The sequence below is a fragment of the Chenopodium album genome, chromosome 16 (assembly GCF_948465745.1).
Source record: "Chenopodium album chromosome 16, dcCheAlbu1.1, whole genome shotgun sequence".
In the NCBI taxonomy this organism is placed as follows: Eukaryota; Viridiplantae; Streptophyta; class Magnoliopsida; order Caryophyllales; family Amaranthaceae; genus Chenopodium; species Chenopodium album.
Window position 1 is genome coordinate 1230558 of NC_137849.1, and position 127385 is coordinate 1357942.

At 34.9% G+C, this 127385-nt stretch overlaps 9 protein-coding genes and 2 pseudogenes across 10 annotated transcripts; 6 read left to right on the forward strand and 5 right to left on the reverse strand.

The window, feature by feature from the left end:
- Positions 1-643: 643 nt before the first annotated feature.
- Positions 644-1901, reverse strand: LOC145584598 (polygalacturonase inhibitor 2-like). The gene has a single exon (XM_081641414.1). The coding sequence runs from the start codon at positions 1891-1893 to the stop codon at positions 742-744; it is 1152 nt and encodes a 383-aa protein (XP_081497540.1). The 5' UTR covers positions 1894-1901; the 3' UTR covers positions 644-741.
- A 24044-nt stretch (positions 1902-25945) lies between these two features.
- LOC145584599 (transmembrane 9 superfamily member 10-like) lies at positions 25946-28797 on the reverse strand. Its single transcript, XM_081641415.1, has 7 exons — positions 28613-28797; positions 28142-28303; positions 27930-28039; positions 27733-27853; positions 27538-27650; positions 27305-27449; positions 25946-27105 (listed from the first exon to the last, which is right to left on the reverse strand). Exons 1-7 carry the CDS (start codon positions 28748-28750, stop codon positions 25960-25962), a joined length of 1935 nt encoding a protein of 644 aa, XP_081497541.1. The 5' UTR covers positions 28751-28797; the 3' UTR covers positions 25946-25959.
- A 660-nt stretch (positions 28798-29457) lies between these two features.
- On the reverse strand, positions 29458-30847 carry LOC145584600 (polygalacturonase inhibitor-like). Its single transcript, XM_081641416.1, has one exon. It carries the CDS (start codon positions 30786-30788, stop codon positions 29640-29642), a length of 1149 nt encoding a protein of 382 aa, XP_081497542.1. The 5' UTR covers positions 30789-30847; the 3' UTR covers positions 29458-29639.
- Positions 30848-33107: 2260 nt separating this feature from the next.
- Positions 33108-34256, reverse strand: LOC145585922 (polygalacturonase inhibitor 2 pseudogene; annotated as a pseudogene).
- A 1850-nt stretch (positions 34257-36106) lies between these two features.
- On the reverse strand, positions 36107-40565 carry LOC145586020 (transmembrane 9 superfamily member 8). The gene is made up of 7 exons (XM_081642728.1): positions 40382-40565; positions 38538-38702; positions 38325-38434; positions 38122-38230; positions 37920-38032; positions 37676-37826; positions 36107-37550 (listed from the first exon to the last, which is right to left on the reverse strand). The coding sequence occupies exons 1-7, from the start codon at positions 40487-40489 to the stop codon at positions 36393-36395; spliced, it is 1914 nt and encodes a 637-aa protein (XP_081498854.1). The 5' UTR covers positions 40490-40565; the 3' UTR covers positions 36107-36392.
- A 12522-nt stretch (positions 40566-53087) lies between these two features.
- LOC145586021 (phototropic-responsive NPH3 family protein NPY1-like) lies at positions 53088-59257 on the forward strand. Its single transcript, XM_081642729.1, has 4 exons — positions 53088-53914; positions 56469-56538; positions 57025-58188; positions 58405-59257. Exons 1-4 carry the CDS (start codon positions 53853-53855, stop codon positions 58954-58956), a joined length of 1848 nt encoding a protein of 615 aa, XP_081498855.1. The 5' UTR covers positions 53088-53852; the 3' UTR covers positions 58957-59257.
- Positions 59258-61068: 1811 nt separating this feature from the next.
- On the forward strand, positions 61069-67107 carry LOC145584602 (uncharacterized; annotated as a pseudogene). Its single transcript, XR_014100379.1, has 7 exons — positions 61069-61458; positions 62837-63041; positions 63138-63339; positions 63774-63966; positions 64148-64307; positions 65246-65410; positions 66251-67107. The product of XR_014100379.1 is annotated as an uncharacterized LOC145584602 (transcript).
- Positions 67108-67644: 537 nt separating this feature from the next.
- Positions 67645-69143, forward strand: LOC145585945 (disease resistance protein RGA2-like). Its single transcript, XM_081642638.1, has 3 exons — positions 67645-67684; positions 67857-68057; positions 68191-69143. The coding sequence occupies exons 1-3, from the start codon at positions 67645-67647 to the stop codon at positions 69141-69143; spliced, it is 1194 nt and encodes a 397-aa protein (XP_081498764.1).
- A 2173-nt stretch (positions 69144-71316) lies between these two features.
- Positions 71317-73503, forward strand: LOC145584603 (S-adenosyl-L-methionine:benzoic acid/salicylic acid carboxyl methyltransferase 3-like). The gene is made up of 4 exons (XM_081641417.1): positions 71317-71403; positions 71713-72114; positions 72394-72648; positions 73144-73503. The coding sequence occupies exons 1-4, from the start codon at positions 71317-71319 to the stop codon at positions 73501-73503; spliced, it is 1104 nt and encodes a 367-aa protein (XP_081497543.1).
- Positions 73504-78667: 5164 nt separating this feature from the next.
- Positions 78668-81454, forward strand: LOC145584604 (S-adenosyl-L-methionine:benzoic acid/salicylic acid carboxyl methyltransferase 3-like). Its single transcript, XM_081641418.1, has 4 exons — positions 78668-78754; positions 79198-79599; positions 80112-80366; positions 81104-81454. The coding sequence occupies exons 1-4, from the start codon at positions 78668-78670 to the stop codon at positions 81452-81454; spliced, it is 1095 nt and encodes a 364-aa protein (XP_081497544.1).
- Positions 81455-85480: 4026 nt separating this feature from the next.
- On the forward strand, positions 85481-96987 carry LOC145584605 (S-adenosyl-L-methionine:benzoic acid/salicylic acid carboxyl methyltransferase 3-like). The gene is made up of 4 exons (XM_081641420.1): positions 85481-85697; positions 94281-94682; positions 95540-95794; positions 96544-96987. Exons 1-4 carry the CDS (start codon positions 85581-85583, stop codon positions 96898-96900), a joined length of 1131 nt encoding a protein of 376 aa, XP_081497546.1. The 5' UTR covers positions 85481-85580; the 3' UTR covers positions 96901-96987.
- Positions 96988-127385: the final 30398 nt, after the last annotated feature.

Sequence of the window (127385 nt, forward strand, 5' to 3'; positions counted from 1 at the left end):
TTTTGTAAAATTATGATGATGACAAATTAACCTTGCAATTGATTTTCAAGAAAAAGAAATAAAGGAAACAAGTTTTCTTTTTTTCTGAAAAAGTCCTGACAACTATGTTCCCAAGAACATATTTATACCAAAAGCAAATAAACTTCAACGGACACTAAGAAACCGCCATTGATATTCGAAGGTAACCGTCACAATTCACTTCAAGAATCAACCCAGACACACGCGCTCGATCGGGCAGACCGGAGTGACGAATGATGGTTGCTCTCGGGCCCGAACGGGCGGTGGCTGCCCGATCGGGCGGCGAAGATGACTTCCAGACCCACCCTCGCGCCCGGTCGGGCGTGCACCACCCAGACCGGGCGGTGGTGAGGTCTGAAATTCCAGCTTTCATGAAAACCGTGAGCTGCAATATTTCACCAATGTTCTTTGTTCTTTTACCTAAGTTATTGCTTTAATATTCTTACTTAATTAATTTACAATACCTTTGCCTAAGTAAATTAATTAATTAACTTGACATTTTGTCCAAATTCTCACAATTATTTAACATACCGAGTAATCAAGAGTAAATAAAAAGGAAAATCATACCTTTTTTTTTTTTTTTAAGTAGCCAATATAACAGTAGAAAACGACTTTGTTATAATTGTTAAACAAAATAATCATACAAAGTTGCTAAACTTGACGCAAAACAACATAAGAAAAGCCTTAAACCATATGACAACTTTTCAAAGTATTGATGCATGATTACTTGCAACCAGGAAATGGGCCACCGCAGAGGCACTTATTATGAGCAAATATGGCCGGGTCAACCCGCTTGAAACGTCGACCGTTTGGTATTGGGCCACAAAGTTGATTATAACTCACATCAATAGAGTCGGGTTGCAATAAACCGAATCGCTTAGGGAGAGATCCATATATCATATTGTGACTTATGTTGAACCTTGATAGCCTTGGGGCCAAGTCCACATTAGTGAAGTCAAACTTCAAAAGATTGTTAGCAACCTCAAGAATCAAAACATTGGAATTGGCCTTTTCAAACAAAAAAGAGGCATTCCCTGTTAGTTTATTTTGACTAAGATAAATGAAAACTAAATTACCGCGACCCAACGAATTTGGGACCGGACCCCTTAATTGGTTCCCTTTAACCGAGATTGTTTGGAGTTTGGGCATGAAGCCCAAAGATGACGGGATTAGGCCCGACAAAGAGTTGAAGTCAAGCTGTAGTACTACTAAATTCTTGAGTTTTTGGGCTATAAAATCGGGTATTGGGCCGGATAACCGATTTGAGTTAAGGGAAATGATTGTGACATTGGTTAATTGGGCTAAGGCCATAGGAATTGGGCCGGTAAGGAAATTGGAAGAGAGGTCAAGAAAATCCATGCTCTTAAGCTGGCCTAGAAATTCAGGGATCCGCCCATTAAACTTGTTGGAGGAAAGTGTAAGTGAGTTCAAGTTCGTGAGCTGGCCCAAAGATTCTGGAATTGGGCCGGACACATTGGTTCCAGAGATAGTAAGATAAGTAAGGTTAGTGAGCTTACCAACGTACGACGGTATTGGGCCGGAAAGATTGGGAACTTTATTAAAGGAGAGCATGGTGAGGGATGGAAGTTGGTCCAAAAAAGGTGGTATTGGGCCTTGGATATCTTGAGCATCATCAAATTGAACTGTGGTGACGTGACCTTCAATATTGCACCGAACTCCATTCCATCCAGCACAATCAGTCTTGGGATCCCACGACGAAAGCGAGGCAGGGTTGCCGAAGTATTTCTTGATACGGAGGAGCACGTTTTTGTCGCGGGGATGACAAAGATCCGGTGATGCTTGAGAGTAAGAGAGGTCTACAAACAAAGCGATGAGCAAAATAATGAGTATTAGCTTGTTGCAACTCATTTTCATGTGGATTATTAAAGTGTTTCAAACTTTCAATAATACTTGATATAAGTGACTTACATTGATGCAAGCAAGATAAGCTCGATCTAACGAGTATATAATACACAAATGCTTGTTGCCGACTTTGCCGCGTTGGTATTTGTCACTTGCAAGTTGCAATTAGATAAAATAAATGTCCTCGACTTCTCATATATACAGCATCTATTTATGACTTTATGTCCTCAAACAAAAAATATTGTCAATTTTTAACTTGCAAATTGCTAGTACTCGTTTTTGACTTTTGTCTCTCATCAATCATCATTGTATGCAATAAAATAAAGTGAAAGTTAATTACTTTTAGATATTTTATAAAACTATTTTAAAATAAAAAACCTTTGTGATTTAAGAATTATTTAGTCCAAAGTAGCATATTGTACACATCAAAAAATTGTCTCTTTCTACTAAATTCTACTACTTTGATTTACTTCTTCAGTCTTCACTTCTTGTCCCAACTACAGTCCCTTCTTCTTCGCACAATCTAGACCCTAACACAAAATCATAATTTTACGTATTATCCCATCTCAAATTCTCAATTCTACACAATTATTGATATATAATTAATAAGTTTAATACAACATTTGTTTTATTTATCTTTTGATACTCCGTATTACTTCTATTTGTTTATTTATTTTAATATTATTGTTATTATTATTGTTATTATCAAACACGGTTGACCAAGTGGAGAGACCTTTCCCAGTCCTCATATAGAGCTAAAGCAATAAGGAAGAATTACGAGTAGGCTACTTATCTATAATTATATGACTATATGTTAAAAGGTCGGTATGATTATTAACTCTCGCCAAAAAAACCAAAAACAAAAAAATGATTAGCGATAAAAATTTTTTTTTGAGAAAGATCGACAAACATGTTTGATCAAAACTTCGAAATGTATGGACAAGCAATATTTTTAAAATAAAATCAATTTATTAAAATAATCAACAGTAGACCAACCATATGGGTCACTTATGGCAAGAAGCCCCAAGAACTTGATGACATGGGCTTGTCAACATTGAACACATTCTGAAGGGGCAAACCCAACTCTTATCTAACGCAACTTAGCTTACTCTTTAGGGCCTGTTTCGATTTACTGAACACAACTGAACTGAACTGAATTGAACTGATTGGGGTTGAAATGAATTGAGGTAAAATGAATTGTTTATGAGAGAAGGAAATTTGTAACTAAACTGAAATTAAGCTGAACAGACAATGCCCTTAGTCATCTTGTAGACTTTTTAAAATTAAATTTTCTTGAAGACTTGTAGACTTTGTTAAAAAATAATCCTTTCAGTTTTTTTTTTTTTTTTTTTTTTTTTTTTTTTTTTTTTTTTTTGTGTGTGTGTGTGTGTGTGGGGGGGGGGGGGGGGTGGGGAAGGGGGCTGTATAGTTGTAACAATTCCATTTCAAAGGACTCCATTCTATGATTATAATTTCAAATGGAACTACATAATTCCAGAGCTATGCTCAACTTTTGAAATTAATACGAAGTAGTAATTGAAGTATAGAAGCCTCTATAGAAATGTAAGTCAACAATCAATTACAAAATAAATAAATAAAAAATAAATTTTAAAAAAAAAATCACTTTACTATAGGTAGCATATATTTCATGGAAGTCATAATGCATTGTTGAAGCATAATAGAGGTAGCATATATTTCCTGTAAAAAAAAAAAAAAAAAAAAAAGGTAGCATATATTTTGTAGAATAAGTAGAAGATACACTATAGTCGAGTTTTGATCACATGTCCTAGATACTACTTATTCTAATACTTTAACGTACTAAATTAGTTGATACTTGATATTCACAATAATATGGGTTTTTCTTTGGTGTTTGAAGAGCCACAAGGGCGAGTGATGAGAATCGATTTTAATATCTCTTGTAATTAGAAAAGGAACTTGAATCACTTGACGTATCTCTCACTCTCATAGAGTATGCTTTTATAATCATGTTTTACTTGCTATTATTCGTTTTCAATTATTAGTCGGTTTTGAATCAAGTTGATGGGGTCAAGTTTTCAATTTTTTACTACCAAAAATTTTAAAAGTTGTACTTTACCACCAAAAAAATTCTAAAAATTGTTTTTTACCATCTACCATCAAGAAAAGCGTTAAATTTATCGGTTTAAAAAAAACTCTTCGACTTTTGATATGTCTATTATGTATAGTGTTTTACCCTCGTCCCTTGGTCATAATTAGTAGTGTTTTTGACTCTTTAGAGCCACTTTTATTACTAATTGGTGTTTTCTAGTGTTTTCGTAGTTTTGTAGGAAATTGCATCTTTGGAGCTTTTTCCCGGGATTATTGCGGTACAACTACGAGCATTTGAAGGCATGACCGATTGCATTTGGACACCGAGTATTCAACACCCGAAGTGGAGATTCGAATTGGGCTAAGAATGAAGCCCAATCCAAGTCCAGCATATAGCCGGGCCCGATCGGGCGGGTGCCCAGAACAAGTGGGCGAAGAAAAAGGCGGGCCTGATCGGGCGGTGCCTCGCCCGATCGGGCGCGTGTTTCTGAGAAGAAGTTTAAGCGTTGTTTAAGTTGTTTTAACTTAGGATTTTCGAGCTTAGTATAGATACGCTTTTGTTAAGCGAGTTTAGTATTGTTTTCTCCCTTCCCTTGCTCTCTCTCTCTTTCTCTCTCTAACTTTTCTCTCTCTCTCTCCTCTTAAACTCTAGTATTATTTTCTCTCTCTACAACTCTTTGTTTAATTTTCTCTTGTTTCCTTCAACTTTGGTAACGATTTCTTCTCCTTTAATCTCAGTTATTTATTCTCTCTCTTTCATCATGACTTGTTTAATTGCTTTGTTTAGTTTATATTTAATTATGTGTGAGTAATTTTCTTTCTAGGGTTATGGGGATCCATAAATAATATGAAGGGGTAATTTATTATTGTTAATTGTCAATGCTTGATTAATTTTCTATTGATTGGTTTAATGCTATGCGGTTAGATTTGGCCAGATTTAATTCGTATGAGTTTAGCAATATTGATTCGAGATTCGACAGATGAGAATTGATGTTTAGGCTTAGTTTCAATAGGCAGACTAATTTATAAATGGTTAGGTCGAGATTCGAGAGATGAGATTTAATACCGGTAAATTAACTCTGTGATTGTAATACATAGCGAAAGCCCTTTATGATTTGATTAATTGATGCACTGATGATTGATTGTTATGTTTTACCCTAGTATTTATTGGTGAACCTATGCCCTAAGTCTTTTATCATTTGATTTCTCCTTACTCATATTCTTTGTAGTATAGTTCCTTTAAATAACAACTTTTGGTTACTTAATAATTTAAATTATAATAATTAATTAGGAATAGAAAGACTTGTTCCCCCGTGGATTCGACCCTACTTCCATATCTATTATTAGTTAGCGGTTTTAGGAATTACTTTTGATTAGGTGATACGACTTTAACCTGTCAACTTTCGTGCGCAAAACATGTTGTTCATAGGTTTAGGGGGGCATTTTGACCCTATGGATGCAATTTGAAGTCATAATTGACAAAAAATGATCGAAAATGCCTCGTTTTGCGTATTTTACGCAAACTGAGGTATTTTTAAACACGCAAAAGGAAGTATTTTCGATCATTTTTTATCGATTTTGACCTCAAATTGTTTCTAAAGGTCCAAAGGACCCCCAAAACCCATAAATATGATGTGTTTGACACGAAAATCGAATAATTTAAAATATTCCGTTAGGTTTTTGACGGCAGGTGGTAAAAAATAATTTTTTTTTCTTTTTTTGTGGTAAAATAAAATTTTAAAATTTTTGGTAGTAAAAAACAATTTCGTGATTTTTTTTTGGTGGTAAAAGTCAAAAATTCTTTATAAAAACTTAAAGTAGTTTTGCTTAGTATATGTATGTACTTTTATCGAGTGAAGTATAAGACTAGGTACTAAACTATCATGGTTATTGCAAATAGGGGACTCAACTTTCAGAAGTAGCAAAATGGGTACTAAACTTAGGGATAGTACTTGCTGGAGAGAATATTCCAACCATGTAACCTAGAATAACAGGTTATAACCGGTTAAACCCAGAAAAAAAAAAAAGAGCAAAATGCATTTAAACATTGGTAAATGGGATATGATGCTTTCTCCAGACACACGAGTTCATTCCTTTTGGGACTGCAAGGACAACAAGTGAATTTCTATATTTTGATGAGATGTGATATAGAAATAAAACATCCAAGCAAACCCAAAAGATTATAAGCATAGCAGCACACATAATTTACGTTTTCACAATCTGAAAAATAAACATTGTATGTTTGTGTGTGAGAGTGCTTTCTCCAGCTTGATTGCTTGACCCTAGTATAGCATAACAGAGTTCAATCATATGCTACAAACCTGAATTGTTTCATCTTGTATACTCAACTGCACATCATCGTTTTATTTCTCGAACCTGTGTACAATGGCACGAGGTTCGGCAGTGGGGACAAGGCTCAAGAGTGCTATAAAATGCACATGATCTACAAGCTACAATTCAATTATAGTCCGATCCATAGTTTATACATCAAAAACAGCAATGCAACAAAACAAAAACCAACAGATTTTATAATAATGCCACAATCACCTAAAAAAGTCTCATAGCAACAACCATCTAACATCTACACCTTCCTACCACATTCCATCGAACTCGAAAGAAAACCTAAGGTTCAAATAACAATCACCTACAAACACAACCATGCTTCAACAATCAACAATATGAATTAATAGAAATATTAAATCCAATCCTTCAACAACCAACACATTTGGAATCTTTACAGTTATGTGGAAACCAAAACAACAAAATTCACATTTACATTAAACAAACTGAATAAAAAAGTGAGGAAAAAAATCAAAAAGGGTGGGAGACATACTACATAGAGAACTTTAACCCGTCAATTATGTTTGTGCATAATGGGTTGACCCTGTTTAGCAATGCGCTCAAGAATTTGCTTTGCTTCATCTTGTCGCGGTATTCTTTTCAAAGTTATGATTTCCCATAATTTTTGTTAAGGTCACCTAATTGCATTTTTCTGGAATTTGAACCCTAATTTTGACGAATCCCTCCCTTTTTCTAGGAACCCCAAATTAAATATCTTGGGATTTTGGATTTGAAGATTAATTCAATAATTTGGTTTTGAATCGTTTGATGGAATTAGGGTTCATATTGATTTTCCAATATGCAATTATGCCTAGTACTTGATCTAAATGAATGATCTCAGACTTTAAGGTATCTAGAAAAAAAAATTAGTTATTAAATGCTTGCAACCTGGTGCAACAGGTAAAACAAGTTGAGTACAAAGTTTAGTACTCTAATTGCAACATGTGAAAGTTGAGTACTCAATCTGCAACTTTAGCAATAGTTTAGTACCTAGTCTTATACTTCACTCTACTTTTATCACTATTTTTTTTTCTTTTAAAAAGTTTGAAAAAGTTCCTATAAATAGCGTGTTTGGATAATCATATCTTTTAAAATGTTTATTCCCTCTGTTCTCTTTTGATAGTCTCTTATGGGCATTTTTCACGGGAATTAATAAACACAAAAAAGAATAGTTAAAGTGCATTGAAAAAGTAAATTGACATTGGGTATGCAAAAAAGTAAAAAGAGAAAGTAATAAAAATACATGGGAAAACATACTTTACATGGAAAAGTTAAATTTGCAAAAATATTGTTGCAAATTGGAGAGAATTTTGGTAAAAAATTAATATTAATAGTTATGGAAAAAGCAAAAAGAGTGAACATTTTGGGACTAAAATTTATCCACAAGGAATTATCATAAGGGGACGGAGGGAGTATTTAATTATTTACCCTCATTAATATATATTTTTTTTTGAACGGGCTTATTAATGTTAATTGCCTTGTTTTTTAAAAAACTTTTATGAATAATGTGCCGACATTATTACCCAAACCGAAATAACTCTCTAGACATTAGTAGATATAACACGTATGTTAGCGGATCTAGTCATAAGAGACATATCAACATTACAAAGTCCGTCCCTTAATTATATACCTATTTCTCTTATGAGTAATAAATGAAATAAAAAGACATATAATTAAAAAACAGAAAAAGTACGTATAATTTCCGTAGTGTACTTTAAAATGTGTAGTAGTGAATCACTTAATTTCTCGTGGCCTCGTTCATTTTCCAAAACTCACCTCTTAAAGAATTTGTCCTACTCTAACCGTCTAACGCTCGAATTGGTCTCTCATCATCACTTGAGGTTTGATGTTCTTCCCCAATTCTTAATCTTAATCTTAATCTATTTGCCTTTATTATTCATGTCTATTCTTAAACTTATAACAAATATGTTGTTAAATTAATTACTTTATCATGATATTTGACTAGGCTTATATTTTTGGTGTCAAATTTCGTTATTTCGTTAGAATTGGCTTAATTCTTTATTTGATTTTCCCAACACTTGAATTTTCCAATTTAAAGTATTAAGATATCTATATTTCATAATCTAACTAATTTGAAATTAGATTGAAATTGTAATATCCCAATAATTTCATAGTTGAAAGCTTATTGAACTTAAAATTTTGAAGTATATTAGTTATTTGTCGAATTGTTGATTTGCTGTTTGCATGTCTAAACTATTGCTCATAATAATCACCCCAAGAATTCGTTTTTTTTTTTTAATTGCAATCAGTATTATAAATCTATTGACAAAATAAGATTGTATTAGAGAATTAGATTAATTTTAGAATAAAGAGGATTGTTATTTGTTACAAGCTTCTTTATTCTACAAACGAAAACATATCAGAGCATAAACGATGTTGTAATTTTGTAGGCGTGTATTATTAGTTGAATACTCATGTAGCCGACCCCAGTTATGGGATTAAGGCTTTGATTAATTTATTGATTAATTAGTTGAATACTTGTTTTGATTTTCGGTAGATGGTTGGTTTGTGAATTGTGACTCGTCATTCATAAAATCTTGGATCCGATACTACTTAATATCGCTGTAATATTTAATCATATTGGAGAAAAATGAAACCCATTGAAGAAAACCGCATCCTTTCAATTCCTGATGATCTGGTATAGGACATACTGTCAAGGGTTCAAGTTCGAGACTTGTTACAATTTAGGTGTGTGAGTAAACAATGGCGTACCCTCATCGATGACTTAAACTTCATCAGAAAGCACTACCATGTTCAACATTCCATTTGCAAAAGGGATGGCAACATGCCACACTTTGTGTACAATGCTAGCATGAGGATGTCTGATTCAGACTATTTTGGCCGAATATATATATACAGCAAGGAGACGTTTTTCTGATTGGATTCAAGCTTTCCCCCAAACCTCAGTCCTTCACCTTCCTAGAGAAAGCTCTGACCATTGTCCTATCCTACTGTCCTCTGAACCTCTTAGAAAACCTACCCCTGTCCCTAAACTGTTTAAAATGGAGTCTCTTTGGTATTTTCATCCTGGTTTCAAACTCTTTGTGGATAGTACTTGGACCAATCTACAGGGTAATCTATGTGATAAGCTGTCTGCCATAACCCCCTCTATCCAAAATTGGGCCAATGAAAATGTCCCTAATTTTAGAAAAGTTATTAAACAGACCTCTGAAAAGATTAGAGGGTGCCCAAAAAGCCATTGAATCTGAACCTAATAACCAATTCCTTCATAACCTTGAGTCTAATCTCTGCTCTGACCTTTCCAAGGCCTATAAGGAAGAACAAGCCTTTTGGGCAATTAGATCTAGGATCAATTGGCTTAATGAGGGGGATAGGAACACCAGTTTCTTCCATAACTCTGTCCTAATTAAAAGGAGAAGAAATAAGATCCAGAACCTTAGGAATCAGGTGGGTGAGGATGTCCTTGAGCATCAATGGACTGACCATATTTCTTCCTTCTTTTCCTCCTTATTTTCTAGTCAGGGGTGTCTCAATCCTGATGAACAAAATCCTATTCCTCATCTTAGCATTGCTTTGCCCCCTTCTCTTGGTGAGATTCACCAGGCTATCTTCTCTATAGGAAAATTCAAGGCCCCTGGGCCTGATGGTTTTCACCCTTTCTTCTTCCAACAGCACTGGGCCACCATTTGGCCTGACCTTATGGCCTTTTGTCAGCAGTGTTTCACCTCCAAGTCCCTGCCTATAGGGACTAACAACACTTGCATTTCCCTAATTTCTAAGGTCAAGAACCCTGAAACTATCAAGCAGTTCAGACCTATAAGCCTCTACAACACCACTTACAAGATCATAACCAACATATTGGTTCAAAGAATCAAGCCTCATCTCAATTCTATCATCTCCCCAAATCAAAGTAGTTTCCTACCAGGCAGGGGTTGTGACAGTAATTACATTGCAGCATCTGAGATCCTCCACTCTATGAAAAAGAAATCTGGCCAGAAAGCTTGGTTCACCATTAAAATTGATCTAGAAAAGGCTTATGATAGATTAGAGTGGGACTTTATACACTTTTGCTTAATCAGGACTGGGTTTGATGGGGACTCTATTCAACTAATCATGCATTGTATCTCAAATCCTGTTTTTCAGGTAAAAGTTAATGGAGTCAATTCAAATGATTTCCCTGCTTCTAGAGGCATTAGGCAGGGGGACCCCTGTCCCCCTATATTTTCATCATATGCATGAACTACCTCTCATTTCTAATTGAGTCAGCCTGTCAGGAGGGATCTTGGAACCCCTTTAGGTTCAGAAGACATAACACCCCTGTTTCCCATCTCATGTTTGCTGATGATCTGCTTTTATTTGGTGAGGCATCCCCTGCTACTCTTTCCAGTATGCAAACAACTCTTTCTCAATTTTGGGATGTTTTTGGTCAATGTATGAATAATGCAAAAAGTAAGTTGTATTTCTCCAAAAATGCTTCCCTTTTCATCAGAGACCTCTTTACCTCCACCCTTAGCATTCCTGAAAGTGATGACCTAGGTATCTATCTAGGTTTTCCCCTCACTGATAAAAGGCTAACCCTTTCCCAGCTTAGCCACATCACCAGAAAATTGAATTCAAAGCTCAATGCCTGGAAAGCAAAAATTCTTTCCAAAGCTGGTAGAGCTGTGCTGATCAAATCCTCTCTTGCTGCTATCCCAGCTTACACCATGCAGACCATTATGCTCCCCAAGAAACTTGCCTCTAGCATTGACCAAATTTGTAATACATTCTTCTGGGGTTCCACCACTGAAAAGAGGAAAACTCCTTTGTTAGCTTGGTCAAAGATCTGTTGCCCTAAGGACATGGGAGGGTTGGGTTTTAGGTTGACCCACCTTCATAACACTGTGCTGATGGCCAAGTTGGCCTGGAAGGTGCAGAACTCAAACAATCTCTCTGCCACTCTAATAAAAGAGAAGTACTGTCATAGGCATACTCCAATCAAATTCAGTAATGGTTCTCATATATGGCAAGCCATAAGAAAGGGCTGGGACCTTTTAACCTTTTTCTTTCAATGGGAAATTGGTAAGGGAACAAGTTGCTCCCTATGGAATGATAATTGGACTGGCCTAGGAAAACTTAGAACCTTAATTCAGGGTCCCTTCAACAAGGAGGAAGAAAGCCTTACTTTAAGCTCTGTCATGTCAGAAGGGATATTCAACCTCTCTTCTTTTCAGCATTTTCTTCCCCCAAATATCATCTCCCACATTCATACCATGGTCCCTCCCTGTTTTGGTGAGGATCAGATTTTTTCAGCCTTGGGTAAAGGGGACTTCTTTGATGCAAATACAGCCTACTTACATCTCTGGCAACAGCAAAATGCCCACCAGCATCCTTGATAAGGTCATTCTCAATAAGATATGGCAGCTGTCTATCCCCCCTCCTGTTAAATCCTTCCTTTGGTTAGGCTTATGGAATAGGTTACCCACTGCAGACCACCTCCATAGTAGACACATCATAACCTCTAGATCTTGCAGCTTCTGCCCTGGTACCCCTGAAACCCTTAGTCATGTCCTTAGGGATTGTAACAGAGCTAAGGAAATATGGAACTTCATCTCCCCCCCGGCCTCAAGTCAATTTAACAGTGTCTATGACTGGCTTTGTGCTAATTTGGAATCCACCATCAACCATGACCTGTTTAACCTCCCTTGGAACCAAACCTTTGCCCTCATAACTTGGAGACTTTGGCTGAGAAGGAATGAGTGGATTTTTAACAAAAAATCAACCCCAATCAACAACCATATCCATGCTGCTAAAGCCTGGGCCACTGAGATAGCCTTGCTAGGCCCTGACTCCTCAAATCAGACCCAAACCCAAACTAGCAATGGCAGCCCTCTAACCTTTACCTAGGTGGACACTAGCCTTTACATAATAGTTGATGCTTCTTTTAGGGAACAAGGAAACTATGCAAGTTTTGCCTGTATCTGCAGAGATCAGCACCAGAATTGGGTCAAAAGTATTGCCTCTAGTACTTGGGCATCTTCTGTTCTCATGGCTGAAACCATGGCCATATCTGCTGCTGCACACTGGATTGCTAGAGAAGGGTGGGAAGATATCACCATTATTTCTGACTGTCAGAGGGCAGTCAAAGGCATCAACAGCCATAACACTGCATTTGATAAAATGGGAAATCACTACTTGTTTTGCAGGAACCAAATAAGCAGGACACCAAGGGGAAGACTATTCAAAGGCCCCAGGGTTGAAGTCAGGGAAGCAGATGTGGTGGCCAAGCAAGCTATGCTGAGTCTAACACCTTCAAGTAGGCAGGATTGGAATTTTAGCACTCTGCTCAAGACCTGTGTAATTATTAACCCTCCTACAGCAGGAATGGATCTATGTAATAGCAGTAGTGTTTCTTTTGGCACTAAACTCCTAACCAACTATAACCAAGACTGTAATTTGGGTGCTAGTGCACCACTTTTGAACCCACCTTAGTACATGGTGGTGTTACATGTAGTAAGGCCAAGATTATGGCCTATAAACTGTAAACTACTTTATGTTTTAATCCTCTAATACAGTTCCTATTTCCACCAAAAAAAGGAGACGTTTTTACTTCTGATATGACAGTTGATCTAGAACGTGACAGTAAAGATGTGCTCATCTTCAATCAAGATCAGTTTGCAGTTATTTCCATTGGCTGTGTGAATGGTATAATTTGCCTTAATTGGCTCAACAGAAATAAAGATTTAATCGGGGATTTCTTGAGCTTATGAAATCCAGCCACTAGAGTATTTAAAGCTGTTACGCATCCAAATATTCCAGATCTAATTCATAGGACTTGTTTTCATATAAACGGCTTTGGGTTTGATCGAGTGTCTAATGATTTCAAGATTGTGGGATCATGTGGTATTTTAACAGAGAACTTTGAGCTGGCTAGTAGCTGCTATGAAATGTATTCGTTACGAACCAACTCTTGGAAGAGGCTAAGAGAACCACCGGCTAATGTTACTGGTTTGTCAATGCCCGTAACTGATGGGTACTTAAATGGTGTGTACTATTGGACTGCAGTACTTGAGCATAAAAGTGGTTACTCGGCGATTGTATCTTTCAATTTTATTTTCGGGATTTTTGAAGTGTCTGATCCACCACAGGCTGCTGTTTCCCTTGTATCTCAGACATTTCCATATGAACCGACAATTGCATTGTAAAAGGAACGTCTTGCATTATACGTTATCCAACAAGTTCAGGAAGAGCCACTGTATACCATTGATATATGGGTTGTAACTCAATTCAATGATAGCGGAGCCCCATTATCATGGCAACACTTGTTTACAGTTGAACCAGTTCATGTCAAATTAGGACTACGATTAGCTACATCAAGAATTAATGGTGATCTTCTGCTCAGCTTCCATTTTCCAAGTGAAGAGAGCTCAGCTCCTTGTGGAGGTGACGAGGATAGTGAATGCAGCCTTAATAATCCCTTGACTCGCGAGTACAGGAAATTGGGACTAGACTTTTGTACTTGGTTTAGATATGTGGAAAGTTTGTTTCCATTATAAAAGATGTTAGTTGATACTTGAGAGTGCTATGGCACACCCGAGTAATGTATTGTAATGTTCCAACACAATCCCCACATACTAGCCGTATTGTAATGTTATCTCTTGGCATGGGGTTGCTTAATTTTAATGGAAGCGAATATAATTTAGGTGTGACATTGATGATGACATAAATTCCTAAATGGATGCCGATGATGATCACTGATGTGTAATTTATTTCTCTTCCTATTATTAGTGCGTGAACTGCTACTGAGTTGAACTAACATCTTTCTAGTCTGAACTAACATCTTTGATAATTGCGATTTTTTTTTGTAAAGTCTGAACTAGCATCATTGAATTGAATCAAAGATTCCACATATCTAAACCAAGTACAAAAGTCTACTCCCAGTTTCCTGTACTTGCGAGTTAAGGGATTATAAAGGCTGCATTCACCATCTTTCGTTGTACACTTGCACTTGATGACTCTTTCCTGTTAGTTTAATAAAACTCTCACTTAAAAAATATAAAATAAATAATAAAAAAATGATAATTCAAAGTCCCAACTGCCAAACTACCTTTGAAGTGAATTTGCTAATTATTTACATACTAAATTACTAATAATTAACGTCAACAAAGCCAAGCCATAATCACAATAGGATGAGATAAGAGACTATGTACATAATACAGTAATAAACATTAATGTTAAAACCTAAAAACTAATACTGAACATCCCTGTTAACATCGAAATTTTGTTAATTATTAGGTGTCAGATATTTGTAAATAAGAAGATAATATCAAAAAATATAAGATATTTATCTTTAGGATCTCGTAGAATATATAATAATTATTTTGTTTACTACTCTACGACACTCTATATAAAGAGAGTCGTTTCTAGGGTTTAATGAGTCTCAGATGGAATAAGTCACAAAGACTCCATCTCCTCCCTACTACCAAACATAGGTACATAGTATGGATTAAGCCGACAAGGCCCCGTACTGTAAACAAATATCAAAACCCTAACCCTTTGGAGAGAGGAATCAAGAGATGTACGAGAGTTGTAACCCACAAATTATCAATAAAATTATTGTTCTCGTATATTTTCTACCTCTTTATTTAAATATTGCAGGTTTGAATTTTTATGGTTTACAGTCCCAAAGGGTAATATATAGACACTTCTTCTGCGGCGAGCTCAAAAACCCTCACCAGCATATTTTACCTGCAGTCCTGCAAGCACAAGAACTGAAGTTTGATGAATGATGATAAAGCAAACGTGCTGCTACGTGGACAAGAAATACCAGGTAAACAACATAAATTCGGGGTAACAAAGTTTGAACTCAAGACCAATCAGAGAAAAACATTAAAACTCGTGTAAAATTTGCATCCGAAACGATGAAACCCCATTAAATATCTACACATCAATAGCCAAAGCTTAAATTTGATAAAATAAAGCACTTTAATATACATCTTTTCACACTGGATTCCAATAATCTTTGGCCAAGGGACGAAAAAAAATGCCAACTACCAATTCTAATAAAATGCCACCTACCAATTTAGAGTAAAAGGCCACCTATCATAATCGACGAAGAGGTTCTGTTATTTCGGATGATATACTACAAGAGTGGGGTGAATTGTAGTATGCTCCTAGTGCCTACTTTTCGCGGAATATAAAACTGATTGCTGTTAGGAACTTAGATAATGCAAAATAGATTTTACGAGGAAACCATCCAGGGTCTAACTGGAAGTAATACCTCGACCCTCCAAGGGATTTTAGACCGAACCAATCCACTTTAATAGGCCAAACACTCCTAGTTACAACCTATTACAATAAGATCTTTCTCACAAGTTCCTGACTGAACTTGCTACTCGATAGGACCCTATCCTACCCAACCTAAGTCCCAGACTTAGATTCCACACCGCACTCCCAGAGTGCTTTCACTCGGCCTCTCACTAGAAGCTCACTCGGCTTCACACTAGAAGCTCACACTTTGCACTCTTACAATTATGATAACGAGACTTCTCACAAACTCTCACACCCCAATACATAAAACACTCAAAACCCATTTTCCCAATTACAAGATCTCAAAGAATAACTCTAAATACATATCAATGAATAAAGAGATAAAACTAACATGCCGGACACTCAAGATCTGTCTGGAACTTACTGGACGAACTGAAACCAAACCTGACTGGAACTTCGACCTGGAGGTTTGACTTAGCTTCGTGGTGAAGGATGAAATCATTAAGCACGACCACTAAGCTTCGTTAGCCTCAACTTTAAATGAATACATATGAGCATATATATAGTACACCCAAATCATTCATTTCGTAAAAGATAAGTTTTATTAAAGATATGTTTAAAAGATATTTTTCAAAAATAATTAGTTTTCCTAAACTATATCTTTTGTTAAGAATATATTTTGTCAATATTTATAAGATATATTTACTATAAAATCAGATTTTATTTAAATCTTATATTTTCAAAATATACTAGCTTATCTTTTTATAAAAGATATACTTACCATAAAATCAGATCTTTTTTTTTTTTTTATCTTATTTTGCTGAAAATACTTTTAAAAAATAACTTATCTTTTTCCAAAAGGGATTTATTAGATAATAAATATTTTTATTCTGTAAAACCAAATCCCTAAAAGATATGCACGTATTAGGTAATAAATATCATTAAAACCGACTTTTAACGACGTGCAGACTCAATTTTCGATTAGGTTCCGGAACTCTGATAGTCTCTGAGATCCTGACAAGTCAGTAACTCTAATTTCATTGACTATCAGGAGTTCACCTTGGTTCTTTAGACTTGTTCCATACTGACTTTTATGTCCAATATACTTACATGAATTCTAGAGCGATATACTTCGATTTCTCCGTCTTCATGTTGTTTCTTTGAAACTCTGGTTCTGGAATCTTGTAGTATTGATGTATTCTAGATCTCGGGGCAACGTTCCACATCTGGAACCGCAGTCCAAGTTCCTAACTGGAACTTGATGTCACTCTTGTTCATTCCTTATTGGAACTCGTAGACCAGATTCCTTTCTAGAACTTGATGTCACTTGTATTCCTGTTAGGGAGCTTTTCGTCGTGTACCTGTTAGGGAACACCTCATGAACCTGTTAGGGAGCATGCTCCGACTCTCGTGGGAAAGCCTGCTGACAGTCCCTTCTGGATCTTGTTAGAGAATACCTTCAGGTTCCTTCGTGGTTTGGTTCTCGTAGGAGAACCTGCTTTAGTTTCATTCATTCTCTCATGTTTCTCTTGAAGTCTTCTATGTTCCAACTCATTGACTTCATCTAATTCAGTTTCTGTCTTCACATAAACACTTAAAAGAACATTAGATTGAAGTTTGTTTGTCATAAACAAACTTCAAGTGAGAGAATTAATCAAACTTAAAGCTACGTAAATATTCCTACACATATACAACTCATGTATGCTTATAGTACTTACCTCATGAAGCTAACATATGCAAACACCTATTTACATAGTTACCTTCATGGTTCCTTAGCCATCATCATGCTTATCAACCATAATTCATCATTATTCTTGTTCCTTCTATTACTTATCATATATTACTCAAGTTCCATACTTATCATTGCTCAGGTTAATTGTATCTTGTTACGAGCATAATTTGTTCTTTCTATGCACAACTTAACAAACATGTTAGATAGATAATCATCATTAGTTTACAATCATCAAAACCTGATTACTCAACAGATTCTTTTTCTGAAGATTCAAACATGCATAACATACCACTAGTAAAATAAAAGCAAATAATACATGGATATAAACATCTAGAGGAACTAGGGTGGGGATGAGAAAAACTAATGGCAATGGATAGATGCATTAAAGCAAAAGATGTGAATTATGAAAGGCTAAGCATCTCAACATTGTACGCCGGCCAGTGACACCATTGTTACTATTTGTACTTATTGCTATCACCTCAGTTTTAACTATTTTTTGTTTTGTCCTTACCGGCTTACCACTATGTATCACTCTAATTGTTGCTATAAGGGACGAACCTAAGGACGTATATTGATCAAGATGTTGCACGTGGATTTCGAGAGAACATGGAAGACGGGATAAACAAAAACAATGAAGTGCTACAAAATAATATTCCAAGCTATGACACATGGATAAGGGAAACTGCTATAACCATCTCACTTTCTCAGCATACGTATTATGTTACCATCTTTCTTATATGATTCAACTTAATGCCCAAGATTTCGACCCAACTTGACTACCTCCTAAACTATACTTCCTCCGTTCCCCTAGTACTGCAACATGGGGGGGTCTTGCACGGATTTTAAGATGAGAAGAGAGATATAGAGACATAGAAATAGAGACTATGTGATGAGCAAAGAGAGAGAAAAAGCATACACAAAAAGAAATGTTGCAATTTTTGTGAAACTTCCCAAAATGGTAATTTCTATAATATTAGGGGAACAGAAGAAATGTATAATTAAGATTGCAAATGCAACTAAGGGCCTGTTCTGATATACTGATTGGAGATGAACTAAACTGAATAAAGCTAAAATGAATTGTTTATGAGAGAAGGAAATTAGGAACTAAACTTAACTGAAGTGAACGGTTTAGACCTGAGCTAAGCTGAACTGAAATTAATTTTAAGAGAACAGGCCCTAAGTTTTCACATATTAGAAGCAACAACTAGGGATATCTAACCACTATCCCTAGAATGCTTCTCACAAAAGTTACTCCTCAATTCCTAAATTCTTGACACAGTCAAATTTGGCACACATGCCAACACACAAGTTTAACCATTATATATATATATATATGGTCAAATGAGAAGTTCCTTAAAATGAGAAGGATTTTATGTGCAAAATTTTTGTACTGAATGTGCATTTTTTTTTAATTGAATGTGCATAAATTTTAAACAAAATGTGCATGATTTTACTTCTCTTAATTATTCACCTGAGAACATGGATTATTTGGGCAGAGAGGGCACGACAATGCCAATTCCAAGTTATCTTTTGGATTTAATTTAATTGCTTAGTTTTATTATTCATTCACCTAGAAACATCATGCTTCTCATTTTCCCTCATCCTCTATTTCCATTAAAGAGTTGTGGAACAACATTCATCGGCGTTGCGAGGAGCTAGAAATGAAAATCTATGATCTAAAATAGTGTAGATGATCGGATTACTTCTACTGGACGAAAGAATTGAAGGCAAAGAGATACATACTCATGAAATTAGAGGGAGGAAGAGAGAGAAAAGACGAACTGTAGAAATTTCAGTACGACGGTCGTTATCAAATGGATGAGTAGCGTTAATAAGGGGGAACTAAGCTTGATATTTGATCAGTAAAGAGATGGTGAGAGATATGGTGAGAGAGATGGAGTAGAGTAGAGTGTTTTTTTGTTTCTAATATCAGCCGTTAGATTACTCATATGAATGGTTGATATTCCTTCTCATTTTAATTGGGTTGTGGTTTGTGAAACGAACGGTGGTTGTTGTGGTGGTTGGTAGGTGTTAGCAATGTAAGTTTCGGGTGGTGGGTTGGGTATGGAATTCATGTTTTGAATATAGTGAGCGGATCTGGGTCTGGGCTCGTCTTTTAAGGATTAAGGTGGGTGGATGGGTCTGGGTCATGGGTTAGGGTAAGGTGGGAGGAGGAGTGGTGGTGAATTTGAACGCAAGGGAGGGAAGGGGAGGGGATATATAGTGTGGTCGGTGGCGTCGGGGTGGTTTAGGGTAGGGGATTTGGGTTATTTATTTATTTTTTTGCAGGGATTTTCGATGGAAAAGCTGTCGGAATTTTTTGACGGTTTGTTCGGTCGTCGAAACCTTACGACGTTTTTTCCATCGAAAATTTTCGATGGTTTCAACCGTCGAAAGACTACGATGGCCTTGAAAAACCATTGGAAAATTGATTTACGATTGCTTTTCCATCGTAAAAGTGGAAATTTCCGACGAAGGGATTTCCGATGACACATTTTCGATGGAAAACCGCCGAAAACCAAATTTTCGACGGTGTTTGGGTGATTTCCGATGGATTTAAACCATCGGAAATAAGCATTTTTCTAGTAGTGAAAAATTTTAGTTCACCATAAATAAATGAAAATTTAATTATTATGACCTCGTAGACACTTAATGGAATTGAATCAAACATCTATTTGTGCAACTAGTGAATAGAACCTAACGATAACTTTAAATATTATGGTACCATAAATAAATGTGTTGAAGCTTAATGGTTTTGATGATGATGAACTTAAACTAAAGCAAACTCAACTCATAAAGGTTTATTAGTGTTTGATTAGTGCAGGTGAAGTAGACCTTGGTGGTGGAAGAGTAACCAAGCTAAGAAGACATGAAGAGACCTTTGAAGAAAAGGTAGTCAAAATAGAAGAAGAGTTCTCTAACAAGAACTAAGTTCCTTAACAGGAATGTTCCCTAACAGGAACTTGGAGATAGTAAGCTGAAGACAGTAAGTTCTGGAATGAATTTAGTCTGCGAAGTTCCAGTTGAAGACTGGAGCAAAAGTGACTGCAGGAACTTGGTCCTGGTCTGCGTGAAGCCCAAGTAATCCACAAGTACAGAAACACGGCACGACAATATTTATTTAGTTAAGATTTTATCTTCTAGATTTATTGTAACAAATATGTTAAGTAGATATGCACGAAACTTATTAGAAGCATGACAAGTTATTTGGCAAATTTAATTAACGGAAAAGATAAAAGATAGATTTTAAGAAAAGATTTTCAAGTTGTTTTATTTCTTAAAATCGGTTCTAACAAAAAGATGTTATTCTTTTTGCTATAACTTATTTATCCTATTTTCCGAAAAGATTTTCTTTAAAATAATTTACATAAACTGTGTTTTGAGATTTAGTTAAATTAACTTATTTATCTTTTGAAAAAAAACCATACTTACTATGAGTTAATCTTGTATAAATAGTAGAGATCACTCTTCATAAGTTTTCTGTGAGTTTATGCGTGAAGAAATCTCTGAGCTTAATTTGTGTAAGTTTGCCAAGCTTTTAATCTTGTCATATTAGTTTCGGGTTTCGTGCATTACTTGCCTAACATATTCTAGGTATTTACATTCTGTATTGGTTGGGTTATTGGGTGTGTGTGTGAAAATTATATTGCATACAGGTGTGTGAGCTTTGAGTGAAAAGCTGTGAGGTAGTACTGTGATAGTACGAGTGAACTTAAGTGTGGAACTTGAGTTGGGTAGGATAGGGTCCTACTGTGTAGCAAGTTCAATCTGGAAATTGTGAGTAAAAGGTCTGTTTTATAATAGATTGTAACTTGGTGTTTGCCCTATTATAGCGAATTAGTTTTGGTTTGGAAATCCCTTAGAAAGGTCGAGGTTTTACTTCCAGTTGGGCCTGGAAGGTTTCTTCGTAAAATCCTGTGTGCATTGCAAAGTTCCTTTATATTCTGTTTTATATTTTGCAAAAGTAGTCACTAGGAACTCACATACAATTCACCCCCCCCCCTCTTGTAGTGTTCGTTTCAACTAACAAAATGAAAGTTTAATTATTAAGACCTCGTAGACATTGCTTCTAAGTCGTGTTATTTTCTTTATTTAAAATGCTCAATTCTCGGTGTTAGTATTGTATCTTAAATCATTTTTCTTTATAGGTCAATGTACCTCATTTCTTGGACTGTTGGACCTTAATATCAATGTATAAATAGCGCAACATCCACATTCCTAGCTATTAACATATATGAATAAAACATACAGAAATGAAATTACATATAAGGTAAGACAGAATACCCTTGTAATATTGCAATCTGCGAAGAATAGCTCCTTGCATTCATAAGCTTCAAGGCTAATGACAAAAAGAATAAAAAAAATAAAAAATTATTAAAAACGGTTATTAAGCGTAAAGATGATTCACTGCATTAAAATTAAACAAATGTAAATGTTTTACTTACCAAAAAACACCAGGTAGAGCCATAATTTCATTTGGATGAACAAAATAGTGTCCCAAACTAGCTATGGCGTCACCGAGTACAAGAATTGAATTTGAATGACGACGAACACCCTGCCTCAGGTTGATATCAAGAGAGTCATCAACTCGCTTCATTGGAGCACAAGAAATAGCAACATCAGACGTAAAACCCAACGCCGCAATGTTGTAGTGAGAGTTATAAGGTGAAACTGTACTTCTTATAGGAAATACACATGGTGATCTTTTTCGGTCGGTCATTGTGCTTATCGTTGTGTTGACAACGTTAATTTTAGTCTCCAAACTGGTAATCTTGGTTGTTCTAAGTACGAGTGGCGAATCTAGCATTTTACATAAGTGTATTCAAATTAAATTAAGATTAAAAAAAAATAAACAAATTACATGGTTTCAAAAAAAAAAAAATAACAAATTACATGAAATGAGGTATATAATTTACACAAATTCTTAAATGAACCTGGTTCACACTAATTTATTGTGGACCACTAATATTAAAGAAATTATGGTTGTTTTGTTAATAAAAATAAAAATTAAAAAAAAAAGTCACTATAATAAAAATAAGGTCACTATATTGAAATAAAAGTCATTTTTGTAATATATAGGCTATTAGGCTATAAGAGGTTAATTTTTTAAATGAAATATTTTATGTACTAGTCAATATGAATAATAAAGGTTACTATGTTAAAATTAAGGTCATAACGTCATATTCAAGTTCACAATAATATTAAGCATTATACAATTTTTAATAAAGGTTACTATGTTAAAAATAATGTTACTATGTTAAAAATAAGGGTCACTATGTTCAATATAATGTCATTTGCATATGTATAAATCTCAGGTCCACAATAATATTATTATGGACCAAATCTACGCAAGTCTTTCTGTATAATTTATATACGTGGTATATCTAACATTATGGACATATATAATTTATAACTTATTATTGCACCAAAAAAAAAGTTTTTTTAAAGATTAAGTGGGGTCAATTGACCCTATTACCTTAAACATAAATCCACACCTGGTACGAGTCCACCACAATGGCCACAATCCCGATGTATCGGGTGATGGGAGATACTTTAAATAAGGATTCGCTTAAAAAGGTTCAGACACGTGCATTTAAATACTTTAAAAATGTTGATATTCACCCATTAGTGCCCGGTTGTCTAATGCAAAGGGTTAGGTGCTGCCCCATTAAACAAGGAAAAATTATTGGGATGTATGTTCAAACTTCATTTGGCTATCAAAATGAAGTTTATGTTTCATTACTTAAGGAGTTCATCAACATTGCATTGCCTAACTTTGATCCTAACAGTTATCATATTACATACAGGGAACATATTCGAAATTCATTTTGGTTCAAACAAAAGGATGAAGAAATGAATCAGCTTAGCTTGGTTACAAGTAATTGATCAAACCCAATCTCATTTAATTATCTAGTTCATTTTGGACATTGCTTTTCTTTTTTGTGATTGATTGGGGTGATGAAGTTGATCACACTAGTTGCTTAGTTTGATGATAAAAATGATTGTGTGTGGATACAATTCTTTATGGAATGAGTAGTAATTTTTGTTATAAACTATAAAAATTCAAACCTACAATAAACAAATAAAAAGGTAAAAAAATATACGAGAATAATTATTTCATTGATAATCTATGAATTAGAACTCTCATAAATCTCTTGATTCCTCTCTCCAAAGGGGATTTGATATGTTTATAGTACGGGGCCTTGTCGGCTCATTTTATACTATGGACCTACAAATGTTTGGTAGTAGGGAGGAGATGGGGTCTTTATGACTTATTCCATATGAGCCTCATTAAACCTTAGAAATGACCCTCTTTATATAGAGTGTCATAGAATAAAAGATAATAATCTATGAGATTCTAAAGATAAATATCTTATATTTTTTTATATTATCTCCTTATTTACACATATCTGACAATAATTAACAAAATTTCGGTGTCAATAAATGCCCCCGAGAGACCTATTGACATTGGATGCAACTTGGTCTAGAAACTTTCTTGTAGAATTTGAAAGCAAATTTGGCATGCCCCTATAAAATCTACAGACTTTGAAACTTAAAGAGCGGAGATGAAGAGCAAAATTTGTCCCACCGAGCGTACAATCTCTAATTTGCTCCTCTGATTTGATCTCCACTTGGACTTTGATGTAATTCACGGATTGACTAAATTCACGAACGAGGGTCGTCAAGGCTTGATCTCGATCGAAGACAGTTGATGCAGAACTTTGACTTGGGTTCTTGTTTGAGGGCCGATGAGGCTTGATCTCTATCGAAGATATTTGATGTAGACCTTTGACTTGAATTGTTTAATGAGAGCCGACGAGACTTGATCTCGATCAATGACTATTTGATGTAGAGGTTGAACTGGTGTTCTTGATGATTTGAATTCAAACTTTCCTTCGTATTGAGGACCGTCGAGGCTTGATCTCTTCCACGGGTGATCTTCTAAAGTAGAACGGCACATCGAATGCTTATTGTTTTTTTAGGTGTGAGAGGTTTTCTCTGGAGAGGTTTAGAGTATTTGAGGAGAGGATTTCTCTGTAGAGGTTTTGAACATTTGAGAGGTTTTCTCTGTATTTTGATTCTCTTTGTTTTCCTCTAGGTTTTCCTTTCCAAATGATTAGAGAGAGATGTATTTATAGAGTGAGAGACTCCTAGGGTTAGGGTTTGACATACATTAGCAATTAGGCTTGACAATATAACCCATTTATGATGGTCTAACTTTTATATTGGGTTTTATATTTAATTAAATGAAATGGGTATTATAATATATTTCGCCCAAATTAAGTAATTTAAATTAATAGTCAAACTATTAAGTCAACAATTTGATTTTTGACCCGTATAATATCCGATGTGGTACTTATATAAATTTTTCGTGCCTACAGTTGCATCAAAAATTGTGTCATGGAAGAGTAGTCATTGCAATTGTTACATCAAAAGTTTTGTTGGCACAAATGGTCATGGAATGAGTAGAAATTGTTTTATCAAGGATTGTGTGGGCACGAATGAGTAGCAATTGTTGTATCAAGGATTGTGTGAGGGCATAATGTTTAATTTCATGGAATGAGTAGCAAGTGTTGTATCAAGGATTGGTGTAATTGTTGTGTTAAGGATTGTGTGTGGGCACAAATGAGTAGCAATTGTTGTATCAAGGATTGTCTGAGCGAATGAATTTTCATGGAATGAGAGGTAAATTTTTGTAATTGTTGTGTCAAGGATTGTGTGTGGGCATGATTTGTCATGGTGGTGGACTGTTTCAGATGTTTGAGATGTGGTCGAGGTGGTGGATAGGATTAGTACTTGATGCCGGAGGGCCAATGCACTAACTGAGGAATGTGATCATACATTCCTGCCATGGGAGAGTTAAAGCTAAGTGGGGTTGAACCAGAAGAGAGGGAAAATATCAGTGGGTGAAAATGATGGAACAAATGATTGAGCAAGGAAGGACTATTAAGAAGTGGGTGTAGCTGTGTAGATGTACTTAATGCTAGCTCAAATGAAAATTAACAAATGGCTAAAAGATGATGAGGAAGTTAAGACTCCTCAATTAATTTGAGATATGTCCAATACTTGGTAAGTTGGTAGTATATAACTATTTTTTTTTCAGTAATTTGGTACTTAAGTTTATGTGTCTGTTGGAATGGGTAACATAAGCAGCCAAAGGCCTTGAGAAATGATATTCTGTGGCTCGATTGTATAAGTATATAATTGGTATGAAGATAATTTGACAAGCTACTTTTGGTTTGTTGGAGCCAGAGTGATTACCTCCTAAAATGTTGCCTTTGAGATTATTAGCTTTTTTCTTGTTCGGTTGTTTCTGCAGTAAAAGTTGTTCTTACCGTAGTTCATATTATTGGGCTTACTTGTAGCAACTTTCTTTGAATGCTTTCCCACTCCTGGAGTAGCATGCCTAGCAGCTCATCGACAGAAACTGATTTTGCGCGAGCTGAGTGTTGATACAAGTATGAAAAGAGGAGTAATCTTCAGTTCTTCACCTAAAAGTGAGAGACCAAGACAAAAGGGGGACTTAGAAATTTACATTACTCGGAAGTTGGAACAGAAAATTCAGTTATGACATATTAAGCTCAAGTGCTCAACTAGAGTAAGCCAAGACCACCAAGAGACTGCAATGACATATGTATGCTTGTATTACAGATCTAACCAACATCTTAATCTATAAAACGAATGTACCGTGGATCTGGCCTTACAAATCAATCTATCTTCAATGATGAGTATATGAGTTTAGTAAAACAGAAACATGCATAGAAACCAACAGTTCCTGTTAGTACAAAAAATGCTAACGAACCAATGAGCATGTGACCGAGAAAGAGAAGCACTGAAACTGGTTTTGTTACATACAATTTTCCTGCAAGAAAATAAGCAGAATACAGGAAGAGGTAAACTCCTGAAATGCCGGATGTTAAGTATGAAGTCCACCACCACCTGTAGTCCTCGCGACAGAGATTAAAGTAGCAGAACACGACAGTAGTCCCAGCACAAGTAGCCAAAAGAATGAGAACGCCAAAGAACTGGAAGCTCTGAATCAAATAAATCTGATACAACCAGATAGTGATTATAGTTTTCGAAAGCTCGTAGAAGATAGCCGAAAATGGTAAAAGTCCTCCTACAATGATGGAAGTTATTGGTTGTTTATAGAATGGTTGTTTAGGAATTTCTCGAGGAATTTTACTAGTTCTAACTGGAGCTTTGATTGCTTGAGTCCTGAACCCAAAGTAGCTGCCAATGAAAACAAGGGGTATCGAAACTCCAAACCACAAGAGGATTAGAACAAACATTGCTTCAGGTGGAAGAGCGCTTGATGAATTCTGTCTGTAGGTGATAAAATTTAAGGTGAACAGAATGATAGCTACTGGTCCAGGCAGCATAAACGCGGTCTTAGCAGCAATCTTTCTCCATTGTGTGCCTTCAAACAATTTGTAAAGACGAGCTGATGAATAGCCGGCAAAATAGCCCATCAACACCCAAAGGAAGAGAATGACTCTCCAAACCTCATCCCAGTCTGAAGGCAAGATGAATCCAGGGACAGCAAGGATAGAAACAGCAGTGATCATTGTTCCGAAGCACTGAACTCCAGTTCCAGCCAAAATGCAGAGTAAATCAGAGTAAATTGGTCGCCTGAAAACATCTGCGTGTACTAGTTTCCATCCTGTTTCCTCCAGTATAGCAGATTCATTGTACTTCGAGATGTCATGGTATGTCCGCATAATTAGTATGGCTACTACTCCTAAAATTAAAAAGAGTGTCACTAAATAATTGATAGTTACATAGAACTGTCTTTCATCGACTTGATTTTGATGATAAGTATTCCATCTAGACGCCCATGTAATATTGCTCTCCTGTAACAAGTGCACAAGTTTACCATGAAAAAAATACATTAGCTTCCTTTCCTCGAAAAAAAAAAAAAAAAAAGCAGCGGCCTAACATCCACATATAATATTGCAATGTTTGACACAAAAGTTTACAAAGGACTCTTATTTGTTGATAAAATCACAGAGTGCTCGAAAAGGAAATTCAAGTGTGACTATTATGATTTACCTGGAAAATGACATCATAAGTAAACACAATTGTTTCATTTTCTTGAACTAGTTGAGGGCCAGATGAAAATGTGTCCTCCCAAGGAAAATTTCCAGTTGTTATTGTAATATTTTCATCCCATTTCCCTTCGTATTTACGATTAACACTGCAACGAAAAGAATGAGCATCATGACATCTATAGGGTCAGCATTTGGGTGGAGAAGCCGGGATGGGGGAGGATTAGAGGGACTTACCTCGAAGGTTTGACCTCAAATCCCACAATCTTTACAAAGTCAGTAGCACCATCTTTATGATACTTGACAGTAAAAGCCAGATGATTGTAAATGAAGTACCTAATACCTTCGTCCTATGTACAAAAAAAGAGGTAAGGTAAGATTCATAACGCGCAGACATACCAATATGACACGTATGGAGAAGGATATACTCACATCAACTGTACCAGCATATTGCCCCATCAGCCCTAAATTGTATCCAATCTGATAATAATCATTATCAACTTCCTCAGTTAGTAGCTGATAACGAAGAGCAACAGGAAGTCCATCCAAAACCCTGATACATCAAACAAATAAATTAGATGAATGCAACCAAAAAAAAGACTAAAAAGCAATTCAATTTCGTAGCATACATGTTAACATGATAAAGCTCGTAAATTTTCTCTTGGATTGACTTTGCTGATAACTCATCAAGTGTGATACTACAGACTACTCTGCACTTCTGTGGCTCCTGCATCCTGAACTGCAGAGTTTCGAAAAACAACCATGGTTTATACTTTATAATCAGGATTATCTTTTCCAAATAAGTCTTAAAAAGTGAAATAGTTGTATTGAGACTACTAACCACATAAGGAGAGTCTTTTAGTTGTTGGCTAAGATATACACCAAGATGTCCTGCAGAGTCATTCGTAGCATTCGAACGACAAAAGGGAACAGAATAGTATGCATAAGGAAGTTGAGTATCAGTAGAGGTTAATTCGTCAACTTGTACAATCAATGGATCTCCCTGAAACCAGAAAAAATATACCGCCAATTAATTACAGATATTTCAAAGTCCGTTAACATAGCATGCTAATGATCTACTAAATCCGGAGTAGTTTAGTTTGTGTTACTTTGGTTACTAGAATTCTTTCAAATGAACAAATGCAACAAAAAAATAAAAATAAGATTTAACCTGTTTTAATATCATATTGCAAATCAGCTCATGTTAAGTATCATATCATATACAATCAAATAAACAAATTTAAGTGAATATTAATCAACTAAACAGGTCAGTTTAATGCTAAAAAATATGAAAATAAAAATAAAATCGGACCTGTTTATATAGTTGAGGAGAATCATTGAATCTCAAGAATGAGAAGCAGCATCCGAAATCGAAATAGATTATAAGCAACACAAACAAAAATAATGTCATGGTTGATTTCATTGAGCTTACACTTATACAGCCATTCATGGAGTTTTTGAATGTGAGAAAGGAAGAGTTAGTGATTGTACTTTGAATCTAAGTCAACTATAGTTTGGAAAAATAAAGATTTGATTTGATTTGATTTAGTACATGTTAAACTGATAAATGAATCAACTAATTGAACCCATTGACTTTGACAACTATTTTTGAATCATTAACAATTTGAGTAGTTATATTAAATGGGAATACTCATTTGTTTAATTACAATTAAGTAAAAAATAATTTTAAATTAGTAAAAATTAAAAAATTTAAAGAAAAAATATAACAAAAAAACAGTAAAAATAATTTCAATTGAATAAAAATAATTTCAATTAAGTAAAATTAAGGTGAATAGAACACGACCTTAGTCTATAACGAGTACTCTCTATAAATTTATCATGCTTTGTGTCCTGAGTCAAGATGTATACAAATTTGCTATGCATCATGAGAAACATCTATTCCAAAAAATCACTATATATGTGCCGTGTTTATCGAATTTGGATTGAAATTATCTCCACTCTGCAGCATATGGTGGTCATGTTGTTGATTTGTCATGTACTTGTACATAAAGGAATAAAAGTTTGCGCATTAAAAGATTGGTTGGAAAATGACCTATAAAATGTTATGACCGTTTAATTAGTCATTCCACTTATGATTAAAAAGTAATTGAAAAACAAACATCATTTAATTAGTCATTCCACCAACGATTAAATAAATGAACAAACTAAATCTGATTGTCATTGATGATTATTGCAGGTCTACAATTAACATAAACTAAACTTTCTATTACAACACTAGATAATCATACATTCATACACAATTGCAAACTTTAATAAAAATAACCAACTAAAGAAGAAAGCCTTAAATCACTTCAACTTTCCAACACAGTGATACATGGTTACTTGCAACCAGGAAATGGGCCACCACAAAGGCACTTATTATGGGCAAATATGATCGGGTCAACCCGTTTGTAACGTCGACCATTTGGTATTGGGCCACAAAGTTGATTATAACTCACATCAATAATAGATTCGAGCCGCAATAGGCCGAATTGCTTAGGGAGAGATCCATATATCATATTGTGGCTTATGTTGAAGTCCATTAAGCTTGGAGACAAGTCCACTTTAGTGAAGTCAAACCTCAAAAGGTTATATGCAACATTTACAGCAGCGGTGCTGGTCATTTCAAACAAAAAAGCAGCATCCCCCGTGAGCTTATTTTGACTAAGGTAAATAAAAGTTAAATTACTACGGCCCAACGACTTTGGGATCGGACCACTTAATTGGTTACCCGTAAGCTCGAGTGTTGCGAGTCCGGGCATGAAGCCCAATGATTTTGGAATTGGGCCCGATAAAGAGTTGAATTTGAGATCTAGTAAGTTTAAATTCTTGAATTTTTGGGCTATAAAATCGGGTATTGGGCCGGACAACTTATTTGAGCTAAAATTAAGGTATGCAAGATTTGTTAGTTGGGCCATGGCCATATGAATTGGGCCGGTCAATAGATTAGAAGAGAGGTCGAGAGAAGCCATTCTCTTAAACCGGCCTAGAAAATTAGGGACCGGTCCAGTAAACTTGTTGGAAGAGAGGTAAAGTACGTCCAACTTAGTGAGCTGGCCCAAAAATTCAGGGATTGGGCCAGCCACTTTGGTACCGGAAATAATAAGATCAGTGAGATTAGTAAGCTTACCAATGTACGGCGGTATAGGGCCAGAAAGATTGGGAGCTTTATGAAACGAGAGGCTGGTGAGAAAAGGAAGTTGGTCCAAATATGGTGGTATTGGACCATGAATATCAATTTGATCAGCTACACCGAATCCGACCGAGGTTACATGGCCTTGTTCGTTACATTGAATTCCAATCCAACCTACACTATTAGTCTTGGGATCCCATGACGAAAGTGCTTTGGGGTTGCCTAAGTGTTTCTTAATACGGAGAAGGACACTTTTGTCGTGGGGAAGGCAAGAATCGGGTATAGTTTGAGAGTAAGAGAGATCTACGAACAAAGCAAGGAGGAGTGTAGCTAGAATTTGATGGTTGGGACTCATTTTTATTATGTGTAGCAACTTAAAGACATAAACTTGTTCAAGCTTAGTGAGTTGATGCAAATAAGATGTGCAAAGTGAAGTCTTTATATACAATTCAAATATGCTTGTTGCTGACATTTCCGCCTTATAATTTGCAATTCCTACGTGTCTATTTTACAATAAAATTTATGTCTACGAAAGAAACTTCGTCAATATCTTACCTGCAAGTTGCAATAAAAATCGTAAAACTATTGACTTGTCAAAAGCATATTCGACCTGACTCGAAAAATATCTGATTCATATTTAGACTCGCGTACACATAATAATTTAGTATGAATCGACTTTAAAAATTGACCCGACCGACCGGACTTCATCATACCCGATCCGATCATCACAATTGACATCTCTAGTTTGCATGATAATATATTTTCCTTTGACCATTTTTATAAAATATTGTAATTAAAAGATCATCATTTTACACAGTTTCCCAAAATTTTACTTTAAGGAACTCTAAATTCTTTATGACTAAGCTAATACGTAGTATATTTGTCGAAAGACAAAAGTAGCATATTGCTAAGAGCATATACATTCTTGACCAACAACAGCCAAAGAGTCAAAAATCCTTCCTTTTTTAAGACAATTTTACTCACATCGAACTTTTTTTATTTGTCACATACGAAAGATTTCATTTGTGATATTTAAATCTTTCGTTATTTTAAATAATGAAAAATCTCAAACGAGTAACTTGATTCCTAGATTGATATAAAATGGAATGCAATATTACTACTCAATTACCTCAGTCTAATCATAATTATTACTTTTTCCGTTGTTTTTTAGTTGCATCATTTTGCAAATTGTGGACTTTTAGACAATAACGAATGCATGTATAACTGACCCCAATTGAACCTTCAAAATAAAAAAAAAAAGAAAAAAAAAAAAAGGGAACCATGTAATAGGACTATAGGAGAGAGTTTATTAACTAAAAATGAAGGTGATGCATCTATTTTAAAATTTTCTTTTTAAAAAAATAATGCAACTAAAAGAACAAGAAAGTATTGTAGAAAGTTAGAAACTAAGGAAAAAGCTACGTGTAGGTAACGTATGATCGAATACATGCTTGGTACAATGCATGAAGTTTAATTAATTGCATGTGTCCAACAAGGCAGCAAAGTAGATGATATTATTAATAGCCCAGAAAATGAAATGCAGTCAACAACTTGACAATATTGGTCCAAGGGAGGGTTGTAAATCCAACTTGACAATACTCTAAATTAAATGACAACTTGACAATACTCTAAATCCAACATGACAGAGCTTGTCAGGTCAAATCTCCCGTTTTTATTTCATAGACACGAATGGATTTTGACAATATTTACTAAAGTGATAAAGGAGTATATATATATATATATATATATATATATATATATATATATATATATATATATATATATATATATATATATATATATATATATATATATATATATATATATATATATATATATATATATTGATGTGTATCTAATATGATCACAGTCGAAGTAAGTCAAGATGTGTACACGTACAAAATAAGGCGTCAAGATTGTAAGAATTACTGTAATGATTATAAAGGTTGGGTACTAATGACTCATATTAGTGATCTAGAGCATGACATGATCGAAAGTTTAAAGATCATCTGATCTGGTTAATTGCAATGTGGTTAGAGTGTCAATTATTTCGAAAACATGATATCGATTACTCTAAAGGGCATGCCAATGTTGGTCCATAGTTGTAATGAGATTATTGACCACATAATTTAAGGATATTCTTTTAGTTGTTGGCCAAGGAATTCACCAAGATGTCCAGCAGAGTCATACCACTCATACGTAGCATAGTACACATAAAGAAGTTGAGCATCAGTAGAGGTTATCCAAAATGACAGATATTTCAAAGTTAGCTAACATGCTACAATATCTAATCAATAATAAGAAAAAGATCATACTAAGAACTAATTAAAGTCGGAGTAGTTTGGTTTAGCTAGCAATGTGACAAATAAATAGCTTTAAGTGTACTATACACACAGGTGTATAATAGAACACTTGTCCACCAACTCCCTCATCCGTCTTTTAATCAAAAACTCATAACATTTCAAGCTACAATATTGCAAGTTAATATACAATCATACAAACTCATTTTAATTGTCTCATTGATGGTTATTGCAGGTCTGCAATCAACATGAACTAAACTTTCTGATACAACACTAGATAATTATCATACACAATTGCAAACTTTTAACTAAACCAACTAAAAAAGAAAGCCATAAATCATTTGACAACTTCATTCCAAAGCATTGATGCATGGTTACTTGCAACCAGGAAATGGGCCACCACAAAGGCACTTATTATGGGAAAATATAATCGGGTCGACCCGTTTGTAACGTCGTCCATTTGGAATTGGCCCACAAAGTTGATTATAACTCACATTAATAGAATCGGGCCGTAATAGGCCGAATCGCTTAGGCATAGATCCATATATCATATTGTGGCTAATGTTGAAGTCCAATAAGCTTGGAGCCAAGTCCACTTTAGTGAAGTCAAACCTCAAAAGGTTGTATGCAACCTCTATAGTAAGAATGTTGGTGTTGGTCTTTTCAAACAAGAAAGCAGCATCCCCTGTGAGTTTATTTTGACTAAGGGAAATAAAATGTAAATTACCACGGCCCAACGATTTTGGGATTGGCCCACTTAATTGGTTACCGGCAAGCACAAGTGATTGGAGTCCGGGCATAAAGCCCAAAGATGATGGAATTGGGCCCGATAAAGAGTTGAATTTGAGATCTAGTATTGCTAATTTCTTGAGTTTTTGGGCTACAAAATCGGGTATTGGGCCGGATAATTTATTTGAGCTAAAATCAAGGGTTATGAGATTTGTTAGTTGGGCTACGGAAATAGGAATTGGGCCGGTGAGTAGATTTGAAGAGAGGTCAAGAAAAACCATTTTCTTGAGTTGACCTAGAAAATTAGGGATCGGCCCAGTAAACTTGTTGGATGGGATATAGAGTAGGGTTAACTTCGTTAGCCGGCCCAAAAATTCAGGAATTGGGCCGGTTACTTTGGTCCCGGAGATAGAAAATTCAGTAAGGTTAGTAAGCTTACCAATGTACGACGGTATTGGGCCGGAAAGATTGGGAAGTTTATCAAAGAAGAGTACAGTGAGAGATGGAAGTTGGTCCAAATACGGTGGTATTGGGCCGTGGATATCTTGGTCTTCCTCAAATCGGACCAAGGTGACGTGGCCTTGATCATTATTGCATTGAACTCCATTCCAACCAGCACAATCAGTGTTGGGATCCCACTATGAAAGCGAGGAAGGGTTGCCTAAGTGTTTCTTAACACGGAGAAGTACATTTTTGTCGTGAGGGTGACAAAAATCGGATAAAGTTTGAGAGTGAGAGAAAGCTACGAACAAAGCGAGGAGGAGTGTCGCAAGAATTAGATGGTTGGGACTCATTTTTATTATGTGTTGCAACTTAAAAGCATACACTAGTACAAGCTTAGTGACTTGGTGTAAATAAGATGTGCTAAGTGAAGTCCTTATATACAAATCAAAAATGCATGTTGCCGACATTTCCGCGTTAGAATTTTTAATTCCTACTTGAATAAAATAAACAAGAAATTATAATTTCCTCGTGCTTCTATTTTATCAATTTAATTTATGTCCTCGAAAGGAACTTTGTCAATCTCTTACCTGCAAATTGCAATAAAAACCATAAAACAATTGAAATATCCATACTTTTGCATGATGATATGTTTTCCTCTGACCATTTTTATATAATAAAGTAATTAAAAGATGATCCTTTTAGATATTTTTCCAAAATTATATTTTAAAAAGGAACTCTTTAAGTCTTTATGACTAATATATATTATCGAAAGACGAAAGTAGCATTATTTCTAAGAGCATACACATTCTTGACCAACAGTCAAACAAATCCTTTCCTTTTGTAGAAAAAAATTTACTCCCATCAGCATTTTATACTTGTCATATATTTAACCCATGATATTAAATCCTCCGTTATCGAAAAATCTCAAATGAGCCTTATAAAACGTGATTTAAGAAAGCGATGTCACTACTCAACTACCTCAATCTCATCATTTTTTTACTTCATATTATAAAGACTACGTGTAATCGTGTAGGCTATGTATCATCGAAAATTCGAAATCATACTTCGTAGACTGCATGAAGCTTAATTAAATGTGTAGATTTATAAAATCATCTATAATCTAAAAGGCACCAAACCACAGGATACTAGCTCAGAAATGCAATCATGAAAAAATATTTGTATGCATTAATAAACTTAGTACTAGCCCAGAAAATAACATTAAAATAAGTTAACCCACAATTAGAGTTGACCCAAAGATAGACCGAACGTGACCCATGTCGAGAAACTCAACAACTTGACAGCATGGGCTTGTCAATATTGAACAGTCCAAAGGGCAAGTCCAACATGACAATGCTTGTCATGACAAATCTCTCGTTTTTATTTCGTGGACACGTTATGAATTTTGGCAATATTTACCACTCGTAAAAGGAAAAAAAAGGAGCATTTTAAAAGTTATACTACGTATATTGAGTTGAAACTAACAAGATCATACTCGAGGGATTCCAACACAAGGTATGTACGCATTCAATAGGTATCAAGATGAATATAAAGACTGGTACTATTGACCCATATTAATGATCTAGAGCATGCCATGAAGGTATGAAACATTCAAGATCATCTGGTTGCAATGTTTTTAGAGTGTTAATTATTCCAAAAACATGATGTCGATTACTCTAAAGGGCAAGTCTGTCAATCCATACTACATTGAGTTGCCATTGAGGCGGATTGTTTCCATGAATTGTTGCGTTCGGGGTTGTGGAATCACTTCTAAAGAGTGCTTCAGAATTGTGTTTCATCTTCTTTGCATCAAGTTTTGTTGTTTCCCTTTTTTTGCTTGATGGACACTTGATTTTCAAATCTTTCAATTTTCTCTTCAAATTGTAGACCTAGGGACTTAAATGACAAATTTTAAAAAGACAAAAGGCAAAAATAAGATAAAAGAACAGTTAGAAGAAATAGTTATGAAGTATACAAACTCGATCTGATTGATTCAGACATAATTTTCTCTTTAAGTTGACAGATTGATTGAGACTAACAAGTTTGGCAATGAAGTCAAAACTATAGTTGGGGTATTTGTATTTGATACCAATGCTTTAGTTGAAAATTCTTTGTCAAAAGATGAGGCTTGAATTGCCTTGCTTTGTTCGAATTTGCGATACAACAAATGCCTTTCTAACAAGTAACAATGAACAGAGAAAAATAAAAAAACAGCAGCTGTGAATAAAATAAAGATTTGAAGATTTATGTCATTACAAAAAACGAATGAGAAAAATACAAGATCCTTAACAGTCTACGGAGTATATCAGAGTTGGCCTTTCAATAATACTATAGTTGTGATCACAGTCCTCTTCCGACATTTACGATCTAATAACGTACACAAGAATCGCTAATTCTGAGAAGAATGTGGCTATCTCTTTCTTTGTGGGGGTGGGAAAATTTGCTCACCATTCACCGACTTAATGTGGGTATATCATTGTAGATTGTACTTAGTCGATCTTCACAGAGGAGTAGATAAGCCTGGTAAACCAGAAGCACGCGTAGAAACCAATAGTTCCCGTAAGCACGAAGAATGCATATGAGGCAATGAGCATGTACCCAAAGTACAACATTCCAGACACAGGCTTCGTGATTTCAAGCTTGGTGAAGAAATAGAATGCTGCGTAGAGGAATAAGTACAGGGCGGAAGAACCTGATGTCAAATAAGATCTCCACCACCAGAGGTAGTCCTCACTGCAGAGCTGGAAGTAGCATAGCACAATGGTGATCTCTGCACAGGTTACTATAAGAATCATGAACACGATGAAGAGGAAGCCAAAGATGTAGTAGTACTGATTTAGCCAGATAGAGGTGAGGATGAAGAAGAGCTCGATGAAAACAGCACCAAATGGAAGTATGCCTCCAATGAGGATTGAGAAGATGGGGTTCATGTACCAGGCTTGCTCTGGAATTTGCCTTGGAATCTTGTTAGTTTTGACGGGGTCTTCGATTGCCTGCTTCCTGAAACCAACATAACTACCGACAAAAACAAGTGGGACTGAGATGCCAAACCACAAAAAGATGAGGGCGAACATTGTCCCGAATGGAACTGCACCAGATGATTTCTCACCCCAGATGAGTGCGTTTAAAATGAAGAAAACAATGGCAACGGATCCTGGAAACAAGAATGCAGTCCGAATAGCAATTCGCTTCCATTCTGTTCCTTTAAACATTTTGTAAAGTCGAGCAGAAGCATAACCAGCAAAGATACCCATGAAGACCCAAAGAAAGAGCATGGCAGTCATAAGCCCACCACGGTTTGAAGGTGAAAGGAAACCAAGAACGGCAAACATCATGGTGACAACCATCATCCCAAGGCACTGAACACCAGTTCCGGCATAGACACACAGCAAATCTGAATTAACTGGAGGCCTAAAAACATCCCCATGGACTAGTTTCCAACCAGTTTCCTCCTGGGCTTCTTCCTGGGTCTCAAGTTCGTTGTACTTTGAGATGTCACGGTATAGTGTACGCAACATAATCATTGCCACCATTCCAGAGAGGAATAGGACAATCATCAATGAGTTGACAATTGAAAACCAATGTATCTGGTCATCGCTCATTAGGAGATACGCATCCCACCTAGATGCCCACTTGACCTCACTTTCCTATACACAAACAAAGAAGAAAACCCTGATAAGCAAACTAAGTGACAGACTGACCAGACTGTCACAATACATACACAGGTGCACAAAGCGATAAATGGTTAGCAAGTTAAATGCCTCAAAGTTACCTGAAATTGAACATCATAAGTAAAAATGATTTCTTGCTTATCTTCAACTTCTTGTGGGTTACTAGAGCTAGTAACCAAACGATTTGCATGAGGATCACAGGATGTTAGACGAGCATTCTCACTCCATTCCCCTTCATATTCATGCTTGACACTGAAGTCACCCAGAAGATATAGAACATCAAACACTTGCAAAAGATGGTGTCATTAAGCTGCCAGAAAGGAGAATTCCCCAAGAAATAAGTACCTGAAAGGCTTGACCTCAAACCCTACAATTCTTGATAGCTCAGTTTGGGCATCTTTGTGGTACCGCACAGTAAACGACAGATGATTGTGGATAAAAAACTTTTCATCCTTGGTCTACAGTCAAAGTTCAAGATGTTAAGCACAGGAATCACAAACTCATAACTAACCCTATAGTTCATTATACTAAGAACATAAAAACTCACTCCAGCATATTGCCCCTTGAGCCCAACATAATATCCAAGCTGGTAAACAGGAGTTAAGTCCTGGTCTCCACGTCTTATTGGCATAACCAAGGGGAGGTTATCAAGGATCCTGTTTATTATATTAATAAAGAAGAACCATCAAAACAATGCAAACAGGTAACACACACAAGAAAGTTATGCATGGGGAGCAAGATGATTCTTACATATTAACCCGATATTCATCATTAATTTTCTCTTTAAATTCCTTGGCTGTTTTGGCATCAAGTGTTTTCCGGCAAACAACATTACACATTTGATGTTCCCGCATTTTGAACTGCAAAACATCCACAAAGCGAATGGTGAATATCCACCAAGATACTACATAGGTCAGCTTCCCCAACCCCCAAAAAAAAAATTTGCTGTGCAAAAACACTAACCACATATGGAGAATTTTCAATTCGGTCACCACGAAGAACTTCACCAAGATTCTCCGCACTGTCAACAATGGTGTTAGGGCGGCAATAAGGAAGTGAATAGTATGAGTAAGGAAGCTGGGTCTTGATTGAGGTCAGCTTGTTGACCTTTACCATCAATTGATCTCCCTGCACACAAAAACATATAAATCAAATGAATTCACACAATTCAACTAAAATCCAATAGATAAGTGGTCGTAATAAAGTCAATTAAACAAAAAAAATTTTATCAATGGTTGAACGACACAAATCACAGTCAACGCCCAACAGCTTCACCCCTCCACACTTTTCTTCTTTATTTTCAAACAATCATAGATATTAAAATACATCTTCAGAAGTTCATCTTAAAAGAATTAACCTACAATGCCCTTCAATCCAATCACAATATAGTGGAGGAAACAAAATGGGAGCAACCAATATATTTTGCACAGCCATCATGTGAAGAACGCTAAAAGACATCCTCGCAACATTATAAACTCACAGCACCTTTATAGAGTTGAAACAACAGCCAACACAGCTGAACTTCTTGATCTAAGCCTCTTTTCCTTTTATCATTTTTTGCTAACAAACTATGTTCCTCTCGATCTCTTCACCTGCCCAGTTGTCCAAGGTACTTGCCATGCTTCTTACTTTCTAATCATGATCTATGATCACTACACTAGCTGACAAATTTAAAGCAACTCACATCTTGGTTGCTTTGTTGATTCCAAAAACTTTCTACTTGTTTCCTTTTCTTGGATAAAAGCATTTCTTGCATACATCCAAAATTTTGCTTGAATACAAATACTACTTCCCAAATACTGTTTGCTAAACCCATAAATTTCAAAAATTTACCCCAATCCTCTCATATAAATACAAGAAAACTACTATCTTCATTTCATCAAATAAGCACTCATGCTTTTCAAGATTGATATTTGATCACTAATTCATTCTGATGTTATAATTCGAAAACAATTAATATAAATCCAACAGTAGAGTGGTCATTAACTTAATCAATATATACCAAAAAATGAACTATCAAAGGTACACTCTAAAACGCAAAGATGGCTTATATTACAAAACAGAATGAGTACCCAATACTCTTCAATTTCGCCATACCTATATTCATAAAACCTCCCTAGTACATGGACATATTATCCGACACGAAATGATTCCGACTCCACAGGAAAGCTCATTCTAGGTACACTTGAACCATGAATATCGAATCAACTAACACCTCCTTGTCTCCCATTGACCTCACCTAATCTAAAAATGGAACTGATCTGCACTAACTTCATCTTGTTAAAGCTAATTTAACCTGATCCTGCAGATTCATCATCATTTTCACTTATTAAATTGATTTTTTGTTCATCTCTCAACTCATACACCACTGCATTGACTATTGACGTAAAATTCAAGTTTCCATCTCTTTTCACTCGTCTCACATCGAATCAATCTCCAACACTAATTTCCACCGACACAAATAGATCCAGCCAAAAAAGCCACATTTCGCTCAAAAATCAATCACTCAAAAATCACCGACAAAATTAACAATCACAAAATCAACAAACTCAACCAATTGAGAACATAGCAAAAAAATCAACATTATCAGATGTCAAAATCAACATCAAAAATTAGAAAGCATTGAAAACGCGTCGATCGGAAACGAACAACAAAATCAATCAAACCAAAAAACGAACAATTAACCCTAAAAATCAACCACATTTCATTAAAGAATCAGATTACAACACCTCAATTAAAATTCACAAAATCAAATCAAAATTTGTCAAATTGCCAGAAAAATTGAGGTTTAAAGAGGAGAGAAAAACCTTGTCGAAATCCTGAGGAGCGACACCAGGGAGGTAGAAGCAATGTGCGCCATGGATGAGAAGAACGAAGAAGATTGAGATTAGCGCAGATCTTCGCCGAGCTTCCATGGCGATTCTAGAGAGAGAAAGAAGAGAGAGAGAGAAAGGGTGGAGAGGAGAGTGTGTGAGATCCAGAAAACTGAATTTATTTAATTTTTTTAGTCTTCAAATTTATTTATTTTTATTTTTAATTTTAATTACTCGTAAAACTTTAATTGTTTTTAATTAGTTTGTGAGAGTGAGTGAGGTGAAGGAAGGTGGGGCGTGAGATGAGGGGTGGATTAATTATAAATTAATTAATTTATAATTGATTGATTAATAATGGACTTTAATTGTTAATTACGTCTTGAAATTAATGTTATTGATTTGTTGATATTTTAATATTATTTGTGCTGAAATTACAATAATACCCCTCTATATAATAATAATGATGATGATGTTGGAGTTTAGTTTAGCGAAGACTTGAAAAGGAATTAAAAATTGGATAGTGACTTCACTCGTAATTAGCTTATCATCAAATTAGAGATTGAATCATTTAATAGTTTTAAGGTTTTTCATAGACATTAAATCTAAATTCTTTTTCATTTATAAATAAATTTGAATGTACTCGTGCTAAATTGCTAATGCACTGATCATGTAATCCTTAATTCCTGCAATAATAAAACAACCCTTCATTTATTTCATAGATCATAATATAGATTACAAAGTACTAACTTGACCATATCAATTAGTAACTAATACGGAGTAATTAACTACAAAGTATAACACTAGTACAGGATAAGGGCTAACAAACTCTAAATATAAAGGCTAATAATAAACTTAGATATTACTCCGTATTTAGTTTAAATAGAAAATAGTAATAGACTAATAGCACATACTATAGGTTAAATTCAAATGAAGAAAAAAATACCTATATATAATAATCAATGAAAGGTTTGTTTTAATAACTTTGGGCTGTACGGTTCAAGTTTCAACGAATTTTGATGGGTAATATCAATTATCATCCAATTCTTCTTTGTTCAAGCATGGCTTCAGCCTTCAAGTATTGAAATTGTAGGTTTATACTTTACTCAAAGTTCAACTTTGGTATCTTGATATTTCACCCTACGGAATTGACCTTTCATCCCATTAAAATAAAGGAAAGAATTTGTTATGCTAACTTTATTTGATACAAAATGTTTTCCCTTAAAAAAATGTATGCTCTGCTTTAACAAGGAGATCGCCTATTTATCGATTTAGTGACAATAACACATTACACATACTTTGGGGCTACTAATTGGGGAAAGTATTTGGTTACTCCGATCACCTTAAATGTCATGTATGCATGCTTAGAGCCTTCCACAAAGCCAAACTTGGGTGACTGGGTTGAATTAGGTTAAGTCAGATCAAGTCATATATCTAGTTTAAGTTTCAATTATGTTAAATTACTATACCTATAAAAATTAAATTTTAGATTGTGTTTACATTTGCATGAGTTTGGTGAGGTCAAACTTTTTACATTTGCATGAGTCCATATTGTATGAGTACGTTGATTGTTGAGCAAACCATTTTGTGTTTATCTTCATTATTGATTTCTCAATTCATGTTCATGCAATGATGTCTATGTTTCACACAATCACAGCACTAAAACCACCCTTGAATTGATGACTTCGTACTAACTAGTAAGCATCGTAATAAACTAATTTAGTATAAAATGGGTGGGAAAAACATATTAATAAGTACATTATATTTTGATTTCAAATTTAATTTCAAAGTCCAAAGTCCCACAATATTGTCTAGTCTCTCTATAAATGTACCCTGTATTTGAGAAAGAGAGTAATATAATACATTGGAGGGACACGTATAATATCGTGTAGTCTATATGTAAACGCATTTGAAAAAAAGACTCTATATTATGTTGGAGGTGATCAAAACTGACTTGAATCTGGGCTTTATATTGGACATAACTCGAATATTTTAATAAATATGGGCTTTAGACATTTCATTAACAAATTTTGAAGCCATAATAAACTTAGCGTATCTTGAACACCCCCTTCTAGTCCAGTTCTAATTTAGTGGATTTAGACATATTTTTCGAAAATCAATCGAGTTCAATCTGCACGTCCAAAATAGAGTGTGTTTTTGATAATGTGGCAATGGAAGGAATGGCAAATTGGAGCATCTCCAATGGTATACAAATAGGGACTTGCTTGCAAATTAATTAAAATTACAAGCATGTAGTTTACCATTGGAGTGAAAAATTGATATAGTTAGATTAAGCAACGTTGCTTGATTTTTCAAAGATAATATCACCCATTAAACATATGACATGTGTATAATAAAAACTATTTTAATTATTTATATTTCTTCCAAGCTACAATATGCTACAATTAACCATTGAAGCACTTTGTAGCCACAAAATATATTAATTTGAATATTTGATGTCGCAAGGTTAGTTTGAACATTAGACTTCTTGCTAGAAAATAATTCACCATAAATGTCTTTCACTCTTACTCCAACTCACTTGATTGGTCTCTCATCTCAATTCTAACAGGGTTGTACATTTGTATGTAAAATTCAATTTCAACTCCTACGTTATTTTTTCTATCAACTCCTACTAGTTTAATTCTTTTACTGTTACCTTCATCAGTCACACTTCTTCTCTTCATTTGATCAGATAATTAAGTGCTTCATTTGATTAATTGCGATTAAGGCTTAACTAACACTTTGAGCTGTGCAAATCTGGTGATGCATTGATAATATTCTATATGTAGAATAACTTTCTTGCTTAGTTTACTATGAAGTAAAAGTATTTTATAGTACATGCTTAATTGCTTAATGAGTTAATGACAGATGATGTAAAGGCCTTGTAAAAGCTGATTAGGCCAGTTTGGCTCAATTGGGCCGTGAAGGGCCCAATAGTCCCTTAGGCTCGAAATGGTAATCATTTTCATTAAATGTAGTATTTTTTTCCGGTTTTTTTTGGTCCAATATTTACGGACTAGGCACTTGAGACTTGAGAGTACATGAATCTATTCTCCTAAATACCCTCCCTTGTTAGGATTCAAACTCCAAACTTCGTGGAAGAGGCATTCAAGAGTTTATATACAAGCGAATACCATTATCCTATTGATATGTCCTTCAAAGAATAAATTGTTTCGATGTAGGCACCGAATGCTTATATATCATTATTCCTTTCTTCAAAGAAATTGTGTTCAACTAGACAACCATTAATAGTTTTAAGTATTTATCTTATTTGGGTCGAACAAAACACTTCCAGCTATACTTTTGAAAATTCTTAGCATATATAAACGTGTATAAGCAAAAATTACCCTTTGTGTATATGAATCTTTCATGCAATTCTAAGCAATTTGATTCATGAAATTACAACTTATGATTCTTATCTCAGTGTTTATTTCTTGTTAGAATTGGGTAGAAATGTAGAATATAGAAAGAAAAATGCGAAGACGAGAGTAAGAGTTATGAAGTACTCCCTTTGTTCCTTTATTTTTGCCCTATAAGTATATGTTCACTTTATTAATTCTTTACTTGTGTAAAGTTGATGCTAATATGAATCCGAAATTTTGTTAGTGAGAGGAAAATGGTAGTCATTATTGCTATATATGGTATGGTGTAAAATAAAAAGACACACCAAAAATTAAAGGACAGAGGGAGTATTACTTATATATCATGTGAAGCGAAGGAATCTACATACAAGTCTTAAAAAGCCCAATGTATTTTTATGCTGTTGGTAGTGGGCCGTAGTTAGTGTCTTGAGCCCAAATGCAGGTTGATTAATACGAAGTATATGATGAATGTGTTATGTGTAGGCCTCACTATTACTTCTAAGAGGACCACACTCCTACTCTCTCCCCCCTAAACACTCCCAAATACTCATTGTTCGGCATCAACTTGGACGTCGAAGGCTCCACCATGGTGTTCGGAGTTCATTTTGCAGGTCTACACAAGGCCCAAATCCAAGACCCAAGAGCAACTCATCAAATTCCAAAAAGTCAATTTTTGCCTAAATAACCTTTTAATACGTTAGTACACTATCTTATTTCTTTTTTTCTTTTAAACAACTAATTTCACTATCTTGATTTTAATCAACAAAACCTTGCTATCTTATTTTTTTTATTAATCACCTTTTAAGAACATTTGCAAAAGACAAATTAAACTTTATTTATAAATGAAAAGAGTATATATATTGATACAAGAAAATGTTGCCAAAATTCTAACACACCAAAGTGGCAAAACCCCTACTCTCCTTATCACTTTATGTACCAATATGACTTTTATACGTAGATATAATAAGCATCAAAAGATGCTTGGCTATCAAAAGAAATAGAACTATTGTGAGAAGTTCTACCTACCTAAGAGATTTAGGCAAGCAACATATTACATGCAAATTCTAAAGAATGTTATGCTATCCTACATTTTCACCAATCATTCAATACCACAAGTTTTGAAATCTCAAATGGGATGTTTTCTAATTCTTCATACTTCTATATTTATGTCAAACATATCACAAACAACATAACATGGTGTAGTAGGTTTAAAAACGTACATTAATTTCAATCTTTTTCATAAAATTGTCAACACATAATTTATGTGTAAATACCAAATATACAGTCTCTATGAGGCGGCCCAAGCATCTGGCCTCTCTTAAGCTTTATGAAGCTTAGCTTAGTTGATTACCCCCATATACCACCAGTCACCCAATAAGCATCCTAAATTTGTACTTGACATTATTTTTGCTAAACACGATTGAATTTTGCTAAACATCAGTGTTTTTTGCTAAAAAGAAAAAAAATACTAATTTATGTTGAAATTCTAATTTCTAATGCTTTACATGCATACCCTACTCTAATTTCTATCAAATCATAAATCTTTCTATGACCCCATAACAAAATTTTCTTTGAATCTCTAAAAGAAAAATAGAGAAACACGTTTATATTATATTCAAAAAGTTGTTAATTTTAACTACCACAAAATTACTTTATATTGTATAGTTGAATGTGTCATGAATCACAAAAAAAATCACAACTAATAAACAAGATAACAAAAGGTGATTAAGCATGCCGGCCAATATGAACCTTGATAAGCCATCCTATTTGAAGAGAAGTTTGTCAATGTTGGAGACATGCTTTGTACAATTTTTATTTTTTTTTGGGTTATGTTTTTAGTGGGACAGATCAACTTGCATTTATAGACCACCCTTAATTAATTAATAAAAAAAATTAATTTATTGATTAGTAACTTAATTAAAATTAATTAACAAGAGATAGAAAGCGAAGGCTATAAAGAAGAGAGATTTGAGGGTGAAGCAAAAGGGCCATGTGATGTGGCCATGTAAAAAAGTTCACTATGTCCTGGCTTTAAGCACATAAAACCTGGAGAGAATCTCTCTTACATCTTTACATCTTGTAGTTAAATGTACCTAAATTTAGAACATGTCTTAATCATAGGTTTATAAATTGTTCTATAAAATTTTGTGGTTTGAGATTGCAATTCGTGTAAACCTAAAAGTCGTATTCTCGTGTCAACATATGTTGATTTTGGGTCGTCGAATTATAAATCTGGCAATTACGGAGTATTAAAAATATGATATGATTGCATATTATAACAACTAAACTAAATTTAGTTTGATTATGTTTTGTTATAGTCCAAGTTATGAACCTCATTAACTTCAAAGTCATTATTTCTTAAGGGTGTTGAGTTAGAGATGGACATCTCTAAAGTATAGTGATAGAAGTTAATTAAGCTTGGAAATTAGAACCTAAAGAAAGTTTTATTGTATTTCTTTTAATCTAAAAAATAATAGGGTTTTTTTTTTTTGGGAAAATAATAATAAGGTAATTGATAATTATGTAATTTCATTTTCCATAAAAATTCATCAGCATATGGAGAATTATGGTAGTGAACTAAATTGCTCTCACTTAATAAATTAAGTTAAACTTATAAATACAAACAATTTGAAAATGAAAGTTGTAATTAATTAACTGTGTTCTAATTCCTAGATGAGTTGCATGCTGATGATGATAACAACTTGGGTGGATTCTATTTCATTCAAAACTAGCTTGTTGTTCAACATTTTTAATTAGCTCAATCTCCTCCCTCTTCAAGTAATTATAGAACCTTCCTTCAAAAAAAAGTAATTATAGAACCTAGGTAAATGTATGTAGGACACTTCAAATGAGAATCACTATTCTTGTCTCAAACAAAACTTTTCCTAGGAATACTTTTACTTCAAACATTCTTTGCCATTACATCGATCCTCCTTATCAGTCACTGATGAAAGATGTACTCCGAATATAAAATTAAAATATATTTTAACTATTCTTTTTCATCTTTTATTTGAAAATAGTATTTAGATTAAATCCCTATTTAACTCATTCTTACAACTAACTAATAGAAGGGGACTACACATTGCGAGAATCAAGCATTTAAGCCATAAATACATAAGGAAAATCAATCACTTCAATGATACTCGTAATTGGCCATAAACTCAACTATCATCTTATCTTCTCTCTAAATACATCGATTTATAGAGCGATTTAATTGAGATCCATCAAAGACTACGTAATCGATTGTAACTTTAATGTGGTTGAATCGTGTCCATGTCTTTAACACTATAGACTACTTGCAACTTTGTTGCAACACTTGCAAGTATAGGACAGATAATAGCAAAGAGTTGCCAACTTTCATGCATAGAGAAAAAGAGAGTAGAAGCCAACTAAAAGCTAGCAAACACAAGAGATCATGCAAAAAAGCTACTCTACTATGCAAATATGATGTGCATATATATACATGGTCCCCTACATTTGAGGGCTAAGTTAGGCAGCCAAAAGGGGCTCAATTAGTTAGCCAACCAAAGTCATCATCTAAAATGGAGCCCATTGATTTTGAATATATTGCAAATATTAATCATATCATATAATTTTTTGATGATATATATAATGATGATTGGATTTTGGGTTTTTGCATGCGCACGCCTAAAATATTGGTTCATATACATATTTTTTTTTTCAAATAACAATAATTACCTCCTTAGAGCCACACACATGGGTTCATATCATTTCATGAATATGCACATAGAATCCCTTTTTTTTATTAGCCAAAAAGGTCATCAACACCATCATTATATTGTTAGTTAGCATAAAAGATTTGTTATAAGAATTTAATCTAAAAATGGGATTAATGATGGTGATAAAGAAATGTGGATTATGGTGTAGCTAATCATGAACTATTTAACTCGGTGTATAATTTTCAATGATCGTATTTATTATCATATCTTACCTGAATTAGTTCAATCACTTATTTATATTACAAGGAATAGTATTTTAGAACTATACCATTTAAAAAAGGTATTTAGTCAAATATTTCTAGATATCTAATTTTCTAATAAGATTACGTCATGAGTTGATGAACTTTCATTTTATGATATATGTAAAGAGAGAGAAATGAGTAACATTGAACCATCATACTATATTTGGTTTAACTTATGTATTTAATTTGTTTAAACTTATATTCAAGTTAACTCTATCGTACACTTATTAAATAAGAACTAGTTGCATATCTTTGAACATGTTGTATTGAAATGTTGACTTTAGTCGAAAAATCTTTCAATAAGCTAATTTACAAAAATCTACATTTTTTTTTTTTTTTTTTTTTTTTTTTTTTTTGGTTGGAATGAAAAATCTACCATATCTTTTTCAAGTTGTATTGAAATGATGGCTTTGGTCGAAATACCTTTCAAAAACATACTACGTATAAAAATCTGCTTATCTTGTCAAGGTAAAGTAAATTAAATAAAATATATGGGACATTCCTCTAAAAAATATCATTCAAACCCAATAAGAATGTTTTGAAAATACTTCGTTTAAAAAAAATATAGAAAAAAACAGAATGCTTGGGAATTTATGTCGTTGATCAATCTATTCATTCTCTGGCACAAACCATCACACGTAGTATAGAGACTGATGGTTAATAAGCAACTTTCGTCATCAAGGAGAGATCAAGAATTTGACTATTGTGATCACTAAATTAAAGATTGCTTTATAACAAATGTGACCAAATAAATATGGAGAAATGTTTTTGACACACCAAATTTGATTTTGACATACATTTATGTGAGAGTATAATTTTCTATACTCTTCTCACATAGAGGTGTGTCAAAATCAATAAGTGGTGTACCAAAATCAATTTTCATAAATAAGTGAACCACGTTGTTAATTTTAATCTTTGTTCAGTGATAGAGTTGGGTCTTGGACGGTCAAGACTTGCTAAATGGATATTTGTGGAAAATATGGTCATGCATTATATAACTGGAACGTTGGATTTTTTTCAATATTTATATATTAGCTTTGATTATAATTTTTATTAATATAATAAAAGAATATATTTTATCATAAAATATGTTATTAGATAGATCTTAATATAAAGTTTCATAATATAATTTTAAAAATAATTTTCATTAATATTTAATTATATAAAAATAAAGTCAAACTAATGCATCAGCACATGCGCAAAGTTGATTGTGTCAATTATTTTAAGATAGAGGGAGTATGTGATTTGGGTTATTGTATTGATTTATGATGTTTTGACTAAGGCCTTGTTTAGTTCACCTTATTTTTACTTATTTTAGAAAAAAATAAGTTCAGATCAGATCAGATCATCATTTTATGTGCAGTTTTTTTTATTGCTAAATATCTTTAATTTCGTAATGAAAAAAATTATGAAAATCACATATTAATAAAATACACATTATTACAAATCTAACAAGACTTCACTTGATATATTTTTTCCGTATAGATTATCGTATGTTTAAGGTCAAAGTTTGGTCAAATTTGACATTCATATTAGATCAGACCAGACCAAATAAGTTCAGATAAGCAAAAATAAGGCGAACCAAATAAGCCCTAACTATAACAAGCTTTCAATTAGATAATGCAATAATTTACAAACAAAAGTGTTAATATGGTACTCACTAGGGTGGATGAGGAAGGTATGGATTTAGATTTGTATACATTACTATTGTGGAGCGAATGTGGATGTAATAGTCATAGAGAACATGTACATTTTTTTTATGTCGACATGAATTCCAAACTTAAGGCAAGGTATAGAGTAAAACTCAAATATCATAACCAAATTTCATGTTACAAATTTAGATTATTATTTAAAAAAAAAAACCTTACCTCACTAATGCTCTCAATTTTGTTGAAGTTATTTATATACGAGTAAATTTCAGCAAGAAATAAGATTATAGTGTAAAAAAATAATGCCTTGTTCAATCCATCAACTTAATTTCTATTATCTTACAAAAATAATAGGTACAGTTCAAGGGCTAATAAATTTACATAATAATGTGAAAGTTTGAGAAAAATATAATTCAAATTAGTGTTAATAAGAGCTACCCAAGTTCAACTTATGCAATCAAGAAGTTGTTAACTATATATAATGGATGATTAACTAGCTTATATTAGTTGGTTAAAGTCATCATGAGGGTTGATACTCAAGATTTGATCATTCGAGATCTAATCTCGTTTACATCATATGCCCTTGTGACTCTTTCTAGGGCTAAACTTCCTACTTGACCTTAATCCAATCTCGCACTTGGTCTGATCACTCCGCAAATCAAGTTGTGACCAAAGTAGACTAAGATCAAGGGGCATAAGGATGAGCACTCTCCTGCACCTCATTAGGATGATACAACGTACAATACATAAAAGAACACGAGTTTTATTAATGAATTTAACACACATTAATGACATTTCCACATTAGATTGATTCAATGGAGAAAGCAATTAGCTCTTGAGGAGAGCATTTTCTTCACTTTAGCAATCAATTAGGTTTGGTCTCCTGACTTCCAACTGCCAAGCTTGATGAAACATAGCTTGCCAGAATGCCAGTTGGTGCTGCTACTCTTCGGAAACATAGACACATCAACTCTAGAGTATCTCGTAGTTGATTGCATTTAGGTATAAGAAGTTCACATAAGTTAAGATAAGTTCAAATAATTTTAAATAAAAGAATAGAAGAATAAAATGCGTTTTGGATTCAACTTAATTAGATAAAAGTTAAAAAAAATAAATTAAAGAATAAAATATGAGTTGCAATAAAATAAAATGTTCACAGCTTTTACACCCATGATTATTTGACCATAAATTATCCATATGAATTCGACCCGATCCAATCTAACCAAGTAACCATCATCGACTTTGTTTTCAGACTTTTATTTAGCCAATATGCTTTATCTACTCTGCTAGCGCAAGGTAAAGACATTACATTAGTACATTACTGCTCTAGCCCCTAGATGTAGACCATGTAGTACACTAGCAACGGTACAAACCTAAAAGCTAAATTAATTAATGAGACCTCTACACCAATTTTGGCCAATTAATGTTACATTGGGACCATGCAAAAAACGTAAAGGCCAAACCAAAAATTAAAAATAAAAAGGGTAATGTTATTCATAGCCCTAAGGGCTACATACAAGCATTAAAAATACTCTTAAAAATTGTATAAAATTAGAAATTTATGATAAAAACACGCGTAAATCAGTGTAATTAGTGTGTTTTTGTCATGATTTTCTAAATTTAAACAATTTTCAAGAGTATTTTTAATACTTATATAGGGCTATGTATAACATTGAGTAGTATAATGTAGGAATTTAAATAATAAAAAAGAAGCCAAAAATAAAACAAGGGTAGTATAGTGTAGAAATTCAAAGTAGGGTTGGTTGGGTTACTTGCTAAACGTATTTAATGGCATCACCCTTACATTTACACTTACACTTACATTTACAACACTTGATGAAGAAAGCTGCTTTCGCCAATTGTCCTCTCCTTTCAATTCCAGAATAGCCATTAGCTACAAGAGAGAGAAAAGTGTGTGTTTTGATGAGAAATAACGTTTCATGACATCAATGTTTCCCACCTCTAAACTAGTGCTAGTATAGTTTTTGTTTAAGGAAATTTTCCATTACATACACCAAAGTTTTTTGGCCTTTATTGGTAATTTATCTTTTTGGTTGACTTTACTTAGCTTTTACGGAGTATAATAAAATTAAACGGCTTAATGAAAATAAGTTTATTCAATTCAACTAAAAAATGTGAGTATTTCTTATAAACAAAAAGTTTTATAAGTAAATTTTCGGCTAGTTTAAGGGCTTGTTTTGATTTACTGAACTGAGTTAAACTGAACTGAATATTTTATGAGAGAATGAAATTAGAAATTGAATTGAAATGAACTAAACTGATTGAAGCTGAACTGAACTGAAAATAAGCTGAAGAGAACAGACCCTAATACAATATTAATTCAGTTGGTTGAAGTGACCTTTGCATATCATGGTTGTTTTTGGTAAATGGCCTAAACCATACCAACATCTAACTTACATATATTTTCACTTATAAGTGTATAGAGCCTCAAAATGTAGATTTAATTCGATCATAATTCTTGGTTACTATTACTAACACTATAAGTAACTTAAGATAGTTCACATCAACATCTAACTTACATAATGCATTCGATAATATTACCATTTCGACAACACAAAGCTCTAAAAATTACTCAAGTTTATTAAAATATGAAAATAAAAAGTGATCATTGAATTGAAGAGTGATTAACTAGTGTTTTTATTTTATTTTATTTTTACCAAAAAAGACAATAGTTAATGGAATGAAATATTGAAGTGTTTTAGTAAAAGAGAACAACCCCTTATTTTCACATATACTTCTCACCAAAAACGTCTCCTTTTTCGCTAATTATTCTTGCATAAAGGACCTCACAAATAATGGCACTACAAAATTATGCTAGATACCCAAAGTCAACGCAAGACCCTAACGAGGTCATAAGTCAAATGTAACGGAATTAAACATATTAAATTAACAACGCTAAAATTTACTCCATAATAAATATGAACTCCTTCATATTCCTTAAAATCCAAAAGTCAAAAAAAGAAGAAAGACAGCTCCCTAAATCGGGTCAAACAACACATGGGATGTTGATAAACTTCACGTCCAAAACCAACGGGCTAAACTAAATTGGCATCAACATACTAACAAGCGATTGGATCACCTTGTACTTAATTGTTCCATTTTAATTAGAACAACCTTTTTGTTATAGGTTTATTGTTTGGTCATGTTCCTTTTGAAAGCAACAACATTTGCTTCGCGCTCTATACATTTTTTGCTAAATATAATAGTATAATCGACACAATATGTCAATATATATCTTTGACAATTTATGTTTTTAATTTACTTTAATTAAAATTACTCTCTTTGTTTTTCTTATTGAATTTTGCGTATATTGTAAAATTCAAACTGTTTACTTTAACCTAAAACGACATAAGTTTATTTAATTTGTACTTTGTATTTGGATTAGCTACACCAAGCATGTTTCACAACAAAAATGACATGATAATACCGACGGCGGCAAGTGCTCGGATCAACTTATTACAGAGTAAAGAATAAGGAGTAGAATTCTAATTTCCGATCAAATGAAGCAACACACCAACACTTAACTCAAGTATGCATCGACTCATAACTATATTAGTCAGATTTTAATAGGCTCTAAATTACGGATTACTCTTCACAGCCAAAATGGCATCAAGGAGTAAAGGGCAAAACAGTACAACCACAACTGGCGTGCTTTAACTGCAGAAAAAGCTCCCTAAAAAAGCCCATCTCTCTCTCTTTCTCTCTCCTCTGAAACACTCTGTAAATATACACACACTGTACCTCTCCCCCTACTCTTCCTTTCTCCCTTTCTCTCTCCTCTTCCCCATACATTTTCTCTCTCTACATTTCTGGAAAACGTGTGTAAATATAAGTATTTAGGAGGGAAAAATTAAAACAAAAGTTCACCCCATTTTTTACATCACCCAAACTACAACTGATCAATTTTCATTTAAATAGCCATTATTATCAGAAAAAAATTTTAATTTACTATAAAAGCTCAGATTTTTATTTGATCTTGAAATCTGGGTCAGAGGAAAAATTTTCTCCAAAGTTCTGAAATTTGCAGGGAAGATTAATGGTAAAGGCGGCTAAGAGTTAAATACGTGGTGTTGTGGTTCTGATAGTGAGATGGGTTTTGAGGGGACATGTTATTTATTACACGATATGTTAAAAGTTAGCAAAAAATTTAATTAAATTTCATAATTATTTTTTTTGGGTGAGAAAAAATTGGGGTTTGGATAATTTTAAAGATAGATAGTGAGCTGGGTTTTGGTTTATTGGGTTGAAGTTTTTAGAGAGAGAAAGTAAAAAAAACAGGGGAAAAGAAAAAGGGTTGAAGTTGAACTTAAGCCTTGTTTAGAGAGAGAAAAAAACAGGGGAAAAAAGCAGGGGATTTTGCTTGTGAAAGAGGGTTTATGTGAACAATTTTCTGGGTAAATTTGTTCATTGATTTTAAGGGTAGCTAAAACAGACATTCTTTTGAGATTGTGAAGATGAAGTTCATGAAATTGGGTTCAAAGCCTGATGCTTTTCAATTTGATGGTAGCACTATCAGGTTAGTTTTTCTATCATCTAACATTTTTATCCCTTATTTTTCTTGTTACATCTTACAACATCATAATTTAGTTGATTGATGTCTGATTTTGTATCGCAATAGTTATATCGTGTAACCCGGTTGTTACATCTATGTAGAGAGGGTCGATAATAAACTATTAGAAAAACGTTGGGTTACGTGTTTAGAAGAAATATCCGGTCTGTCTAGATTTCATATAAAAGCAATGTTTCTAATAATGTTCTGAGTCTTTTACCATTCCTTTAGGTAATTACAATGTTAATTGCAATTTTGTTGATTTAATTCTTGTTTTCATATAAAAGCAATGTTTCTAGTAATTTCCTAATATGTAACTATTGTGTATAAACTGTTGGTGTTTTCTTGTGCATTGTTTTATTCTTCTGATAGAGAAACTTCATGTTGGGGAGAATTGTTTTGAATAGAGTGCCAGAGTATAAAACTTTGTGGGGATTAATTTCAGTAAATTAGATTTTTTTTTCCATTGAAATTTTAGTGAATTGTTTTGGTATAAAATGTCAGTTTATATTCTTTTGCTTGTTATAAAAAAAATTTGGACAGTATAGTGAGTGAAAAAGGGTTTAGAGTCAGGTGAATCAAGGCATGAGTTTAGTTTTTGGTTTATTTGGTGAAAATTGAGGAAGTGGTCCAGTCATTGATCCATTTTCTTGAATGTTGGTGTTGAATGTTGATGGGTGGTCCATAAACAAAAGCAATTGTATTGTCATTTGGCTGGATTTTTCAGACCCACTTCTTTTTTATTTTGCTGACATAGAATTGTTGTTATTTGATAATTACTCCTGATTTTTGTGGATTATGTAACTCTTTATCTTTAAGAAAGCTGGATTTGTGGACATAAATGGACCCTCTCCACCCCGAAATTAGTTTCGGGTTGATAGTGTGATTCAAACTAGCTATGTAACGATTAAATTGGAACGGAGATTGTTAATATGATCTTGTATTTGTTAGTTGTTTTTGCTACTAGATCAGGTTTTATGTGGAGATTCAGTTAATTTCTTTCATATTGTGTGTGTGTGTGTGTGTGTGTGTGTGTGTGGCTTGTAGCATCCCAAGTGTTGCTTCTAGATATCTATAATCTTCATCAGTTGTTGCGAACGGAAGATCTCAACTCAGTGTAATTTGGCACAAAGATAAAGAATTGTTGTTAAGACCTTTGCTTCTTCCACCTTTCCACCAAAAGATGAAATGTTGCTTAGTACTACGTATGATGATTTTCTTTTGAGTGCGACTTTTGTAAGCCAGCTGTTTTTTTTTTAATGATAGTAGGTTGGATTTTCTTTAGCACTTTCTCGAGGATGTTGAGCTTGGGTGTGTGAAAGCCTGAGTGCTCAACAATGATGAAGGTGGGCTGGTTCTACATTCCACACATTTGGGATGGTGGTGTGCCTGTAGATGGTTGTAATGTTTTCTGTGATGTAACTGTATAACGTGCTATATATCCTTCTATATTATGGGCCTAATTCCACTTTAATGGTCAAATTTCACCAACCTACGGATTGCACTGTAACATATACGTAATGGTTCTAATGTAAAATTATATTGCTAGAATCATCTTACGGATTTATCAATTAGATTACAAACTTGTATTTTTTTTTAATCCAGTACTTTAGATAAATTGGATAATGATGGTCAAAGTTGGAACTCTTGTAAGATTTGGAAAGAGATTTAAATTTATGTGCTTTCACATACCCTGGGCGGTCCCTTCTTAGTTTCCCTAATCATAAAGTTGTCTCTTCAGCCAGTACACTATGGATTCATGAACATTATGGGGTATGGTAAATGGTTTTGTCATTGGTGGTGGGGCGTTTGGTATGGATAACCACAACCTTGCTGGTTCAAAACTTAACGTTGGTTGTTTTGTTGCTCAAATAGTGTTTGTGGGATATCCTGGTATTTTGTCTTCTGGATGGATTGCCCAAGTATGACGGCAATACTTTAGTTTCTGGGTGCAGTAATTTGTTAGTCTATGTACTTTTTTTTCTGGAAGTGTTTGTCGATATACTTTCAATGCCGTGTATTTGAATGTTTATGAATTAATGCCTTGATACCCACATGAAATTCATATTTTCCGTTTTGGACTGTCTACAAAAGATTTTTTATAAAATTACTACGACGTTTACAATAGAGGTCCCAAAAACAACTTTTCATTTTTTTTACACTCACTATTCCCATTTCTCTGCTATTCTGAACTTTACCTATTACTTCTCTGAGTTCTCTCTACACCACATTCTGTACTTGACAACCTTTCTTTATTTTCATGCCAATCTCAAGTGTGATGTTCATTTTAGGACAGGGAGTAATTGGGTGCAAAATAATATTTTGTTATTTTGATTTCTATGTTTCATTAAATCTGTAGTCTTGCAACTCTTGCCTCAAACTGATGTGACTTATTTGAATGAAAAATGAATGTTAGTATAGGATTTCTTGATTAATTGGCTTTGTGTAAAGTGTGGTGGTCTAAGACTCTTAGTAGATTGAAATTTCCGCGCTAACTTTTATTCATTACCCATCTTTGCAGATATGTCTCCTCTGACCTTGCCACTGATGTTGCAGTAACTGTGGGTGATGTGAAGTTTTACCTTCACAAGGTAGGAACTCTTCATTATTCCGTGTTTCTTTGGGTTCATAAAAATGTGTGATCTTTTTTCTTTTGCTATTCTCTTTGTTCTGTTTCAGAAAACCATAATTCTCTTAGGCTTTCAAAACTTTGAATTAAATTGATTAATTAGACACCTTTTACTTTATCTCGGACTTAAAACGCCCTACTGTAATCAGTCATCCAAGCCAACTTTATTTCTTTGTGTGTGTGTTTGAGAGGTTGCTTTATATGATGCGTCGTTTTTTGAATAAATTCATGATTGGGGAAGGATGCCCTTCCTTTCCAATTTGCCTATTCTGATAAATGTTCAACTTGAAATGAGTGTTCGTAGCCTTGTCATTTCCCAGCCACTATATCGGATATTGAAGAGTCTTCTCCATCATTCTATTCTTTGAAATTATTTTTCCAAAAAGGACTTTACATATATAATCAAGCTCATCTGTATATTATTTTTATGCTCCATGGATTTCTACAGTTTCCTCTTCTGTCAAAGAGCAGCCGCCTGCAAAAGCTTATAGTGAGAGCAGATGAAGAAAAGAGCGATGAAATTCATTTGCCCGACTTTCCTGGAGGGCCAAAAGCTTTTGATATATGTGCCAAATTCTGCTATGGGATGACTGTTACTCTCAATGCTTATAATGTTGTTGCTGCACGTTGTGCTGCGGAGTACCTTGAGATGACTGAAGATGTTGATCGAGGAAATCTTATATACAAGATAGAGGTTTTTCTCAATTCCAGTATCTTTCGTACTTGGAAAGATTCAATCATTGTGCTTCAAAACTCTAAATCTCTTTTACCATGGTCTGAAGATTTGAAGATTATTGGGAGATGCATAGACTCTATTGCATCCAAGACCTCAGTGGACCCTTCGAAAATCACTTGGTCTTACACACATAACAGAAAATTAGCAATGCAAGACAGAATCATCGAGCATGAGACAGTTGAATCAGTTCCCAAAGACTGGTGGGTTGAGGATTTATGTGAATTAGATATCAATCTGTATAAGCGAGTTTTGATTGCTATAAAGTCAAAGGGAAGAATGGATGGTTCTGTGATCGGGGAAGCTCTAAAGATGTATGCCATCAGATGGTTGCCAGATTCTCTTGATGCTTTGGTTTCCGATGATCATATCCAAAGAAACAAATCGTTGGTGGAAACAATCATATGCCTGTTACCACCTGATAGATCATTGGGTTGTTCTTGTAGCTTCTTGTTTAAGCTGTTAAAAGTTGCCGTTCTAGTTGAAGCAGAGGATTCCGCTAGGGAAGACTTGGTGAGAAAAATTAGCCTGAAACTTGATCAGGCAACAGTAAAGGACCTCTTAATCCCAGCAAGGCCTCCCCAACCTACAGTTTATGATGTCGAACTGGTTTTGTGCATTGTGAAAAGATTCGTGCTGCAGGAAAAAAGCTGTTGGGAGTTGAATATATACGAGAGCAATGAGAAGGGCGAGTCAGAGTTAGCTCTAGACCGTGGATCCTTGTTAAATGTTGGTGGACTGGTTGATGCTTATCTTGCTGAAATTGCTTCAGATCCGTGTTTGGCCCCTTCAAGCTTCATTGAATTAGCGAGATTGATACCTGAGTCTGCAAGACCAATCCATGACGGATTGTACAGGGCTATTGATATGTACTTAAAGGTACGTGTAGTTTTTGTTTACTCGATTGGCTTATATCATATCAATATTTCACGTCATCTTTGTTCATTAGCAATTAGCTTTTGGCTTGTTCATTATTGCATCACTTCTTACTAGTAGATTTATATCCTAGTTAATAGATTTTGTCAAGTTAAATTGTTAATATCTTAGGCTATTCTTAGCTGATATGATTTGTTATGTTCATGATGGTTTTTTCAGGAGCATCCAGACTTGACTAAAGCGGAAAAGAAGCAAATATGCGGGCTAATGGATGTTAAGAAGTTCACCATGGATGCATCAACTCATGCTGCTCAAAACGACCGGCTTCCTCTTCGAGTTGTAGTCCAAGTCTTGTACTTTGAGCAGATGAGGTCAGCGAATACAACTCAATCCCTTAACAGAACTTCGAACATCACTTCATCTTCCACACCAAACGAAGATGAAGATTGGGATCAGAGAACCCTAGAAAGCTGTAAATCGCTGAGGAAACAGATTGACAAAGTGAAGATCGAGGACAATGAAGAAGTACAAAGAAATGGGAAAATGATGGCCAAGAAAAACAGTAGTAAAAACAGCCGGAGTGGGGCACAGCTCGTTCCTTCTCGATCAAGGAGGATATTCGATAAGTTATGGGGTATGGGTAAGGGGAATGGGGAGAGCAAGAGCTCAGAGACAAGCGGGAGTTCTCAGTCACCAACTACTTCATTGGTTCCTGGTGATACAAAGTCTTCTGGTTCGAGTTCACGACACAGGAGACATTCTGTCTCTTAAAGGAAGCGAGGAGAGCTGTTAGATTTGATGGTCTATTAGTGTAAAAAATGTGGTAGGATTAACTTCTTTTTTCTGTTGTTGTACTTAGTAGGTTATGGGTGTAGTGTTTAAGTAATTAGGGAAGTTGATGTGATTTATCTGCTAACAAAAAGGCGCTAATTAAGTGCAGAAAATGTAATCAGTTCCTTTTGTAAGTGTCCTTTATGCTACTCGACCAACTTAGGTCCTAATTAATTGTTGTTTAATCTAATATTTTCTCTTAAATCATAGAAAAATGGGCTAAGAAGAGATTTTAGGGTTTTGTATGATGTGATATGCCTTTTTTTTTTATTTCCTGCTGTAATAAAAAGTTAGCCATATTATGGAGATGATAAGATGGGAGTTTTGATTAATGTACATGTGGACACTAATATATGTAGAGGAATGAGGATACATGGTGGTCCCACAAGTTTTTCTTTTTAATGTTGTTGTAGTATTTTAGATTTGGTAATGTAATGATGCATAGCTTTAATAATGTATGTGTAGCATTTTTATATAGTGATTATAACTTTAATTAGGTTGGAAAGAATCCTAGTTGAACATGAATCAATTGTAGATTGTGTCATAGACTTGTATGAGATTCTTTGTTCTCAGTCTAGGTCAACCTCACAATGTAAACACAAGGTTTAATTTTCTAGGTCAAAGAGATTTTGCACCTAACTTGAAAAAGATTAGGAATTTGTTATGCTCTTTGGTTAGATGGTGGGTGGGCATGTGGCTCTTAATGTGCTGATGTTTTTAGAAGAGATTCAATTCATGTTTTCAAGTAATTAAAATGGTTGACATTTATAGTTATTTTCTTTTGTGATTCATTTAAGCAATAGTGTGATGACATATCTAAATTACGAGCTATTTATGAAAGTTTTCATTTAGGGATTTTGAATCTTATCTCCAAAACTCTTTTTCCAATTGTATGCCTTAAATATGAGTGCTTTTAATGCGTTTTGATAGGCATTTGCTTATTTTTGATAAACTTTCTAGATTCAATGCTTATAAAGAACAATTAAATTCATCAATGTTGTCTTTCAATTTTCAACTAGTACTTTTATGAAAGTTGACTTTTTTCAATGTTTCATTTGTGTGGGTTGCTTGGTATGAGATTTTAGGGAATGGCTGGACTCTTGGACATGTACATGCCTTCAACTCTTTGCAAACGATAAAACGTTACAGTAAGGCCAATGGATGACTAAATGCAATGATCAGGAACTAAATTGATAATTTTCCTTTCTTTCCACTCGTTGATAACCAACTTCTCTGGATTTCTATTAATTACCAAGAAACTTTGGCGATTGTTTTCTCTTCCTTTATCATATACTTCCTCTGTTTTTTTATACTTTACAACACCTTTTATTACGCTTTTTAAAGGAGGTGATTAAATTAGGTAACGAATGAATTAAGCTGTGAAATTTAAATCGTATCAACTTATTTCTTTCTTCTTATAGGTGGTAAAATTTTGTAAATTAGTTTATCCGTTTACCTAGTCTAATATCTTCCTTAAAATGCATGTCGAAGGGGTATATTGCAACTAAATAAAAATGGAGGAAGTACATATTATTTTTTACATCTTTTTTACACCATCTTACTACATATTGAATATATATAATCCAAAAATAATATGACTGTTGCAACACCTAGCTTTTGTTTGTCTTTTACCAATGACTTACTATTTTTTTTTTACTAATTTCTCATACATGTTTCACGTGCTAATCCTTCATTCCATAGCATAATTTTGATTTCGGTCATTCTAACGACTCCATCACGAATTCACGATTCATGGCCTCTAATTTTCTCACTTTCCTAATTTTTAATCACAAATAACCTTCTACTCTCATCGTGAGCAATCACTTGATCATCCATTAGCCTACTCTTATTATTGGGTTAAGCCTAACAAAGTGGATCCCTAAACTTTAGGGTCATGCTCAACAACACCATCCTTTATCCATATCTTCCTTAAAAAAAAATATAAAATAAAATAAAAAAATGATTAGCCTAGTTCATTTTCCTCCTATTTTTACTCCATTTCTTTTTATTCAACTCATAAAAACCCGGGAAAATTGGAATCTGCAACTGCAAGTCAACTAATAGATTGAATTTTCTCAGTACCTTCTTCATCAATTTCAAACGAATATGAGAATATCCAAATTGTATTAGGATCTTCTCCCAAAAAATTCCCCCATTCTCTCACTTATCAATCAAAATCCAATTTTCAAGCTTTCAACTCAGTTTCCAGTTAATCTGAGCTTAACCCAGAAGAGAAAACCCATTGAATTGAAGTGGGTATGTATTCAATTTTGAAAAAGATGAAGTTTTCAGTGTTAATTTCAGTTGGGATTTTCTTGTTTGCCCTATTTTATCTCTCCTCATCAACTGCAATGGCGAAGGAAGAGTGTAAGGCTTGGCTGGTTCAATCAATTCCCACCGACATGCCTCATCTTTCTCTCGTTCCTGGTGTTCTTTCTACTGGTATTTATCTTATCATTCTATTTTTTTTGTTTAATTTGAATGTGTTAGTTTTTTCTCGGGATAATGATATATGTAGCGCTAAGGGTAAGTATAAAAAGTTCAAATACCAACTGACAGGTGATTTTGTCATGAATTCCGAAACATCGAGGCTATGGATAGTAAAACCTTTTATAGGCCTAGTTTATTGTGTTTTTACTTCTGATTTTGTAATAGTAGATAATATTAATCCCAAAGTTTTTGTTTTTGTTGATTGGGAATATATGCCTGTAACATTAGTTTTGCACATTCTCATTGGTAACATTTTTTTTTCTTTCTCTTTGGTAGCAGTATACTGTTTCCACATATTGCTATATTAGAGAACAATTAAAAATCAATGTTATTTAAGAGATATCTGAAAAAAATTGTTACCAATGAGAATGTGCAAAAGTATATTGCTGCCAAAGAGAAAAGCCTAGTTAATTCCTGATCGATGTGATAAATGTCAATCTTATTACTTAAATGATGGTTTATACTTTATATGAACTACATTTTATTAGTAGCCTGATCAATGGAGGAGGAATTTGCCTATATGAACTTGCCTTTTTCATTGGACTAAAAACAAAGAAATTTGACAAAAGAAGCATTTTTTAGGCAGTGTTAAGCTTATTATTGTAGTTTTTTGTGTAATGAAGTTGATTTGGACTAAAATTGCAAAGCACAACTAGCTTGTGAATTAGGAAAACAAGGCTCTTTTTTGCTAAGGTGCTTATCAGTGTTTAGTGTTGGAATGCAGTATGTTCTGTAACATAAAACGGGTACATGAATGTGATTTACTACCTTGTTTTGTTCGGTTAGTCCACTAGTTTACCATGTATTACATACCAATTTCCAAATTATTGATTGTTTTTCGTAGGAGGGAAGGGGGTGAGTGAGTTGGGTATCACTGTTGCTCAGTATCGAATTTTCAGCAGTCAGTTATGTTTTAGGACTTTGTTTTTAGGCTAACTACCAGATAGAAGTATCCTATTTTGCTTATTTGTTCTCTCTGTATATTTGTTTTTGATTCTCCGAAGTTTAGTTGTTAATGTGAAGCTTTGGAGGTGAGCTTGAGCACTAGTAAAGTCTTGATGATTTTTCCTTTGATTTAATTGATTGACATTTCCTATAGATTACTGCATTTCATAAAGTATATTGCTTACTGTTAGCAATGCATGATCAGTGCTCAGTGTAGCACATTGTATTCCACTTTCTCTTTATGAAGCACAAGTAACTGTGAGCTGCGTAGCACCCATGTCCAGTCTTCAATTTTGCAATGATCTAAGGATGTCCAGAATCCAGATCAATTTTGACTTTTGACCTTTGATTTTTCTTACAACAACAAATTTTATGCACTTGTCAGCTGATGTCTTCCGGTGGCTGGCTGGTAATTCAACTAAAAAGCTGGATATAATGGCACAATACTGGCAATTGGTTGCTGGACCAGATAATCCTCTTTCAGGGGATTATGGGTACTCAGAAGAAGAAATGGATAGATTTGGTGCTAAAGAAGGTTTTAGTGTATATAAAGCCATTGAAAATGCTGCTGACCTCAATGTCAAAGTCAGGTATAAATTTAATTTACCTTGTTCATGTAGAACAATGCAAATTACATTTTTAGTGAACTCTTTTTTGGGTACCTTGCTATATGTAATCCATTATAGGCTTTTGCAGCACTCAGGCGTGTATCCTGATTATACCAAAGAGCCATCTGACCTAGCGGCAGGAAGACCAAATGTCGAGAATGTTACACTATTACTTGGCAATTGGTGGGGGTCTGGCATAGTCCATGCTAAAGTTTGGATATCAGATGAACGTGATGTATACATTGGATCTGCCAATAATGACTGGAAATCACTCACACAGGTATTTGTTACTCGTATGAATTAGCATAACTGGTTGAACTTGAAGGAAGAAAGAAATAAAGATTTTGATAGATATTAAGGAAATTACAGAAAATAGATGATAGATATCAATCTAAAGGCTTGATTACTCCTAAGAGCTAACTAAAACTCAACACAATATTCCCCATAACAATCCCAGTCTAATCTTCTCTTATTTAATAGCATTACTCCTCTGACTCACTCACTTATCTTCCTCCTCAACATACAACACTAGCATAAGCCATAAGTATATTGTACTACCTATTATGCCCTTCCAAAGTTGCCAATTCATAACAGTATCCTCTCTATAAATCGTATATTTTATTTAAACCTTCCTTCTTGTCAAACTACATTCCAACATTTGCATATATGTCACACATGTCGTGCAATTATTGCATTGTTTCTGAATCTTAATAGGTTAAAGAAGCTGGTATCTATATTGCTGATTGTCCGAAAATCGCCAAGAATGTCGAGATTTACTATAACAACTTGTGGAGCTTGGTTCACTGAATCCATCAGCACATACTACAACAACATGGGATCAACAATGGCAGATTAATAGAACAGTTCCTTGCTGGTCACATTTTGTTGTTCAAGAAGAAAGATGCAAGTATGTTTTTAAAAACAAAATTTCTGGCTTACACACAGCTTGTTTGCTAGAAATGCAAATTGTATATACTTTGCTTCAGATTGATGCACTTCTTGTTCATTTAGGATTAGTACAAACTTTGCTTTATCAATGCTTTCGTTTTAGGGGTTGAATTTAACATCCAAGTATATTAATGTTGCAGATCTCCTCTTTCTCATGATTATGTTAATACCAAGCATGTATCTGGATACCCTTTGCTCTCAGATCCATATATGTTTCAGCTACCTATTCAGACTCCTGGATACAGCAACAGTTCAATGCCCCAACATTCTTCTAGCTATGTCTCTTTTGCTCCTCCCGAGGTAGGGTGTTCAAGTTGAAATTCTTTGTTGCTTGTTTAGTTAAGCTGACTTGCTTCGCATGTTTTTTGCCTGACGTCAGAGATGCTAGATTTCAGTCATCTTTTTTTAATTGTTAGTCTGACTTCTGAGAACTGTGGAAAGTACAATATTTTTTTCTTGCTAAGCTGGAATAACCAGAGCAAGGGGTGAGGTAACACTGTAGCATTGGTGAGGTCTCCATCTATTAGCCTGAGGTTTGAGAGAGTAAGGCTCACACACATGAAGTTGCCTCTCCCCCCTCTGGTGGGGTCCATACTACCCGTTAAGTTGAAACTAGTAGAATTAAGTACTTACATGGAAATTTAATTAGGCTTTGCTTTTCACATTGAGAAACAAGTTTTGGGGCATTCTTAAGTTGAGGTTAAATAATTAGGGAGATTAGTGAAAATTAAAATAACGTTTTACGGAGGTGATGTAATTAAGGGAGGAGGAAGGGATGGGGGGAATGGCTACCCCCCAAATAAGGGTAATAGTTCCCCATCCTCCCCCTAGACCCTTGAGAATATATTTCCCTAGAAATGAGGGTAACTACATCACCTCGTCCTCTTTTATTTTTTTTATTGTCTTCTTAGTAATTTAATTCCAACCCAAGCATACGCTTAGGAAAAAAAAAAATTAGACAAGGGCCATTAAAATCCAGAAATTAGGGGTCAATAGGTTAAGTTCACATAAGGGGCAAGGGCTACCAATTTCATTTTACAACTAAAGATTAAATGTTAGACAAGTTCAAATAGGGTCAAAAAGTTGAAATTAGGATTTTTTAGGTGACAAGAATAAAGCCAATTTCTGTAATTATCTTTTCCTTTTGTTTTCTTTCTCCATTGCCATTTATTGTATTTTCTTCTGCTGCAATTGAATGCCTCTACTCATCTCAAGGTAATTGATTTTTCTGGCTGCAGCTCTCTTTTGGAAGATTCCAGACTGATGAACAAGCATGGTTGGATACCATAAAATCTGTTGGAATGGGAGCTGTTGTTAGGATCAGTACAATGGATTGGCTTGGTCAGTCTCAATATACAAAGCAAACTGTTTATTGGTCGTCTCTTTCATCTGCTATATCAGAGGTATTTCCTCACGTGATGCTATCTTTTCTTTGTGTATTACACTCACTCCCCCCCGCGGTCTTTATATCAGAGGTATTCCTCACGCGATGCTATCTTGTCTTTGGGTCTTAAACCAGAGCTGTACGGTTCTTAAGAAAACATCATCTGTGGCTGTATAATGTTTTTAGCTATCCTTCATATAAGAATTTTTGGCTTTCATCTTGACTCTTTGGGGGGAAGGGTACTAAGTAATTAATGGAAAATAGTACTCCCTCCATGCCTAGATAATCGGCCACATTTTTATTTAAGGCCACTTTTTGCTATAGTAGATTATAATTTTGAACTTTCTCATGATATTCTTAGCAATATCCATAACAAAGAATTTTAAAGAAAAACAACATTGGTGGTGGAGATGTATATTTTCGACTTTTGGGTAATGATTGATTGGTAATTATGATATCAACTACAAATCTTAGAAGTATTTCCTACGAAACGTGGCATATTATCTAGGGACGGGAGGAGTAACAAGGTGCAGTGATGATAATTTATCACCATGAAATAAATAGGTACAAAAATAAGCTTGAAAGAACATTACAATTATTTTTGGGTCTTATGCCTTTTGAAATTGAGCTCATTTACATGAATTTTCCCAAAGCAGACATTGCTCCCTTTTTCATGAATGTCTATTTGTTAAGTACTTAGTTTTCTTAATTATTCCATTGGATAGGTTATTTTTGGATCTTATGCTTTTAGAAATTGAGCTCATTTACATATATGAATCTCCTAAAACAGACGTTGCTCCCTTTTTCATTAATGTCTGTTTGTTAAGTACTTAGCTTTCTTACTTTTTCCATTGGATAGGTTGTATTCTCGAAGAGGGCAACAGTCCAGCTCCTTGTGGCACGGTGGGCACATTTCATCAACAACACTGATCAATATTTGAAAGCTCTACTATACACTAATGTCTTGTGCCATTCATCACCATATAATCACTGCCCGGGCAAAGTGGAAATCAAATACTACGAGGTACCTGGTTACAATTCAACAGGGCCAGCTATTAGCAATGGCACTAGTACAGGGAACCTGTACCCTGGTTACACGAGAGTGAATCATGGGAAATATGCTGTCAGCAATGTGAGAGCTCACATTGGGACAAGCAACCTTATATGGGATTATTTCTATGCAACTGCCGGTGTCAGTTTTGGCACATACAACCCTGTCATTGTTTCCCAACTTCAGCAAATCTTTGATGCTGATTGGAATTCTCCATATGCTGTTCCCGTTGAACCACTGCAAGAAGTTACTTCTTATACAAGCTGGTGATGTTCATTCCAATAGGAATGGGGACAGAACAGAGGAGGCAGATGAAGGGATTCTCAAAGTTTTTGACATTCAATTGTACGTTTTTCTCTCTTTGAAAATAAGGCAATTATGTTTACTTGTACTGGTTTTAGCTTGGACCATATGTTTAATCAGGGGATCTTGATTCCTATCTGATAACTGCAATATTTGTTACTTGTAACCATTTTATCATTTTTTTTTTTTATTTCATAGCTTATTCTTGCTAATTATTGAAGATAACTGCAAGTTATTGTTACTTTCTGCTCTCTTGCTCCTCTTTGATATATAACTGGCTTTGGATTTCGTAGTAGAACAAGTTTAGATTTTGTGTTAGGACATTCTCAACATGAAGCACTTTGGAGCAGTAGCTTCTGTTATTAGAGCTCAGTGGGTAGGTTTGTAGGATCCTGGTATTAGCATTACTACTGATAGGTTACTAATTCCAAGCCGCTTGTGGCAGTATTTTTTTATTTATTAGATTTGTTTTTATGCCAAAAAACATGATTATGCCTCAGTAAAGTTTCCCTTGCATCAAATTTACTTCAATATGAATCTAGCAGTAGCACTGTAGCAGTACCGAAGGTTCAGTAATCAGTAATTTTTTTTCTTTTCAAACCATGATTATTGAGGAAGCCTCAGTTAATCAGCATGGTAAACAAAAATCGTTTATCTAGTTGTATTTCTGTAAATAAAACAACAAAAACAGCCCGTATGATATTTTTGTAAATAAATCAACATTGTGAGACCCAATTTTAATAAAAGTTGTTTTATTTACAAAAATGCCACTAGATAAACGTGTTTTTGTTTATCATAATGATAAACCTTGTATTTTTCTGTGATTATTGATAACAGGCTGCTACTCAACAAGGGTACAGGGTGGATATTATGAGCAATGAAGATGAATGTGGTCCAGAATGAAGTCTTTGATGGGATGTTTTAAAAATCATTACACAGGTATGCGGCCCTTTTGCTGCCCCACCCGGGCCAACTCCATTAATCCATCTTTGAATTTTCAATTCAAACTTTAGATAAAATGTACACAAAATAAAGTCATGAATTGAGTATCCAACAATAATTTCATCCTTTTCACTGGTTTACGAAAGAATTATATTGATACTCCATCTAGGAGAAGAGAGGAAAAAGAGAGAAATGGCAGAATCAATTGTATCTGATCTGGTTGGGAGACTTTTGGGATACTTGGGCCAGTCAGCTGCTGGAAAAATTGCTTCCTATTTTGGTGGCAGTGAAAAGCTGAAGGAACTTGAGCAGACGATGATGACGATTCAAGCCCGGCTTTTTGATGCAGAGAGGCTACATGAAGGCGAGGGTGGGGCTCTGGCTAAATTATGGTTGAAAAGGCTGAAAAATGTTCTCTACCAACTTGAGGATTTGTTTGAGGAAGTCTCTTTTGCTGCAGACCACCTGCCTAATAAAGCAGTATGTTTTCCTACTTTGAAAAGGACTAGAAGAACAGAATCCAAGTCTAACAGCTATTGGTAAAGAGATCGTGAAGAAGTGTGCAAATGTTCCACTCGCTGTAAGGACTGTTGCTGGGATTCTTTATACCAAAGACACAGAAGAAGAATGGATGTGTTTCAAGGATAGTGAACTCAGAGAGATGGAATTAAAAGAAAGCAGCATTATGTCGACTTTGAAGCTGAGCTATGACCATCTCCCATCACAATTGAAGCAGTGCTTTGCTTACTGTGCGCTGTTTCCTAAGGGCTATCAATTTAACAAACAAAGGCTAATATGGCTCTGGATGTCTCAAGGCTTTGTCGAACCAGTGGGTAGAAATCAGAGCCCGGATGATGCCGGTCATGCATTCTTCATGGAATTGTTGAGAAGATGTTTCTTTCAAGATGACAAGACAAATTTTAAAACATGCTATAAAATGCATGATTTGATGCATGACTTGGCACTTATAGTGGGAGATGAATGCCTTCTAATGGACAGGACTCTGGAGCATATGAATGAGAGCATCAAACATGTGCATTTTATTAATGTTGGAAGCTCTTTATGGAAGGCTCCATTTTCTGTGCTTGTTGCCCCCCATATGAGATCTCATCTTCTATCCACTCATTTTTTGGAAAAATTCTCTACATCAAGTATAAATAGTGTGTTCTCGAGTTTGACGTTACGTGCATTGGACTTGGGTGAGGGGATCTATGAGAGCCTTCCAAATTCCATAGGGGAGCTAAAGCACCTGAGATACCTCAGAGTTCGTGTCTTCTCTAGTCATCTTCCCTCCGGGATCACTAGGTTACAGAACTTGCAGACATTGGACCTCCGCAACTCCACAAACCTTAGAAAGCTGCCAAGTGGCTTTAGTAGATTGAAAGGCCTTAGGCACTTACAGACACTTTGGGGTGAGGATTTCCTTATCATTTCCACCCACTTCCAAAGTGCCTAGCCTCTTAATCCAGTGAGTTCTCCTTACCAACCAAAAAAAAAAAATATTATTGCAAAAGGTGTGATCTCATATTAGAGAGATCGATCACGCCTTTTGGAGATACTATTAGAGATTGTTTGGTTCGTTAACTTGGAATGGATTGATATGAGATACTTCCTCCGTCCCCAAATGATAGTCCTTTATGGGCAAAAATCGCGGAAATTAAGAAACTTAAATAAAAGTAGTAAAATTACGTTGAAAAGATAAATTTACATTAGGTATGTAAAATAGTACAGAGAGAAAGTAATAAAAGTACATTGAAAAACAAATTTTTTATGGAAAATTAAATTTGCACAAATATTGTTGCAATTGGAGAGAATTTTGATAAAAAATTGATATTAATAGTATTTGAAAAAAACAAATGGGACTATCAATTTGGGACTAAAAATAGGCCATAAGGGACTATCATTTGGGGACGGAGTGAGTATCAAGGGAGGTATTAACCCATGTTCGGATATTCCTCATTTGTAAGTCTTAACGTTGATCGATCCACCGCTGAATAGCTAACATTATATTAGTATTTCATTCTATTTACGATATTAAATTATACTTCCTCCGTTTCTTTTTAGTTGACACGTTTCTTTAGTTACGTTTGTCAATGCACAACTTCAACCATTCATATCTTTAATTACCGATAAGCAAAAATTATAAAAAGTTGATATTTTAAAAATATCTAGCGTGACAAATCTAACAAGATCTCACATGACTATTTTTCATTATATATAAAACACAAAATACGGTCAAAGGAAAGTATGTGAATAGTACTAAAATCAAAACGTGTCAACTAATTAAAAAAAACCGGAGGTAGTAATATGTATTGTATTAATATTTTTTTAAGAATGTATTGTATTAATAAAGATAATAATTGATGATAAATTTTCAATACATCTAAGATTTAACACGTTATGAAGTATAACAACCTCAACGCTATCACTCATCAATTAAACAAACAAATATTTTTTCCATTATTTAAAGAGCCAAGGAAATATAATTAATTATTTCAGATATGATTTTATCATATAATAATCTGATCAATTCTGAACTTCTGAAGGCAGTTAAGCACATAATAAAACTATAAATGTATAAAATCTGCCAAATTTGCCAAATAAATTATTCCCTTGCGTATATGGCCGGTTAGATATTCAAACTCAATAATAATAATAATAATAATAATAATAATAATAATAATAATAATAATAATAATAATAATAATAATTTTCAGTACATGTAGATCTAACACGTTATAAAGTACAATCCATCTTGTCTGTGGCTGGCCACCTGATGTTGCGGTTATAAAAGAACAAAATAATCCCTATAACACTAACCGAATAATCCCTATTATAATACTGACCTTGTAACACTGATTGAGTAACCCCTGTAACGCTGACCGATCGCGAGTAACCCTGTAACACTAACCGAATAACCCCTGTAACATTGACTGAACCTCTATTATAGCTGGTCACACTGTGTGACCATCCACATATAAGAATTTGTGATGTTAACAAACTTTCATATGGCTGGTCACACCATGTGATCGGGTTACTTCATCAGGGGAAACTCAGTTAGGGGAAACTCGGTTAAGGTTTATTTGGTCAAGGGTTACTCGGTCGGTTAGGAGTTACTCGGTCGGATCGGTCAAGAGTACTCGATCGACCAGGGGTTACTCAGTCAAAGGTTACGATAAGAGGTTATTTGGTCGATGTGGTTACCTAATCAGTATTTTGATGAGTGTTAACCGGCCACACGATGGGGCCAGCCATACTGAATACTGAAAACGCGGTGAATTATTTTATATCAGGATCAGAATCAATTATAATTATTTTATATAATAATCTAATCAACTCTGAAGGCAGTTAAGCACATAATAAAACTATAAAACATGCCAAATTTGCCAAATAAAGTATTCCCTTGCGTATATTGCCGGTTTGATATTCAAAATCAATAATAATAATAATAATAATAATAATAATAATAATAATAATAACAAAAATTTTGTTAATAATAAGTACTATATAAGTGCTTGTAATGTTTGTTTTAAAAAGTACTAATTATAAACCCATAAAATTAAACAAGTAACATGCTTAAGAGCCTAGAAGTATACAGTATCACAACAAGAAAGAAAGAGATAGAGAAAATGGTGAAGGCAGTCGAGATAGAGCGAGTTCTTCACATGAAAGATGGGCAAGATGATACTAGTTATGCAAAAGCATCCTATATACAGGTAATTTAGCTAATTAAATATTTACCCTTTTTTTTTTTGAGGTAAGCTAAATATTTACCAATTGTGTACTTTTCCCTTTTTTGGTTGTTTACTTGTCAAATAATTATATTTTTTAGAAAAATTAATGGTAGTATACACAAAAAAAGTCTTATATACAACCCGTCATATTAGTAGATGATCAAATAAAATGTAAGTGTTACTCCTTCTGTTCCTAAATAATTAACATAGTTAACTTTTACACTCAATGCACTACTATATAATTTGCCCTTAACACTAATCAATAGAAGCTTGAAATTTTCTTTGCAACAGAAACAAGTGCTATCATTGACAAAACACATAAAAGAGAAAGCTGTAAAAGAGTTCTACTGCAAGAAACGACCAGCAACCTTAAGCATCGCAGACTTGGGGTGTTCCTCGGCAAACAGCTTGAATGTAGTGTTCAATCTCATAACCGTAGTTGATAAGGCTCGTCGAGAACTTGGAATCGGACCCCAAGAGTATCAAGTTTACCTAAATGATATTCCGGGGAACGATTTCAACACTATCTTTAGGTCAATTGGAAGCTTTGAAGATAAGCTTAAGCAACACTTGGGAGATGATTTTGGTAATTGTTATATAAATGGTGTACCTGGAACTTTCTACGGCAGGCTTTTACCCAAAAACCATTTACAATTTGTCCATTCTTCATATAGCCTCCAATGGCTATCTCAGGTAATTTAGTTATTAGCTATCTTCATTAGATTTTTACACATAACAAGTCTTTTGGTTAATATAAGAATATTAATGTACATAATTAAGATTAATTGGTGTGATTATCATAATAATGTGATGGATGAAATAGAAGTGATTCATAACCTTAGAATAATCCAAATGGACAAAAACTTTAGGCTTGCCTACCTACCATCGTGGATGCTCTTAATTAACTTAAGTATATTTTTGTAATTTTTTTTAACACGTAGTTGTACGTGCCATTTGATCATGATACTTTAGGTACCGGAAGATATAATGGACAACAAGGGGAACATTTACATAGCAAAGACAAGCCCATCTAATGTGCTTGAAGCTTACTATAAGCAGTTTCAAAAGGACTTTTCAATGTTTCTACAATGTCGGTCCGAAGAAGTAGTAGAAGGAGGTATGACGGTGCTTACTATATTGGGAAGAAAAAGTACTGAACTATATAGCAAGGAATCAAGTCACATGTTTGATCTTCTTGCTACTGCGCTCAAAGATATGGTTTCTCAGGTATTTAATACTATCCCTATCAAAATCAATTCGAAATTAATGGGACTTTATAAATTGGTTAATGATCCATCACTAAAATTTGTATATGGTTGAATTTTCGTAATTAACTTTCTACTCCGTATTATAAGCTACTTAAGGTTTAGTTTAACTCACCTTATTTTTCGTAAATTGAAATTATTATAATTGAATTGAAATTATTTTCTTACAATCTTTTGATCCCATTTATTTATCTGTCGCCTCATCACTTATTTCCATATACATCATGCATTCACCATGAAGAATTGTGACAAATATTTCTTGTCTCAATTTGTGACCTTTAGCATTTTCGTATTGCTTAATCGATCGCTAAAATTTATACTCGTATTTTTTATTTATTTTTTGTATACGGTTTTCTCCTTTATTCAAGCATATATGAATTAAATAATAAGTCAACCACATTATTTAAAACATTGATACTATATACCTGATACCTTTGTAAAAATAATATTTATGCAGGGTTTCATAGATGAAGGTAAGCTAAATACATTTATCATCCCTAATTATACGCCATCAGAGGCAGAGCTACGCTTTTTGGTGGAGGAAGAAGGATCATTTATTCTAAATCAAATTCATATTTCTGAAGTTAGTTGGGAAGCAGATGATCATTGTATAAATTCTTCTAATAAGGTGGCTCTATCTCATTATGACTTTGTCAAGTGCATGAGATCTGTGACTGAGCCTTTACTCATAAATCATTTTGGAGAATCCATCATTGAAGAGTTGTTCTTACGGTATACTCAACTTGTTCAAGTCTCAATGGCCAAGGAGAAGAGGGTTTTCATCAATGTCACCATGTTGCTATCGCGAAAGGGTTAATTATTCATGGAGGAAAGTTTAGCTTATTTATTTGTTGTTAATGTGATGGAATTAATAACGTCGTTTCATTGCTTTTATTTATTTTTAATTGAGTTGTCTACTAATCACAAGGTTGAGTTACTTCATTTCAAAAGTCACACGATTAGTGGAATTAAATTAAAATTAACTCGTTATGTTAAATTTCAAAAGTTACGCGTGGTTAGTGGAATTAAAGTTGTTGTAAAATTAGTAAAATGATTAAAATATTATATTTAGATTTTAGGATTAGTTATAAAGCTTTTATTTGTTATATTTTTTGTTTTATTTTTCTAGTTATTCTAATGACAAGGATGGTTTGCCTATAAAAGTCTAGTACTCCATGCGTGACATGTTTTACTTTTTTCACAATTTATATACTTTCTCCGTTTTTAATATTTGTAATACATTCGATCCCTAATACGGAAATGTCACAATACCATGCAGCATACTATAAAGTATAAATGGATTTTTTTTTGGTTGGAAGTTGTATTATTGTCCTGATAAGCTCATGGCCAAGGCCCACTAAGGTAGCGTTTGAAGTAGCACTTAGCATTTTGAATAGTTGAAACACTACTAGAAAAAAAAGAGTGGAGGTAGGGTCTGTTCACATTTACTTAATTTCAGATAAGTTCAGTTCAGTTCTGCTCCTAATTTCCCTCTCTCATAAAATATTCATTTCAGCTCATTTCAGTTCAGTCCAGCTCCAATCAGTTCAATTCAATTCAGTTCAGTTCAGCTCCAATCAGTTAAGTTCAGTTAAGTTTAGCTCAGTTCAGTAAATGTGAACAGGCCCGTAGGGCCTGTTCTCATAGACTGAACTCAGCTGAACTGAACTAAACTGAGCTGAACTGAACTGAACTGAAATGAGCTGAAATGAATATTTTATTAGAGAGGGAAATTAGGAGCTGAACTGAACTGAACTGAACTAAACTGAACTGAACTGAGCTGAGCTGAACTGAACTGAACTGAACTGAAAATAAACGTATGAGAACAGGCCCGTAGTGGTTCGAGTAGCGGTTAACGATAGAGGTTGCATTTAGGTAGAATTTTTCAAACATTTAAAAAAGTTGCGTTTAAAAGTAGCGGACAACATTTGTCAAATTTTGGTTACTTTTTAAACAATTTGTAGGAATTTTAAAACAATATAATTTTATATTGTAACCGCTACTTTTGCTAAACACTCATACTATCAACCATTATTGCTTTGACAACAAACCTCTATCCACTACTAATTGACATGCCCTAACAAATACCCGTTAATCGACTGTTAAAAACTAACTACTACACTTTTCTAGCAATCTGTCACCCTCATTTTAAGCGTGCTAAATCATATGAGGCCCAGTCGTCTAAAATTTCGTAAAATGTGTGTTTTGCAAGTATTAAAAATCAGAGGAAGTATTAACTTTGACTATAAATTTTTTATTCACAAAATAGAACATATTTTTATCATAATTAACATTGTTAGATAGGTATGTATTCTTTGTCAAAAAGATAGGTGTGTATTCATCTAGAGTTCACTACTAGAAAAAAGCCCATTTCCGATGGAAATTCCGTCGGAAAACTATTTCAAGAAATTAAAAAAAATACGCCGCGCCACTACCGACACGGCGTATCACCACCTCAAACCACCCAAACCACACCTGTCAACCCCAACCAAACCCACTTCATAACCCTAAAAACATCAGACCACTACCACTAGTGCCAACCACCACCACCAGTACCAACCACATCAGACCACCACCACTGGCCCACCGCCACTACCACTCATATCAGACCACCACAAAACCAGCGCCACCCACTGCCACCACCTCCCAAAACCCTAACCCAGACCTGACCGACCCCTAACCAAACCCTAACCTAGACCCAACCTAAAACACCTAAACCCAGACCCGACCTAAAACATAACCAAACCAGAACCCACAAACCAAACTAGACCCCCTAATCCTAAACAACCAGACCCACCACCTAACCTTAGCCCAGATCTACAACCCTAACCCTCACATATTCGGCCGAACCCCCCATCCTAAGCAAACCACCACCACCGTGGCCGCCGAATACCACAATCACCACCAAAAATTAACAAAAAAAAAAAATTAAAAAAGAAAATTGAAATAAAATAAGATACATACCTTAATTCGACCACACATGACCTCGAAATTATGTTTAAGAGGTCAAATTCGACCATGAAAACTCTAGATAGAGTTTTCATGGTCGAATTTGACCCGAAAACCTTTGTTTCAACTTGAGAAGAGAGAAAAAGGGCGAAAACAGAAGAAATTGTTGTCGGTACGGTGATGGTGATGTTGTTCATGTCGGTGGTGATAAGCGTTGTTGTTGGTGGTGGGGGATACGAGGAAAGTAGAGGAACGAAAGAGGAGAAGAGAACAGGAGAAGAGAACGACAGAGAGGAGAGAGGAGAAGAGAACGACAGAGAAGAGGGAGAATGAAGAGGAAAAAGGATAAGGAAAGGAGAGAGAAGAGGAAAAGAGGCGTAAAGCAGTGTAGGGTTTTTAGAATTTGGGATTTTTTTTTTTAAAAAAATATATATTCCGACGGAAAATTCCGTCGGAAATTTCCGACGGACTATAAATCCATCGGAAAATGTCTTTTTCGACGGAATTTTCCGTCGGAACGCACATATATTCCGACGGATTTTTATTCCGTCGGAAATTTCCGCCGGATTTGCGACGAAATTGTTTCAATTTCGTCGGAAATTTTCGACGGATTAAAAATCCGTCGGAAATTTTGACTTTTCCAACGGAATAATGTGTCCGTCGGAACCAGTCAATCGCTATTTGCCTGTTTTCTAGTAGTGGTTTTATTATAAAATAAAACTTAAAATTATTTTCATTAATAAATACTAAGTCCATCTAGACGTATAGCGTCTATATTTTTTCTTTGAAAATAGGAGGGTAAAATAGTCATTTGACATTCATGAATTAAGGTTCTTTTTTATGGTTACAGTGGTATTCATTATGTACTATTATGTATATATAATTATATGCCATTAGATTTTAGATTCATATAAGTTACTTTGTTTTCATTTTATGATTTAATCTTAATGAAAAACATTAATCAAGTAGGGTCTTATATGATTCATTTCAATGTCAATATTCCAAAAATCAAATTTTTATAATTTTTAGTTTTACATTATTAAAGATATTACTCCATATTATTTAAAATTATGTATAAAACATATGCATATTCATATTTTTATTTAATTTATTAGTATACATGTTGCATGCGATGTATATTCTCTATAATAAAATTTACTTAGACTAATTATTATGTATACATGTTCAGCTCGTCTTGTGTGTGGCCACTTATAAAAAAACAAAATAACCCATATAAAACTGACCAAGTAACCCCTATAATATTAACTGAGTAACCCGTAAAACACTAACCAAGTAACCCTAAAGCACTGACGAAGTAACCCTTTAACACTGATCAAGTAACCCCTATTACACTAACGAAGTAACCCCTGTCACACGGTGTGGCCAGCCACATATGGCTGGCCATACGGTGCGACAATTCGTTAGTGTAATAGGGGTTACTTCGTCAGTGTCAAAGAGGTTACTTCGTCAGTGTTACAGTAATTACTCGATTAGTGTTATAGGGGTTACTTGGTTAGTGTTACAGGGGTTACTTGGTCAATGATATAGGGGAGTTATTTCATTTTTTATAACTGGTCACACAGTATGCCCAGCTACACAAAGTCTTATATGTGGCTGCCACACCGTGTGGCAGGGGTTACTTAGTGGTGTAATAGGGGTTATATACTTGATGGGTGTTAAAGGGGTTACTTCGTCAGTGTTATTGGGTTACTCGGTTAGTGCTATAGGGGTTACTCAGTCAGTATTATAGGGGTTACTCAGTCAGTGTTACATGGGTTACTTTGTTCTTTTATAAGTGGTCACACGGTGTGGCTAGCCACACACAAGACATACTAAGGGTGTTAGCACTGTCAACTTGCTTGTCATGTAACCCATATTCTTAACTAAGTCCTAACGTGGATCCACCGCTGAGATTAACTAACATTATTTTTCTTTCTAAGATGATATTGAGTGTGTTCGGCGCTAGCTTTTGAGTAATTTTTAGGTAGCTTTTAGTGGTTTGACTACTATTTGACAAAAAAAATGTGAGTGTTTGGCAAAGTAATGGTTAGGGTAGCTTTTAGTGGTAGAGGTAGCTTTTATGAAAAGTTACAAATATTAGCTTTTAAAATTAGAGGTAGCCGTTGAAAATATAATCTATAGTTTTAAATATAACTATTGATTTTTATATGTAACAGCTAGTTAACCGCTACTTTACCGAACACTTATACCTAAATTATCTATCTTCACAGTTAACAAGTTGTTGACAGCTGAAAGTTACAACTAACAACTACCTTCACTGCTAACAATTATCTTCACAGCAATATTTTGCCGAACACGCCTATTATACAGTATATTGTCTTCTAGTCAACCCGGTCTGAATACGCGGGCAAGGTCCTTTTGGAAGTGAGGGAAAAACGATAAGGAAATTCTCACCCTTAAGTTGCCTTTGATAGAAATTGATTCTATAATTGCATAGTTGTGAGAATCATTCTCATTATTAAATCAAGTAATATGGAGTACTTAATAAAGTATATTGTACTCCCTCCGTATTTCAACAAGTGTTCGTTTCAATTTGAATTTAAGTAAAGAAAGAGTTGACTATATTAAATTATTATTTAAGTGGATATCCGAATTGCAAACTAATTAATTAAACATGAAATTTTTTAATAAGGACAGACAAAATTAAATATACGAGTATAATTTATTTCATATAATAATCCGTTCAATATTGATGGCAAGCACAAAAAACGTTCTAGATGTTTAATAAAACATATACTTTGTATTTAATAAAAATTGCTAAATGTGAACCTAAGTAAATTAAGTATATCTGTATATCCACGGATATGGCCAGTTTAATATTTAAATTTAACAATAATGCTAAAGTTGCTAACTACTAAAAATGTAGTCATCATTTAGCATATACAATATGGACACTATTATATAAGTACAGTTGTACAAATAGTGAACCCATAAAATAAGCAAGCTAGAAGCGTAAGAGCCTAAAAGTATACAAATACAATATCAAAACAGGAAAGAAAGAGAGTGGTAAGATGGTGATGGAAGTCGAGATAGAGCAAGTTCTTCACATGAAAGACGGGCAAGATGATACCAGTTACGCTAAAGCATCCTATATGCAGGTAAGGTCGTTAATTATTTTTACGTCTTACCATTTACCAATCGTGTACTTTACCATTTTTTTTCCATTTACTTGTGAATTGTGATATTAATTTTTGGAAAAATAAATAATAAACACAAAGTCTTATATACAACGCGTCGTATTAGTAGATGAACTAATAAAACATAAGTACTAATACACATTTAGACCAACTAATTCATTCTATGAGGATCAAGAGTGGTGGGATGGCAAGTCCCTCCAACTCTCCTTTGTGTGACCTGAGTTCGATCCTCACCGTTATCCCTTCTGTAATAGGAGGGGCACCCGTATATTTCCATAAAAAACAAATCATTTATAGTTTTATAATTTGTATTGTATGTACAATGCACAAACATCAAATTTCATAGCTTTATCAACTTAATACAAGTACTAATCAATGGAAGATTGATATTTTCTTTGCAACAGAAACAAGTGATATCATTGACAAAACATATAAAAGAGAAAGCAATAAAAGAGTTCTATTGCAAGAAACGACCAACAACCTTATGCATTGCAGACTTGGGATGTTCCTTGGCTAACAGCTTGACTGTGGTGTCCGATCTCATAGCAACCATCGATAAGGCTCGTCGAGGGCTCGGAAATGGCCCCCAAGAGTATCAAGTTTACTTGAATGATCTCCCAAGGAACGATTTTAACGCCACCTTTAGGTCATTGGGATGCTTTGAAGATAAGCTTAAGCAACAATTAGGAGATGATTTTGGATATTGTTTTGTGAATGGTGTTCCTGGCTCTTTTTATGGTAGGCTTTTTCCAAGTAACCACTTGCAATTTGTCCATTCTTCATATAGCTTACATTGGCTATCTCAGGTAAAATGTATCTTTATGCCGTAAGATCATTTTTATTTCGTATATTTTTTGCTCATTGATAGAGTATAAAACATAATCCTGAGCCTTAATCATCAATTTAAGCTTTTGGTTGAATATATCAGTTTAAGCTTTTAGTTGAGTTGATTGATGATTGAATGTATTGGAAAATGTGCCTAAATAGATACTTCATATATCGACTAAAGTAAATGGAGGAAGTACTAAGGAAGCAACTTAATAGATCAAGATATCGCTAGATTTAAGATTTGATAAAGATTCTTTTCCTAAAAAAATGAGCTAATAATTCACACATTTTCTCTCTTTCTTGGAATCATACACATTATAAAGTATATAATGAATAATGTAATAAGTTAAAAATAAGTACTCCACTTGTATTTGATAATTAAACTTTGTGCAATATAAAACACAACAATAAGTGTAGTATCATTATTATTATTAATATTATTATCAAATTGTAACATTAAAGTTGTAGAAATTGACCATGATTGAATCAGGTGCCAGATGAGATAGAGGACAACAAAGGGAACATATTCTTAGCAAGAACAAGTCCATCTAATGTGCTTGATGCTTACTATAAACAATTTGAAAAGGATTTTTTAATGTTTCTAAGGTGTCGATCCAAAGAAGTAATAGAAGGAGGGATGATGGTGCTTACTATATTGGGAAGGAAAAGCAGTGAAATTTACAGTAAGGATTCTTGTAACATGTTTGATCTTCTTGCTACCGCGCTTAATGACATGGTTATTGAGGTAATACTACCGTCAATCTCTATCATCTTAATTAGTGCGCCTTTTTTATTTCGATTTTCATGTTTTAGTATAGCGTTATGCAAAAGAGAATGGTGGAAAGCTTAATTATATTGATGAGTATACAAGAGTATATATATTGCATGAAAGCAATATAATCTGACTAGGTACATTTGTCTAGATATATTAGTCAAGAGTTAGAGATATCTTTGACTATCAACCTAAACGACTAAATCAAGGGATTAACACAAAACTATATATAAACAATACGGAGTAACTAATAATGATAAAGATGATATAGTTATCATTATCCTTTTACAGTTCTAACTACCGTGCTCAATGATGATGATATATGGTTCTTACCAAAGACCAATTATTATTTGATATTGGTGTAGATAGAGAGAGTTACATAAGGTAAATGATGTAAGCGAGATTTTAATATATAGACATGTGCAATCAAGATGCGATGATTAAAAATAATGAATAGGGAATCACAAAAATTAGAACCAAGATGCGATGATTAAAAATAAATAAAAAATAAATAAAGGTTAATAAAGGGAAAAAAGTGAGTGATGGTATAACATGATGGAAAATTATTATGAGTATTATTATTTATTTGCGGTAATTGAGTAGAACATAAAAGAACGAAGGTAATATTTTTTTTTTTGACAAGAACGAAGGTAATATTATTTGTTGAAAAGGAAACAGTTCGTATAATTATAATTTTTAAACTTATGTAGGGTTTCATTGAGGAAGAGAAGCTCAATAAATTCAATATCCCTATTTACACTCCATCAGCAACAGAGCTAAGATTTTTGGTGGAGAAAGAAGGATCATTTACTCTAAATGAAGATCATGTTTCTGAAGTAAGTTGGGAAGCAAATGATCTTAACAAAAACTCTTCTACGGCCATACATTATGACTTTGTCAAATGTGTAAGATCAGTGGCGGAACCCTTTCTCATACTTCATTTCGGAGAAACTATCATTGAAGAAATATTCTTAAGATATACCGAACTTGTTCAAGTCTCGATGGCTAAGGAAAAGAGTGTATTCATCAATGTCACGGTGTCGCTAACGCGAAAGGGTTGATTATTCATGGAGGAAACTCATCAATTTATTACTTGTTGTTTTAAATTTGAAGAAGGGTTTTCTACAACAATTTGTACTAAAAAAATAAGCTCATCTAAAATTTGTTACGTTCTTCTTTAGTTTGTGTTTTTTAGTTGGTCCAAAAACTTCAGGAAGTAGTTCTTGAAATTTTCTAATATTTCCTGTACTGTTTAAATTTTTATCGACAAATTTAATGAGATGGTAAAATTGTTAATAAACATGTTTTGAATCTTATACATCTTGTACTGTGTATCAAGCTTTTGTTATTAAGGGTTTGTTCATATTTATAGAACTGAGCTAAACTGAATTGATTGGAGCTGAACTAAATTGAACTGAGCTGAAATGAATTTTTTATGAGAGATGGAAATTAGGAGCTGAACTAAACTGATTGAAGCTGAACTGAACTGAAATTAAGCTGAAGTGAACATGCCCTAATTCTTGGACTATACGTACTACTATATATTGATGCCACTACTCATGCTACTACCGTATCATTAAAGGATAATCTTTTGGTTAAAAACATAAAGGTCATTAGTGAAGGTTGAGATACTGTAAAATCTTAAAAATATAGAGATTGAAATGTGGGCCGAATTTGATTAATGTATGTTATAAAGCCGTGACATGTTTAGAACACTGTCTTAGAAGCAAAATTCACCCCGACTATGATGCAATCGAAGATGCCCCCCCCCCAGATTTGACACAACGATCTCTCTTAATATGCACTCAAAAAGAGAGATTAGGAACTCACAATATACTCAAAACTAATTTAGAGGAAAAGCGGAAGAATAGAGGAAGAAGAATAAAGTGTTTATGTGTGTTTCAAAAGCCACGAAAAGATCAGTTTATAAAGATGAAGAAAACAATGTCTGATGGAGAGAATCAAGCCACGAAATAATCGTGGGGAGAAAAATCAGCGACAGTTACAAACGGTTTTTAAAAAACTGAGTCAAACGTTGTTGTGGGCTTCATAACTGAACAATCTCGTAAAAGTGAACGTTAGTTATGACTTGGCCCAAAAAGGTAGGCACACCACACGGCGCACGTGTCACGAACACGAACTGGCCGGACGGCGACACGCGTGTGGGAATGCCCCCTTCTAGCCCACAACAATAGTGAAATCACTTCAAATATCAAAGTATAAACACACATATCAAAACTAAGTAAAGTCTTCCTTATCCCACCAATGTGGGACAAAGAGTTTTCCTCCAAAACAAATAAAGTACATACTTCCTTAGCATTATTTCCAACAATTAGCACTACATTGTGCGTGTAAATAACTAATTTCTTCGTTTCTCAGTATAATTATCACTTGGACTTTTTACATAGTTTATAAACTTACTTTGATCATCTATATCTTTGATATTATATTAGCAAAAAGAAAAAGGTTTGATAATATACATTGAAATTGACTTAATAATAGTGAAAATTATGAGAATTATTATCATTGTATATAAATAAATAAAAGTGTGTGGTAAAAATTATAATATAAATACTGTAAGAAGTATTATTTATTCAGCAACTTTTTGGTGCAGCATGCCACACCATGCGGCCGGGGTTACCTGAGTTTTTCTGTTAGGGGTTACCTGAGTTTTTCAGCAGTCAGGGGTTACTTGAGTTTTTCAGTTAGAGGTTACTTGAGTAACTCGATCAGGGGTTACTTGAGGGGTTTGGACAGGGGTTCCTCGAGGGGTTCACTCGATTAACGATTACTCAATTAGGGGTTACGTATTCGAGTTTCTCAGTCATGGGTTACTCGAGTTTCTCGGTCAGGACACATACAAAAAATTGTGACTCGAGTAACCTCTGACCGAGAAACTCGAGTAACCCCTGATCGAAAAACTTAAGTAACCCATGACTGAGAAACTCAAGTAATCTCGGAAACTCGAGTAACCCCTGACCGAGAAAATCAAGTAACCCTGGAAAACTCAAGTAACCCCTGACCGAGAAACTCAAGTAACTCCGAAAACTCAAGTAATCCCTGACCGAGAAACTCAAATAACTCCTGCCGCACGGTACAACAGGCCGCATATAGAAATTGTGTTATTTATAAAGGAATTATCGACATTAAACCAATGACTTAGAGTAATGTACGTACTACCTCTGATATATTCTTAAAATTATGACTTATGTGATCAAAATAAAATAAATTTGATAATATATGGAGTATAATTTTACACGAATCATAAAAATGAATGTAGAGGTATGGAATTAGTTGGTACAATCATATAAGGCCCAAATATTTAAGGCCACATATATTTGGGGTCATGTGCTGAGGACCAAGTTGCATTCGGCCCTCTGAAATGAAAGTGGTATGTCTTATTTATTTGTTTTTTTCTTTCATTTTTGATGACAATTTCATTAGAATTTAATGCTGCTGTACGTTATTTAAAAATTTGTTTCACGTTTTTTCACCAATAAATGTACTTTCCAATCAGGCAATCACGTTTTAAGAGCTTTTTTCCCTACAAATTGGCAATTGACAATTTGACAATTGACATGCATCTTTATTAAAGGTGTACAGTCCATAGGGAAATGACAATTTGATTTTCTACATACTCTCTTTGTATGGGGCATTTGTGATTTTCATATTATATATTAAGGGTTAATAAGACATTTATTAACCTATATACATGCGATGATATTAAAATTGAATTGGAATAGAGATTCAATTAGAAATTAAAATTGAACATTGAATTGTCATGTACTCACGTGTCACGGTGTCAGCTCCTTAGAGATTGATGTTTTAGCTTGAATAAACAGTATTTATAGTTTAACGAGCGTAGAGAAGTAAAAAGTTGAGAAAATCACGTAATATGCGAGGGATTCGCGTGTCACGCGAGCTACAAAACATTTTATACGTACATGTTTTGCTTTATTTTGATTGGATATAATATTTTTTTCTTACAAAGCATTTGTACCCCACAACTTTCATTATTTTAAATGAATGGTCTCGTTGATTGTTACATGTCTTACAACATTGGCTTATACATACCTGTTTTGGTTTTTGTTAAAGACTTAACTCTTCTACCTTAATATTGTACGAATTATATGTATACAAAATCATTAAAATGTCTTATGTATTGTTTGTTTTTTTTGTTGTTGTTTAGAGGGCCACGAGGGCAAATAAGAATTGATCTTAAGATTTCCTATAATCAGGAAGGAAACTCTAACCAATTGATCAGGTATAATAAAAAAAAATAAAGAGAAAACTGAAAAATCATGTAATTTTAAAAGTGGAGACTTTGTTTGGTTGACTATAATATGTAGGAACTGCAAATTTATGGGAATTTCCAATGTTCACAAAGACATGGGAATTAAATTACCAAGTCTCCCTTCGTAATTGAAAATTCTAATGATTTGCAAATGTTTTCATCATAATAAAATGAGTTTAGTGATCAATTTCTAGAAAAAAAAGTTGATGTTGAATTTCATTCTAGTAAAATACAAATGTTCATTGAAATTATTTTCCATGCGAGCCAAACATACCTTAGATGACAAATATAGTTTGAAATGAATTCACAATTCACAATTATTACCTTTATTTCATATTATGTGCAACAAAAGGATTGACACTAATTCTTAGATAAAAATTGTTTGTGAATGTTAAATGGAGAGAGAAAGATAGAGATGAGTGTAATGAAAAGAGAGATAGAGAGAAATGACAACTAAAAAATAAGAAAATACTTGTTGCACATATGTGACAACTATTCTTACTAAATATTCACATAATATAAAACATAAATAGTAAATGAAATTTCAGAGATGTCACAATCATGCCATAACTGATTAAGTACTTTTATTAATGACATATATTTGAAATGAATTATAGTTGATTGTTAAGTGATTGTCTTATTATATGTACACATGTACTCCGTACCTTTTTTTGTTTTTAAATTTTAATTAATTGGATTTTTGTGGTGGTGAATAATTGTCATTGCTATATATACTCGTATAACGTCTATTATTATTATTATTATTATTATTATTATTATTATATAGAACACAATAACATTCCCTCAAAAAAATATAGAACACAATAACAAGAGCATTGCTTATTGCATAAGTATCTTACATGCTCACTATTTTAGTGTAAATTTGTAGAATCATGGAAAAAAAGGCTAAAGAGAAAGAGAAAATGGTGACGACAGTGGATATAAAGCAGGTGATTCACATGAACGAAGGGACTGATGAAACCAGTTATGCGAAAACATCCTACATTCAGGTACTTTAATTTCTTCAATCACAAGAAATATTTACTTCATCTATACAATAATTAATGGTCAAACTAGTTATTGGGCCCAGGCGATTACCCGGATTATTACATGGAACTGATCAGTAATATATGTTGTAATTTATGATTCAATTTTCTTCTAATTAAATTTGTTATTCATAATGTCATATGTTATATATTAATATTTTGTATTCAAAAAATCACATAGCTTGGTGGTAAGACAATTAGTTCTACAATTAGTGATTTTGAGTTCAAATCTTGTGGTGAACTATTTTTTTTTTATTATTATAAGTACATGACATGTAATGAAAACAAATGGAAGGGAGAGCCACATGACGTTATGAGTAGTTGCATGAGTGACGTGGCATAATGAGGAGAGTTTACGTGACACGTGGACGTTGTTAGAAACGCCTTTTAATAGATTAGTACAGATTTTATAAAGTTCGACCAAATATTAACAAAGGGATAAACAAATAGAGAAGGAGGGAGTATATTTACAGATGACTAAGGTAGTTTTTCGAAAAATTTGTGAAGAAGATCCTTTTAAGTAAACCTTTTTGTGACAAAGGCCTTTTTATAAAAAAAGGTGGCACAAAGATCTTTATATCATGTTTGGGTTGAGAGGAGGGTCCTTTGACCATTTTCCGACGTTGAATTTTTTATTTTCCGGCCAAAAAAAAAGCCACGTGTAAAGCACGTGACTTATTTAGTTCCTTTTTTCCCTGTTTTCTCTCATTGTGGGGAGGATTAGCCTTGAATTACTTTGAATAGCCTTCAATTTTAATTTATGGGATTACAATTGAAGTTTTAGTGTTAATTGTTTTCAGAAATTAGGGCTTAATAGGGGAAAAAAGGGAAAACAAGGGAAAAGAGGAGGGAGAAAAAAGGGACTTAGATGTGACTTTTTTTGGCCGGAAAATAAAAAGTCAACGCCGAAAAATGGTCAAAGGACCCTCCTCACAACCTAAACATGATATAAGGACCTTTTGTGCCACTGTTTTTTATAAAAGGGCCTTTATCACAAAAAGGTCTATTTAAAAGAACCTTCCTCACAAATTTTCCTAGTTTTTTTTAGTGTTTTTTTTTTTTTATTTTATTTTTTTTATAAAAAACATATATATTAACTAATTTTATACTACCTCCGTCAACTTTTATTAGCAACTTTGGAATATTTTATGTCTCACAATAATACCCCAAAGTTGCAAATAAAAGTTAACGGAGGTAGTATTTTTTTTTGAGGGATTCACTTATTTTATATTTTTAGAGCTAATAAGCAAATTTAATTTATTTTTTTCTCTATTTCTCATGTTAAAAGAGCCGGTAATACTCTTACTCATCTTGTTGCTAGATGGGACTCAAGAGGTTATAACGAATTTGTTTGTTTCGGTCATTTCCCTCAAAGTTTGCAAGCTTTGGCGGATTTAGACCTCATTTAATATATTTTCGGCTGTTTAGTTTTAAAAAAAAGATTTAAACTCGTGCAGTTACATTTTTATTAATTTTTTTTTGGAATTTAATAATAATCTTCCCTTTAAACTAACAAATGTTATTTATTTCCGTAGTAATTTTTTGTTTTGATAGTTGCTTTTATAAATCTTTCATCACTTACTTTTGTGGCATTAGAAATATTTAGAAAATAATTGAAAAGCTTTGATATCATTTGATCAAAATAGTTAATGTGGCTTATTAAATAAAAAAAAAGGTAATGTGGCACTTCTAAATTCTAATGCTTCAGTATATATAAGGTAAAATCAATTTTAGTATAATTTGTTCTCCCGCTCCTCACTCTCAATCCCTTAATTTTTTTAACCGATAAACTACGGGGAGGGCCTCCACCTATCACAAGATTTGGGGCTATGACGAATCCAACCCCAATCACATTGGGGGGTGGGAGGGAGGAGTTGGATGTTGGAGAAAAATCATGCTTTTTGATAGTTGATTAGTTTACTCCATAATCCATTTGTGGGCAATTGTTGTTGGCTACAACTTGCTTTGTGGAGTAAACTGATTTATGTCTTCTTTGGCCAATTGACCAAATTGATAAATAAAAAAGATCCTTAGCGACAATTTGGTAAAAAAAGTAATTATGGCAACAATTTGGTAAATAAAATTATCTCAGACGACAAATAACCCAAAAAATATAAAAATTTCCGACAAATTACTCGCGAATGCTTAATTTAGTTCGTTTTTTGTGGTTTTTTTTACCAACCCTTTTAATGGAAATAACAATTTCAAGAAAAAAAATGTTAAAGTATCAATTTCACTTAAATTTCATACCCCTTAGTAACGAAATTCTTTTAAAAAGGGGTTGGAAATAAATTTGGTATTGGGATTTAGCAAAATAAAAAGGGGATGGCATATTAATTCAAAATCTTAAATGAGAAAAATAAATTTAAAAACACAAAAAACAAATTAAATTAAGTTTTTAAAGAGTTTGTTGACAAAAATAAGATTTTTTTGGCTAAATGTCGCAGGAGTTTATTGTTTTTACCAAATTGTCGCATATAGTTAGCTTTTTTTACCAAATTTTCGTCGGAGTAAGTTTTTTTACCAATTTGTCACTAAGGATCTTTTTTATTTACCAATCTGGTCAATTGGTCTGTCTTCTTTATAAGAAAATCAGTCTACTCCACAAGCAGGTTTGGTTAAGTGATTTTTTGTAGTTAAATTGCTTAACCAAGGGTTAAACACGAGTTAGTGACGTCACTAAGGACTTAAAGTGGAGGTTGGTAGTAAAATAAAATTTTAAAAAGTTTTTATGGTAGTAAATCACAAGTTTTTTATTTCGATGTAGTAATTTTCAAAGTGGCTTTAACACCCGGTAGTAATTGACAAATTTTCCACCTATTTTTATAATTTCTTACTTAGCTAACTACCTTTATTTTTTTTTTTGGAAATTTAAAAAATACCACCATGTAAAGCAGTGAGTTTTTACATTTACCACATCAAGTTTTTATTTTATTTTATTGTACCACCTAGTTTTTTCCAAAACGTTAAAAAGTACCACCACTTTTGTAAGTGACGTCATAATGGATCCCACTTTTTCAATTTCCCTCTCTTTTCCTCTCTCTTCCCTCGATTTCCCCTGTCTTCTCCCCTCTTTCTACCTATTCATCTTGTGATAGGCGTGTCACGTACCTAACAAAAATAACCTAACAAGACCACTACTATGTAGACGGAAAAGTGAGGGTCGGATCCCAAGAGACTATGATTCAACTAATTAAATAGACTCAAGTAAATACTAAGCAAGTAACCAATCAATATCGAGGAATCTATACTAGAACAATATTAATTAATAAGCAATAAAAAATAATAATACGGAATTAATCGAGAACTAAAAACATCTAAGATTAAGTATCCCCACTAATATGAATCAATGAAATAGAACAATCCCTTTCCCTCAATTAAACCAATAAATATTCCACAGAACGGATGCTCCCTGTAACAATACTAAGAGTTTCTTTCGATCAACTAATAGCTTCCCTAACATGCAATCATACCTATTTTCATGGAATCATACATATTAAAGACATTGAGAACGACATCCAATAAGTTCTAGCAAGAACAATTAGCTATTTTCATGCATAAAAGCTCTTACTTTTAATTAGGATTCTAAAATCAATTAAGAATCAACTTTCGTTGTAAACCTAATTACATTCAATAACACTATTTCTAGTTAATCATTGATAATAAAATCAACCCTAACAAAGAGGAATTATAAATTAATTCAATCGGGAATTGGAAATCAAATAACACATCAATCCATATTAGGGTTCAACCTAACCCTAGATTATGAAACTACTCACACATAATAATAGAAATAACAAGACAAATAATTAAAGTAAACATAATAATAATAGAAATTAAAAAGAATAAAGATAATAGAGAAATACTTGAAATTGAATTAAGATGAATGCTTCAATGGAGTTCTATGTGTTCTCTCACAAAACAACGTAGAATAGAAAAAGTTATAATATAAATCAGATGTTTTTAAAATAGGGTTAAAACCCCTATTTATACTATCCTAAAAATAAACGTTAAATAATAAAAAATAAAAATATCTTCTGCGCACATGTACACGGCCGTGTGCTGATGGGTACACGACCGTGTAGTTGGCCTATACTTGATCTCAGATTTCCTCATATACGTGCACGGTCGTGTAGCTAAGGGGTACATGACCGTGTAGGCAGAATTCATATGGAGATGGCATCACACGACCATGTAGCTCATGGTACACGACCATGTAGCAAACAGTCGTACTTGGAAACTATCACATGACCGTGTAGTAGTTAAGGGTACACGACCATGTAGCAGGAAAACGCGGATGGAAGAGTCACACGACCATGTAGTTTATGGTACACGGCTATGTAGCATTATCATCATCTAGCACTCCAATACACAACTTCTCATGACTTGCAAATGTCCTTATGAAGATCACCGATCTATCTCAAAATGTCGTAGCATGCTCATCATCACTCCAAATGCTCTACTTCATCCTGAAATCACAACATAACAACCAAACAACCAGAATAAAAGAAATCGAGTTCAACTTGGATAAAACATACAGAAACACGAACTATATGTTGAAATTCTATAGTTTACGCATTCCAAATAGCCCAAAAATAATGGTATAATATCGACATCATGTTAAGTATTAAGGCTTATAAAATCCCAATAATTACAACTCAATAAACTAGGTGAGCTATTTATACAACTTTACAAACTTGTTATCCCAAACTAATCGAAACATTTGAGCTCCTTTAGCTACGACCATTTGATCAACCTCTTTAGACAAACTTGACTGCTCACCATTAAGGACAAATTCCAAAATAGATCGTCGCAGGGCCACCCATAAGAAAAAGACATGGCTACAAACACAAATAGCACAACAAAACAACACTTACATCAGCAAAAGCTGGGTAATCACCACATAACAGAATACAGAGCATAACAAAATAATCAATATTACTAGCTCAATTAAACAGTGTAGTTCAAAACTACATTACACATTGTACTATGAAAATAACCTTTGTCAACTCAATCTTGAATAATAATACAATCCATCACTCAATTAACTCATAACCAATAAGTGTGTCATGCTCTTTAATTTATTCTATATCTAGCCTTGGACAAGAGTTATCCGAACAACAAACCAACAAGTATAAAAAACTTGAATACTCTCAATAACAAGAAAACACCTTGAACCAGACCACATATGGGCCAATTCCCACTAGAGGGGGCCATTGAAAAATAAATAATCAAGATTGTACCTCATTCTTAACTCATTATTGTCATCCTCTAACCAACATGCCAAGGACTATGATATATAACGCCGAGCCTCAAACCAAGAACAAAATAATAGTTCTCAACCTTTTGATCTCATAGTCTGATCAAATTAAATAATCATTCACGTGATACTAAATAATATCTCAACAATGGCACAGATTCCCAAATAATATAATAATTCGAACTCTATTCAATCATAGTATATCTAAACTCTTATAGGGCAATCATACTTGTAACCCAAATGTAATCAATTCTCAACCCAAAATAATACTCTACACTAATAAACCTAAAACCTCAATAAAACAATACTTACTAAAGCAACAACATTAAAAACCCTAGCAATTATAATAACAAGATCAATAAATACAACAAAAATAATACAATATTCAATACCAATCAAATCATATAATACCATATAATAATCAATTACATACATGTATAAGATTACAAATAATAAATCATACAATTCATATATAATAATAAGAAATATAATGCAAACAACTCCAAAATAAGTTTCGTGTGATTACCTTTGAAGTATCAAATTACATAAACAAGCAATGGTATTCACTTAGTTGGACTTGGGACAAATAAAAGAATCGGAGAAAATGCATTATCATTATCAATGATTGTTGCTAACACTCGCACCGCAGCAGCATGCATAGAATAGGGATAATGCGAGCAGTTGAGCAATATATATATATATATATATTTTTTTTGTTTATCTTGTATTGTTGATTTGAAATTGTTGTTACTTGATTTTCCCCTTTTTCTTGGTTATAGAAAAAGGGGAAAATCAAGTAACAACAATTTCAAATCAACAAAACAAGATAAACTTATCTCAACAATCACCAAGATATATGAAATAGGGGTTCTTAATCAAAGCTAACACAAAGTAAAGCTAGGATTAATGTGTAACCACAAAGATTACAAAGTAGCAATCACAAAGAAAGCAAATAATCACAAAGATTATGGGTAGAGAGAGAAAATCTCATTGATTTCAAAATTAAGCAAAAGATCTCCCCCAAAAGAAAGTTTAGCCCTATTTAAAGGCTTTAAAAATAACCCTAAAGTTCTTAAATTACACCCCTTGGATTACAAATGAAAGGCCAAGATTAAAAGATGGTAAAAATAAGCACAAAAGAAAGGAAGTCGTTCGCTCGAAACAGGGCATCGGGAGCTGCTGCTCGTAAGGGTAGGAGCGGGCGCTCCTCATTCCTGTAATTTCAAAAGACACCCATAGGAGCGGGCGCTTCTCATGGGGGAGTGGGCGCTTCTTACAAGGGGAGCAGCCGTTCCTCGCGACTGCCTGGACAACTCAATTTCAAACGTTTATAACTTTTTCATTTCTTGCTCAAATTTGGCATGTGACCTGTCGTTGGAAAGCTCTTGAACTCTACTTTCACATCCAACTTGAATAACCCGAAATTTCCTTGTAACAAAGAAGATATATCTGATTGAATTTGAGTGTTGCATTTTCTTACCAAGTAAAAGCTTTTCTTCCTCATCATTTTTTCCATGCTTCATCTTCAACCATCAATTGTAAACTTAAGACACAAAGATTGCTCATATTCACCTAAACCACATCATAACAAAGAGAATTCATCCAAAATGTTGATTGAGCCTTAATTGCCACTAAAAGAATCGTATAGCCATATAATTTGTAGGTTTCAAGGATTCCTGCATCATATATACTGCTTGGCTGCATTTTTTTTTAAAATAAAATATCTTTTGAGGGTTAAGAATATCTACAGGGTTAAAAGTAGTTCAATTCATGTACACTTTAAATTGTAGAGTGCTATTTAAACAAGATAGGGTTTTACAACTTTTCGAATTCTAAATTAAAAAAAATGAGATTAGGAAAGTTATTTAATAAATAAAAATAACTTGTTTTTTTTTTATAAAATATAATATATAAATCATAAAATATTCGGGTATTACACTAAAATCCTTAATTCGAATTTAACGCAAAACCCCCAAATTGATTACCCAAACCTCAATTACACTAATCAATTCAATTTGTTGAAGGTTTAATTGCAGAAATTAATACCCTAATTTACGAAAATGCTATAATTGAAATCAAATTTACTAGATGAATAGGTAGAAAGAGGGGAGAAGACAGGGGAAATCGAGGAAAATCGAGGGAAGAGAGAGGGAAAATGAAAAAGTGGGTCCCATGATGACGTCACTTACAAAAGTGGTGGTACTTTTTAACGTTTTAGAAAAAACTAGGTGGTACGATAAAATAAAAAAACTTTGAGGTGGTAATGTCAAAATTCACTACTTTACATGGTGGTATTTTTCAAATTTGCCTTTTTCTAAAAAAAAAACCTATTGTTGAAAAATGTAGCTTTTCTTCTTCTTATTATTAATATGTTTACAATAGAGTTAGTCAATTCTTAAAGACAATTGTAATGTTATATTATAACAAACTGGGACATTGTTTACGCTAAAAGCTAACTTTGTTATGGGGTAACGAATTGATGGTAGCGCAAATTTTAAGATGCACCATGGTGCACCTAGATGCCTATACTTTTGAACATTTAGTAAAAAAACTGAATTGCAAATTTTGAACATTTAGTAAAAATATCTGAACATCGCAAATTTTGAACATTTAGCTAAAAAATCTAAACAATTGCAATGCATCACGCCTATATTATTGAACATTTAGTAAAAAAATCCGAACAATCGCAAATTTTGAACATTTAGTAAAAAAAAATCTGAAATCGCAAATTTTGAACATTTAGTAAAAAAAATCTGAACAATCGCAGTGCACCACACCTATGCTTTTGAACATTTAATAAAAAAATATGAACAATAATTTTTTTTGAACATTTAGTTAAAAAATCTGAACAATCGCGAAATTTTAATTATTATGAGTTAGACAAGTTTTGAAAGAAGTTTGTCTGACTAATAATAATTCAATAGTTTTGTAATATAAACTGAACATTTATTGTATATAAAATGAACATTTGTTTATAAATGTGAACATAAAAATTGTATGTTTATGTTCAGTTTTTATGACGTGTTCATATTTTTTTTACTAAATGTTTATTTTTTTTTTTGTAAAATGTTCAATTTTTTACTAGATGTTCAAAAGTATAGACGTGGTGCACTTATTTCTAGGTGCATCATGGTGCACATAATATTAATTGTTGATGGTAGTAGTTGTTACTCTTAGACAATGGTGTATGTTACCTAATATTTATGCTAACCAATTAGTAATAGAAACGGTTAATTGATTTGATTCGAGTTAACAGAAATTTGAATTTTGTTTTTTTCTTGCAACAGAAACAAGTGCTATCATTGACAAAGCACATAAAAGAGAGAGCTATAAAAGAGTTCTATTGCAAGGAACGACCAGCAACCTTAGGCATTGTAGACATGGGGTGTTCCTCGGCAAACAGCTTGAATGTCGTGTTCGATCTCATATCCATTGTTGATAAGGCTCGTCGAGAGCTTGGAATAGGACCTCAAGAGTATCAAGTTTACCTAAATGATCTTCCGGAGAACGATTTCAACACTATCTTTAGGTCAATTGGAAGCTTTAAAGATAAGCTTAAGGGACAATTGGGAAATGATTTTGGTAGTTGTTATATAAATGGTGTCCCCGGAACTTTCTATGGCAGACTTTTCCCTAAAAATCATTTACAATTTGTCCATTCTTCATATAGCCTCCAATGGCTATCTCAGGTAATAATTTGCTATCTTCATTAGATTTTCATATAACAAGTCTTTTGCTTTATATAAGAATACTAATGTACATAATTAAGATTAATTGGTGTGATTATCATAATTATATGATAGATGAAATAGAAGTGATTCAAAATCTTAGAATAATCCAAAGGATTTTTTGTGAAAAACTACCTTTTAAACTTCGATTTTGCGAAAAACTACCCTAAAAACAAAATGTTGTAATTAACTACCTTATAGAGTATAAAATATTTTAAGTAACTACCTTATAAAGTATAAAATGTTGTAATTGACTACCTTCCACCGGAATGACACATTTGACTTTTATTTCCCAACGTTGACCATGTCACGTGACCCTTTAATGACTTAATTCCCCCCTTTTTCCCCAAATTTTCCCACTTTACACCAATTTAGATCAGCCCATATAATTATCAAAGGGGTTGCAAATAAACAATATAAAATATGATTAATCGTATTGTTAAGGAAAAGAGTTGGTATAAAGTGGGAAAATTTGGGGGGGAGGGGGAGGGAGGAATTAAGTCAATAATGGGTCATGTGACCCTCACGTGACATGATCAACACCTAAAAATAAAAGTCAAATGTGTTATTCCGGTGGGAGGTAGTCAATTACAACATTTTATAATTTATAAGGTAGTTAATTACAACATTTTGTTTTAGAGTAGTTTTTCACAAAATTCGAACTTTAAAAGGTAGATTTTCACAAAAAATCCTAATCCAAATGGACAAAAACGTTAGGCTTGCCTACCTACCATCGTGAATGCTCTTAATTAAGTTAGATTTATTTTTGTCATTTTTTTACACGTAGTTGTACGTTCCATTTGATCATGATACTTTAGGTACCGAAAGATATAATGGACAACAAGGGGAACATTTACATAGCAAGCACGAGCCCATCTAATGTGCTTGAAGCTTACTATAAGCAATTTCAAAAGGACTTTTCAATGTTTCTACAATGTCGGTCCGAAGAAGTAGTAGAAGGAGGTATAATGGTGCTTACTATATTGGGAAGAAATAGTAGTGAATCATATAGTAAGGAATCAAGTCATATGTTTGATCTTCTTTCTACTGCCCTCAAAGATATGGTTTCTGAGGTATTTAATACTATATATCCCTATCAAAATCAAATCGATTTTTTATTAGTGGAGTTGTATATATATATATATATATATATATATATATATATATATATATATATATGTATATTACTTAATAACCGGTCGCTAAAATTTGTATATGGTTAAATTTTCTTAATTAACTTTCTATTAAAAGCTATTTAAGCCCTGTTCTCTTCACCTTATTTTTGGTGAATTGGAATTATTTTAACTAAACTAAAATCATTTTTACTAAATATTCTTATTTTAAAGTGAAGTGAACAGGAACTAAAATCCAATAGAAAGTGAAGTAAAATACACAATGTATAAAACGGCAAAATTACTCTCACTGACACCAACTTTGTGGTATTTTATAATTATTGACACCCACCTACATCACTCGTTGGATTGACACCAACTTGTTACAAAACATAATAAAATTAACATAAAATTCCTTTTCAACATTCATTTGCTTGCAAATAGTTTTGATTGTATTGGAGAAAAATGATTATACAAATGATCGATTCAGAGTTAACCCGAGTGTTTAATGCATTTATGTCAATTTCATTTATTTATCAGCAAGTTGGTGTCAATTTAATGAGTGATACAAGTTGATGCCAATATTTGCAACATAATTTAAAGTTGGTGTCAATGTGTGTAATTTTGCCTATTACTTTCTCCTTTATTCAAGCATGGATTTAAAACATTAATATTTACATTATACCTTTGTAAAAATTATAATTATGCAGGGTTTCATAGATGAAGGTAAGCTAAATAAATTTAACATCCCTAATTACACGCCATCGGAGGCGGAGCTACGGTCTTTGGTAGAGAAAGAAGGGTCATTTGCTCTCAATCAAATTCATATCTCCGAAGTTAACTGGGAAGCAGATGATCAATGTATAAATTCTTCGAAGGCGGCTTTACTTCATTGTGACTTTGTCAAGTGCATGAGATCTGTGACTGAGCCCTTACTCATAAATCATTTTGGAGAAACCATCATTGAAGAGTTGTTTTTACGGTACACTCAACTTGTTCAAGTCTCGATGGCCAAGGAAAAGAGTGTTTTCATCAATGTCACGATGTCGCTGACGCGAAATGGTTGATTATTCATGGAGGAAACTTAATATGTTGTTGTTTCGATTAAGGATTTTCTATTACAACGATTTAATTTGTACTAAATAATAAGCTCATCATCTAGGCTCTGTTACACCACTTTTGAACCCACCCAAGTCTATGGTGGTGTTAGTTGTATTTTGACTGAGGCCTGTAAACGGTTTGACACTCATGTTTATTATCTAATCTAGTTCATCCGCTTCAGTAGCGGATCCAGGATTTTCGAACTGGTGAGTCACCATTAATAATTGATCACTTGTTTCAATCCAAAAATTATACTCGTATTTAAAAAAAAAACAATCAACCATTTCACCAAAATGATTTCAATCTAAAAACAGGACATGAAAATTATACAATGATAGTGTTGGAAATAAAGAAAAGAAATTCAAAGGGTCAAATATGGGCGCCCGATCGGGCGGGCATCGCCCGACCGGGCGCGAGAAAGTTCGTAAAATTCTGGAGTTCCGCCCGATCGGGCGAGCCCCGCCCGACCGGGCGTGAGAAGACGTCTGGAAAAAGGGAGTGTCCACCGGATCGGGTGAGCTCCTCCCGATCGGGCGCATGTTTGTCCGTTGGACTCCAACAGTTCCCTTGGATTCCTCTTCTTGTTTGATTTCTTGTAACCCTCCATTTAAGAGGTTGATCATGGTGTTTTAATCACCATAATATTTCTAATTTCATTTCCTTGTTCATAGAAGATTCCTCCATGATCTTTCATCTTCTTCAATCATTCATTTCTATAAATTGGAGGATGTTTTCTGATTTTTAAACACTCAAGAAATACTTGAACATAACCTTAAAACACAAGCTTAAACACATACTCTATATTGGGCATAAGTTACTTGGCTCCAACCTTCCACCCAAAAGTGCCTTTGTGTGGAAGTGGTGTGTTAACCTTAGGAAACGTGACAGCGAATACAATTGAGCACCACGGTTGCGCCGGAATTTCGTTTTCAAGTCAGTGATTTGCATTACGACACACCGTACTCTTTCATTGTCATTAGATCGTCTTTTCGATCTTATTATTTTAATTTCAATACAGCCTTGAAAATACTTCTTATATTACAACAAATAGTACTTAAAAATCCAATCTTACAATTCGAAAGTACTCCAAATAAGTAAAATGTGACAAACAAATGGTACTTTAAAATTATTACATTAAATTAACTTTATAATTTTTTACTTAATTGATAAGCTTTGTGGGAAAATATTAAAAATTAGTTGCACAAATATAGTATAAATAGAAAAAAAAATTATTAAAAAATTATACCAAAAAAAAAAGAAAAGAAGTGAGATAGTTTAAGACCCCGATTATTAAATATAATCGGTCTCTTTAATAAAAAAAAAAAAGTGCAAAAATCATTCATATTCAATGGCAACAGAAAAAAAAACCGCCTATCAAGATAGGCGGTCTCTTTGATATTTTAAAAAAAGAATTGGCGTAGTACTAGTAGTACTAATTTAGTAGTAGCAGCATCAAACAGACCGTCTATCAAGATAAGCGGTCTCTTTGATATTTGTAAAATAAAAAAAGCATCAATTTTTTTTTTTGCTGATGAGTCATGTGCACCACTGTGCACATGAATAGATCCGCCCGTGAACTTCTTTCAAAAAAAAAATCTAGGCTCTATTACATTCTTCCCTAGTTTGTTTTAATTTATATTTTAACGTGCGTCTTCATTTGGCCTTAAATATGCTCTTTCAAATGCCTTTCGTAAAATTGATCAAACACATACCAACACATAAAATTTACTTAAGAAATACCTCCATAGGCTCCATTTCTATTTAGTTGACACTTTAAATTTAGGCGCAGATATTAAGGAGAGGAGGGATAAAGAGAGAATGATAAAGCAACTAAGTGGGATACACTAAAAAAGCAAGGTAACATGATTTTATTTTACCAAAGTTATACCTTGGATTAAAGACATCTAGGTTACTAATACAACACTCTCCCCCCTTACCAATTTATTTAATTAACAAACTTTGATCGACACATGGTTTGGACAATAATAATGAATTACCTTATGTAAAAGGTATTAAAAATGGAATAAAAAAATATGGAATTCATATGTTAACTAACTATTGAATATATCTTCCTTGGTATAGTAGAATATTGTTTAAGAAGATTTGACCCAAAAAAAAACATTTTGGAGGGAAAACAGAATACCAGGAAATGACACGTGTCATTCCTGGTGTCTGTTTTAGTATTATGTTATTGATTGAATTGAAATAAAATATTACGATTTACTGGTGTTGTTTTGGGTGTTTTTCGGTCCCTCGGGAGAGTTACAGCACAAGGTATGATCCGGACGCGCCTGTACCTGCAAAACAACGAAGACTCCGGGTGGGTGGAGCTCCGCCTCCGACGATCAAGTTAGTACTTGAACAGGAAGGAAAAAAGGTGCGGAAATTGAGGTGAGATCGTCTCGAATTCCGAGCCGATCAGATGTTTTCTCTGTTTTCGAGAAAGTAGGTGATATGTGAATAATTTGTGGATGCCTCCAAATTGGAGTAAATCTCCCTATTTATAGGGTCATTGGGAAACGTGCCAATGATTAGGTCATTGCCCTAATCATTAATGGGCTGCGCCGCATTGCGGCTACCTCGGGATTTGGGCCTGAAGGCCGCCATTTCTCCCAAGTTGCGGGGTGACACGTGTCACCTGATGATTGGTCCCCTTGGGACCAATGAGGGCGTGGCACGTGTCGCCCATTGATTGGCCCACGTGGCAAGGGTAAAATTACCCAAAACATTTGCCCCTCACAGATGTGACGTGGCGCGCCACGTGGCATCTGTGACATGTGTCACTCTGCCAACGGTAATATATATTTTTTTTTTTGAAAAGATGACTTTTCATATTCCAGGGAAATTACGAAATTGCCCCTGAAATCTTCCCCTCTATAAATACAAGCGTTAACCGTCTCTTTTTGAACGTTTCAAAAAACTTTCTAGAGAGATAAAACTCAGATTCTTAGAGAGAGAACGTCTAACTTTCGCCTGACACAACCGGTTATTTACCGCCTGACACTCTAGCAAGCCAGATCATTTCAAGGAAATCAGATACAGCCGGTCTTCCACCGTCTGTCACCTTAGCAAGCAAGAACAATTTTAGGAGCTTATCACAGTCGGTTATCAACCGCCTGTGACCCTTGCAAGCAATCCTCAATTTCAAGAGCTAGACACAGAAGGTCATTCTACCGTCTGTGACCCTAGCAAGCAATTTCAACTTCAAGCAAATCAATCTTCAGACTTCATTGTAAGGTACCGCCTCTCCCCTTTTCAACTCTTTATTTCACATATTTTTCTTTCAATAAATGGACTCGTCACCAACACACACAGCACAACCTAGGTCAGTAGTCAGCCGGTCTCCAGGTACGGCTGAGTCTAGGACTGGGAGTGCCGGCTCTGGGTGAATGAAGCAATTTTGTACCCCTCCTCAATCGCCTGTCTATGTGTCTATGCAGGACACGATGGCCAGGATTAAGCAGACCGCCTACAGACGGCGTAGAAGAGACGTTACATTGGAAGTGTCGTCTAATGAAACTGCTCCGGTTGAGGAGGGAAGAATAAGCCAGGATACAGGGGAGTATTCCCCGTCTGGGATTCCTAGGACCCCCAGCGACTCAATCCTTGACGAGATTGAGGATAGAGACGGTGAGGAAACCGTCTCGCAACGAAGAGCTCAAGGAGCTGCTGCTTCAGTCTCTGGGTCATCCGGAGAATCTTCCTCAGATTCGAGCTTTAAGGATGACGATGTTCCCCTCTCCCCGCTTGTGGATAGCGAGGCTGAGGAAAGGAAAAAGTGGAGTGAGAAAGATGACCCATTTAACATTCATGTCTCCGCCAAGGACAGGCGGAGTATGCTTAAGAATGTTGAAAACTTTTTCAAAGCGCGACCCTTAGACGAGGGATTCAGCGTACGGGTGCCGCCTGAGATGGGCACCATTGCTTGGAAAGATGACCAGCCGAACGCCAATTCTTATTTTGGCTGTTATGAGGCGGCTTTCCTAGCCGGCGTCCGCTTCCCGCTTCATCATGCGGTGAAGGCCATACTGAGGGGGTATGGTCTTAGCGTCTGGCAGCTGACTCCCAATTCATGGGCCTACATTTTAGGATATGTCGCCGCCTGCGAGATGCAGGGCTTGAACCCCGGCTGGGAGGTCTTTGCACATATGCATTATCTCAGCCGCAACCCAGGCGGTTGGAGGGCTTGGTACACCCTGACGACTCTTCCCCAATATCAGATGACGCTTGACAAAGTGTCAAAGTACGACAGTTGGAAGAGTCGTTTCTATATTCTGTCGGCCCCCACACAGAGGGAGAATTGGGAGCTTAGACGGTACAATAAGAAGCCTGAACTTCTAGGCAAGAAAGCCGTGCTGCCCTGGATCTCGTCAGACGATTATGACCAGATTCTGGAGACCAAGTTCTTTGAACTGCGAACTGAAACCTTATCAACCGGGAATATAATAAAGGTCTCCAGAAACTGGATCCCTATGTGCGCATGGTTTCGAGACAAGGCGTTCTTGTCCGCCTGCGGTCTGAGCACCATGTTTTCAAAGCGTACGTTTGCTACACATCCGGTTAAATTCCGTCTGTGCTGCTTTCTTGCAAGTTTGCTAATTATTGTTGTTTCTTTTGCAGAAAAAGCTTTGGAGATGGTTGGTGAAGAGAAGACCCCCAGACGGTCTGCTGCCCAGATCAGAAGAGATCTGGCGGAAGCCAAGGCAGCCAAGCTGAAGGCTGCGGTAAGTAAAGCACCGCCTGAGTCTGTATTCCTCAAGATTTCAATTTTTGTTGACTGCGTTTGCTTACAAACTCCTTTTTCTGCAGGGAGAAGAGGCTCCAAGGTCTTTCACGAAGAACCTTGTGAAGAGGCCTCGAGACGACACTGCCTCCACCCCTAAGGGCACAAAGTCTGCCCGAACCGGCTCAGCTACGATTGGGCCAGACAACAAATCTGGAACTCGCCTGACTGTCGCCGGGAAAAGCATCAGCCTGGGGGGAGTTGGTCTAGGCTTTGACCTGTCAGGCGGCGTTTCTACGCCCGGAGGTAGCACTGCTCCTCCCCCGGAAGGTACATATAATCCCTTTGTTACCCCTCCGGAGTTGGGATGGCCCTATCGGGTGAAATCTCACTCCCAACAGACGTCTTCGTCAGACAGCCGGTATCAAATAGGTGCCGCCTATATAGGTCACTCACCCAGTTATACATCTGGTGCAGATCAAACGCCTAGGTGGCCGGACGTGCAGGCGCATGCCAAGGCCATGCTGGCAGCTGTTCCCAAACGGGAGAAGGATGCCATTCCAGGCATTGAAACGTTCAACCTGGAACGTATCACCAGCCTACTGTCTGAGGTATGCTCATTTACTTGTAATATAATGTCATTACTTTACCCCGGATGCCTAATACAAGCTCTTCTTGTAGGTAGTGCTGCGAGTTAATAGGCTCAGGCGGCCCTACACCTGGAAGAGGGAGGAGGTAAAGAGGGCAGAGAGATCCGCTAGAGAGTCTCAAAATGTTGCTGAATATTCATGCACCATTAATAACCTTAAAACTAAAGCCAAATTGATGCAACAGGCGGATCGTCTCCAGGAGGCGGCTCAGGCACTGAAGGCGGCTCAGGAGCAACGCAATGCGGCTGAGGAGGGACTGAAAAAGGCATAAGCTGAGCTCAAATCCCTCCAAAATACTATCAAGGAGAACTCTGAGCTAAAGGCGGAAGTTTCCCGGCTGAAGGATGATGCGGAGAAAGTCCAAGAGAACCTCCTAGCGACCATCCACGCGGATCAAGAACGCCTGATTGCTGATATGTCTATTTTATATAGTGTTTTACCCCCGTCCCTTGGTCGTAATTGGTAGTGTTTTTGGCTCTTTAGGGCCACTTTATTACTAATTGGTGTTTTCCAGTGTTTTCGTAGTTTTGGTTGAGTTTTGTAGGAAAGTGCACTTTTGGAGCATTTTCCCGAGATTTTATGAAGCGACTACAAGCGTTGGAGGAGCACGCCCATTATACCAAGGCAATTGGACCGAGTAGTCAAGCCCCAAAGAGGAAATCCGGGTTAGGCCGAATGATCGGGGCCCAATCGAAGTCTAAATCTTGCCCAAGATGGCCTAGCCCGGCCAAGATGGTCCCGCCCGATGGCGCGCCCGGCCGGGCGGGGCGGAAGAACTCAAGTCGCCCGATCTAGCGCCCGACCGTGTGGCGCCTTATAGGGCGCGAGAGAAGATTCAACGAAGAAAAGGCGCGCCCGATTTTTTGGAAGCTTAGGCGTCAGATTTAATTTGCTTTAGCTTAGGATTCCCTAATTTAGTATAAATACACTTTTGTTAATTTAGTTTTGGGGAGTCTTGGATCATTGCGTGAGACGATTGTCTTTAGACCATCTCTTTTCTCCCTTACTCTCTCTCTCTACTTTTCTTACTCTTTCTCTCTCTAACTTTTCTCTCTCTCTCTACAACTCTTGGTTTAATTCCATACTTTATCTCCTTTACTTTGGTAACTATTTCTCTCTCTTACTTTAATCTCTTTATTCTATTATGCTTTATTTAATTGCTTTGTTTAGTTTAGTTTTTATTATGTGTGAGTAGTTTCTTTCTAGGGTTTATGGGGATCTATAATTAATATGAAGGGATAATTTGTTATTGTTGATTATTGATATTGCATGATAATTTCTCATTGAATTGTTTTAACGCTTTACAACCGAATCATGAATCGAGCAGATGTGATCGCTTGTAAAAGTATAGCAATATTGAATTGATGAATCGAGCAGATGTTAATTTGATATTAAAAGCTATTTTCAATAGGAACTTAGATCTAGTAAATTGCGAGAGCCTGTTAGATCTATGTTGATTAATAAATTGCGAGAGCCTGTTAATCATGTTATTTGTGCAATGTTAGTTATCAATTGTTATGCTTTATCCTGGAATATTAATTATTGGTGAACCTGTAACCCTAGGCTTTCTTATTATTGATTTCTTCCCTATCCTTAACCTCCGTAGTATAGTTCCCTTTTTATAATAATAATTTGGTTGCTTGATAATTTAGATTATATTAATTAATTAGGAATAGGAAGACCAGTTTCCCTGTGGATTCGACCCTACTTCCCTATCTACTATAGTTAGAGGACTTAGGTATTACTTTTGATTAGGGGATACGACTTTACCCTGTCAATTGCCGAGCAGGAGGAGGACACCACCCTCCGCATGCAAATGGCTTGGGCCGCCCTCTATCCCAACAGCGATTATGGCCACTGGGCGCAGGCTTTCCAGTATGCCGAGGAGCTCATGCGCAGAAACGAAGCTGGGGAGCTTCTGCCGGAGTCCTTCGACGCCTGGGTGGCTGAGCAATGGGCTGAGCCGGCAGAAGGGGAGGAAGCGGCTGGTCCTCAGCCAGATTTCGAGGCGGCTGAAAAAATTGTGCTTGAGCAGACTCAGCAAGCCCACAGCCAGCCTTAGTCTTTCAGCGGCAGTATGCCATTCTTTATGCTTTCCTTTTTATTTCCGGCCTGCGTGCCGAGTACTTCTTGTAACACAACTTATTTCCCCGGACGAGGGTCCGGTATACATTTATTTTTGCTCCCCCCGGTCTTTTTCAGCCGGGGTATTTTATGAATGTGCCGACTGAGTCGGTTTTCTTTCCATCCATTTTGCTTTGAAATTTGCTTATTTAGCTTGTTTAAATATACCTGTGCCTGAAACTGCCTTACTTGTTTAAAGCACGCGGCGGTCAGTACACCGGCTGATCTTGCCCCTGACAGCTGGGTGGTTGGTTTCAATACTATGATTGATTGGACTTGGAAATTTTGATACTTTTAAGGAGTATGGAATGTTTCCAAGTTCAATCAATCACAATGGTGATTGCCCCAAACCAACACACAGTCGTCATGAAGCTAATATTTATCCTTCTGTATGAACGGTTGTTTGGTTCTAATAGTTTCCCACATTCAAAGACCAATTGCGGTCTCATGGTACAGCCGGGGGCATATTGCCCGCCTGACCTTTGGTAGGATAGGAGACATTTAGTCCGCCTAAGTAATGGCTCCAGGACAACTTTAAGGCCGCCTGTGATACCTTCAATCCATTACACTTGTTCAGTTGCCTCATTTGGGATAACTTGTGCAACTTGTTGAATAGTCCAACTCTGAACTTAGGATATCCACCGGCTGCTTCCGAAATGCACCCGGTTTTAGATCCCCTTGTTCTTAGACTATTTTGGTCAGACAGCTATGAGTTGACCAATTAGGCCGTTCAATTTTTGCCGCCTGCATATTCTCGTAGAGCATTTGATAAAAATACCCTCTGCGACGATAACACCCGGAGGGGCGTCGCCGGACGCCATACTCATAATGGAGCAGACGAATTTATAAAATTTAGATCCGGCCATTGGCCTCATTTTTTCGCCCGTCCGTGTATTACATGGATGGTGAAATAAAAATTAATAAGTTATCAACTTGGTTATACCGTCTATGTGTTACACAGATGGTGAAATAAAAATGGCTAAGTTATTAACTTAGTTTGCCCGTCTGTGTTTTACACAGATGGAGAGATAAGAATTACCAAGTTATCAACTTGGTTATACCGTCTGTGTATTACACAGATGGTGAAATAAAAATGGCTAAGTTATTAACTTAGTTTGCCCGTCTGTGTTTTACACAGATGGAGAGATAAGAATTACCAAGTTATCAACTTGGTTATACCGTCTGTGTATTACACAGATGGTGAAATAAAAATGGCTAAGTTATTAACTTAGTTTTCCCGTCTGTGTATTACACAGACGGTAAGATAAAAGTTACCGCATGTATGCATAGATAACAATATTGAAATAAAAAGCTACTCTTTCATTGATAGGCTCTTTCTTTACAAAGATTTACAAAATCTCAGAAGTAGTACTTTTTCAGATTGTCTACATTCCAAGTTATGGGCAGCCGCATGCCGTCTGGAGTTTCCAGGCGGTAGGTGCCGTTTCTAACTTCATCATAGATCCGGTAGGGACCTTCCCAATTAGGAGTCAGCTTTCCCAGCTCATTGGCCCTACCGGTTGCCTCCATTTTTAGTAACACAAAGTCCCCAACTTTCAAAGGACGTTTGTGCACTCTCTTGTTGTAGGCACGAGTCATCCTCATATGGTAAATCTCATGACGTAAGACGACATTGCCCCTGCGTTCCGGGAGCGAGTCCAATGCAAGCCGCATGGCCTCCCAGTTTGCCTTTTCATCGTAAAGCATGACTCTCAGAGTCGGCTCGTAATGTTCAATAGGCAAGACGGCTTCAGCACCGTACACCATGAGAAATGGGGTTTCACCGGTTGCCCCCTTTTTCAGTTGTCCGGATGGCCCATAGGACGTGAATTAACTCTTCTGCCCATAAGCCACCGGCTTTTTCTATTTTCTTCTTTATACCGTCTGAGATGAGTTTGTTGAAGGCTTCAACTTGGCCGTTTGCTTGGGGACGACCGACTGATGCGAAGCAGTGAGAGACCCCTTGGTCTCCCAACCACGTTTTTAGCTGAGGCGTCTCAAATTAAGGACCATTATCAAACACCATAGACATAGGTACCCCAAACCAGATGATAATGTTCTTCCAAATGAAGGAGATGACATCCTTTGTCTTGATGCCTTTGACCGCCTCAGCCTCCATCCACTTGGTGAAGTAGTCCACAGCCCCCAAGATATAGCGCTTTCCGCCTGGTGCAGGCGTATAAGGACCTAAGATGTCCATGCCCCATTTTGCAAACGGGACCGGGCTGTGGATTGCCGTCAGATCAGTAGCCGGGCGGTGGATGAGCTTGCCAAATTTTTGGCACTTGTCACATTTTTTCACAAATTCCATAGCATCTGACTCAAGAGTGGGCCAGAAATAATGCCGCCTGGCTCTGACGGCCAAGGACCTGTCGCCTAAATGCGAGGCGCAGTATCCCGCGTGCAAGTCTTCGAGAATTTCCTTCCCCTTTTTAGGGGTAACACACTTCAATAGAGGCTTCAAAAACCCCGCCTTGAAGAGTTCTCCGTTTCTCATCTCAAAGCTTGCAGCATGCTTTTTCAGCACAGCCGCCTTCTGTGGTGAGTCAGGAAGCGTGCCGTCTGCTAGATAGGCCCGGATGGGGTCCATCCAGGTGGAGCTTCGGTCAAGAATTCCAACGGGGTCTTCATCAGATATGCTTCTTTTTTCCATAACCTCCCAGAAGACTGACCGAGGCGTATCACAGGAGGCGGAGGATGCCAATTTTGAAAGAGCATCCGCCTGATTGTTCTCCGATTTGGGCACTTGACTTAGATGGAACTCTTCAAGTGACCCAGCTTCGGTTTTGACCGCCTGCAAATATTTGATCATAGCCGGATGGGTGGCTTCATAGTCACCATGGTATTGGCTAACGACCAACTGAGAATCCGAGCAGACGTCAATTTTGGTTGCCCCTGCCGCCTTACACATGCGGATACCGGCTAGTAGGGCTTCATATTCCGCCTCATTATTTGAGGCCTGGAACTTGAACCGTAGTGCATACTCATATTTATCCCCTTCTGGAGATTGACAGATAACGCCTGCACCACAGCCGTTCATAGTAGAGCTCCCGTCTACATACACCTTCCAAACCTGATCACGGTTATCCGGAGCAGCCGGCCTTGTCATTTCGACAATGAAGTCGGCAAACGCCTGACCCTTCACTGCCTATCTTGGTTCATAGGTGATTTCAAGACTTTGCATTTCAATAGCCCATTTGAGCATTCTACCGGATGACTCCAGGGTTGTCATTTGCCGCTTGAGTGGTTGATCTGTGTAGACCACAACCGGATGTGCCAAGAAGTATGGTTTCAACTTCTTGACTGCCATAAAAAGGGCGAGACCAAATTTTTCAACCATGGGGTACCGGAGCTCTGCATTTCTGAGAACATGGCTAATGAAATAGACCGGGAGCTGAACACCGTCTCTCTCAGCAAGGAGAACGGCACTGAGGGCATGATCTGAGACGGCTAAGTACATATAGAGCGTCTCTTTCGGCAAAGGACTGACCAGCCGGGGTAAAGAGTGTAAATGATCTTTCAGTTTTTGAAAGGCCGCCTTAGCATCATCCCCCCATTCAAATCTAGTCTTCTTCCTGATTGCTTGGAAGAAGTAAAGGCACTTGTCACCTGACCGGCTGAGGAATCTCCCAAGCGCAGCCAAGCAACCGGTAAGCCTCTGAGCTTCCTTGACAGAGCGGGGTGACTTCATGTCAATTACCGCCTGTATCTTTTCGGGGTCAGCCTCTATCCCCCTTTGATCAATCAAGAATCCGAGAAACTTCCCAGACTCAACACCAAAGACGCATTTCTTAGGATTTAACATGACCTTATGCCGCCTGAGTGTGGTGAAGGTTTCTCGGAGGTCAGCAAGGTGATCCGTCTGGAGCTTGGATTTGACTATCATGTCATTGATGTACGCCTCTACATTCCTCCCAATTTGATTAATTAAGACTGTATTAATCATCCGTTGGAAAGTAGCAGGCGCATTCTTTAACCCAAACGGCATCACCGTATAACAGAATAACCCCTGATCGATGACAAAGGCCGTCTTCTCTTGTTCTTTTTTCCACAGGGGTATCTGATGGAAACCTGAGTAGGCATCCATGAAACTCATCAAGGCGTGACCGGCTGTAGAGTCGACCAGACTGTCGATCTTTGGAAGCGGGTAATTGTCCTTTGGACATGCCTTGTTAGATTCAGTGTAATCAACACACATGCGCCAAGTACCGTTCGGCTTCTTTACAAGCACAACATTCGCAACCCAATCCGGGAAGTTACATGGCCGAATGAACCCAGCGTCTAACAGCTTTTTTACTTCGGCAGCTGCCGCCTGACTTCACTCCTCGCCGTGATTTCTTTTCTTTTGCCGGATGGGCTTCTTTTTAGGATCCACGGCGAGTTTGTGGACAGCAAGATCCGGGCTAATGCCTGGCATCTCTTCCACTTCAAAGGCAAAGATGTCTTTGAATTCTTTCAGCAGCAGGTGAAAATTTGCACCCAACTCTTTGTGAGCAACCGTCCCCACCTTAACAGTTCGCTCCGGATGGGCTTCATCCAGAGGAATATCAATGTGCTCACCAGCCCGCTGGGGACGAAGATCATCTGACCGTTCACCGGTCAGTGATTGCTATTTCTTCTCCTTCTTCACCTCCACCAGCTGATCAACCTTTCTTTTCTTTCCGGATGCTGGTGGGGGAGAATCAGGGTCCTTGACATGTCAAGGTTTATTGGCTCCTTAGATTGACCGGCTACAGCAGCGGTCGGCTTGACGTCAGAGAGATAACACTCCCTGCCCGTCTTCTGATCCCCATACAGGGAGCCAATAGAGCCATCATCCCTTTCGAATTTCAAGAGAATTAGAGCCGGGATGATGACGGCCTTGAACTCGTTCAGAGTGGGTCGGCCAAGAATGATGTTGTAGGCGGTCAGCTCTTTCACCACCAGGAACCGGACGACCATATGTCGCCCCTGGCCCTTCTGCCCCAGCCGGATGGGTAGATCAATTTGACCGACTGGGTGGACGACCCCTCCACCAAAGCCGAATAGTGGATGGGAGACCTCCAGCAGATTGCTCAACTTATAGCTGAGCTTGGATAGACACTTGTAGCTGATGAGATCAGAGGAGCTACCGGTGTCTATCAGAATGCGACCAACCAGCTGGTTGGCCACTTTGCTTTCGATGACGACTGGGTCGTCATGCGGTCGGTGGACTTTGCCCCGATCTTTCTCACTGATGAGGACGTCCGGGAATTTCCCGCTTGAAGATGCCTGTCCATCATCAACTGAGTGGATCATCTTCTTGAGATGATCCTTGGTGCCCCGAATGGTCGGGCCACCGCATGCGAACCTGCCTGCTATAGTGTAGATCGGATCCTTTTCAGTCTCCGAGCTACTAGCCGGCTGGACAGTCTTGGACGACTGCCCTGGGTTCGTCTTGGAAGTCGCTTTGGACTTCAAGACATAGGACTTCAGCAAGCCCTTGTCTTCCAGACGGTCCAATGACCGCTTGAGGCTGTAGCAGTCATTGGTGTCATGGCCTACCTCTTCATGGAAGCAGCAGTGCTTATTTTTGTTCCGGGACTAGACGGAACTCTTCATAGGATTCGGCTTATCAAAAGTCAGCCCGTCCTTCACCTCTTTAAAGATGGTGCTGCAGTCCTTATTGAATTCGTACCGTGAGACATACGGTTTGAATTCCTTCTTTTTCTTGTTGGACGGCTGGTCAGATTCTTCAACCGCCCAAACATCTTTTCTCTTTTTGCTCTCATCAGACTTCTGAGCCGGCTGGGCAGACCGACTCTCTTTCTTGTCAGACTTTTTAGAGTCCGACTGATGGTTGGACGATCAGAGGTCGGTAGCTTGAATAAAGCTCTCCGCCTCCATCAACGCCGCTTGAAGGGTGAAAACCCTCTTTCGGACAAGGTCGAACTTGAAAGTTGACCCGTCCTTCAGACCCTTAAAGAAGTCTGTGTAGGCAACCTCGTCAGACAGCCCTTGGATTTGAATTCTAACCAGGTTGAACCGCCTGACGTAGGAGCGCAGTCCTTCTCTATCTCCCTGCCTCATAGTACTCAAGTCTAAACTTGTCTTTTTGGCAGGGATGTTCATCGAGAAGTTGGAGGCAAACAGGAAGGCAAGCTTCCTGAAGCTGTCGATGCACCCAGCCGGCAAATTGCCAAACCATTGTTGGGCTATGCCCTTCAATGTAGCCGGGAAACATCGACACCACATGGCGTCTTCCAACCCCTGCATATGCATGAGGTTGGTGTAGGCCATGAGGTGGTCCTCCGGGTTGGTGGTACCATCATAAGCACTGACCAACACATTCTTAACCTTAGACGGCCGAGCCGCCTCAGTTATCTCCTTGGTGAACGCAGAAGTGTGTTCACCAAGTTTGAGCAGACGGAGCTGCCAGTCCGGGGGAGGGACATTATATGCCGCCTGAACCCCGTTATATACCGCCTGACCCCCAAAGAGGGCAGGCTGCATGAAGTGAGGAGAATACTTCCCGTAGACCATAGGGGGTACATACGGGGCATTCCCATAAGCTGAGGGCCAGAATGGACGGCATTGCCGCCTGTATGGCTCTCATGCAAGGATTGGACATTCCTTACAGAGGTGTTTCTGAAGCTGTCTGCGAAGGTGGATGTAGAAGCCGACTCAGACAGCTGCTGACTCCTTCGACGCTCGATAATTTCCCGAGCGTCGGGGGTTGCCTCTTTGCTTCCCCCCGGCTGTTGTTGCCGGCGGGGTTTCCTTGGACCCTTCTGGTAGAAGGATCTTAGACCAGTCAAGCGTTGCGGCCGCCTTCTCCTTGGGATGCGGAGTAGGCTGCCTGTCCTTGACCGGCTTTCTCCTCTCAGCGTGAGGAGTCTTTCTTGCCGACTGACCCTTGCTTGAGCCAGCCTTGTTTTTGTTGATCAGGTCCTTGATCTCACCCTTGAAACTATTCATGAATTTCATGAGTTCGTCTCTGGTGACGGGAGCTGATCCTCTGGCCATCCGGGTTTCCCCTTCCGGCTGCTCAGGGGGCCTGCTAGGACCCGCCTGGTCTGCGCGCCGTTCTAGCTGTTCCCTAGAACGGACGTATCTTGAGACGAGTGACCTATCTTTGGCCACATACGTTTCGACTTGATCATCATCCTCATGGTCGGTATAGATCATCGGCTGATGATCATTGGAATTAACCGGCTGTATAACCGGCTGAAGATCATTGGGATTAAGAGGTGGTACAGACTCTTGAACCATCCTTGAGGTACTCTCCCCACAGACGGCGCCAAATATTTTGGGTGTTTTTCGGTCCCTCGGGAGAGTTACAGCACAAGGTATGATCCGGACGCGCCTGTACCTGCAAAACAACGAAGACTCCGGGTGGGTGGAGCTCCGCCTCCGACGATCAAGTTAGTACTTGAACAGGAAGGAAAAAAGGTGCGGAAATTGAGGTGAGATCGTCTCGAATTCCGAGCCGATCAGATGTTTTCTCTGTTTTCGAGAAAGTAGGTGATTTGTGAATAATTTGTGGATGCCTCCAAATTGGAGTAAATCTCCCTATTTATAGGGTCATTGGGAAACGTGCCAATGATTAGGTCATTGCCCTAATCATTAATGGGCTGCGCCGCATTGCGGCTACCTCGGGATTTGGGCCTGAAGGCCGCCATTTCTCCCAAATTGCGGGGTGACACGTGTCACCTGATGATTGGTCCCCTTGGGACCAATGAGGGCGTGGCACGTGTCGCCCATTGATTGGCCCACGTGGCAAGGGTAAAATTACCCAAAACATGTGTTGTTTTACCATATAATATGGAATTCATATATTATTGATTGAATTGAAATTGAATTTTTTTTTCTTAAAATTACAATTTACTAGTTTTGTGCCCTGCCTGTGCGATGCCCGGATAGTTTGTTGAATTTTACACTAGGTGAAAAAACAAAATTGGCATCGGTTCAAAACCCCTTAATGCCACCGGTTTGAACCGGTGCCAATGTGGGGGGTGCCAATAAGTGGTTTAATTTGTCACCGGTTCAAACCGGTGCCAAACCTCGAAATTGGCACTGGTTAACCGGTGCCAAAAATACCCAAAAAAAAATAATTCAATGATTTTGGCACCGGTTAACCGGTGCCAAAAGTGCCAAAAAATTAATTTTTTTTTTGTCTTTTTTACTTAAAAATTAAATAAACTAAATTAAATGAGAACAGAGAATATAAATCGAACATTACAGTCAATATAAACGAATCTGTTCAATATATATATAATCAATAAAATTTTACAGTATAGATCAATTAAAAAATTAACATATAAATCAAAAAAAAAAATACAACATATAAATAAAAAAAAACTACAATATAAATCAAAAAAAAAATTTACAACATCACAATCTAAAAATTCCCATATTCTTGATTCTTGATTCTTCGATTATGTATACTTGCGCCATTTAAAACATCAAAAATAAATTGATTAAAATTAAAAAAAAAACCCAGAAAATAAATAAAATAAAAAAACCCAGAAAATAAAAAAAAAACCCAGAAAATAAAAAAAAATCCAGAAAATAAAAAAAAAATCCAGAAAATAAAAAAATAAACCCAGAAAATAAAAAAACCCAGAAAATAAAAAAAAAATCGAATTATAATCGAAAAAACTGAGAAAAAATCGAAAATCAAAATCGAAAATCGAAAAACAAAAATCAAAAATCAAAATCAAACAACAAAAATAAAATCGAAACACAAAAATCAAAATCGAAAAAAAAAAGAAAAACAAAAATCAAAATCGAAAAACAAAAATAAAAAATTGAAAAACCCATAAGTCGAAAACAAAAACAAAATCGAACAAATAAAAAACCCAAAAATCAATTAAAATACAAACAAAAACGAAAAAAAATTGAAATCGAAAAATTAGCCCTAGAAAAACCAATTCGAAAAAACCCCAAAATTAATTCGATAAAACCCAAATTCGATTCGAAAAAACCCAAAATCGATTTGAAAAAACCCCAAAATCAATTCGAAAAAACCCAAAAATCAACTCGAAAATCAATTAACCACAAAATCAATTCGAAAAAACCCAAAAAAAATCGAAAATTAATTAACTCATACACCCTAACCTCGAATGATTGAAACCAATAACATGCAGAGGAGCTTGGTTGCGGCGGTGGTTAGTGGCGGTGGGCAGAAGACAGAAGGGAGGTCGGAGAAGAGAGGGGAAAGCAGAAGAGAAGGGAAAGAAGAGGAGAGAGAGGGGAGAGAGGTCGAAGAAGAGAGGAGATAGAAGGAGGACAGAGAAGAGAGGAGATAGAAGGATGACAGAGAAGGAGGACGTAGAGGAGATCAGAGGAAGGAGAGATCAGAAAGGAGGAGGAAGGAGGAGGAGAGAGAAAGGAGAGATCAGAGGAAGGAGGAGGAGAGAGAAAGGAGGAGAGAGAAAGAGTAGGGTTAGGGTATATATAGGGGACCCATGTGGAAGCCGGTTTTTTTAATTTAACAATGCCACCGGTTCAAACCGGTGCCCTTTGTATTTTTGGCACCGGTTTGACCTGAACCGGTGCCATTGCTCTTTGTCTAAAACCCCGCCCAATTTTAGGCCGATTTTTGGCACCGGTTTGACCTGAACCGGTGCCATTTGGGGGTTGCCTTTTTGTATTTTTCTACTAGTGTTAAGATAATTTTTTTTATCTAAAAATATACTTCCTCCAATCCAATACTATTGCAAGAATTGGACTTTTGCACTATTCAACACTATTCATCACTCTTGTTTGACCATATAATATGATTTAGATAAACTTTTAAATAAATAGGATGTATAATAAAATTAAATATTGTACATCTATTATACATTTGTCCTAAATGAGCAAAAGTTACCCTAATATGAATAAAAATTACCCTAACATAAATAAAAATTACAAAGGCTTTATGTTTTATTGATAAAAATTACGTAAAAAATTGTAAAGGTAACCCTAAATATGATAAAAGTGACCCCTAAATTACTGTACAACGGATGTATACAAAATTTACTCATGATTTATATGTTAAGCAAAAAATAATCTTGTTGGATCTTGTTGAATTCGTCTCATAATATACTTTCATAATATCAACTTTTTATTATACTGGCAAATTGGTATAAACCACTTTTTTTACTAATTTTTTTGAAAAAAACACCTTTTATGTTTTTTTTACTAAACCACCTTTTAAGTATCTAAACTAGTGTGTACCCCGGGTGATGCCCCGGGTTGCTAGTTTATTTACTTTTTACTTTAATTTAAGAATTATGTTTGCCTATTTGTATATTAAGTGTGTGTGTGTTGCCTCGGATGTCACTTTCTTTTTACATCATATGTATTTATATTCTAATCTTGTGAAAAATAAATGAATTTTATTACCTTTAATTCACTTAATAATTGAAAGAAATATATAATATTGTTAGTTGAGACGATTAATACAAGAGGGGGGGTGAATTGTATCGAGTTCCTAATGACTACTTTTTGCGGATAAATAAACAATACGTATAGGAACTTAAGCAGACACACAGATTTTACGAGGAAACCTTCTAGGGGCCAATTGGAAGTAAAACCTCAACCCTTCCTTAGGGATTTCACACACAAAACACTTCACTAAATAGGGCAAACACCAAGTTACAACCTATTCGACACAGACCTTTATATCACAAGTTCCTCACTGGACTTGTTACTTGATAGGACTCTAACCTACCCAATCTAAGCACCACACTTAGATTCACTCGTACCACCAAAGTACTACTCGCACTGCCGAAGTACAAAACACTCACAACTTCACCAAGAAGCTTACATAAAACTGTATGCAAAATAAAACAATCAGACCACCCAAATAACCCAACCAATACAAATATACGATGCCTATTATAATAGGTAAGCAATGCACGAAATCCGAAACTAATATGATAAGTCAAAGCTTGGTAAACTTACTCTGTTAAAGCTCTGTGATTTCTCTCGGCATCAACTCACACCGAAAATCATTTTCATCACAACTATTTATACAAGTTACACTTGTACAGAAAGTAGGTTTTTCTAAAAAGATAAATATGCCATTTTGGCTTATCCTTTAAAACACGATTTTTAGCAAATTAAATGAAAATGAAATCTTTTCTGAAAATAAGTATAAAAGATATTTATACAGAAAACTTATCTTTCTTAATAAACTGATTTTAAAGAAAAGATAATCTTTTTAATAAATCTTTTCCTAAAATCTATCTTTTATTATTTTCCATATTTATTTTATTTACCAAGCAAACTTATCACGTTTCTAATAAATTTCGTGCACTAACCTACTTATCATATTAACAATAATTTCTAAGAATAAGACCTTAATTATTGTTGATGCACCGCATTCTGATCAGATGAATTACTTGGGCTCCAAGCATATCAAGTTCCACCAAAGAACTTTAACTGCTAGTCTTCAAGTTCCTGTTAAGAAACTTAGTTCTTGTTAGAGAACTCTTCCTCTGATCTGTTTAACTTCTTCAATAAAGATCTTCTTCATGTCTTCTTAGATTCAGATGGTTCTTCAATCACCAAGATTATTCCATACCCTGACTAATCACACACTAGAGAATCTTTATTAGATGAGTTTGCTTTTAGTTTAAGTTCCTCATTATCAAAACCTTTAAGCTTCAACAAATATTATGTGAAACTTGAAACATTAATAATAGTTGATTGAGATGGTAAATGTAAAATCTATATATATTGGAGGTTATGGGTTCGAATCTTGTTCAAAGCATATTTTATTTTGCTAAATAAAGTGGCTAGCTTACGTGGCTCATATACTTTGGATGATGACGTGTCACTGTGACATGCATAGCACACATACTTTGAAGAGTGCCACGTGGCGTCGTACCTTTAAAAGGAACGCCTTTTAATATATAGTATAGTATAGATTTTTTTATTGCACCACCCCTATTTCAAATTTTCACGAAAAATTTAATTTAACAGAGGCGTCAAAGGGGCCTAGGACTTGTGCTTTTCCCTCCTAAATAATTTATTTTCCCATCCCAAAAACATTTGACCCTTCCCTCTATATAAATGCATGACTAAATTATGTAAAGCTCTAAAAAATCAAACCTAATTTTGCTGCACAAATTAAATTGTAGGTCTTTGTTCATTCTCAAATCCTAAATTGAGGTAATTAAAGTGGATGATTGAGATGGAAGGGAAGGTTTTGATCTGGTTGTTGATTTGGAATTGGATGGTTTAGATGCAATCCGTTAGATTTGAAATAGGGGTGGTGCAATCAAAACTTAGGTACTTAAAAGGTGGTTTAGTAAAAAACACATAAAAGGTGGTTTTTTCAAAAAAGATGGACAAAAAAGGTGATTATACCAATTTTGCCTAATATTTACTCTTGTACAATTATAGACATTTAACATACAAAAAGTGTTTTAAGATGCATAATTTCATCTTTATTGCAATATTATTGGAACAGAGGAAGTATATGTTATTTCAATTTTTTACTTATGGATTAATAATCACTTGATAATCATACTTGTAAAATAAAAAAATATAGTACTACCGCTCAATAACATTATTGTATCACTTTTTATGTATGGAAGTTTTAATTTAGATGTCTTACTTTCCTTTTTAGTCAATAAATTCTTTTTATCTCTCTCATATCACATGGATCCTCTTTATTTTAATTCTCTGTATATCTCTCTCTACTCCAAAATTTGTCTAGGAGTCTGCAATTTTAAAAATGATGCATCTAATAAAAAACGTAGGAAGTATGTAATAACGGGTTTATTTGATTTATTTTTTATTTTTTATTTTTTGGGGAGTAGAATGAGGTACAATTGTACCACTATATATACCCTTTTTGATTTGCCAGTTATAATAATTCGTATAAATTATTGGTATTTGATTGAAAATAGAAGTCTAAACCAAAAAATTTAACTTAAAAATCTATCTATTTTTTTAGGGAAAATCTATTCAAATTTTATTGAAAATAAACTTGTAATATTTTTTTTATCCTATAAATTTATCTAAATCTATCCAACTTTTATCCTACAAAATCTATCTAAATAGATTTTTTTTTTCTTTTTTGAGGAAAAATAAAATAGATTTGATAATATATGGAGCATAATTTTGTTTCAAATATATATATATATATTAGGGCTGAGCAAAACTACCCGAAAAACCGAAAACCCGAAAAACTGATCCGTAACCGTTCCAAAAATTAGGGTACTCGATCCGATAACCATAACGGTTCGGGTACCCATTCCGATAATTTGTTATCGGGTATGGATATTGGGTATCATTTTAAAATTAACGGTTACCCGATCCGTTCCGATAAGCATTTTTTTGCTTTTTCCCTACTTAAATCTATTTTTTAAAATCTAAACTCTTACTTTACTTCGTAATTACTTTATAATACCAATGATTAGTAATATTATTAATAATTTGGTCAAAATCATATGATATTGTTGTTAATTAGTGGTAAATTATATCATAATAACTACATAATTAAGTTTAATTATCATTATTGGATATCTTATTGGGTACCCGATAACCGATCCGAAAATCAGGGTACCCGAACTTATCGGTTCGGGTTTTGGGTATCACTTTTAGGGATTTTGATTATCGGTTACCCGAACCCAGTGGCGGAGCCACCCTTGTGCACGGTGGGTCACGTGACCCAGCACAAAAAAAGAGAAGGTTTAAATATTAAGTATTGCAATTGGTAATGGTATGTACTCAGCAGTCTAATGGTGGAGGCTTCATATTTTTAGACTAAAGTTAGCGGTTCGACTCCTAGGGGAAGCTACACTCCTTCGTTTTTTCTTTCACTAAAAAGATTTACATATACTACCTCCGTTTCATAAAATCTGCAACAAACTTGGTTGCACATTTCCCAAAGCAAAATTTCTTAAGCAAAGATTAGTACAAAAAAGGGCATGTGATTAATTGGATGAGAGAGAAAGTAAACACCACCACTCCATCAGCACCCACCTTGTAACCCACCCTCTCACCACCAGATCTGAAACCCCACCACCAGCCCACCACCCAAAACCCGACTAACCAACTCGCACCACCACCAATCAGCTCGCACCACCACCAAAAACCCACCCCACCAACTTGCACCACCACCCAAACACACCCAACCAACTCGACTAGCCACCAACCAACTCGACCAGCCACTAATCAACTCGCACCACCACCCAACGAACCCACCCAACAACCCAACCAGCCGACCAGCCAACGAACCCACCAAACCAACAACCCGACGAGCCAACCACCCAACGAACCCACCCAATCAACTCGAACCACCACCCACCCAATTCAACCCACCCAACCAACACGACCAACCGACCACCAACGAACCCTCCAAAAAACTGAAACAACCACCTTACCACCTCCAACAAATCAAAACCCTAATAAACCACCACTAATTTAGATCTAAAACCCCAATAAATTAAACCACCACTAATTTAGATCTGAAACCACAACTTACCACCATCCAATTTCGATTTTGAAAAAGGGAAAAGAGGCGGCAATGACGACGACTTTGAAAAGGGGAAAGGAGGGGTGGCGACGGCGACGAACTTGCGAGGGAAATGGTCGGAGACTTGATCTGAATGGTGGTGGTGGTGCGGTGGTTGTGAGAAAAGAGAGGATAGGGCTGCTGGTGGTGGTGGTTAGTTGAGAGGGAGGAGAGAGAAAATTGGTGATGTTGGTGGTGGATGTGGTTGAGAGGAAGAGAGAGAATAATTGGTGGTGGTGGTGGAGGATGTGGTTGTAGGGAGGAGAGAGAATGTGACTTAGAGTTCTAATTATAGATAAATTAAAAATGGGTTAAAAAGTTAATATGTTGTTTGTTGAAGTTAAGTAAAATTTAGTAAGGGTATAATTGTAAATTTACACTAAAAAATTTACTATATTAGGAAAGTTTTTTTTTGTTGCACACAATGTGTAGTTTCCATTTTGAAAAATTGTTGTAGATTTTATGAAATGGAGGTAGTATAAACATTTAACAATTCATATTTCACAAGTAAGTGCTTAGTGTTGTAGTTGTGAGAGACATTGTAAATCTTGTCAAAGGTCATGGGCCTAAGGACATTGTTTAGTTTTGTTTTGTGAGAAGGAATCTTAGCCATTCATACAAAGCAATCAGCTAGTGGCTGATATTAAAAACAGAAAAACAAGTAACTTTACTTCATCTTCCTCACCAAACCACTATTGATAATTACCCAATTCGTTTTCAAATTTTTGCACTTTTCTGTTCAACCAATCCCTGCCAATTTCCTAACTCCCACTAATTCAACAACCTTCTATATAATTAAGCGAGATCAATTTTGTTTTCAATTCACTCCTTGTGCACTTTTATTTGACATTCTTCTTCTTTTCTCTCTCTAAAAATTATGATGTCTCTGTTTTTTATCTATAACATTCAGCTTCATCGGTTGAAAATTGATGATTATAACATTTAGTTGGACAAATTTAGTCTGTTATATGGAGTTACAAGAGTTAATTTGAGCGCAAATCGGGTAGCCTGTAAACATGTTTGATGAAATTATTTAAAGGAAAATTTTTAAATTACCACCAAAAAATGTAACCATTTTCGAACTAATCACCTGTTTAATTTTTTTATTTTAAATTACCACCCATTAAATTAAATAAATGCTCAGATTACCACCTATTTTAAAAATTCCGTAGATTTCCGTCTGTGGGCCCCACCTAACGCTTATTTTGACCCTTTTAACTGATTTTTTCCCCGATTTTTCTCTTTAAAAACGCTCTCCTAACTTCAATTCACATTTTTCTCTTTGAAATTTGGTAGAATTTGGTGAAGGAGATGTGAATTAAAGTATAGAGAGCGTTTTTAAAGAGAAAAATCGGGGAAAAAATCAGTCAAAAGGGTCAAAATAAGTGTTAGGTGAGGCCTACAAACGAAAAATCCACCATATTTTTGAAATGGGTGGTAATCTGAACATTTATTTAATTTAAGGGGTGGTAATTTAAAATAAAAAATTAAACAGATGGTTAATTAGAAAATGATTACATTTTTGGGTGGTAATTTAAAAATTAACCATAATAAAATTATACTTGTTTGTATATCTAATTTGCAGGTTCTACTCAAATAATTAAAATACGTTCTCTTTGTTTTTCATGCTTTTTCCAGTAAATAAGAATGTATGCACATATTGTTAAAATATTATGCATATTCAATGTAAACATTATGCATATTTGACCATATATATGCATGGTTGGAAATAAATATGAACATATCATTGCCAAACTGGTACTTCTTTTATGGTGTTGGATTAAGAATGACATGGTATATATGATATTCTGGAAAAATGAAATAATAATGCACATCATATTCAAACTTTATGCATGATATATTTGAGATAATTTCTTTTTTGCACATTTATTTAGTTCAAAAAAAAATTCATAAAAGTGAATACAGAGGTATGTAATTAGTTGTTACAGTCATACAAGACCCAGATATTTAAGGCCGCATATATAGGTATGGAATTAGTTGTTACAGTTATACAAGGCCGCATATATTTGGAGTCATGTGCTGAGGACCAAGTTGGATTCTTATTTAGTTATTTATATTATTAGATTAGGTCTCGTGCCATGTACGGTGATTTAAGTATATTTATAATTCAACATTATAATTTTAAATAAACAAAAAAAAAAATATTTTGTATACTGCATGTGGACAAAATATATAACTAAAGTATTTTTTTATGTATAATGAAATGAAAAATGAAATAGTGAATTATACAAAGAAGTTTAAAATTTTAATGATAAACTGGTATCATTTTCCATTTTATTAACTAAATAATTAAGTATTTTAAACTTGTATATTAAAAACTTTGGGTAGGAATACTGATTTATTTCTTCAGATCATTAAATATAAGGCTCTGTGTATCAAAAAGATAAAAATTGTATTGTAACATAAATAATTACTATAGTTGTATTTAATACAATTTGGGATAGTGAACAACATATAAGTCTTATATGTGGTTAGCCACATGGTGTGGCCACTTCATAATAAGGCAATTAATTAAGTAATACGAGGTTACAATGATAACCAAATAGGGTTAATTTGATGTATGGGGTTACTTAAATAAAAAAAAGGGGTTACTCTCTTCCAGATTTGGAATCATTCTTTTAATTTTTAAAATAAAAAAATAGGAATTACTTGAATGAACAATGGGTCTAAATTAGTAAATGTTACTCATATAATGAATTAGAGCTACTTTAATGGACAAAATGAGGTTGCTCTTATAAATAAATAGGGTTACTCATAAATATAAATAAATATTATTCTTATTAATTAATGTGGCCACACCGTGTGGCTAGCTAGCCAAATACAAGACTTACTCATTTGGGATAGTGAACAACATATATAATTTGTCGTGCTTTTGATACATAAATAACTAAAAATTTAAAAAATAAAATAAGATTGATTGTCAAAAAATATGATATTAGTAAGCTGATTCCCATAAGAAAAACATTTAAATTTTCTACATAGAGAATACATGAATAACAAAAAAAAAAAGCAAGGGGAATATCAATTATTTCAAAAACACATCTTTTTTTTAATTTTTGTTACAAAATTACTGCAAATATAATATATTGAAGATTTGAAGGAATAATAAACTACATAAGGATTAGGGAATAATGTATATACTCCTTATATATGCAAAGCAATATACATTAGAATAATACTAGGTTAAATCCCGTGCAATGCACGGTTGTTAAATAATTTTGAAAATAATATTATAAAAATAAAATGACTCGTGTATTAAAAATATGGTGTCTATTAAAAATAAAGTCATGCAAGAGAAAATATTTAAATTATATGTAACAGTTATAATGGACAGTTTAATTTTTTGGAAAGGAATTACATTTATAAAACAAATGTATGCAATTTTTTTTTTCCTTAAGTAACAATGATTTATTTTAAGAAGGCACTTTTGGAGGGAAAATTTTTAATGCAATATTGACAAGTGTCTCTTTTTATTCGCTTTTAGTATTATGTAATTGATTTTAGTAATACGAGGTTACAATGATAACCAAATAGGGTTAATTTGATGTATGGGGTTACTTAAATAAAAAAAAGGGGTTACTCTCTTCCAGATTTGGAATCATTCTTTTAATTTTTAAAATAAAAAAATAGGAATTACTTGAATGAACAATGGGTCTAAATTAGTAAATGTTACTCATATAATGAATTAGAGCTACTTTAATGGACAAAATGAGGTTGCTCTTATAAATAATAAATAGGGTTACTCATAAATATAAATAAATATTATTCTTATTAATTAATGTGGCCACACCGTGTGGCTAGCTAGCCAAATACAAGACTTACTCATTTGGGATAGTGAACAACATATATAATTTGTCGTGCTTTTGATACATAAATAACTAAAAATTTAAAAAATAAAATAAGATTGATTGTCAAAAAATATGATATTAGTAAGCTGATTCCCATAAGAAAAACATTTAAATTTTCTACATAGAGAATACATGAATAACAAAAAAAAAAGCAAGGGGAATATCAATTATTTCAAAAACACATCTTTTTTTTAATTTTTGTTACAAAATTACTGCAAATATAATATATTGAAGATTTGAAGGAATAATAAACTACATAAGGATTAGGGAATAATGTATATACTCCTTATATATGCAAAGCAATATACATTAGAATAATACTAGGTTAAATCCCGTGCAATGCACGGTTGTTAAATAATTTTGAAAATAATATTATAAAAATAAAATGACTCGTGTATTAAAAATATGGTGTCTATTAAAAATAAAGTCATGCAAGAGAAAATATTTAAATTATATGTAACAGTTATAATGGACAGTTTAATTTTTTGGAAAGGAATTACATTTATAAAACAAATGTATGCAATTTTTTTTTTCCTTAAGTAACAATGATTTATTTTAAGAAGGCACTTTTGGAGGGAAAATTTTTAATGCAATATTGACAAGTGTCTCTTTTTATTCGCTTTTAGTATTATGTAATTGATTTTATAGAAAATGTATGAATCACAAATATAAATTTTGTTTAGGTAAGTAAATGGTTTGGTCAATATTTTCAATATATTTTACAATAAGCAGTAGATGTCATCGTGAAAACAATAAGCATATGAGCAAGATTAGCCCTGTCGGGTTTTAAGATTTTAATCCATTGACACATCAGATTTTATATTAAATTTAATTATTTTTTAAATTTTTAATTATGTTAAGAATCTTTAAGACTCAATTAGATTTATCTTTTCATTCCTCATACTTATTTTAGATTTCTTTAAAATATTTATTGATTTTTTTCCTTTTAACATATATATTGCAACATAAAGTTGAGTCTTAAGTTAAGTCTTGAGTTTTCAAGACTCCACTTCAGAAGACACAAGTGCTTGCCTTGAGGACAATTTCTTTTCTTAAGACTCGGCTTCTTAAATCTATAAAAAAAAACAAAGTTTTGTTTTAAGACCAAAAACTTTAAAAATGATGATGTCATCCTAAATCTTAAGACTTAGGGCTAATCTTGCTCTTAGATGTCATTTTGAAAAAAAATTAGAGGAAAAACAGTTTCGAGAAGTGACACAAGTCATTTATAGAGTCTGTTTCTTCCTAGTTTATGGTTTAATATTACGTTATAGATGGAATAGTATAAATATATATAAAATAATAATTTATACAATAAAGGGATTATTGTAAAAGCAATTTATTAAATTACCTAATAAAAAAATTATTGTAAGAAACTACTTATAAAAATTAAAATGTTATAAGAAACTACCTATTAAAGCAAATAATGTTGTAAAAAAGCTATTATTTGTCGAATTTCGTCTTTGACTAATTTCCCCGACGTTGAGCATGCTCGGCTGATCACATGATAGGTAGCATTGTTGATGGGGCATGGACAAATAAAGGTTTTAAAAGTTCACGTGATTGGCAAGTAGATGGTCAACGCCGGAAAAATTAGTCAACGGTGAAAATCCCGTGAAAGGGTAGTCTTTTACAACATTTCCAATTTAATAGGTAGTTTCTTACAACATTTTTTTTATTAGGTAGTTACTCACAAAAAATGGCTTTTAATAGGTAGCTTTTGACAAAAAACCCTACAATAAAAGATATGGAAAATATATGGTTCACAATTTTTTTTAGGAAAGTGAATAACAATTTAATTAATGATTTGATGAATTTATATAAAGCATATTTTACAATAAGAAGTAAAAAAAAAAAAAAATTGGAGGGAAAAAACAGCACCATAAAGTGACACGTATCATTCCTAGTGTCTGTTTTAGTATTATGTTATTGATTGATTGATTGATGATTTGTTTGTTTTTTTATTACAATTTCATTAGAATCAGATGCTGCTGTTTTTTAAAATTTGTTTCACTTTTTTCACCAATAAATGTACTTTCCAATCACGTTTTAATAGCTGCTATTCCTACAGATTGGCAATTGACAATTTTACATTATGCATCTTTATTAAAGGTGTCAAGTCGATAGGGAAATGACTATTTGATTTTCTACTCTCTTTAAATTGGGCATTTATGAGTCTCTTTATTATAAATTAAGGGTTAATAAGACATTTATTGACTTATATACGGGTGATGATATTAAAATTCAATTGGAATTGGAATTGGAATCGGAATGAATTGATCAATTGAATTAGAAATTCAAATTGAACACTGAATTATCACGTGTTGGCTTCTCAGAGGTTGATGCCTTAGCTTGATTTTCTACTCTCTTTAAATTGGGCATTTATGAGTTTCTTTATTATAAATTAAGGATTGATAAGACATTTATAGACTTATATACCGGCGATGATATTAAAATTCAATTGGAATTGAAATTGAAATTAGAGTTGGAATTGGAATGAATTGATCAATTGAATTAGAAATTCAAATTGAACACTGAATTATCACGTGTCGGCTCCTCAGAGGTTGATGCCTTAGCTTGAATAAATCGTGAAAAGATATTTATAGTTTAACGAGCATAAAAAAGTAAAAAGTTGAGAAATTCACATGAAAATCTACAAAACATTGTCTTATATGTACGTGTTTTTGTCTTATAGTTTGAATAAACCGTAAAAAGGTATATATAGTTTAACGAGCATAATAAGTAAAAAGTTGAGAAATTCGCATGATAAACTCAAGCGTAAAAGATTAGAGTAAAAATTAAATTGAGAAATTCGCACATGCGTGTCACACGGGCTACAAAACATTGTCTTATATGTACGTATTTTATTTAATTTTGATTGGATATATATATATATATACTTCCTCCGTTTTTATTTAGTTGCAACACACCCCTTCGACACGCATTTTAAGAAAGATATTAGACTAGGTAAACAGATAAATTAATTTACAAAATTTTACTATAGAAGAAAGGGATAAGTTGATACGGTTTAAATTTCATAACTTAATTCATTCAATTACCTAATTTAATCACATCCTCGAAAAGCGTGATAAAAGGTGTGTTGCAAATATAAAAAACAGAGGAAGTATTTTTTTCTTACAACACATTTGTACCCAACAAATTTTATTACTTCGTATTATAAATGAATTGTACCAATTGGTTGTTGGTGTAGTGGTGATTGGGACTATACTTGGTAGGGAGGACCCATATTCAATCTCCCACAACAACAATTGGAAGGAGACTGAAACCTAACCACCCAGAATCAATCCCCAAATTCGGATTAACCCAAAGGGTGAATTGGGTGAAACACCAAAAAAAATTATAAAGGAATTGTCCTGTTGATTGTTACATGTCTAACAAGAGTTACAACAATACAACACTGGCTTATATACTCTTTTTTTTTTCTCAACTCTTCCTACCTTAGTATTGAATGAAGTATATGTATACAAAATCTAAAACATGTCCTATGTGGTTTTTTTTTTTTTTATTTTTTTTTTATTTTTTTTTTTTTAAAAAAAAGCCACAAGTATATATAATAAGAATTGATCATAGGATCTCCTAAAATAGAAAGGAAAATTCTAACCAATTAATCAGATATAATAAAAAATGTTGAAATTGAAAAATCATGAGAATATAAAAGTGGAGACTTTGTTTGTTTGACAATAATATGTACTCGTAGGAATGACAAATTTATGTAAATTTTCAATGATTACAAAGACATGAGAATTAAATTATCAAGCTCATTCCAATGATTTTCGAATGTTTTCATTATAATTAAATAAGTTTAGTCATCAATTTCTAGAAAACATTGATATTGATGAATTTCATTCTAGTAAATACAAATGAGTATTAAAATTAATTTCTATGTCAGCCAAACATACCTTAGATTACAAATACAATTTGAAATGGACTCACAAAAAATTTGACACGATTATCTAGATAAAATTTGTTTTTGGGTATTAAATGCAGAGAGAAAGATAGAAATACATGTGATGCATGAGAAGACAGATATATATAGAGAAAAATGACAACTTAAAAACAAGTAAATATTTGTTATACATAATAATAAATAACAACTATTTTTAGTAATTGTTGCACATAATATAATATAAAGGAAATTTTGACTTTTACCATTTCTAAAAAACGACTTATTTGTTTTTACCTCCTACATATAAAAGAAGTTGTATTTTACTACCAACAAAATTGCCAAAAATTAGATTTTACCACCGACTAACAGATTCCGCCCATGAATCCGTTAGTAGGGCCCACCATTTTGAAATTTGCTCTTCATCTTCCCCGATCATCCACGTCAACCAACTGAGAACGGAATCAACTTACCCCACAAGGTCAGAATTTGTGTGGGGCTAAGGTGGGGTAGGAGTTTGATGTGGGTTTGGGAGGTGGTCCGAATTAGGTGGTGGCTAGGGTTTTAGGAGTGCAAAATTTGGTGGCGGCTAGGGTTTTAATTAAAATGATCAGAATTAGGGGGGCTTTATGGGTGGTCGGAATATGGTGGCTTGGGTTTTGAGGTCGGAAATTGGAGGAAAGGGGGTCGAAATTAGGTGGTGGT

What these genes read in the sequence shown, in the direction of transcription:
- LOC145584600 (XM_081641416.1), bottom strand. Translation starts at nt 30,788, where the DNA reads ATGAGTCCCAACCATCAAATTCTAGCTACACTCCTCCTTGCTTTGTTC.
- LOC145584599 (XM_081641415.1), bottom strand. Translation starts at nt 28,750, where the DNA reads ATGAATGGCTGTATAAGTGTAAGCTCAATGAAATCAACCATGACATTA. An exon ending in CTCCTCAACTATATAAACAG is followed by an intron (nt 28,304 to 28,612) that starts GTCCGATTTTAT and finishes TTCTGGTTTCAG; the next exon opens with GGAGATCCATTGATTGTACA. An exon ending in TTTGAGGTCAAACCTTCGAG is followed by an intron (nt 27,450 to 27,537) that starts GTAAGTCCCTCT and finishes TTTTCGTTGCAG; the next exon opens with TGTTAATCGTAAATACGAAG.
- LOC145584604 (XM_081641418.1), top strand. Translation starts at nt 78,668, where the DNA reads ATGGTGATGGAAGTCGAGATAGAGCAAGTTCTTCACATGAAAGACGGG. An exon ending in CTAAAGCATCCTATATGCAG is followed by an intron (nt 78,755 to 79,197) that starts GTAAGGTCGTTA and finishes TCTTTGCAACAG; the next exon opens with AAACAAGTGATATCATTGAC. An exon ending in TTAATGACATGGTTATTGAG is followed by an intron (nt 80,367 to 81,103) that starts GTAATACTACCG and finishes AAACTTATGTAG; the next exon opens with GGTTTCATTGAGGAAGAGAA.
- LOC145584603 (XM_081641417.1), top strand. Translation starts at nt 71,317, where the DNA reads ATGGTGAAGGCAGTCGAGATAGAGCGAGTTCTTCACATGAAAGATGGG. An exon ending in CAAAAGCATCCTATATACAG is followed by an intron (nt 71,404 to 71,712) that starts GTAATTTAGCTA and finishes TCTTTGCAACAG; the next exon opens with AAACAAGTGCTATCATTGAC. An exon ending in GCCTCCAATGGCTATCTCAG is followed by an intron (nt 72,115 to 72,393) that starts GTAATTTAGTTA and finishes ATGATACTTTAG; the next exon opens with GTACCGGAAGATATAATGGA.
- LOC145586021 (XM_081642729.1), top strand. Translation starts at nt 53,853, where the DNA reads ATGAAGTTCATGAAATTGGGTTCAAAGCCTGATGCTTTTCAATTTGAT. An exon ending in TGAAGTTTTACCTTCACAAG is followed by an intron (nt 56,539 to 57,024) that starts GTAGGAACTCTT and finishes GGATTTCTACAG; the next exon opens with TTTCCTCTTCTGTCAAAGAG. An exon ending in CTATTGATATGTACTTAAAG is followed by an intron (nt 58,189 to 58,404) that starts GTACGTGTAGTT and finishes TGGTTTTTTCAG; the next exon opens with GAGCATCCAGACTTGACTAA.
- LOC145585945 (XM_081642638.1), top strand. Translation starts at nt 67,645, where the DNA reads ATGAAGTCTTTGATGGGATGTTTTAAAAATCATTACACAG. An exon ending in TTTTAAAAATCATTACACAG is followed by an intron (nt 67,685 to 67,856) that starts GTATGCGGCCCT and finishes TACTCCATCTAG; the next exon opens with GAGAAGAGAGGAAAAAGAGA. An exon ending in GAGGCTACATGAAGGCGAGG is followed by an intron (nt 68,058 to 68,190) that starts GTGGGGCTCTGG and finishes TACTTTGAAAAG; the next exon opens with GACTAGAAGAACAGAATCCA.
- LOC145586020 (XM_081642728.1), bottom strand. Translation starts at nt 40,489, where the DNA reads ATGGAAGCTCGGCGAAGATCTGCGCTAATCTCAATCTTCTTCGTTCTT. An exon ending in TTGAAAATTCTCCATATGTG is followed by an intron (nt 38,435 to 38,537) that starts GTTAGTGTTTTT and finishes GATGTTTTGCAG; the next exon opens with TTCAAAATGCGGGAACATCA. An exon ending in CTTATGATGTTCAATTTCAG is followed by an intron (nt 37,551 to 37,675) that starts GTAACTTTGAGG and finishes GTTTGTGTATAG; the next exon opens with GAAAGTGAGGTCAAGTGGGC.
- LOC145584605 (XM_081641420.1), top strand. Translation starts at nt 85,581, where the DNA reads ATGGAAAAAAAGGCTAAAGAGAAAGAGAAAATGGTGACGACAGTGGAT. An exon ending in GCCTCCAATGGCTATCTCAG is followed by an intron (nt 94,683 to 95,539) that starts GTAATAATTTGC and finishes ATGATACTTTAG; the next exon opens with GTACCGAAAGATATAATGGA. An exon ending in TCAAAGATATGGTTTCTGAG is followed by an intron (nt 95,795 to 96,543) that starts GTATTTAATACT and finishes ATAATTATGCAG; the next exon opens with GGTTTCATAGATGAAGGTAA.
- LOC145584598 (XM_081641414.1), bottom strand. Translation starts at nt 1,893, where the DNA reads ATGAAAATGAGTTGCAACAAGCTAATACTCATTATTTTGCTCATCGCT.